This window comes from Trachypithecus francoisi, unplaced genomic scaffold (genome assembly GCF_009764315.1).
Source record: "Trachypithecus francoisi isolate TF-2019V2 unplaced genomic scaffold, Tfra_2.0 Lachesis_group11, whole genome shotgun sequence".
Classification (NCBI taxonomy): domain Eukaryota; kingdom Metazoa; phylum Chordata; class Mammalia; order Primates; family Cercopithecidae; genus Trachypithecus; species Trachypithecus francoisi.
The window spans coordinates 92566922-92711100 of record NW_022681456.1 but is presented as its reverse complement, the minus strand read 5'-3'; the positions used below and the strand labels follow the sequence as shown (position 1 = coordinate 92711100).

General features: G+C 39.1%; 2 protein-coding genes across 11 annotated transcripts in view; both read right to left on the bottom strand.

Annotated features, from left to right (window-relative positions):
* Positions 1-45966, bottom strand: part of GXYLT1 (glucoside xylosyltransferase 1) — a 61445-nt gene extending 15479 nt beyond the window's left edge. The window contains exons 1-7 of one of the 2 annotated variants that reach the window (XM_033222415.1): positions 45500-45966; positions 26769-26861; positions 15072-15243; positions 11806-11931; positions 7634-7885; positions 592-715; positions 131-303 (exon numbers count right to left, since the gene is read on the bottom strand). In XM_033222415.1, the coding sequence (XP_033078306.1) occupies positions 131-303; positions 592-715; positions 7634-7885; positions 11806-11931; positions 15072-15243; positions 26769-26861; positions 45500-45720 (1161 nt within the window). In that variant the 5' untranslated portion in view covers positions 45721-45966. The remainder of the gene's footprint in view (positions 1-130; positions 304-591; positions 716-7633; positions 7886-11805; positions 11932-15071; positions 15244-26768; positions 26862-45499) is intronic. The other variant, XM_033222416.1, reaches the window with a different exon arrangement.
* Positions 45967-60999: 15033 nt separating this feature from the next.
* On the bottom strand, positions 61000-139885 carry YAF2 (YY1 associated factor 2). Of its 9 annotated transcripts, none has more exons than XR_004439954.1 (9): positions 124582-125008; positions 120189-120322; positions 117625-117658; positions 117127-117232; positions 114431-114563; positions 114238-114337; positions 103026-103125; positions 63332-63484; positions 62313-62547 (listed from the first exon to the last, which is right to left on the bottom strand). XR_004439954.1 is itself a non-coding variant. In XM_033222414.1 (5 exons), the coding sequence occupies exons 1-5, from the start codon at positions 139618-139620 to the stop codon at positions 62310-62312; spliced, it is 615 nt and encodes a 204-aa protein (XP_033078305.1). In that variant the 5' UTR covers positions 139621-139818; the 3' UTR covers positions 61000-62309. The 9 variants fall into 9 exon arrangements, 2 of the variants coding, with proteins under 2 accessions (XP_033078305.1, XP_033078304.1); XR_004439950.1 differs by lacking the exons at positions 62313-62547; positions 103026-103125; positions 124582-125008 and adding exons at positions 136890-137274; positions 139037-139162; positions 139595-139885 and having other exon boundaries at positions 63360-63484; XR_004439956.1 differs by lacking the exons at positions 120189-120322; positions 124582-125008 and adding an exon at positions 139037-139163.
* Between the last annotated feature and the right edge of the window lie 4294 nt (positions 139886-144179).

Here is a 144179-nt window from a genome sequence, read left to right as displayed (position 1 = left end):
AAATAAGGCAAAATGTTAGTAACAGATGAGGCTGAGGGTGTATAAAAATTCTTTGTACTATTTTTGTAAACTAACCATTAGCTTGAAAGTATTTTCAAACACAAAGTTAAACAGAAAAGGCAAATCTTACATTTCTTAGTGCTTCATAAACAGCTCTAAATGCTGGTTGCTTATCGTCATGGTAAACACCTCTGTTCCCATGAAGAATAAAGATTCCTTCTTCTTCTGCTTCTTGGCAATTGCTTCCATATATACAATGATCTGGTCGATAATTCCAATGACACGGAAAAACAAAAAGGCTTTCTACATAAAGAAAAGACCAGACAATGAAGCAAATACCCCTAATTCCACAAATGTAACATTATGCAAAACTTTTAGTTAAAAAATACAGCTCTTACAAGTAAGAATGAATGAAAAATGTTTGGCATTTAGATCTCTTCCAATTAAAGCAAAATTCAAGAAAAGTTTTACTCTGTCTTAAACATAAATAGCAATAATCATTAATATAAGACAGAATCAGATAAGTGCATGTTTTCCGTTTTCACTCAGTATTATCTGTGATTTTTTAATGCAAATAAAAGGAATAATTACCTGGATTATGAAAAAACATGATATTCAATAGATCTTGATCACCCCATGTGATGTTCAGTTTGTATTTTTTAAGCAATGGCATAAGTATATCTCCCCATTGTAGTCGTACAGTTGTCATATCGTTCTGTTGATAAAAACATTCAAAAGATATTACAGTAACCCACAGTAACCATGACAAAGCCACAAAGAGAAATGCAAACTCCTCACAATATCAAGTGACATTTCCAACCCTAAATGTGAGAAGGGCTGTCCAGTAAAAGAGAAGATAACAAAAGGAAGTTGTATGTGGCAGTGATAAAACTAGTAAGTCAGGAAAGAAAGCGAAAGTAACTGTATCCTTATCTTAAAATGAAGATAGTTTTGGTACCTATGTCTGTGCCTACGTCAGAGTTGTTGATGATTAAAACTGTTAATATATAAATGTAAAGTGCTTGGAATAGCACCTGACACGTGGTAAATATTCAGTGTTAGCTATTATTATTTTTTTTACCATGATGGCTATTATTCTCAGATTGATTTGCTTAACTTTTATAATTGGCAGTTCAAATAGATCATTCTGAAATTGATAAATCAAGTTAAAAAATGCATACACAACTAAAGTTTAACACTAAAAAACAGTATGATTGACAAAAATTAAGGCTGCAGAGGGAGTGGGGAAAATGAACAAAGCAGCAGAAATTTATGAGCTTTGTGTCTACTTGTAGTAAAAAATTCTCACAGACAACTGGCCTTTTTATGATGGATTTTCCTATCCAAAAACATAGTATGTCTTCCTACTTATTTAAGTGTTCATTTATCTTATTACATTTAAAATATATATATAATGTGTGTATATACATATATACTGCCAATTTCTTTCAAGTTTGTTCCTATGTATACTATCTCTTTTGAGAGGATTCCATTTTATCTTCTAAAAGGTTGCTACTTGTACATTAGAAAATGCAAGCAAAGAATTCTGTAAAGAGGCACCATGAATGACATACAAAGTCAAAGAAGATTTGCTAAGGAAAATAACTGGGTCTAGTCTAGCAGATGTATGCAGTCCCATAAACTCTCACCATCCCAGAGGTAGGCAAGCTAGGACTGGCATCTTTGGCAATATTACGACTGCACTCCAAGAAAGAGACCCTAGTCTCCTGATGCCTCTCATACTATGGAAGAGCTGACACATCCACCCAACCCATTTTAATGACTGTAAGTTTTGCTATCAGAATTACAACCCTGCTAGCAAAAGTATTTTCCTATTCTTGGATATCAACTAATTGGCATATCAACACTGTTTTCAGGAGGAGACCATACTAGGTTACTTAAGAAAGAACTCCTGGAGGCCGGGCGCGGTGGCTCAAGCCTGTAATCCCAGCACTTTGGGAGGCCGAGATGGGCGGATCACGAGGTCAGGAGATCGAGACCATCCTGCCTAACACGGTGAAACCCCATCTCTACTAAAAATACAAAAACGAGCCGGGCGAGGTGGCGGGCGCCTGTAGTCCCAGCTACTCAGGAGGCTGAGGCAGGAGAATGGCATAAACCCGGGAGGCGGAGCTTGCAGTGAGCTGAGATCCGGCCACTGCACTCCAGTCCGGGCGACAGAGCGAGACTCCGCCTCAAAAAAAAAAAAAAAAAAAGAACTCCTGGAGTCAGCCAGCACAGTAAACAGTTTGACTCTCCTTTTAAAAGCAGCAATTTCTGTATTTTAATTTTCAACCCAGCCAAATTAACTACATATCCTTAATGTTTATAGTAGTTTTAATAGGTTGAAGTTTTTCAGGGATATAAATATGTCACGCAAATAATAATTTTACATCCTATATAATTTTTTATACCTATTTCTTTCACTTGTCTAATATGGGAGCTTGTTATTCCTCCATGCTGAGAACCGCTGTTTAAATATTACTTAATAGTTACAGTGCCAGGCACAGTGGCTCACGCCTGTAATCCCGGCACTTTGGGAGGCCTAGGCAGACACATCACTTGAGTTCAGGAGTTCGAGACCAGCCTGGGCAATATGGTGAAACCCTGTACCAAAAGTATAAAATATTAGCCACGCGTGATGGTACACGCCTGTGGTCCCAGCCACTTGGAAGGTTGAGGTGGGAGGATCACTCGAGTCTGGGAGGTGAATGTTTGCAGTGAGCCAAGATCACATCACTCCACTCCAGCGTGGGTGACAGAATGAGACCCTGTCTCCAAAAAAAAAAAAAAAAAAAAAAAATTATGGTAATATTAACAGATATCCTTATCTTCATTTTAACTGGAAAGCTCCTGTTTAGCCATTAAGCACAATGCTGCCTTTTGAAATAAGATAAAAATATTATACCAATAATCCATCAATTTGTATTTTGTTTTTTTTAAAATAAAGCAGGTACTGAATTTAATGCTTTTTCAGATACTGAATGTAATGCTTGCTTTTTTTAATGCTCAAAACTTGTTATTTGAAAACCCAAAGTTAAATACTTAAGGAAGCAAGTAACTGAGTCCAGTGAGAACCTGGTGTTGGAAGGGGTAGAATTGAATACTGGGCCTTTTAGATCTATGTGACTCTTTTAAACTATCCAGAGTAAAAACCAGTATTCTTCATAGTGCAGTTCACAGAGTGTGCTAATATGTAAATTTTTTCTATGTCCTCAATAAGATTCAGTAATTAAGTACAGAAATTAAGAGTAAGATTTAGAAACTTTTACAGCAAGTTAATAGAATAGTTTTATGTCTACTTATTTTTCTAGCAATCTATCTTTTACAAAAGTATTGGTTCATAACATACTGAAAATTTTTTAAAAATTGATCCTTTGACACAGTTTGAGAAACATTGTTATAAGCTACTGTATAATTTATAGTAAATTCAGTGATGATATCAACAATCTATCCTTCAAAAAAGAGAAGGCCAGATTTCGTGGGAAAAAAAAAAAATCCACATACTTAAATTGATCTGCTACAATTGTATTATCCTTGTGTGAAATTTCTTAGAACACAGTAAACAGTAATTATAATCAGAATTTTTTTTAATCTGGAAAACGACTAAAACAAGTTTTACTTAAGGAAACAATTTGAAAAGATAACTCTTAGAAATAAGTCATTGAGTATGTTAAGGAAACATTCTTAGGATCTGAAAAGAAAAATATCAATTACACAAGGACAAAAACCAGCAACACTTTCAACAGGCAGAACTGGTGGAGCCCTTGTACAATACCACGTTAAAGTCTTCAAGTGATTCTATCTATTCAAATATACAGAGAAATATAGATATATATATAAATTTTAAAAATCAATATAAATCAAATATATATATTTGAATATATATCCTACAAGAAATGTATCTATTCAAAGAAAATCAATGAAAGACAAAATTAAGAGGCCAGTGCAGTCTTAGGAAAAAAATTAAAAGGGAAAAAAAACCTTAAAGAAAAAAGTCCTATTAGAAAACTATTTGGAAAAGAAGAGATAACGCTAGTATATTGTCTGCTAATGATATAACCTAGACTATCCAAGACAACCAACGAAAAGCTATGAGAAATGAGTTTAATAAAGAGGCATTACATATAAAAGGAGTTCAAGTGAATAAGAAAGAGAAAACCAAGAAGTGGGCAAAGGATATGGGCAAGCAGCCATTCACAAAAGAAGAAACAGAAATGGCTACAAATTATAAGAAAAGATTTTTAATCACACCAGTAGTATAGTCAAGAAAATACAAAATTTAAAATATATTATCAGCCATACAACTACATATCCATACTAAGTACACACAAAAAAAGAAAATAAAATCATCCATTCTCCACATCATACATACATTAAAAATGTGATTATGTGTAATGACATAGAAGTCAGTCAACTATATATTTACTAAATGAAAAAAGCAAGCTGAAAATGTATAAAAGAATCCTATATCTAAATGCTAATACACACATATGCTTGTTTCAAAATACTTTTTTTTTTTTGGAGATGGAGTCTCACTCTGTCGCCCAGGCTGGAGTGCAGTGGCACAATCTCAGCTTACTGCAACCTCCACTTTCTGGGTTCAAGTGATTCTCATGTCTCAGGCTCCCGAGTAGCCAGAATTACAGGCACCTGCCACCATGTCTGGCTAATTTTTGTGTTTTTAGTAGAGATGGGGTTTCACCATATTAGCCAGGCTGGTCTCGAACTCCTGACCTCAAGTGATTCACCTGCCTCGGCCTCCCAAAGTGCTGGGATTACATGCATGAGCCACTGCATCCAGCCTCAAAATATACTTTTTAAAAGGTCCAAAGAACACACAGCCAAGTTTATAGTGTCACTCTGGGTGGAGGCATGAAAGTGTGGAGAGATATGTCAAGAGGAGATCTTTTTATTCTACAATGAATTTTTGAATATTTATAAGCATAATTTAGTTTCATAACATTTAAAACAGAAAATGTTCTAATTTTACAAAATTTAGCGAACCTATGACCAAATACATGTATGTTACATTAAGATCAATTAGTTTCATTTTTTAAATTAAGCATGCTTTGAAAATGAATGGACTATCATTATCAGCCTGTCCTATACATACATATAAAATTAAAGAGCATCCAACAAAAAAGTGGGAACTCATCAATTCCCAAAGATTAGTTACTTCACTTTAAAAAATCCTTTGGCAAGATATACATTGTTATTATTCTGCTCTCATAAGCTATGTACTAACACAAGAAAAGTCTTCTATCACATACATCTTACAAATATGTAAAAACACTGTAACTACTTCACACACAGTGTTCTCTTTTCCAGTATTTTTCAATAATTCATTAATGGCCTAGTTTCTAAAACCTTCATCTGACTCTCCTTTGCTAGCAATTATCTATCAAGTTGCTACTTTATGTCAGACACCATGCTAAATATTCTTAATAAAAAGCTGTACAAAAGCCACATCCTGCCCTCAGTAGGTGGAGCAAACAGACAAAAAAATACAAAGTAACATATAGAAATTTGAAAAGGGCAAAGTAAACAAACAAAAGATTCCCACCATGTCTAATTTATACTCTTTGGTTTTTCTCTAATAAACAGGAAAAGGTTAAGAAATACAGTAATACATCTTTTAGAAGGAGAGAAAATAAATACCCTAATAGGGATTCAACACTGCAAATATGATTATGCAAAATAGAACATAATAATTTAATCAATGTTATTCATTGTCTAACAAATATACAATTATGAGATTAAAAATTATATGCTTTTTAAAAAGAATTAAATTAATTTTAAATTAAATTAAATATTTATTTAACTAAATAATTATTATTAAAGTATTTGAATGTACATTTTTTTATTTTTATTTTTTTCTTTTGAGACCAAGAGTCTCACTCACACTGTAGCTCTGTCACTCAGGCTGGAGTGCAGTGGCGTGATATCAGCTCACTGCTCCCTGGTTCAAGCGATTCTGTCCCAGCCTCCCAAGTAGCTGGGAATACAGGCATGCACCACTGTGCACAGCTAATTTTTTCTATTTTTAGTAGAGATGGGGTTTCACCGTGTTGGTCAGACTGGTCTCACACTCCTGGCCTCAAGTGATCTGCCCACCTCGGCCTTCCAAAGTCTTGGAATTACAGGCGTTGAGCCACCATACCTGGTCCTATTTTAACTTTTTAATATACGTAACTATAATACATCAAGTTGGAAATGAACAGCCATGAGTGGTAAGAACCAGGTGACAGCAAAACAAATAAATAACTTAAACTATGACCTTTGTCCTAAATTTGTATTGTGGCTGTACATGGGTTAAGAACCATGAAGCAACAGTCGTGAATCTGTATAAAACAGTTTGGAAAGCGCTTATAAGTAACTCAGTTATATTGCTAAATTTCTAAAATTTAAGACCTGTGCTAGAAACTGTAGAACTGGCAGGAAAAAAACCAGGACAATGTTTGCTATAGATATAGAGATCAAGAAAAATAAAAATATATGAGAAAAGGAATTAAATTTAATAAATTTTGTAGGACCATCTCGACAATCCTAAGTATAATAATAATATTTGAAAACGAAGCAAATCTGAGTATGTTCCAAGGAGCAAGAATAGGGTTGTTTGTAACACAGGTGTGAAGTAAATTATACCTGCTGAATTAATGTACAACCAATCATCTTGTATTTTTTTCATAGTCATTAATGTGCAGAAGAAAAAAAGGTTTGAAAGTTTAGAAATTATTCCAACCCCCATAACTACATCTCTAGGTAGTTTAGAACATGTCACAGAAAAAAAAAAAAGAAAAAGGGAAAGGGAGAAACTATTAAAGTATTTATGAATCATATTTAAATAAGTAATAGGTAAGTAAAAAAACAGTAAATCTGGCCAAGCGCAGTGGTTCATGCCTATAATCCAGCACTTTGGGGGTTTGAGGTGGGAGGATCACTTGAGGCCAGGAGTCAAAGACCAGCCTGGGCAACTCTTTTTTTTGTAGAGACTGTTCTCTACAAAAAAGTAAAATAAGAATAAAATAATTGTAAAAACAATGGATTTGAACTATACAGCTATTTTTAAGTTGTAATCAAAGGCTGTTATATTATCTCTATAGTTCTTTGCAACACTAAACTTCTATTAATTTCATAAATTTCAAATGCAGTTAATGAGAAGTCACATTATTTTTTTGCAGATAATCTTACAGCACCATCTTCTGGTATAAGATCACTGTGCATAGTCTAACAATCAGAAAATAACAATCATGTTACTATCCTAGTTTTATTATATTTAGTACAACTTTACAGTACATGAAATTTAAAAATTCAAGATATAATAATAAACTTGGTAACCAAGGAGAGATGTTCTCTGTTAAACAAGAGCAGAGGTTACCTAACACTGGGCTTATTAATGCAATCAGTTGTGGGAGACAAAACTAAATTTAAAACAGAATTTTAAAAAGGTTCGGAAAAGGGAAAGCTAAAAAAAAAACTAAGTTTACCAGATCAACAGAATAGAACAGTGACCGGTAATAGCTGTCAGACTTCTAAGACTGACTTCTAAGTTTTTAATAAAACTAAATTGAAAAGCCAACAATTTAGAAGGTTTTTAGAGAAATGTTAACTACCCATATTAGTGACTTACCTTGAAATACTTCCTTCTCATTCGAGTCATATTCATCAACATAACTCCAGAGTTTACTCCAGTTTTTCCATAGTATGGATGCCTAGCAAAGCGATTATACCATCCTATTCGAGGTTCCTCATGTTCTGGTGCCATTGCAGCAATTTGTGTGGAATTAAATTTCTTTAGTAAAGACCAAATATCATCAACTGGTCGTAAAAAAAGGACATCAGTGTCGACATACAATAGTGAATCAACTTCTTTCAGGATTAACTACAAAGAGAGATATTTGAATGATTAACTATAATTCTATTTTAAAAAGAAACATAAAAGCACCTCTAATTGTATAAGATACATCTAAGAGATTAGCTAATTTATATTATTTTAAGGTAATCTTTCCTAAATCTGTCATTTTTAACAACAGCATATATATAAAGATACTATGCTAACCTTCACATTAACTTTCAGAGAAGATATTAAAAACAAACCAAAACATATACTCAATTACAAAAATTGAGAGAATATAAAATTGAGAGAATAAAAAATTGAGAGAATATAAAACAAATACTCAATTATAAAAATTGAGAGAATTATAAAAATTGAGAAGATATAAAAACAAACCAAAACAAATACTCAATTACAAAAAGTGAGAGAATACCAAATCTTCAAAGATCAGGGAGGAAATGTTTTTCATAATGGACAATAACATTAGCTTAGGTAAATTTGTATCTTGAATCCTAATTTCCTGAGATAAATACAGAAATAAACCAATACAAATAAAGATCTTCTGAACTTATTCCTCTTGATCTGTAACACTGGCATCTTTACATCATTTCAGTTTCAACTAGTAAGTGGTAGAGCCAAACTGGAACCCAGACAACCCAGATTCAGAGTCCATGCTCTTATTTCCAGGCTGTCTCCCAATGAATCAAAGCAAAATGTGCACCTAGCAAGGGTAAAGACTTCACTTAGAAGAAAGACTGGCTATGTTGCCCTTTCTAAGAGATAAATCTCCAACATGTGCCTTCCCTGGGGAATTTTAAGGATAATTATTATTTATTTTATTTTATTTATTTATTTTTTATTTTTTGAGACAGAGTCTCACTCTGTCACCCAGGCTGGAGTGCGGTAGCGCAATCTCAACTCACTGCAACCTCCATCTCCTGGGTTCTAGCCATTCTCCTGCCTCAGCCTCCTGAGTAACTGGGATTACAGGCATGCACCACCACACCCGGCTAATTTTTTGTATTTTTAGTAGAGACAGGGTTTCACCATGTTGGTCAAGCTGGTCGTAAATTCCTGACCTCAAGTGATTCACCCACCTCGGCCTCCCGCAAGTGCTGGGATTACAGGCGCAAGCCACTGTGCCCAACCAAGGATAATTTTTCATTTCTGCCTTACCCATGAACTTTAGATTCTGACTCCTACAAATTTAAATTTACTGCCTATCCTGGTCTATTAGTAAGATTCAATAAATAGGTGAATCTAAACCTTTTTAGTTAAGAATATAATAGGAGCTTGATCCTAGTTCTGCTATTTTTCAAAGCTGCTACTTCCTCCTGCAACTAAAGCCATCACCTTCATGAGCAGCTACTAGGCTGAAATCACCTCATTCCTCCCTTATCTATCAGCTGATTTAATATCAGGCTGGGGAAAAAAATCTGATGGTTGACTGCAGGGCCTGAGTAGGGAAAGTACACTTGGTCAAAGACCTCAACTAAAAGGGAATCTGTGGCCAGGCATGGTGGCTCACACCTGTAATCCCAGCACTCCGGGAGGCTGAGGCAGGCAGATTGCCTGAGGTCAGGAGTTCAAGACCAGCCTGGCCAACATCGCAAAACCCTGTCTCTACTGAAAATACAAAAATTAGCCAGGTGCGGTGGCACATGCCTGTAATCCCAGCTACTTAGGAAGCTGAGGCAGGAGAACCGCTTTAGTCCGAGAGGCAGAGGTTGCAGTGAGCCGAGACTGCGCCAGTGCACTCCAGGCTAGGCAACAGAGCAAGACTCTGTCTCAAAAAAAAAAAAAAAAAAAAAAAAAAAGATGTGTGTGAGGGGATGGAATCTGTATATCTGTCTCACTTTTCTGAGGGGTGGTGAAGTGAGAATTGTTTTTAATAGCAACATTCTACATCTGTGTCACATCTGTTTACAGATTACTATACTGTTAGCAGAGTAGGAAGAACCTGCATAAAGCTTCAAGTTCAATGCTGGGAGCCACTACCAGCTGGAAATCAGACATATGGTTAAATAATAATCACCTATGTATAGTTCTGATTGCTTTCAGGTGAAGAAGGCATTGGTACAGTTTACATTAGTTCTTTTCATGCATCTATTTTAAAGGAAGAAAAACTCAGCAAAAAAGTTTATCACTATAAAAAAATAAAGCACCAATTTACCTAAATCTGGTTAAAAAGATTAGAAGTAACAGTAAAGTATGAGGTCAATTTGACAGGTTTCAAGTAGTTCTTGTACTTAAAATTTCATTTAGGGATTTAACTAGATTACATCATTAAATGATCTGGCAAATTTCATATAACAACATCAATAATAAACTTGCTAATAAAGTGCTAACAAGTGCCATGGTGCCAAGTATTAATAAAGTGCCATAACAAAATGGTAGAGAAATGGCCATAACCTCACGTCTTTCCTTCATCTCTTATTGTTTTTTCAATATATTTGTGTGATTATTTAATGTCTGTCTCTCACATCAGGTAACAAGCTCTATGAAAACAGGAAACCTGTGTATTCTATTCATTCCTACATACCCAGCATTTCAATATAGATGACTAACAAATACTAGGCACTCACACCTTAATTAAATGACACTGCAATCATTCAATATAAAACTTACTTAAAATAAAACCTACATGAAGTATCTAAAACACATTTTTTTAACCAATCTTAATCCCTTATTTGTGTGCTTTTTACAATGGAAGAGAAGATCCTAGGATACAACTTTTTTTTTTTTTTTTTTTTTTTTGAGACGGAGTCTCGCTCTGTCACCCAGGCTGGAGTGCAGTGGCCGGATCTCAGCTCACTGCAAGCTCCGCCTCCCGGGTTTACGCCATTCTCCTGCCTCAGCCTCCGGAGTAGCTGGGACTACAGGCGCCCGCCACCTCGCCCGGCTAGATTTTTGTATTTTTTTAGTAGAGACGGGGTTTCACCGTGTTAGCCAGGATGGTCTCGATCTCCTGACCTCATGATCCGCCCGTCTCGGCCTCCCAAAGTGCTGGGATTACAGGTCTGAGCCACCGCGCCCAGCCTGGATACAACTTTTTAAGGCAGAGCAACAAAGATACTGCTTAGGCAGACATGTTTATCAATATTATAACTTAACCTTACAGATATCCTGGATGCAATAAACCATTTTCTTAATAAGCTAGGGATTGCCCTAATCCACTTAGCAATAAGAAGTAACTGAAGGTTCTTCCCCATAATTTATATACTTTCCAGAAACTTGTGTGCTTCTTAAATTCAATATTTCTACCATAAGTATTCTCTATGTGTTTAAGCTGCAAAACTGTATTTAAGTATCATAATGGTCTAAACAACTGTGAATTTTAAAACTGCGTAAAATCAAATCAAAATTAAAGACGTAACCTTGCTTCAGAACATTTGTATATAAAAAAAGAAACAAAATCAAGGTTTGTCACCATAGAACACTACCAAAGAACAGCCCCACTGAATAAATAGTTCCCATTTTCCCTTTGAGTTCATATGCCTTAAATTTGTTTCTGTTTAAGTATCAGCTACAATAGATAAACTGGCTTGGTATAAGACACAAATTGCTATTTAATGATGCACTCTATCTCATTTCTCAAACTCTAAATGCTGCCTACAAGCTGAAAGTGATAACGCCACTGCATTTCTGCTGGCAAAAGACTTGGCTCCATTAAGACCTGGCAACCTCTATTCTTTCTTATAGATAAAAGAGTTCCACACAACTGAATATATTTAACTGGTATCTCAACAGAAATTACTAAAAATTTTTCATTCTTAACAGGGTTTTTATTTTACTTGTTCCATAGGAATATTTTTTCATGTTTAAAAGGAAAATAGTACCCATATTGATTTCTATTTATTAATTTAATTATTTAACTGGAATTATATGTAACTCTTCAGAGACTCATATGTGTAAAAGTCAGGTTCAAATTTAAAAAAAAAAAAAGGACACTGGGGGAAAAAACTTACCGGCAAGAACAATCTCTGTGAAGCACATGGTTTAAAGAGTTTTTTCCACTCTGCTGCATTCTCACTTGGAAAGGTTATGGGGTATAACGTATAATTAAATGTTTGTAGAAATGACCACCTGTCAAGCTAAAACAATTAAAAAAAAACAGTATAGTTTCACCCTCAATTTTCTCTGTAAAATCATAAAACAACAGATTATAAAACAAAACAGCTAAAAATTAAGATAATACACATTTTATGCTGTAAAATTAAGGGAAAGATTCTTCTGTTCCACCATGGTATTTGTTTTCATTTAAAATATAAAAATCAAAATAAGATCCTGGAAAGACTTTACCATTAAGATCTGAAGCATAATGAAAGTTATCAGGGTCCAACTCCCCAAATCGGAAAGGTGAAAGACCCTTGCAAATTTGTCTTCCTCAGCTTTACCTAATGTGTAAATTCTCTTAACCCATTAACAAGCTAAAATCAGAAAAATTAAGCACTAATTTTATTACTACCGTATATATGACAGATGCTTCCATTGTGAAACTAGTTAAAAAATATTTGTCCATCAATTCATAGCTTTAATATGCCTGAATATTTCTGATAATAAAATATTCTGATAAATACATAGCCAATGCCAATTTTTTAAAAATTACTACAAAAAGCAAAATATATCTGAAAATCTAAGATGAACATGTTTACACTTAGTACCCTAAGTAGATTTCAAGATACTAAATTGTTTCAAATCTAGTTTAAGTAGTATCTCTCATTCTTATTTCAACAGAATTACTCATTCAAATTTCCTAAAGAGCAGAAAGAAACAATCTATGGGGGGAAAAACTAAGTAGTTTACATACAGGCTGAATATGATCTCTTTTGAATTATGATTGTGTTTAAGTCATTTTTAAAACAGTATCTTCCAACATAGTTTAAGGGAATGCCTTTACTTCCAACACTCTGCTTTGGTGTCTCTAATTATTTTATTTTATTTATTTTATTTTATTATTTTTTTGAGACAGAGTCTCACTCTGTCACCCAGGCTGGGCAGTAACATGATTATGGTTCACTGCAGCCTTGACTTCCCAGGCTCAGGTGATCCTCCCACCTCAGGCCTCTCAAGTAGCTGGGACTACAGGTGCACGCCACCACATCCAGCTATCTACGAATTATTTTAAAATACTAGCACTGTAATTTCCCGGTTCCACTTATTAATCACTTAAAGATCTTTTCAATACCAACTTCAAAATAAAATCTTAGTCACTTTAACATATAACAGTGTTCTTTCATGTACTAAAAGCATGTTCCATAAAATATTTGATATACTTTCATCAAAAGCAAAACCAAACATTCTCAGTGATGATTACAGTCAAAGGAAAACTAAGTTTAAAAATATAGTATATGTTACACAAACAATTAAGCCAGGTGTAAACACAACACAGAGGCTGCATCTAAGATAATGCAATACATGTTTTACTTTTCTATTATATTTTCAAATATTTCCATAATTGGCAGCAGTCTATGACTATTCTCTTAACCCCAGGACAAGATTAATTCCTCAGTATTTTAAAAAACAATTCAGATAGAGACCAAGTTCACAAAATTATCTAACAAAAATACAGATACTAAAAATATTTAAGTAAAAAGGTATACTTTCATATACCACTTAAACAGTAAGAAAACTTTTATACCTTTTAGTTTTCTGCCAAAAACTAAAAGGTATAGACGTTTTTGGCAGAAAACTAAAAGAGCTAAGCTCATAACTAGTATTTTTGCACTAAATATGCAAAATGAACTGATTTAACCTGAAAAAACATCAAATATATTTTTTACAGTTAGACCAAGCATAAAAATCCAAATGAATTTAAAAGCTTAAGTGGATAGATGTAAACAGACGATAGAGAGGGAGGAGAGCAAAAATATGAATGATCATTAGCATCACCTTTACCACCATCTCAGAACAAAAGGTAGTGAGATTTCAGGTGAATTTTCTTTTTCTTATATGCTTTCTTCTGCCTGTATCTGTTCTCTTATTATACTGTACAGTAATATTTTGTTGTTGTTGTTAAGGAAGTTACAAGGCTGACCTGATTAAAGAGTATATATTCCATTGTAACAGCTAGGTACGGTCATATGACTAAATTCAGACCAATGGGATACTGGCAGAAATGTCACAATAACTTCTAGACAGTACCCTTAAGAGAAGGATACTGCCCTTTTTCACTCCCTGTCCTCATGTTGAATTGAATATGGGTGCATTGGTTGGAGTCTGAGTAGTCATCATGGACCATCAAGCAGAAGCCTCATGTTGAAAATGGCTTAGCCACAGTCAGACAAGGCCAGAGTATCTGAAGATAAGAACTGCCATATAATCCAGACAACCTACTTTCATGGGAGAGAGAAATAAACTTAAATCCTGTTTAAGCCACTGTTATTTTGGGTTTTCTGCCACTGTTGCCAAATTGATTTTAACTAATACAAAACCAAAATAAATAACTTACTTATCAGAACCAGAAGCCACTTCCCACCATATTATTAATCAAGAATTCTCTCCCCTCAAAACAGGATTAAAACCTTTATATAAGCTCTGATTAAGGCACTCCCAAGGAAAGGATATAGACAAAATAAATCATAGGACTTCTTAGTCAAAGCATCCTGGAACTAGAGTCACTAAAATAAAACCTCCATGTTTCACCAGGACTTACTTTTAAGTAGCCCACTGCCGTTCAAAAATGAACCTTCCTCTTTCACCTTAGATCTGGACTCAGATGGAAGTGGTTCAAGGAGCACTCCTCACTTTAAAAGGGCGGTGTTACAGAACAAATATTTTTGTGCAGTGAAGAAATAAAACAACTGATATGGTATAGCTCTGCGTTGCCACTCAAATCTCATCTCAAACTGTGATTCCCACGTGTCGAGGGAAGGACCTAGTGGGAGACAATTCGATCATGAGGGCTGTTTCCCCCTTACTGTTCTCGTGATAACCATCAGTTCTCACGAGATCTGATGGTTTAAAAGTGTGGTGTTCTTTCTTTCTCTCTCCTGCTGCTGCCATGTAAGACATGCCTTACTTCCCCCTTTGCCTTCCGCCATGATTCTAAGTTTCCTGAGGCCTCTCCAGTGATGCTGAACTGTGAGTCAATTAAACTTCTTTTCTTTATAAATTACCAAGTCTCAGGTAGTTCTTTCTAGCAATGTGAAAACAGACTATTACAACAACATTCTATTATAGTATATTATTAAATATTCAACTCTACAACCTTGACTATGTCTCAAATACTTACTCTGTCTTTAAAGCTTTGATGTAGCTGATCTTCAGCAAAAATATGGAACTGAAGAGGTTTCATGCTGAAAATGATAGCTGACTTCAACATGGTCATAGTTTCTTCCAGTCTTTCACCACAGGCAACTACAGCTAGATGCATTTTCTCAACAGGCTGTATTTTCAGACTGTATCTAATTGGAAAGAAAACCACATTTTCCAACAGTTTTAGTATATGTTTACAACATGGTACTTCCATCATGTTCAAAAAGTGAAGTTCAAGGCCAGATGTGGTGACTCACGCCTGTAGTCCCAGCTACTTGGGAAGCTAAGGCAGGAGGATCACTTGAAACCAAGAGTTCAATGCTGCAATAAGCTATGACTGCATCACTACACTCCAGCGTGGGCAACAGAGCCAGACCCTGTGAAAGAGAAGAAAGAAAGGACGAGGATGGAAAGAGAAGAGAGGGAAAGGGAAAGGGAGAGAAGGAAAAAAAAAGAAAGAAAGAAAGAAAAACTGAAGTTCAAAATTTTTATTTATAACTTTGGGAGGCCAAGACGGGCGGATCACGAGGTCAGGAGATCGAGACCATCCTGGCTAATATGGTGAAACCCCGTCCCTACTAAAAACTACAAAAAACTAGCCGGGTCAGGTGGCGGGCACCTGTAGTCCCAGCTACTCAGGAGGCTGAGGCAGGAGAATGGCGTAAACCCGGGAGGCGGAGCTTGCAGTGAGCTGAGATCCGGCCACAGCACTCCAGCCTGGGCGACAGAGCCAGACTCCGTCTCCAAAAAAAAAAAAAAAAATTTTATTTATAAAACAAACGAGGCCAAGTCTGCAATCCCAGAGCTTTGAGAGGCCAAGGCAGAAGGGTCACTTCAGCCCAGGAGTTCAAGACCAGCCTAGGCAACATACTGAGATCTCATCCCTACAAAAAATACAAAAATTAGCCAGGAGTGGTGGCATGTGCCTGTAGCCCCAGCTACTCAGGAGGCTGACGTGGGAGGATATTTTGAGCCCAGAAAATAGAAGCTGCAGTGAGCTGTAATTGTGCCACTTTACTCCAGACAGAGCAAGATCCTGTCTCGAAAAAAATAATGTATTTATTTTAAAAATAAGTAAAGGGCAAAGGTCAAATTACAAAACATTTTTAAAATGTTGAATCAATCATGTATTTCCACACTCTCAACCAGCTCTTCTCACCATTTTCCTCCTTTCAAACTACAGAACACACAAAAAATGACTCCTTTCTCAAATCTCCCAAGAATACATAACGAGTACCATTGTGGCTGCCAGTAAATAAATTCATTCATTACTATGCCTTAGGAAATTAGAGCTTAATTCTCTCAAAGAATCCACTGAGAAAGGTTGATTTGAGGTCTTTCATTCAATTTTTTAAAAATATTGTTTTTTTTAAAAAAAACCTTAAAAACATTCTTACTTCATCTGAAACCTCTCCCCATACCACCTCTCACCAACCAACAGTTCACTGTAAAGCAAACTCAGTCATAATTTCATCCATAAATATTTCAGTATTACATCCAATCTTAAACCATGCTGACTACAAGAAAAAATTTCCTTCACATTAATAATACACATTCAGTCCCATTTACCAAATATCCAGCAAGATGTAAACACTTCTAAGATGGTCTAAAACATGCTGGTCGAACACTAGTACGTCTTTAGAATCTACTTCTAACACAGAGCAGCAGTGTATACCAACAGGCTAAAGTAACCTTTAATACCTCTTGCTTCTGCTATGCCACTTCTTTCACATGTCTGGTGTTAGCATAAGCTTCGGTCTTTTTACTTTTTCTTCTTCTTTTTAGAGACAGGGTCTCCTCACTCTATCACCTACGATGGAGTGCAGTGGCGCATTCATAGCTAACTGCAGCCTCAACCTCCCAGGCTCAAGCCATCTTCCCATCTCAGCCTCCCAAGTAGCTGGGACCACAGACGTGCACCATGTCCAACTAATTTTTTTTTTTTTTTTTTTTGTAGAGATGGGGTCTCACTATGTTGCCCAGACTAGCCTCGAACTCCTGGCCCCAAGGGATCCTCCCACCTCAGCCTCACAAAGTGCTGGGATTACAGGCATGAGCCAGCGCGCCTGGCCAGCTTGGGTCTTTTTAAAACTCTCTATTATTTTCCATTGACGGTAATTTGAAACAAGCAATGTCTCTTCCCTTGTTTGTACCCTCTATCCTTTGCCCTCTTTTGTGCTGAGCCCATCAGTTCATAACACTGAAACTAATGATGAAGGGGAGACTTAAACTATCAGTGGGGGGGAGACTATCTACGCTTTCTACGTCTATAAAGCGGGGACATGAATCCAGTTCATCTCAAAAACAGTGGAAGCCACAATGACAAGTTAAAAACTAGGCAATAAAGACACAACAATTTTTAGAGAATTCTAAATTACCTCATCTTTCTAGTGACTGCCTCCAGATCCTACTTCTCTCTACAGCATCATGATTTAAGAATCATTAATGGGCTCAGATTGCTTTACTGGCCCATAGCTAGATCTTGCCCCAAAGTCAAAGGCCAAGAGAAGATTTTAAAAGTAAGGCATGATAGTCATATGCTGTTTTGTACAGCATCAGCTACATACACAGATAAGAAGTATATTAAACCTTAAGAAAAAACAGCCTCAAAGCCGGGTATGGTGGCTAACACCTGTAATTCCAGTACTTTGGGAGGCCAAGTCGAGAGGAGAGCTTGAGGTCTGGAGCTCGAGACCAGCCTGGGTAACATAGCGAGACCCAGTATCCACACACACAAAAAAACTAGCTGGGTGTGGTGGTGCACACGTGTACACCTAGCTACTCAAAGGCTGAGGCAGGAGGGTTGGTTGAGTCCAGCAGTTTGAGATTGCAGAGAGCTGTGATCATGTCACAGCACTCCAGCCTGGGAGCTGGGAGATGTCTTAAATAATAATATACCCAAATGTTTCTCAAGAAAAAAAAAATCCCTCTAAAAATCAGTCTCAGGAACTCCTCCCATGTATTTTAGCAAGGATCGTTTTAGTCACACTGCCAGCACTCCTTTCACCAATTTCTACAGGAGTACTGTCAACTACGTCACATTTCCTTTTCTGTTTGGGATCCTTCTGAGTGAAAGTATTATATACAGTACAGGCTCAACTCCTAAACTAACCACAAAAAACACAGTTAAAATATGTCTCTGACAACCACCCTACCCCTAGACCCGAAAGACAGGAAAATCAATTGCAACTGGAAAAAAATCTAAAGTAAGCTTCTACATGGTAAGAAGTGATAACTAAAACCTTCTAAGCAGTTATAGGGAAGCAGTCATTCAAATTATGTTGGCCTCAATTGAATCGCGGAATCATGCCAGGGTCTACAAAAATCTTTCTTTTGATCACAATATGAACAGGAAAAAAGTCAATGTGGATTTAAAGAAATGTAATAGAAAAGGAGATTTTAAAGTCAAACTTATTTTTCTACAGATATACGATTAGAAGAAATTCTTCAGATGATTCAAAGATAATATCTGAGGGCTCCCATGGTGAAAGCTGGCATAACCTGCATATGAAAAGTGTGACAGTAACGAATGATAGCGTATTAAATTTATAAAGTGAACCCTGGCCGGGCATGGCGGCTCACATCTGTAATCCCAGCACTTTGACAGGCCGAGGTGGGTGAATCATTTGAGGTCAAGAGTTTGAGATTAAGCTGGCCAACATGGTGAAACCCCGTCTCTACTAAAAATACAATAATTAGCTGGGCGTGGTGGCACACACCTGTAGTCCCAGCTACTCGGGAGACTGAGGCAGGAGAATTGCATGAACCCAGGAGGCAGAGGTTGCAGTGCTCTGCGATCATGCCCCTGCACTACAATCTGTGCAACAGAGCAAGACTGTTTCAAAAAAATAAATACAAAGTGAACGCATCAGTCAAAAAATGATATTAAATAAAGGGGTAAGGAGAGAGAACTCTTCTTTTTTTAAAGATGAATACCAACCAATAAATGCAGAAGAAATGAGAGAATTATAAAATTCACTATTTTGCAATCACCACTGTAACAGATAATCTAGACAAATATAATCAGTGGATGCTAAAACTACATACTAACAAAGTATTTCCCCCATATATTATACAGGAGATAAAAGTACTGGTACAATGTAGAAATGCAAGAACATCACCTTAACCTTGTGATCAAACTTAATATTAAACTTATGGCTTCAGAAGTCTCCTGATAGCATGCCCAAAGAAGAACAAAGTATCCCATGCAGTAATCGTGCCAAAAATCCTCTAATAATAAGTTGACAGCCGGCAAATCAAAATTAAGGGACATTCTGCAAAACAAAAACAAAAATATCACAAAAGATACCAAAAACAGCACCCCTTCTCACCCCAAAAAAGGCTGGGGAACAGTTCTAGAATAAAGGAGACTAACTCAGCCTGAGCTGAATGCAATGTATGGTCCTTGACTGGGTCCTGAATGGGGAGGAAAAGATACAAAGGACATTAACAGGAAAATAAGAAAATAGGAATAGGAATATATATTCTATGAACAGTGTTAAATAACTTAAAGTGACAATTATGGCTGTATTAAAGTATGTCCCTGTTCTTAGGAGACACATGCTGAATCTATGTATTTAGGGGTGTGTCATAATGCCTGCTGTCTCTCAAATGGTTTGGCAGAAAAAGAAAACTGGTAAAATGTTAGTAATAAATATCTAGGTGAAAAATGTATGGTATGCTTACTGTACTATTCTTGTAATCTTTGTATATTTGAAATTTATCAAAGTAAAAAGTTGGGAAGTAGGGGTTTATCATTAAAAAAACTTAAAGAGGCCGGGCGCGGTGGCTCAAGCCTGTAATCCCAGCACTTTGGGAGGCCGAGACGGGCGGATCACGAGGTCAGGAGATCGAGACCATCCTGGCTAACACCGTGAAACCCCGTCTCTACTAAAAAACACAAAAAAAAAACTAGCCGGGCGAGGTGGCGGGCACCTGTAGTCCCAGCTACTCGGGAGGCTGAGGCAGGAGAATGGCGTAAACCCGGGAGGCGGAGCTTGCAGTGAGCTGAGATCCGGCCACTGCACTCCAGCCTGGGCGATAGAGCAAGACTTCGTCTCAAAAAAAAAAAAAAAACTTAAAGAATGCTTTACATAACAAATTTAGATGCAAATACTGTTAACAACAAATTTCTAAATCTTAGGAATTAACTTCTGATTTTAAGCAAATTTCTGCTATAAAGGAATAATAATTTTTTCGATTTTGTTTTATTTCACAGTATAATCTCCAGTGTGCTCTTATAGCCTATTATTAAATTAGTATTCTCTGTTTAAAAAGACACATAAGGCCGGGTGCGGTGGCTCAAGCCTGTAATCCCACCACTTTGGGAGGCCAAGGCGGGTGGATCACGAGGTCAGGAGATCGAGACCATCCTGGCTAACACGGTGAAACCCCGTCTCTACTAAAAATACAAAAAATTAGCCGGGCGAGGTGGCGGGCGCCTGTAGTCCCAGCTATATCAGAGGCTGAGGCAGGAGAATGGCGTAAACCCGGGAGGCGGAGCTTGCAGTGAACCGAGATCACGCCCCTGCGCTCCAGCCTGGGCAACAGAGCGAGACTCAGTCTAAAAAAAAAATACATAATTAGACTACAAACTACCACTGACGTATACAAAGTCAAACTAAACAAATTTCAAATAACCATCTACTGAAACTAAAAGAGAAATGCCATGAAGCTATCTTTAAAAACCTGCAGTTGAACAAAATGGAAAGCTTTTTTGCTTAGCCTGTTGTGCTTAAAAAGAAAAACAACACCTTCTTCTCTTACTATTAAAAGAGTTGTTCCCAGCAACACATAATGGACTAAAAGAAAGAAAGGAAAAAAAAAAAGAGTTGTGTTAAATTATCACACCAGGCAAAATTACTTTCATGAGTTGCATGTAAAACACTTTTAAAACAAAATACTTAAAAAAAACTCTAGGATTTTTAAAGTATTAAAAAATAAAATATAAAAATCCAACATGAAATATAAGTATTAATTTCTAAAATACAATTTTAAATAACCAGTAAAAATATATCTCTTAAAACTAGTATGAACTACTCAAAATAATACAGCTAAGACTAAATTCACCTATGACCACATAATTCACAAATCTAAAATCAATTCCCACCATAAAGAAGATTATTTTAAATAACTGATTTTTTAAAAAGCTCAAGTCATACAAAAATTAGTACATTAAAACAAAATATTTTTTATATTTTGATAATTCTAAAATTTAGTTTGTATAATGAAAGTAAAATAAAAAACAAATTAGAAACTTATTTGCAATCAATGGCAAAACTGAATATATTATTCTAAGAGTTCATAAAATAAACATTAAAAATTCAATAGAGAAATATCAATATCAAATAGATGATATACAGAACAAAAGAAAAAAGCTAAATAAATGTGGAAATACATTCAACAAATAATCAACAAAAAGCTATCATTTTAATAAGTGATAAAATTATAATTCCCAATAATGCTAAGGTTATGATGACCCCAAATACACTCACACAATGCTGGTGCAGGCTTATAGCCAGATAATTTTTAAAACACAATTTAGTGATATAATTCATTCTTTTTAACAAATATTTGAACTCCTTTCATATAGGCACTGGATAGGCAAGAAAGCCACAATCTTCACCACACAATTTGCAGCCTGTTGTGAAAAGACTGATTTTTAAAACAATAAGAAAGCATGGTAATTGTTTTAATAGAAAAAAACTGAGATTGCTAAAGAGGCTCACAACACAAACATCTAACCTAGCGTGACCTAGTCTAACCTGGTATTGGGGAAAGCTTCCCAAACGATCCTGTTAATCATTTGTTTCTCACTGGTTCCCAAACACCTTGCTAGGCATGGGACTTAAATGATAACACCACATGGTATCAGCCTGCAAAGTTAAAGGTCTAGAAGTGAAGATTCACAATCACAACAGATGTGGTAAATACAATAACCAAGAGGAGACAGAGAAGGGAGATGAGGTGAGCAGTGAGAGGAAACTACAATCATTCGAGAAGTGATGGGAAGTGATGAGTACAACCGTTAAGGGAGAAGGAAAGAAGCAGCAGCCAGGAGCAACAGTGTGAAAGGAGACAAGACGAGTTAATGTAGACTGACATGTGGAGAAAGTCCATTGTAAACATGATACAAAACACAGATGAAGGAAAGTCCGAGGAGCTAGACTTGTTCAGGTTTGAACATGAATCTCTGAGGCATCTGAATCAGCAAGGTCAAAATGACCAATATGCAACTGGAAATACAGGTCTGGCTCTCAGAAAAGAACTCTGAATTGGAGCTATCAGTTAAACAAATTATCCTATAACTATTCAGGGAATGGGGAGAGAAAAGAGCAGAGTCCTAAGAAATGCAGATTATTTAGAAAGCAGAGTTGGAGAAGTCCAGGAGAGAGATCAAAGAGCTGAGTAACTGGTCTGGTCTCAAAAGCCAGAGGCTAACAGAGCTGACAGGAAAAGGAAGCAGTAAACAGTGCCAAATGGGTAAGAAAAGTAAGATTAAGCCCCCAAACAATAATTCAGAGGTGGGGTGATGGGAATAACAGTCAGGTGGTAGATAGTTGAGGTGTGAAGTTCTTTTTATTTAAAGAAGTAAAACCAAGGCTGAGCACGGTAGCTCACGTCTGTAATCCCAGCACTTTGGGAAGCCGAGGCAGCAGGATCACTTAAGCTCAGTTGTTCATGACCAGCCTGGGAAACACAGCGAGACCTCATCTTGACTAATATTTAAAAAAAAAAAGATTCGGGTATGGTGGCATGCACCTGCAGTCCCAGCTACTTAGGGGACTCAGGCAGGAGGATCACTTGAGCCCAGGAGGTCTAGGCAGCAATGAGCCCTGGTGGTGCTACTGCACTCCAGCCTGGGCAACAAAGTGAGACCATCTCAAAAAAATGAACAAACTAAACAAAACCCAGAAATAAAACCAGTAGGTACTCTTTCGCCCAGGCTGGAGTGCAGCGATGTGATATTGGTTCACTGCAACCTCTCCCACTCAGGTTCAAGTGATTCTCGTGCCTCAGTCTCCCAAGCAGCTTGGACTACAGGTGTGCGCCCCCATGCCTGGTTGATTTTTGTATTTTTAGTAGAGATGGGGTTTCACCATTTTGACCGGGCTGGTTCTCGAACTCCTGACCTCAAGTGATCTGCATGCCTTGTCCTCCTAAAGTGCTGGAATTACAGGCATGAGCCACACCCCTCCGGCCAGTAGGTAGGTACTCTTAAAAGAAGCTTGCTGATGAAGGGAAAGAGAGGATTGAAAGCAAACTGTTCTGGGAATTTTTGATTTTGTTTTAAGGCCATAAAGCCAGGCACAGTGGCTCATGTCTATAATCCCAGCACTTTGAGAGGCAATGGAATAGTGTGATGCCACTGACACGAGAAATATGAAGACCATACTACACTGAAAAGTATTAAAATTTTAAGCTCACAATTCAAGATTAGGCTGGGGGTGGTGGCTCACGCCTGTAATTTCAGCATTTTGGGAGGCCGAGGCGGCCAGATCACCTGAGATCGGGAGTTTGAGACCAGCCTGAGCAACATGGTGAAACCCTGTCTCTACAAAAAACAGCCAGGCGCAGTGGCAGATGCCTGTAGTCCTAGCTCAGGAGACTGAGGCAGGAGAATCGCTTGAGCCCAGGAAGCAGCGGTTGCAGTGAGCCAAGATCATGCCATTGCACTCCAGCCTGGGAGACAGTGAAATCCTGTCTCAAGGAAAAAGAAAAAATTCAAGATTAATCTACACCAGAATCACAAGTATGTAAAAGCATATGATGTATATGAATGATGAAAACACAAGATGTATATGAATGATGAAAACACTTATAATAGAAGTTGAGGCAATTTTATTTTTTATATTATTTTATGTTCACTGTATAATAAATTAATCGGGAGAACACGATCCCCCAGGTAAGATTTGATCTAAGTTATACAAATAATTCAAGTTGGGAAAATAAGGTACCCAACTAAGGGCCCCCTGGTGCCAGGCAGAATGTGACATCAAAAGTGGTAGTAAAGGGGGATTCCAAAGAAGCTTTACCAGTATTAAAGTAGATACTGAGATGGAGGGCAAGAATGATTTGGCAGGTGTATGGCATTTGGCCTTGTATGCATATTTGAAACAGGGTGATTAAATGTGAGGGAATCCTTAGTTCTAAATAAGAAACTAAGTTTGAGAGATTTTTACATAATTATATGACACAAAATATTTACTTTTTTGTGTGTAATAGCATGATATAATGGATGCAACGTTACGGGTAGAAAGTATAACAGAGGAAAGGCATATAATTTCTGAAGTCTCAAATTTAGGTTACAGGCACAAGGTTTACAACATTATGTATCCATCCACATATAATTTATTCCATGGAATACTTGGGAGCATTAGGAAAATGAGTTAGAGGAGCCAAAACAAAAGGAATGGTAAGCAGAGAGTCCAGGATTCCAACTAGGTAAATTTCCCTGGGACATTCCTGCAGTCAATAAGGAGGAAAGACTATTATTACTCATGCTGTAATTTACAAAAAGGTCTGGGTTGTATAAATCAGAGTATGCTGAAGTTTTCAAGTTTACCCAGCTTTGAGCTAGTGGAATTACGTGGCAAGGCAAAGTGGCTCTTGTCAATACTATATTCATTTGCAAATATTCATAAGAATGAAAACATAAAAAGCTTCAATTATCCAAAATTACAACCAAACTGAAAGGTTAGATTATCTTTAAAAGTTAATTTTTAAAAATTGGAATATTATCACTTGGTTCATATTAAAATTTCAATCACCCAATCTCTTCCACAGCAACAGGATATAATTAAACTATCTGATTTGAACCTATTCCCTGCCAGTTCTTCATGGGATGCACACTGTATTGAGAATGCAAGAATTTACAAATATGTACAATTAATATATATTTAAAATGCAGTTCTTACAGAGAGTAGAATGGTGGTCACCAGGCACTGGAGGTGAAGGGGTGGGAGAGAGTAGGTGATGGGAAGATGTTGACCAAAGAATACAACACAAACTTCCAGTCAGAAAGAATAAGTTCCCAAGATCTACTGCACTGCAAGGTGACTACAGATAATTATGTTTATTTCAAAACTGCTAATAGGTTTCAAATGTGCCCATTACAAAAAAAGATAAATATGTAAGATGATAAATATGTTAATGAGCTTGATATAATCAGTCCACAATGTATACAGACACCAAAACATTGCTTTATGCCCCATAAATTCCTACAATTATTGTCAATTAAAAATAAATGTTTTAATTAAGAGTTTTTAAAAATGAAGTTCTTCCTATCTGAAACACTTCACCTCCTGTCCTTGAAACTAGCTAATTTCCAGATCATTATCCAGTCACTACCTCCAGGAAGTCTTCCCTGATGCCTTAAGATGACCCATCACAGCAACAACTTGTCACACTCTATTGTAATTTCAGGTTTACTAGTGTGAAACTCCCACCAGAATGTAAGCTCCAGAAGGATGGAGCCACATTAACCTGACCCAAGAGTCTGGTGCTTACCACCTAGCACAGCATGTTGCAAATATAATGAGAACTAATATTTATTTTGTTTTTTTGAGACAGGGTCTTGCCCTGGGCTGAAGTACAGTGGCATGATCACAGCTCACTGCAACCTCAACCTCCAGGACTAAAGCAATCCTCCCACCTGAGCCTGCATGCCAACATGCCTGGCTAATTTTTAAAATTAAAAAAAATTTTTTTTTTAAATTTTAGAGACAGAGTCTTGCTTTTGTTGCCTGGGCTGGTCTTGAACTCCTGGGTTCAAGCAATACTCCCGCCTCAGTCTCCCAAAATGCTGAGATTACAGGCGTGAGCCACCATACCCAGCCTAGACTATTTAAATGAATCATAAAGATGCAGTAAAAGTAGATACTCTTCAAATAAATTTTACTCTTGGGAAGAGCATTTCAACCCTTTGTCCCATTCCCCTCTGCCACTCTATCAAGGAGATAGTCTGAGAGTCACCGCCTTATCCTATTCTTATCAATACTTGTTTCTTTCACTGAAGATTAGAGCAGGAAGGGACCTAAGACGTCAGGCAACCCAATACCTTCATTATCCAGAGAAGCAAATAAAGCTAAACTAGTCAGTAACTTAAAAGGTCAATAAACATTAAAGGAAGTAGTAGCCAGAAGCTGCTCCTCCATTTGCTCCTCCATTAAATACTTATCTTTATCCTCCTATTCCCCAATATTCAACCTCTCTACTAATAACTAATATAATCCTTCTCCAGTTGTCCCTATCCACTACAGTATACCAGCTTTAATTTAGATATGTGCCTTATATATATTTATATCATATATAATTATATTATATATTATAGATGGTATATATATTATATAGATCTGTAAACATCAGTAGAAGCCTATTTTTATCCCAGTTTATCATTTTAACAACTGTTACCAAAAGTTAGATCATAAATTTTCTTAAGAACAGTGGCTTATCTTAATAACATCTAAGAAAATTTAAAGCATTTATACACAGTATGTACTAAAAAACAGTGATAACAACTACAAAATGGGAAAAATGGAAAACCCAATCAGAAAATAAATTATTTGTATAATATCATAAGAAACATTTTTACATCCTGTTACAGTCAAAGGTTTTATTATCAACTATCTAACCTTACCTACACTGATCTACCAATTAAATATTAAGTGCCTACCTAAAAGCCGCTTCCCAAAAGCAGTTCATTCCACAAACATCAGAGGGCAGCATCCAATAGGGATTCCAGTAACACAGAGAGAAATCTTTACACCTAACAGAGTAAGACAGAAATAAGAGTCCTACGTGAGTATTCTGGTTTGGAACTAACAAGGAATTTACTCAGTAACACGGTAACTTACTGTTCTATTTTAAAGCAAATAAAATTGAAAATCCAAATTGCTATGATAAAGATTTTGGAAAACTGATTTCTCCCTTACTTAGGGCACCATTATTTTAAACAGAACTTTATAACCTTGAAGGTAAACCATACTACAGATTGGGAAAGAGTTTTTCCATCGGAAATTCTCCTGATATATTAAAATCCCCTCCTCAGATAACACAGATAAATATGTCTTCTAAAATTTTCTTCATAAGCTACACATATACCCCTAGAACAAAATCCCTTTGGGACAAACAAAATATTTCCTTATCCTCAAACATAATAAAAATGCCACAAATGCTAGCAGAAAGGGAAAAGATCTTCAAATACTTTTAAATTAATCCTCAACCCAAACTACTTGTATGGTGTTTCAAACCGAAAAAGAAATCATAATGGCCAAGATGTATATGAAAATGGTCAACATCACTAATGATCAGGGAAATGCACATTAAAACCACAATGAGATAACATCTCACCCAGTTAAAACGGTTATTATCAAAAAGGCAAAAAACAATAAATCCTGGCAAAGATAGAAAAGGAAACACTTATACACTGACAGTAGGAACATAAATTACTACAACCACTATAAAAAAAAGTATAGAGATTCCTCAAAAACCTGAAAATAGAACTACCATATGATCCAGCAACCCCACTGCTCTGTGTATGTATATATACATACATATTCACACATGCATACACACATACATAGATGGGCACAGTGGCTCCCATCTATAATCCCAGCACTTTGGGAGGCTGAGGTAGGTGGATTGCTTGAGGCTGGAGTTCAAGACTAGCCTGGTCAACATAACAAGACCCCGTCTCTAAAAATAAAAAATAAGCTGGACATGGTGGCATTTACCTGTAAGTTCTAGCTACTCGGGAGGCTGAGGTGGGAGGATGGCATGAGCCCAGGAGTTTGACGTTGCAATAAGCTGTGATTGTGCTACTTCACTCCAGCCTGGCTGAACAGAGCAAGACTCTGTCTCGAACAAAAAGAAAACAAAAAAAATTGAACTGCCCTCCCCTCAAAAAAACCCGGAAATCATGCTGATATTCACAGCCTAGTATCACTATCTACATTATCTCGGTTCCACATTATACAAGCTAAAATGGAGGATCAAGTCTGGTCTTTCTTGTTAGGTTGCATGTTGGAGCCAAAAAGGAAAAAAGAAAACACCTTATATTACAAAAAAATTGTTTTTCATTGTTATTTCTTTTCAAAATAATAGTCTAAAAGTCACTGGGTACTAAAGTACGTATGAAGTCAGGGTGAGTCACTAAACCGGGCCACTTCATTATCTCATCACTATGCAGCTTTGTTTTCTCTCACTATGAATTCAATTATGAGTTACTATGCTTATATCAAATGGCCTACGAAATTTCTGATTTGCAAAAATCTGACCACATCTCTCACAAATGGCAACAGTCCAAGGCAGAGGTTCTCAGCTCTGGTAGAGGGTGCCACACAAGACCTATTAAGTCAGAATCTAGAAACAGGGTCTGGCACTGGTGGTTTTTAAAATGCTGCCTAAGTAATTCTGTATACTACTGCATAAAGAACAAGAAGGTTGGAATTTTCTTAATCAACAGAAAAAAGTTACATTGTAACCGTTTTCCTGTAAAGAAACACCATTTTCTAGCATAGCACAAAAGGCTACATATCTTCATTTAAAAGGCTGAACCGGAAAGAGAAGAAAATGTGTAGGTATCAGTAAAACTTATGACTTGATTAGAAAATCTGTGTTTGTACCCTCTCAAGCATGGCTATGTATTTTCTTAAGTCTTTGATTTCATACCATATAGTCAGACTCAGTGATGGTAATAACGAACACAGAGTTCTTTTCAGATTCAGGCACTTTCACACCCATTTAGACTCACAAGAAACGTTTTAAGGTAGATACAATCTCCGTCTTTCAGACACTGACGATATCACAGCTTTATTTCAACAAATCCACAATTTATTTACAATCAACACCTAATGTGTACCTTTGTTCTAAGAAGATAACTAATCAGGTTATTCCATATCCCCTGTCAAACTCTACAACAGTGAAAAATGGAAATGGAAATCTCAAAGACAAATTCAATTTTACTATAAAATTAATTAAAATTATATATATTTAACAATACCATTTGCAGCCTCAACTTGTACTTTAAGTTACAAATCAGTTATGCGTTGTTTTCCAAACCTGCCTGGTCCTCAGGTCACTTGTCAAAAATACAGATATAGGATCCTATCCCAGATCCAGTTAATCAAGCCTCCCCAGAGAAGTGGCCTAAGAAGCTCAATTTTTCATCAATATCCCCACATAAGTCTCAAAATCAGACCTGAATGAGAAACGCTATTATCAAGGGATATCTAGAGTCAACTGAAATTTTTTAACAAAATACTGATAACAACTTCTCTCATGATAATCCTGTTTATTTACAACTTAAGGATTAAATTTTGAAAATTTGTGTTTCTATGAATACTTCAATCAATACATGTTATTAAGTACCATTTAGAAAATTTTTTAAAGCCTAAGAAACTAATTACCCACCACTATTAACATTTTCATATCTTTACTACCTCATATTTCAAAAATATCTTCCTACAAATATTTGACTAGAAAAGTTAACATGCATGTTGCCAACATGCAGAAGTTGCTGAAATTACTTGATCTTCGTTAGTCTCAAGAAACCATGTGAGCTAGACAGCACACCTCAAACTCCCTGTTCTCAGGAAATATCCACCAGGGAGCTTCTAACTCAAAGGACCCTCTTGCAGTATTACAATTAAACTGTACTTGGGGGCAATGTTTTGCTTTTCTTTAAGTTGATGCAAGATGACGAAGCCACAGACATGAGAATTAAATTCAACAAGACCAACACATTGAACAACTTAGTAATGAGTTTAAATTTTGTGAAGCTTTGAGCCACACCAAGAGCCCTATACTTTTGCTATTATCAAACTGAGAGGTGACAATGTGCTAGCAGACCCCGTTCTCAGCGCCTCCTCGGCCCCAGCATTCACCCTGGCAGTGCTTGAGGAGCCCTTCAGCCCGCCACTGCATTGTGGGAGCCCCTCTCTGCGCTGGCCGAGGCCGGAGCCAGCTCCCTCTACTTGCCTGGAGGTGTGGAGGGAGAGGCGCAGGCAGAAACCGGGGGCTGTGCACAGTGCTCACAGGCCAGTGTGAGTTCTGGCGGCACAGGCTCCGCGGGCCCCACACTCAGAGCCGCTGGCCCGCGCCACCGGCCCAAGGCAGTGAGGGGCTGAGCACCTGGCCCAGCAGGTGCAGAGGGTACGCGGGTCCCCCAGCAGTGCCAGCCTGCTGGCGCTGCACTCGAATTCTCACTGGGCCTCAGCTGCCTCCCCATGGGACAGGGCTCAGGACCTACAGCCCGCCATGTCAGAGCCCTGCCTCCGCGGTGAGCTCCCAGGCAGCCCCAGCACCCATGAAGGGCACCGCCCCCTGCTCCATGGCGCCTGGTCCCATCAACTGCCCAAGCGCTGAGGAGGGTAGGCGTGGCTCAGGACTGGTGGGCAACTCCCCTTGCAGCCCCAGTGCGGGATCCACTAAGTGAAGCCAGCTGGGCTCCTGAGTCTAGTGGGGACTTGGAGAACTTTTATGTCTAGCTAGAGGATTGTAAATGCACCAATCAGCACTCTGTGTCTAGCTCAGGGATTATAAACGCACCAATCAGCACACTGTCAAAATGGTCCCATCAGGTCTCTGTAAAATGGACCAATTAGCAGGATGTGAGGGGGGTCAGATAAGGGAATAAAAGCAGGGTGCAGGAGCCAGCCAGCAGCAACTCCTCTTCCACACTGTGGAAGCTTTGTTCTTTCACTCTTTAAAATAAATCTTGCTGCTGCTCACTGTTTGGGTCCATACCGCCTCTATGAGCTGTAACACAGTGAAGGTCTGCAGTTTCACTCCTGAAGCCAGCGAGACCACAAACTCACCATAGTTAGTGATGTAACGGTACCTGAACATCACTAAGCCTCTTCCTCCAGGGACCAGTGCCCAGTTAGCAGAACTAGTGGCACCTACCTGAGCCTTAGAACTGGGAAAGGGAAAAAGAATAAATGTGTATACAGACAGCAAGTATGGTTATCTAATCCTACATGCCCATGCTACAATATGGAAAGAAAGGGAATTCCTAACCTCCAGGAACCCCCATTAAATACCACAAGGAAATCATGGAGTTACTGCGTGCAATGCAAAAACCAAAGAAGGTGACAGTCTTATACTGCCAAAGCCATCAAAAAGGGGAAGGAGAAAGGAGAACAGCAGCATACGCAGCTGGCAGAGGCAGGGAAAGACCGGCAGAGGCAGGGAAAGACCATCAGAAAGGAAAGAGAGAAAGAGGAAGTCAGAGAAAGAGAGAGGAAGAACAGGAGAGACAAAGAGAAGGAGACAGAGGAAGAGACAGAGAGACAGTCAAAGAAAGACAGAGTCAGAAAAAGAGAGACAAAGAAGTCAAAGAGGAAGAAAGAGAGATGGAAGTAGTAAAGAAACAAGAGTGTACCCTATTCCTTCAGAAACCCCAACTGATCATAGTAACTTCCAAGTCACCCAAACAGCTCCATTCAGACGGCTTGTCTGCTTCTCAGGGCCCCCCAAAATCATCACCTCCTCCCTGCTTAACAAGCAGTCCAGGTTTTGTAACGGCAAACATACTCCCTGCATGACCATTCACCCCTGGACCCCCTGCAGCAGTGCCCCCACCACTAGTGAATGCCTTCTTATCCCCTCTTTCAATCACTCTCTCGAAAGTTCCTAGTAGATACAAAATGTTTTTTTCTCCAATAGGAAAACAGAATAGAGGGAGCCACTCAGTTTGCTCCCAACACCCCTTTCCAGCCGCTCACCAGAGCTACCTTGGCAAGTACTCTAGGAGGATGGCAAAATGAGAACAACAAACTCACACACCTTTTTAACATACATAACCAGTTCTATCTACCCAGCCAAGGTATATTCTTATGTGGAACATCGACCTATATCTGCCTCCCCACTACCTGGACAGGCATCTGCACCTTAGTCTTTCTAAGTCCCAACATTAATATTGCCCCGGGAACTCACACCTTATCAGTACCCCTCAAAGCTTAAGTCCGTCAGCACAGAGCCATACAACTAGTACCCCTACTTATAGGGTTAGCAACGGCTACTGCTACAGGAACAGGGATAGCTGGTTTATCTACTTCATTATTGTACTACCACACACTCTCAAAGGATTTCTCAAACAGTTTGCAAGAAATAACGAAATCTATCCTTACTTTACAATCTCAAATAGACTCTTTAGCAGCAGTGGCTCCCCAAAACAGCCGAGACCTAGACTTCCTCACTGCTGAGAAAGAAGGACTCTGCACCTTCTTAGGGGAAGAGTGTTGTTTTTACACTAACCAGTCAGGAAGAGCTTAAGATGCTGCCTGGCGTTAACAGGAAAAGGCTTCTGAAATCAGACAACGCCTTTCAAATTCTTATACCAATCTCTGGAGTTAGGCAACATGGCTTCTCCCCTTTCTAAGTCCCGTGGCAGCCATCTTGCAGTTACTCGCCTTTGGGCCCTGTATCTTTAACCTTCTTGTCAAATTTGTTTCTTCTAAAATCGAGGTCATCAAGCTACACAGATGGTCTTACAAATGGAACCCCAAATGAGCTCAACAACTTCTACCGAGGACTCCTGGACCGACCCACTGGCACCTTCACTGGCCTAGAGAGCTCCCCTCTGGGGGACACTACAACTGCAGGGTCCCTTCATTGCACCTATCCAGCAGGAAGTAGCTAGAGTGGTCATCGGCCAAATTCCCAACAGTAGTTGGGGTATCCTCTTTAGAGGAGGGATTGAGAGGTGACTATGTGCTAGCAGCCTTCACTCTTTGCACCTCCTCAGCCTCGGCATCCACTCTGGCAGCACTTGAGGAGCCCTTCAGCCTGCCACTGCACTGTGGGAGCCCCTCTCTGAGCTGGCGGAGGCCAGAGCCGGCTCCCGCTGCTTGCAGGGAGGTGTGGAGTAAGAAGCGCAGGGGCAAAGTGGGGCTGTACGCAGTGCTCACAGGCCAGCCCAAGTTACAGCAGGCACGGGCTTCGCAGGCCCCACACTGGGAGCGGCCGGCTGGCCAGCACCACCGGCCCAGGGCAGTGAGGTGCTTAGCACCTGGGCCGGCAGCTGCAGAGGGTGCACTGGGTCCCCCAGCACTGCCAGACTGCGGGGGCTGTGCTCGAATTCTCACCGGGCCTCAGCTGCCTCCTCGAGGGGCGGGGCTCAAGATCTACAGCCTGCCATGTCCAAGCTCTGCCTCCACAGTGGGCTCCCACGCAGCCCGAGCCTCCCCGACGGGCACTGCCACCTGCTCCATGGCGCCCGGTCCCATCAACCGCCCAAGGGCTGATGAGTGTAGGCGTGGCTCGGGACTGGTGGGCAGCTCCGCCTGCAGCCCCAGTGCAGGATCCACTAGGTGAAGCCAGCTGGGCTCCTGAGTCTAGTGGGGACTTGAAGAACTTTTATGTCTAGCTAGAGGATTGTAAATGCACCAATCAGCACTCCGTGTCTAGCTCAGGGATTGTAAATGCACCAATCAGCACCCTGTCAAAACGGTCCAATCAGCTCCCTGCAAAATGGACCAATCAGCAGGATGTGGGTGGGGTCAGATAAGGAAATAAAAGCAGGCTGCCCCAGCCAGCCAGCGGCAACCAGCTCAGGTCTTCTTCCACACTGTGGAAGCTTTGTTCTTTCACTCTTTACAATAAATCTTACTGCTGCTCACTCTTTGGGTCCACGCTCCCTCTATGAGCTGTAACACTCACCGCAAAGGTCTGCAGCTTCACTCCTGAAGTCAGCAAGACCACGAACCCACCAGAAGGAAGAAACTGTGGACACATCTGAACATCTGAAGGAAGAAACTCCAGACTACCATCTTCAAGAGCTATATAACACCGCGAGGGTCCACGGCTTCATTCTTGAAGTCAGCGAGACCAAGAACCCACTAATTCCGGACACAGAACTAGGTGCCAAGATGATCACACATCTGACACTTCTATTAAGAAGTAGGATCTGCTGGGCACAGTGGTTCATGCCTCTAATCCCAGCACTTTGGGAGGCCAAGGTGGGCGGATCACTTGAGGTCAGGAGTTAGAGAATGCCCTGGCCAACATGGTGAAGCCCCACCTCTACTAAAAAAATCAGTCAGGCGTGGTGGTGGTTGCCTGTAATCCCAGCTACTCAGGAGGCTGAGGCAGGAGAATCGCTTGAACCCAGGAGGCGGAGGTTGCAGTAAACCAAGATCGTGCCATTGCACTCCAGCCTGGGCGACAGAGCAAGACTCTGTCTCAAAAAAAAAAAAAAAAAAATGGGATCTAACTCCCCTTATCCAGAATCTAAGTGGGCTCTGTGATTGCTTTGACAAATAGAATACTGAATATAATATTGTGCCAATGTTCAGGCCCTTGCCTTAAGACTTCTACATCCAATTTCTTGGAACACTCTTTGAACCTGACCTTTACGTTGTAAGAAGCCCAAGGCACATGGAAAAGCCACTTGAGAAAATGCAGATCAACAGCCTCCACTGAGCTCCTAGTCAAAAGCCAGCATCAACTGCTAGCCATGTAATAGGGCCACAATGCCACACCATTCTGATCTACCAACCTACTGGTTCCTCCCCAACTCACAGAAGACTAGCATCTGGTTCACAGATCTGCCAGACTGCCGGCGCTGTGCTCGAATTCTCGCCGGGCCTCAGCTGCCTCCTCGCGGGGCAGGGCTCAGGACCTACAGCCTGCCATGTCCAAGCTCTGCCTCCACAGTGGGCTCCCACGCAGCCCGAGCCTCCCCGACGGGCACTGCCACCTGCTCCATGGCTTCCATAGAAGACTAGTAGAAGTAGCGTCTCAGTACCAAATCCTACTTTCCTCTAACCATTCATTTGGTAAATCAATAAATTTTCTACTGAATGATTACCTCTACAGGCCAAACACTGGCAACACAACAGTGAGTAAAATGGACATGGATCATACTGTCTAGTAGGGGACAACAGAATGTCACCTCACATACTGCAATGTGGGAGACATAACCAACACTCAGGTTACACAATTGTTTAACTCCAGTAACTCTTACCTCCTTTTCTCTTCAGTTAAAAATGGCAAATGCTGGCCAAGCACAGTGGCTCACACCTGTAATCTCAGCATTTTAGGAGGCCGAGGTGGGTGGATCGCTTGAGCCCAGGAGTTCAAGACCAGCCTGGGCAACATGGCGAAACCCCGTCTCTACAAAGAATAAAAAAAAAATTAGCCAGGCATGGTGGTGTGTGTCTGTAGTCCCAGTTACTTGGGAGGCTGAGTTGGGAGGATAGTTTGAGCCCAGGAGTTTGAGGCTGCAGTGATTGTGATCACGCCAATGCACACCAGGTCTGGGTAACAGCCCTCCAGCCTGGGCGACAGAGCGAGACTCCGCCTCAAAAAGAAATTTTTTGTAGAGACAAAGTCTTGCTTTGCTGCCTAGGCTTATTATTTATATCCCGTGACATGTGTGGAAATCACTCAGCCCTCCAATCACATGCTTCCTAGGTATAAGCTCCCTCCTTTACCCATTTCCCTCCCTACTCAGACTACGTCATATGGTTCATCCATTCATGTTCCTATACCTACAACTTGCACCACCTCCTTTCACCATACCTTTTCAGTACAATCTTCAGCTGAAACTGAGCCATTCACTCACATTCTCAGATGAATACTGAAGAACAGTTAATGACATGACTATGCTGATTAGTAGAAATATAAATTAACTGTCTTCCTCTTAGCTAGTCTCATGCCTACTACCAACTCTATTCGCATCCCCTTGTTGCCCATCTTCTTCTCAGGGGTCCTTAAAGACCTTCTTGCATCAATTACTCTTTCTCCTTAACTGGCAATCTCTATTTGTGTTGTAGACTGTATTACTGTTCAGTTATTCACTCCCCACATTTAACTGTAAAAGGATTATACAACCCTATTCATTACCATGGGCCTTGCCTGCCTGATAGGGGAGGCATATATCCCTGCATCATTTATTGACTTTGACCTTATTCGAGTGACTTGCTTTGGCCAAAGTAATACAAAAAGACATGATTACTGTGGCATTAAAGTAGAAGCTTCAAATGGGACTGTGCTGTTCAATCTGGCTTCTTCCTCAGCCAATACCATGAGACCAGGCATATCCAATGTATGGACTGCTCCTTCAGCTTGGATCCCAGAATGAGAAGATATATCAAGCAAAGTCATAGCCATAGACATGTAATGTGTGCAAGAAATAAATGCTTGCTATTGTCAACTGCTAAGATGTGTGGGGTTGTTACAAAGCAAATCAGAATAATACAAACATAATTCCCTTTTACAGTGTATAATTCAATGGTTTTTAGTATATTCAGAGTTGTGCAACCATGACTCACCAATTAAATTCCTCAGTATATACTCAAGAGAACTGAAAACATGTTCACAGAAAAACTGAGCATGAATGCTCATAGCAGCATCACTTATAATAGCCAAAAAGTATGAAAAAACTCAAATGTCCATCAAATAATGAGCAAAATGTGGTATATCCATACAATGGACTATTATTTGTCCATAAAAAGGAATGAAATACAGTGATACATGTTACAGCAGATAAACCTTGAAACATTATACCAAGAATAAAGTCAGACTCAAAAGGCCACATACTGTGTGATTCCTTTATGTAAAATGCCCCGAACAGGCAAACCTCTACAGACAGAAAATAGATTCGTGGTTGCTTAGGACTGGGGGACTGAGGAGTGCAAGGTGGGAGTTACTGCTAACAGATACAGGGTTTCTTTGGGGGTAATGATTAACTTCACAAAGGTTTAATGCAGTCAAAATTGGATGGGAAAAATCAAGTTATAGGTAAATTTCTTGATCATAATTCAATGTCAAAAACCACACAGTATATAGGAAAGATGTTTTTCTTTCTTTACTGGAAATACAAGAACACATGCACCAGTGAATACATATGCTGCATGCCATTAAAAAAAATCGTAAAACACTTAGGTACTGCTGTAAGGAGTGAAGTAATTTGTTTACAGTTTCTTAACTCCCAAATATCCATTCTCCCACTTTGAAAAACTGGTTTTGGAGATCAAGATAAAGAGTAGAAACTCACACTGAGAACTTAAAGAGTAGAAACTCACACTGAGAACTTATGACATATCAGTGGCTTATTAGAAGCAATAAGATAAATTAGCATAAGCAACTCATCTGAAGACAGCACGTGTACTTTCAGGCCAAAAAGAAAAATTAAAGTTTGAAAATATTGGAAAAGTAAAGGTAGTTATCTAGGTTCTGGCTATTAGTTGCTTAAAACTGTTGAAAGCAGAATACTAAAATCCAACATTCAAAGAGGTAACTCTTAAATAATTTTAATGGGGCAAAGTGTTAATATGAGTTGGTGGATATGTCTTCACTATACCCATACTGACATTCAAAAGCACTTAAGTTCTAAAAGGGAATTGTTTTCACTGTGGATCAAACTGAAATAAAACGTTACTTTACTATGGCTCATCCTCAAATTTAGCAAGGCATAAAGCATATAGCTCTACGTAGCTTGTCTACAACTGACTAAGGGGTAGCACAAGGTATCTTCGTGGTGATGAAACAATTCTGTATCCTGATTGTGGGGGTGGTTACATATATTTACATGTGATAAAACAACGCTCGGCACAATAACAGTTGTCGAACTTGAAGTTTACTTAAATCCAATTACAAAATGTTTTTTATACGCACACACACACACACACAAATAAACAAGTCGCCCAGGCTGAAGTGCAGTGGTGCAAACACGGTTCATTGCAGCCTCAACCTCCTGGGTCCAAGCAATCCTCCCATCTCAACCTCTGGAGTAGCTGGGACCACAGGTGCACACCACTATGCCCAATTAATTTTTTGTATTTTTGTTGTTGTTGAGAGAGTGTTTTGCCATGTTGCCAAGGTTGGTCTAGAACTTCTGGATTCAAGCAATCCACCCACCTTGGCCTCCTTGCTAGGATTACATGTATGAGCCACCGTGCCTGGTTACACTTTTAAGTCAAACTAGAAAAAGTAATTTTCATTTCAAAATGTCCATGATAGGAGGCTTCAGTGAAAACTATGCAAAACTTAAAGAGTCAGTGATACGAGACCAGCCTGACCAACATGGTAAAACCCCGTCTCTACTAAAAATAGAAAAATTAGGCCGGATGCAGTGGCTTACACCTGTAATCCCAGCATTTTGGGAGGTGGAGGCGGGAGGATCACAAAATCAGGAGATCGAGACCATCCTGGCTAACACAGTAAAACCCCATCTCTACTAAAAACACAAAAATTTAGCCAGGCCTGGTGGCATGCACCTGTACTCCCAGCTACTTGGGAGGCTGAGGCAGGAGAATCGCTTGAACTCGGGAGGTGGAGGTTACAGTGAGCCAAGATCACGCCATTGCACTCCCGCCTGGGCGACAGAGTGTCCATCTCAAAAAAAAAAAAAAGCAGATCACGAGGTCAAGAGGTCAAGACCATCCTGGCTAATACGGTGAAAACCCATCTCTACTAAAAATACAAAAAATTAGCTGGGCATGGTAGCGGGCACCAGTACCAGCTACTCGGGAGGCTGAGGCAGGAGAATGGTGTGAACCCGGGAGGCAGAGCTTGCAGTGAGCCAAGATCGTGCCACTGCAGTCCAGCCTGGGTGACAGAGCAAGACTCCATCTCAAATTAAAAAAAAAAAAAAAAAGTCAGTGACAAATTTAGGCATATTCAGCATAAATACAACACGGTATGAATGAAGTGCTGCTGCAAAGCAGCAATGCAACTTCAAGACATGTATCCCCACCCTGTGACTGTCCAAGAGAAGCAAAGATGCTTACAGACACATTAAAGGAGGCCATTCCCATGATATGCCAAATCAGTGTTATTTAATTTTCAACCAAATTGTTTCCAGATCAGGCACGGTGGCTCACACCTGTAATCCCAGCACTTTGGGAGTCCGAGGCAGGCAGGATCACCTGAGGTCAGGAGTTCAAGGCCAGCCTGGCCAACATGGGGAAACCCCGTCTCTACTAAAAATAAAAAATTAGCCAGGTATGGTGGCACACGCCTGTAGTCCCAGCTACTCAGGAGGCTGAGGCAGGAGAATCGCTTGAACCCGGAAGGCGGAGGCTGCAGTGAGCCGAGATCACACCACTGCACTCCAGCCTGGGCGACAGAGACTCCATCTCAAAAAGAAAAAAAGAAATAAAATAAATAAATAGTTTCCAGACAACTTAATTTCTAGCTCGAAGACCTTTTTCTTAAATTTCTAATTTCATTAATCCTCGGCAAGTAGGAAAAGGACTGTTTATGCATAAATGACACTGAAACAATTAACCATTTCAAAGAAACAGTTAGCATCACACAATATACCTCCTCTACCCGCCTAGCTTCCCCACAAAGCCAGATTGATTTAAATGTAAAAAAGGGAGGGAAAAAAAAAAAAACTGGTAGAAAGCTTTCCCATGCATAATAAAGGTAAAAACGATAAAGCAAAAAGTAGCCAATCTAAAAACAAAACGTAAACCTCATACAGTACACACATTATTAATAAAATTTAAGTTTATACCTGGGGGAAGTACTTCCAATAGGTATGGCATAAAGATAATGATCTTACTGCTTTAAAATAAGATTTTCTAGGCAGGGTATAGTGGCTCATGCCTGCACTTTGGGAGGCCGAGGCAGGCGGATCACCTGAGATCAGGAGTTCAAGACCAGGCTGGCCAACATGGTGAAACCCCATCTCTACCAAAAAATACAAAAAAAAAAAAAAAAAAAAAAGCTAGGCAGATTGGCACACACCTGTAATCCCAGCTACTTGTGAGGCTGAGGCAGGAGAACTGGTTGAACCCAGGAGGCGGAGGTAACACTGAGCCGAGATTATGCCACTGCACGCCAGCCTGGGCAACGGAGCGAGACTCTGTCGCAAAACAAAACAAAAAAAAAGCCAGGTGTGGTGTGCACGCCTGTAGTCACAGCTACTTGGGAAGCTAAGGTGGGAGGATCACTTGGGCCCAGAAGGTCAAGGCTGCAGTGAGCCATGATCTCAGGCCACTGTACTCTACCTTGGGTGACAGAGTGAGACCTTGTCTCAGAAATAAAAAATAAGATTTCTAAATCAGAAGTACCTATTATTTTTTCATAAGCCAAGTAACTTTCCCCTCCAAAAGCACAGAATATTTTAATTAATTACTAGTATTTATTAAATACTATGTGTCAAGTTTGCACTAAGCATTTGCTATGGTCTGAATGTTTGTGTCCCCTCAAAATTCATATGTTGAAATCTAACTACCAACATGATGTTACGAGGTAGGGCCTTTTGGTAGGTGATTAGGTCATGAGAGCAGAGCCCCCATGAATGGGATTACTGGGGGGCCCTTATAAAAGGGGCCTGCCTCTTGTCTTCTACCATGTGAGAACACAGGGAGAAGGCGCCATCTATGAACCAGGAAATGGGTCCTCATCAGACACTGAACCTGCTGGTGCCTTGACTTGGATTTCTAGTCTCCAGAACCGAAAGAAATAAATTTCTGTAGTTTCTAAGCTCTCTAGTCTATGGTATTTTTTTATAGCAGCCCAAACAAACTAAGATAACACTTCACAAATACGTAACGTAGATACCACTATGATCCTTCAATGACCCAAAATACAAGGTACAGGGCACTGGTTTTATGTAAGATGTTTTTGCAATAACAAAGCAGAGATTAAAGTGGCTTTAGTAAGTAATTCAACTCTCTTTACTGTTCACTGACTCAACTCTCTTCTTCAAACATAACTGCAGAAAAAAGGGGGGAAATGGGCTGGGCAGGTGGCTCACGCCTGTAATTCCAGCACTTTGGGAAGCTGAGGCGGGCGGATCACCAGGTCAGGATTTCGAGACCATCCTGACTAACACGGTGAAACCCCGCCTCTACTAAAAATACAAAAAATTAGCTGGGCGTGGTGGCAGGCGCCTGTAGTCCCAGCTACTCGGAGGCAGAGGCAGGAGAATGGCGTGAACCTGGGAGACGAGCTTGCAGTGAGCCAAGATCACTCCACTGCACTCCAGTCTGGGCGACAAAGAGAGAATCCGCCTCAAAAAAAAAGGAAAAAGGAGAAAAAAGAAAAAGAAAAAAAGAAAAGGCGGGGGGAACTTCAAACAGTAGTGTGAAAATAGTGCCCAAACTATTCTCAATTTTTGGTTTTATCACAACAAGCTGGGGCACATCTGTAAAATATAAATTCCTGGACCCCACTGCCAGGGCATTTTGATTTAACAGGTCTTAACTGGAGCCCAATGACCAGAATTTTTCCCAGAGGTAAGAAATTGGAAGGAAAAAAAAAATCCCAACTTAAAATTTAAATTACCAAAATGATATTAGCTAAAATGTTGTTGTGTCAGGCACCACACTAGGTACTCTACGCCAGCTATTTAATATTTAATTTCAATTCTCACAAACAACTCAATATCATATTCTCTCTGATGAAGAAAACAAGTACAAGGTCAACAGAGTCAGTAAGTGGCAAAGCTGAAGTCTGTAACTCCAAAACCCTTACTTTCTATTCTTTAAGTTCTCAGTATACAACACTAGGGTTCCCAGGATCCAGCAGAAATGATAAGTCTATGGCCTAACCAGATCTAAAAAAGAAAGTGAGGTAATTACCTCCCTGTGTGACAAGGAGATACACGAGGAGACTCCAAGGGCATGATGGGTTCAGAAATGGTATCACTGAAACATTTAGTAATTTCTTGATTCCCCACTACCATAACTGCTGTATAGCCACACGTAAAATTTTGATAATCAATGTCAGGACTCATCAGTGAAATATGATAATTTAATCACCCTGAGTATCTAAAATGCAAAAAGTAACTAAAATGCAACAAAGTGGTATGAAGTACTGATGTCCCCGTAATAACTACTGCTTTCTGTCAAACACCTTAATACAGTCTGTCCACACTGAAGAGCCTGAGTCTCTCCTTGTAGAAGAGGCACTGCCTACCCAGCATTTCTTCTCCTTTGAGGCACCCCTCCTCTCCAACACCAATCATGTTATTCTGTCTGCCCCAGGCATGTGCAAGTGACACAGAGTCAACAAATCAGAGCTCCCCATCCCAAGTTAACACTGACTGGTCCACAAACAGGCATGCAATCCAAGCAAGTCCAATGACAGCCTTGTCCTAGGATTTTGTATTTGAGATTCGAGAACAAAACCTGCAAGAACAGAAAAACCCCATGAAAGTTCTGTCGTCAGTGGAAAAGAGTCCCCATTCCTTAAGGTCCTTTGAGTTGCCCTGCTATCTGCAGTTTTTCCTTCAATTCAAAAACTGTGTAAGCCTATAAATATGTTTTGCTTGACATTGTTTTATTGAATTTTACCAAAGACAACTAAGAATTCCATTACAAATTAAGTAAGGTAATCTAATGTACAGCCTGGTGACTATAGTTAACAACCTGTATTGTATATCTAAAATGTGCTATGACAGTAGATCTTAAGTGCTTTCACCACAAAAAAAAAAAAAAAAAACCCTATGTGAGGTGATGTTTAACTAGCTTGACTGTGATCATTTCTCAATGTACATGTATGTCAAACTATCAAGTTGTATGCCTTAACCATATACAATTTCTATTTATCAATTATACTCTAATAAAGCTTTAAAAAAATAAGTATTATCTACATTTTACAGGTGAGGAAATTAAAACACAGGCAAGTGACACAATTTAGGCAAAGTCTCACAGCAACCAGAGCCAGAATACTGAGAACACGGGTTTATCTGACTCCAAGACCTATGTATTTTCTGATTATTAAAATCATGGCTTCAAATAGAATACACTAATGGATAAGAGATTCCACTGAAAAACTGTTCCTTTCATTTTAAAGTTCTTACTCCAAGTATTTTGTTGCCATGAAATTCTATACTATGAATAGTTTTTATAAGATCTGAACAACGGAACTTGACTGGGTACAAACCTAGATTCCATGTTTAAAATAAGAGAAATAATAGTTATAATATTTCAAAGATGTTATCAAAAAAGACAAAAATGCAGTAATACCTAAGTACTACTGAAAAGAGGAAGTTGCTGGCTTGCCCCATAGCCCCACTATGCACTGAGTCCACTACCTAAATTAGACCCTTATCTTTCTTTACAGAAAGAGCTCTTGCATAACAATCAAAGGATACACGGTTTCTAATCCTCCTCCAATAATGATTTGCTTTGGATCTTGGCCAAATGATTTATACATGAAGAGCTTAGGGATTTCTGTATCATATCTCATGGCGGCCAAAAAAGTTTTTTTTTTTTTTTGTTTTGTTTTTTTGAGGCGGAGTCTCGCTCTGTCGCGGGGACTGGAGTGCAGTGGCCGGATCTCAGCCCCAGGTTTACGCCATTCTCCTGCCTCAGCCTCCCGAGTAGCTGGGACTACAGGCGCCCGCCACCTCCCCTGGCTAGTTTTTGTATTTTTAGTAGAGACGGGGTTTCACCGTGTTAGCCAGGATGGTCTCGGCCTCCCAAAGTGCTGGGATTACAGGCTTGAGCCACCGCGCCCGGCCTTTGTTTTTTTTTTTTTTTTTGAGACAGGATCTTGCTCTGTCACCCAGGTTGGATTACACTAGTACAATCATAGCTCACTGTAGCCTTGAACTCCTCAGCTCAAGTGGTCCTCCCACCTCAGCCTCCCAAAGTGCTGTGATTACCGGTGTGAGTTAATTTTTAAAATTTTTTTTATTTTTTGTAGAGATGGGTTGTTGACCAGGCTGGTGTCAAACTCCTGGTCTCGAGCAATCAATCATCGCCACTCAGCCTCCCCAAATTCTGGGATTACAGGTGTGAGCTACCGAGCGTTGCCAAAAGTTGATTTAACTCTACGAGATTGCTATAAAGATGTCATAAATGACGATATGTAAAATAGAGTCCTCAGGTCTTAGTAATTTGCATGACCTTAATCAAACCATAGGGTAAAACTTGACAATCCAACTTTTCCACCTTGTTCCTCTGCCCAAATGGTTTCTTACACGCACAAATGTGGTAACATGTTGTTCTTCATCACATTTTTACAAAGACAGATAGATACACCTTTAGTTCTAACTTAGATGTACACTTTCTTTAAAATAAAGAGTCATGCTACTCAAAGGACGTAAAAAAGTACAGCATTTCGGCTGACTCAATCCTGACACATAAAACTTAACATTTAAGTAATGATTCTATTGGATGTTTATTGAAACTGAGGCTCATATTTTCAAAAATTCCAAATAATTTTATTAAAGTTAACTGGTCAAGCAAACAAAATTTGTAAATTTTTGTCACAAAATAAAATATCTAAGACCAAGGAATGCTAGCATCAGTCTAACTTCATTAAATATTTAATTAAAATGTTGCCTCCTTACAATTTTGCCCAATATAATCCATTTTCCATAATTGCAAATGCTTCACAACAACGTACTAGGCTATAAACAGTTTAGGCCATAAACATAAACATAAACCCTGTCATTTTTCACGAGCTCATTCAAGTTTTCAGTGAATGCTTTCTCCCAAGACAGACAACTGAGGGTCCTGATGTAGGAATTACCCTGACTATAATCAAATCGCAGGGTAAAAACATGACAAGCCCGCTTTCCACGCTGCTACTCTGCCCAAACTTCCCCTTTTCATTCTGGGAATGACCATCGACTCTCAAAATGATGTTAAACAACAGCCCACAGCTGGCCTACACTCCCTCTCCCGACAAACCCTATACTTTTCTGTATCAAAGCAGCATTTGCCAAGTCTTGGTAGGGAGCACTTCAGGTCGTTCCCAGAGAGGTGCCCATACATAAGGTGAAGTGTCCATGTTGCAAGGCAGTGTAAACGCTCAGATTTCAAGCATTCATTACGCGTTGACAGAAACACTTTTTTTCTATTTAAATCTCATGTCGATTCCTACTCTGGCAGTGATTTGTGCAAATCCACCTAGGTCATTACGTCGCTTTTTAAATACCGATTTGTCAAGAAAGATAGTGTTTCTAAAAGAAAATTTCACAACCCACACAAATGCCATTTCCAAATTTAACTGTGGCTAACACTTAAAAGTGTAAGCGTTAACACAGCAAAATCAGCATGAGAGACAAAACACACACACATACACACACGCACAATCCTTAAACACTGAACTAGGGCGCCAGCCTCATGTTTAAATATCTCAACTTGAACTCCACTGAAACAAGAAGGAATTCTCACAAGCCAGGCAGCAGCAAGGCTTTTGTGAACACCTCTTATTTTCAAAGAATCCTCTTTTTAAAAAGTTGAAAATTCATTTCTAACTGCTTTAAAGGGCGAATGACTGGGTCAAAAGACAAACACAAAAAGTGTGGGACACTCTCAGGCGGGAGCAGCGCTGGTTTAGCCCCGGCCGGAGGGGAAGGAGGGAAATGAGGGGTCAGAAACCGCAGGAAAGACGCGGGAGACGCGGCGCCGACCCACGAGCAGCCCGGGCCAGGCCGAACCCGCGCCCTGCGCCCGCCGCGTCCCCCGCACCGAGAACTGCCCGTACCTGCCCGACCCGCCGGGATGCGCTGCGGGGCCCGCGCCGCCCGTGCCTCTCACGGCGCCGCGTCCGCCGCCCGCGAGCCAGGAAGCCACCGCGGCCTGCGGCTTCCCGCCACCGCCACCCGCTCCTTCTTCCAGGGATACGGCGAGCTGGCTGAAAGCGTAAAGGAGCGAGCAGAAGCCGCAAGCCAAACACAGCACGACCACGCGCAGGTAGCGCCGCATCGCCACGGCCGCGCTTCTCAGTCTCCGCCGCCGCCGCGCCCGCCCTGGCGAACTGGAGCTGAGGGAGCGCCACCGCGCAGCCGCGGGCGCAACAAGTTCCTCCCCCGCCGCCGCGGCCGCCGCGGCCGCCGCCGCCTTGCACCCGCTCCCTTCCTTCCCTCCCCGCCCACCACCTAGGCGAGCGCAGCGCGGCGCCGGAGCCGGCTGACAACCAGCCCGGAAGCCCGGACACCGCCTCTGCCGCCGCGCGCCCAAGGGTCAGCCGCAGCGACGCAGCCCCGCCTCTCCCCCGGGCGGGAGGGCTGGACGCGCCGGCGCAGTTCGCGAAGGAGGGACGCAGGGCTGGCGCGCCGGGGGCGGAGTGGGCGCGGGGAACGCGGCGCGTTTGCGGGGTAGAGTGAGCGCGGGCCGACACGCAGGTGGCTGGGAGAGCAGTGGGTCTCGACCGCCGAGAGAGGTAGAGCGAAAGCTTCAGGGCTCTGGAGGCAGTTGACCTAAATTCTAATTATGGTCCTTCCACATGGTGGTTTGTGACATTGGGCAACCTAAATTCTCTGAGCATGTTTCTTCGTCCCTAAAATGGAGCTACTATCCTCATCGTGGGGTGGTTGTAAAGATTAAACTGTTTAACGCAGGAAAACCGCCTAGCACTTAGAAGGCACTTGACTAGGCCACTTTCCTCTCCATCCTCCCCCAGCCTGTAAGTTTCTGTGATCCTAGAATGTGCACAAGCCATTTTCACTCAGATAAGCTCATTGCTTCGCATGTTTCTTATGCGGACCTTGCCTCCCAGCAGACAGTGAGTTCCTGTACCACAGGGCTCTTCCCTTTGACCTTTTTGACCTCCCTCACAACTCATTATTTGCATGTGCAAAACAATTAGTATTCTCCCCACAGAGCTTCTCCTTTCTTCCCCAGTTCTTCTCCCTCTTCTTCAGCTGTTTCCACTACGTTCATTCATTGACCATTTATAAAGCATCACTTGGGCCAAGCGCTGTGTGAGTACCTAGGGGTATAAAGAAGCCTAACTGGAGCGTGGGTGGGACAGCGGATACTTGTAAATAAGCGCAACACAATGATACAGACTTACGATCCAGGCCTGTAAGGGTGTGGGCACACACACAAAGGAACAATCAGTTCTGTCTGCGAGTGTGGTCAAGAGAGACTTCATAGCAAAGGTGCCGCTAGAGTCTTGAGTCAGTTAAGGGAAGTAATTCCAGGCTGAAGGATCAATAAACAGGCTCGTGTGTAGGGAACCGTGAGAAGTTTGATACCACCAGCTAAGTGAATGCAAAAGAGGATATGATGAGCGATAAGAGCATAGAAGGGGCCAGATATTTGAGTGCTTTGTTTAGCACACCTAGGAGTTTGAATTTAATCTGCAAGACACTAGTGAACCATTGAAGCGTTTTTTAAATAGGGAAGTAACATGATCATATTTGCATTTTAGAGAGCAGACTCTGGCTGTAGTGTGGAGGCTGAAACAGCGAGAGGAGAGATTGGAGGCAGAAAGCAGCACCAGTGCCAAAAAGTGAGGGAAGGGAGGCTTCAAAATACACACACACAAACACACATTCATAGGGAAAAATCATGCGTTTAACTGCTGAAATTGCGTCTGGGGAGTTGACAAGTTTGACCATGAAATACAAGGTGGGGAAATGCTCAACATAGTAGCAGTCTCCATTTGGATCCTTGGCTCCCTATACCAAAAAAGTAGTGGTTCTGTGACCATGAGAAAGTCACTGAACAAATTTAAGGTTCAACTTCCTCCCCTTCTTACTTTACCTGATAAAAAATGAAAATTAGCATGCTATCAAGATGTGTAAAGAGAATAAGAACATACATTTATGCATTCAATAAACATTTATTGAACATATTCTACATGCCAGACAAGGGGCTCGGATGCAGAGTATTCAGAAGTAAAGGAGTGTACTGCTCTCAAAGGGAGGACAGGCAAATAAAAACCACGAGAATACTAAATCCTTCCACTACACCTTACACTTCTTAGAGAAATGAAGATAAACTTAACGAAGTACCCAGAATGATAGGAAAAGCATTGATAATAATGAAAACAACTTTTGAGAGAAAGCTGAAGGATATGGTACCAAGAAACTAGAGTAAGGACTAGTACTTGAAAAATGTTTAATTTAAAAGATACTAACTGTAACTTATCTATTTCAACAAAGAAACTAAACGTAGTAATAATTAAGAATAACTCCTTGACCCACAGATGGTTAAAATAATGGAATGGCAAAAAGAGAAGGCAAGCAATTTTCATTTCTGCAACAGTTTTATGAAAAGAGCATATCAGGAAGAACAGCCACTCATTTATTGACGTCAGGGTACTGGACCATATCATCCCTTTAGGTTCCTTCTAATCTTGTAATTTTCTATTGAAAAATTATATAAACCATTCCAAAAATAGAAATGATTTTCCTATTACACACCATCTTAACTGGCTATCTTTGAGGAGCTGTGTGCATGCTGGCATCCCCTCTAATTATTAACCAGATTTACACATTGCATTTTGATATTGCTAAAATTAAGTTAATGAAGACGCTTTAACATATTTGATGTCACAACAGTTAGGTGTTTCTTTCATGTACTGCATGAAGGTATGTATTCCTAAATCTATTTTTTTCTCTATGCCAGTCTCTTAATTCTCTGATAGACTGATATCCAAATTTTTAACCCATGTTGACCTTCATTCATCCTATCAAATAGGTAAATTTAGGTGGAGAAAAAGTAATTTAAGAGTATCAAAATTTGTTGTTTAGGAGATAGAGGTCTCCATGATCTGGAAAATTCTCTGATTTAGAATTAAGCCACATCTCAATAATTTTATATTTAAAAGATTAATCTTGATTTTTCGTATAGCTCCTAGTACGTCTTGGATATACAATAGGCATTCAATCAATGGGCGTTTTCTTTTCTTCATTTTCTTTTTTTTTTTTTTTTTTTTTTGAGATGGACTTTCGCTCTGTCTCCAGGCTGGAGTGCAGTGGCGCAATCTCGGCTCACTGCAACCTCCGCCTCCCGGGTTCAAGTGAGTGATTCTCCTGCCTCAGCCTCCCGAGTACCTGGGACTACAGGCGTGTGCGTGCCATCACGCCCAGCTAATTTTTTGTATTTTTAGTAGAGACCGGGTTTCACCATGTTGACCAGGATAGCCTCTATCTCTTGACCTCGTGATCCACCCGCCTTGGCATCTCAAAGTGCTGGGATTACAGGCACTTTGCAGTGAGGTTGCAGTGAGCTAAGATCGCACGGCGAGCCACTGCGCCCGGCCGCCGTTTTCATTTTGTTTAAATATCTTCTCTAAATCACTCTGGAGCAGATTTGGGGGCCTGCTCAGCATTTTCTTTACACTTCTACCTTAAGTACTTGATTCCTTAAAAAAAAAAAAAAGACATCTTATGGAGAAAGAGTTAAATTCTACACCTTTTCAGAGTAAAATTCAAAAACTTTTTGCAGGGAAAAAAAAGAACCTTTTTGCATGACTTCCATTTTATAAAGGTCTATGCACAATGGAATTTAATCCTTGGCTGGGCACAGTGGCTCACACCTGTAATCCCAGCGCTTTGGGAGGAAGAGCTGGGAGGATTGCTTGAGGCCAGGAGATCGAAAACAGCTTGGGTAATATAATGAGACCCCTCTTTATACAAATAAATAAATGAATGTTTAATTTAATCTTTATAACATTGCAATGAAGTAGGAGATGTTATTCTATTCTTTTAAAACAACGAGCCTGATAGAGATGTGACCACAGATGGTAAGAAAAATTTTAAAATAAAAAACAACTTCCCCTCAAAAAGCAAACAGCCTGAAATTCGGAGATGTTCATTTACCACATGGTTAATAATAAGATCCAAAATTCAAATAGAAATCCTCTAAGATTTCTATTTCTTGTTCTTTTCCATTACACCATGCTATCTCACTAGGAATAAATAAGCACTAAATGGAGTGGTACAAATTCAAATTGAAAGCAAAAAGGGAACCAATGTTATATGAAAATCTTTCAGACTGGTCTTGGAGTCTAAAATAAAATTTACAATCAGTGAAATACAAGTCACATTAGTAGCAGAGCACAAAGATTCAGAAACTCAGGCTAAAATTCATTCTCTCCCCTAGTGGTCTTCTAGTGTATTTCCCAATTTTCCACAGTCCGATTCCTAGAGATTTTGTTGGACTGGAGGAAAAGTTGGAAAATAATGTTTAGTTTGAACAAAAATCTCATGTGTTCATTCAGAGCAGTAACTCTAGGGAAAGAGTCAGGGGAAGAATGAAAGAGTAAAGTGATGCTCTTCATTCTCAAAAACACGTTGCTACAGGCCACAAGAGTAGAAAAAGAAGTAGTGAAAGATTAAAAATAAATAAATAATTTAAATTGAAAAAAAAAAGAAGCGGTGGAAAGCCAATTCATGAGGATGTCTTAACCTCGTATATGATACCAGAATTTCACTGACATTTCCATCTACAAGGTAGGGAAAGTGTAGAGTGGGCTAGGTGGGAAAGAGAGCAAGGAATATCCTCTGGACATCCCTCTGTTTCTCCCTGGTTCAACCTTCAAGAACCCTGCATACCAATTAGTAAAACAAAATATATTATTTTTTAAAAAATATTAACGGCCAGGCGCAATGGCTTATGCCTGTAATCCCAGCACTTTGGGAGGCCAAGGCAGGAAGGTCACTTGAGCTCAGGAGTTCAAGATGAGCCTGGGCAACATGGTGAAAACCCATCTCTACAAAAAATACAAAAATTAGCTGGGCATGGTGCTGTGCATCTGTGGTCCCAATTACGCAGGAGGCTGAAATGGGAAGATTACTTGGGCCCAGGAGGTGGAGGTTGCAGTGATCTAAGATCGCACCACTGAATGCCAGCCTGGATGACAGAGTGAGACTCCGTCTCAAAAAAAAAAAGTCAGTAAAATATAAAGCTAGATTAGTAGGGAAATGTAGTCACGAGGAAATTTTGAATTAAAACACCCATAGGCCAGATGTGTGGCTCATGCCTGTAATCCCAGCACTTTGGGAAGCCGAGGTGGGTGGATCACCTGAGATCTAGAGTTTGAGACCAGCCTGACCAACATAGTAAAACCCCGTCTCTACTAAAAATACAAAATTAGCCAGGCATGGTGGTGCATGCCTGTAATCCCAGCTACTTGGGAGGCTGGGGCAGGAGAATCACTTGAACCCTGGAGGCAGAGGTTACAGTGAGCTGAGATTGCACCACTGCACTCCATCCTGGGCAACAAGAGCAAAAAGCCATCTCAAAAAAGAAAAAAAAAGAAAAAAAGAAAACACCCATATGCAAATTATTGTGATAAGTCAAGGCTCGTAATTATAATATTAAAGAACAGACCTACTATTTGATAGCACAACAGGGTGACTATAATCAATAGCATAATGGTACATTTTAAAAATAACTACAAGTGTATGTAATTGAATTGTTTGTAACACAGAGGATAAATGCTTGAAGGAATGGATACCCTGTTCTCCATGATGTGATTATTTTGCATTGCCTGCCTTTATCAAAACATCTTATGTACCCTGTAAATATATACACATACTATGTACTCCAAAAATATTTTTTTAAACTTTAAAAAGGAAATAAGCATAGGAAGGAAGGAAGGAAGGAAGGAAGGGAAAGGAAAGGAGGAAAAAAGAAGGAGGGAGGGAAGGAAGGAAGGAAGGAAGGAAGGAAGGAAGGAAGGAAGGAAAGGAGGAAAAAAGAAAGAAGGAAGGAAGGAAGGGTTTCAAGACTCTTTTGACCCACGTTCCCAAAAATTGAAGACTGAAAATAATTAAGAATTCTGCTACTATCACACTTTTGTCTGAAACTTGGCTGAACTCAGAATTCTTATTGTTCCCTCATATTCCTTTCTGTACAGAAATTACATCACTAGGTAATCCTGTTATGTTTGGTTTCTTTTGTTTTTACATTTATATATTTTATTTGTAATAAAGTAAATATTCACTTCCAATTCCAAATGCTCTCATTTCCAATGAAAGTGTTCCTTAAATTATTTATCTTATTCTATGCTAGAAAACATAGGCTTTTTAAATTTTCCCTTATTAAATACCAAAAAATCCAGCACTTTGGGACACCGAGGCGGGCAGATCACAGGGTCAGGAGATTGAAACCATCCTGGCGAACATGGTGAAACCCTGTCCCTACTAAAAATACAAAAATTAGCTGGGTGTGATGGCACGTGCCTGTAGTCCCAGCTACTCTGGAGGGTGAGGCAGGAGGATCGTGTGAACCCGGGAGGTGGAGGTTGCAGTGAGCAGAGATCGCGCCACTGCACTCCAGCCTGGCAACAAAACAAGACTCTGTCTAAAAAAAATAAATAAATAAAACCCCAAAACTACCTCTCAGGCTAAGGCCAGATCACTGCTCTTTTCTTCTGGGAACTCAACCTACTTTCTTTTTAAAAATGCATTCAACACCACCCACTTTCACCACTGTTATTCAACATACTACTGGAAGTCCTAGCTAGAGCAATCAGACAAGAGAAATAAATAAAGGGCATCCAAATTGGAACAGAAGTTGAATTATCCTTGTTTGCAGGTAATTATAATCTTACATTTGGAAAAACCTAAAGACTCCACCAGAAAACTATTAGAACTGATAAACAAATTCACTAAAGTTTCAGGATAAAAAATCAACATACAAAAATCAGTAGCATTTCAATATACCAAAAGTGAACAATCTGAAAAATAACAAAAGTAATCCCAATTAAAAGAACCACAAATAAAATTAAATACCTAGGAATTAAACAAAGAAGTGAAGGATCTCTGCAATGAAAACTATAAAACATTGACGAAAAGAATTTAGAGGACACACAAAAAAATGGAGAGATTCCAAGTTAATGGATTAGAACAATCATATTGTTAGAATGTTCATACTACCTACCCAAAGAAATATGCAGATTCAATGCAATCTTTATCAGAATACCAATGACATTCTTCACAGAAATATAAATAACAATCCTAAAATTTATATGGAATCACAAAAGACACAGAATAACCAAAGCTGTCCTAATAAGCAAAAAGAACAAAACTAGAGGAATCACATTATCTGACTTCAAATTGTACTACAGAGCTATAGTAAACAAAACAGCATGGTACTGGCATAAAAATAGACACATAGATCAATGAATAGAACCCAGAAGCCAGGCTCAGTGGCTCACACCTGTAATCCCAGCACTTTGGGAGGCCAAGGCAGGTGGATCACTTGAGGCCAGGAGTTAGAGACCAACCTGGCCAACATGATGAAACCCGTCTCTACTAAATATGCAAAAATTAGCTGGGTGTGATGGTGCACACTTGTAATCCCAGCTACTCAGGAGGTTGAGGCATGAGAATTCTTGAACCCAGGAGGTGGAGGTTGCAGTGAGCCAAGATTGCACCACTGCACTCTAGTCTGGGTGACACAGTGAGAGTCTGTCTCCAAAAAAAAAAGAATAGAAAATAATAGAGAACCCAGAAAAAAGTCCACACACCTACAATGAATTCATATTTGACAAAGGTGCCAAGAATATACACTGGAAAAGACAATCTCTTCAATAAATCGTGCTGGGAAAACTGGATGTCCATATGCAGAAGAATGAAACTAGACCCCTATCTCTCACTATATACAGAAATCAAATCAAACTGGATTAAAGACTTAACTCTAAGACTCACATTATGAAATTAGTAAAAGAAAACATGGGGGAAAATCTCCAGAACCTTAGTCTGGGGAAAAATTTCTTGAGTAACACCCCATAAGCACAGGCAACCAAAGCAAAAATGGACAAATGGAATCCTATCAAGTTGAAAAGCTTCTGCAAAGCAAAGGAAACACTCAACAACATGAGGAAACCCACAGAATTGGAGAAAATATTTGCAAACCACCCCTCTGACCAGGGATTAATAACTAGAATACATAAGGAGCTCGAGCAACAATCTGTAAGAACAAAAAGTCTAATAATTCAATCAAAATATGGGCCAAATGTTTGAATACACATTTCTCAAAAGAAGATGTACAAATGGCAAATGGGCGTATGAAAAGGTGCTCAACATCATTGATCATCAGAGAAATGCAAATCAAAACTACAATGAGATATCATCTCACCCCAGTTAAAATGGCTTATATCCAAAAAACAGGCAGTAACAAATGCTGGCAAGGATGTGGAGAAAAGGGAACCCTTGTACATTGTTGATGGGAATGTAAATTAGTACAACCACTATGGAGAACAGTTTGGAGGTTCCTCAAAAAACTAAAAATCAAGCTATCATAGGATCCAGCAATCCCACTGCTGGGTATATACCCAAAAGAAAGGAAATCAGTATATTGAAGAGATATCTGTACTCCCGTGTTTATTACAGCACTGTTTACAATAGCTAAGATTTGGAAGCAATGTAAATGTCCATCAACGGATGATTGGATAAAGGAAATGTGGTACATACAAACAATGGAGTACTATTTAGCCATAAAAAAAAAATGAGATCCAGTCATTTGCAACAACATGGATGGAACTGGAGCTCATTATGTTAAGTGAAATAAGCCAGGGTCAGAAAGACAAAAATCCCATGCTCTCACTTATTTGTGGGCTCTAACAATTAAAACAGTTAAACTCATGGAGACAGACAGTAGAAGGATGGTTACTAGAGGCTGGGAAGGGTAGGTGGCGGGGGTGGGGAGGATGTTAATGAGTACAAAAAAAATAGAATAAGACCTTCTATTTGATAACATAATTGTACATTTAAAAATAACTAAGAGTATAATTGGATTGTCAGTAACACAAAGGATAAATGCTTGAGGAAATGGATACTCCAATCTCCATGATGTGATTATTATGCATTACATATCAAAATATCTCATGTACCCTGTAAATATATACACCTTCTATGTACCCACAAAAATTAAAAATTAAAAAACAATGTGTTCACTGTCATTTTGTTTGTCCTTTAGAAATCTTCTCCGAAACTCGTTTTCTTTTTTTTTTTTTTTTCTTTTTTCTTTTCTTTTTTTTGAGACGGAGTCTTGCTCTGTCGCCCAGGCTGGAGTGCAGTGGCCGGATCTCCTCTCACTGCAAGCTCCGCCTCCCGGGTTTACGCCATTCTCCTGCCTCAGCCTCCCGTGTAGCTGGGACTACAGGCGCCCGCCACCTCGCCTGGCTAGTTTTTTGTATTTTTTTTAGTAGAGACGGGGTTTCACCGTGTTAGCCAGGATGGTCTTGATCTCCTGACCTCGTGATCCGCCCGTCTCGGCCTCTCAAAGTGCTGGGATTACAGGCTTGAGCCACCGCGCCCGGCCCCAAACTAGTTTTGTAATCTTCCAGCTCTTCCCATTCTGGCTGACTCCAAAAGTAAACACAGGACCATTTTATTGTCGGTATTATTATGAATTAAAAGAGGATAATGAAAATAATATCCATAAAATCTAAGTTAATAAATCTTGGTTTCCAGTTTCGTTTCTGATTTTTCTTGCTAAAAGATTTATTAGAAAAATGATGATGAGGTGGTAGCTTTCATCCAAACTCCCTTCTTCCAGGTAGGTCAGCCAATTTAAATGTAGATGTAATCTCAAGACCTACTAAAACTGTATGTAGTATTTCCACTCCTCAGGAATTCCAGCTGAGGAGGTATGTATCTCACTGGGTCCTTGCCCCAAAAAGTTCCCCTCTGAGTTTATTCTTACAACTTGAAATAAAGAATTTTTTAAAAAATACTATTTGGCCTGATTTACACTAGGATTTGTGGCCATTTATAAGAACAAAAGAAAAACAAATAGATAAAAATCAAACTCTGGAAAAATACAAAAAAGACCAAGAATAAGAAATTAGATTAAAATAGAAAAAGAGTAACCACCAGGCTCCATGGCTCACACCTATAATCCCAAAAACTTTAGGAGGCCAACGCAAGAGGATGGCTTGAGCCCAGGATTTCAAGACCAGCCAGGGAAATGTTGGGAAACCCAATATTTATAAAAAATACAAAAAGAAGAAGAAAAAATTATATTTCACAATTTATTATTTGTCATGATGTGAAGCTTGAATCTTTATATTAAATCTTTTTCCTTTGATAGAAAAAGACTAAAACATTAGAATACAGATAAGCAGACAACCAAGCCCACGTAATTATTAAAACTGAACTCAATTTTTTTTTTTTTTTTTGAGACAGAGTCTTGCTCTGTCACCCAGGCTGGAGTGCAGGGGTGGGATCTCTGCTCACTGCCACCTCCAGCTCCTGGTTTCAAGCAATTCTCCTGCCTCAGTCTCCCAAGTATCTGGGATTACAGGCGCCCGCCACTATGACCGGCTAATTTTTTGTATTTTTAGTAGAGATGGAGTTTCACCATATTGGCCAGACTGGTCTTGAACCAGCCTGACCTCAGGTGATCCGTCCACCTAGGCCTCCCAAAGTGCTGGGATTATAGGTGTGAGCCACCGCACCCAGCCTGAACCCAATTTTAATAGGAGATTTCTCACAACTACAGCAAAAATTTCGGGCAATTCATAATCTGCTTTGTCCATAAGGAAAAGGCAATTTCTCAGGTGAAGCAAAGCTCTTTCTGAAATAAATCTGAATAAAATTTCTTTTGGACAGAGTGATGTAATATGCTTCTTCATCTACAAAAAGGACATAGCAGACCTCATTCAGTTGTTGTGTGATTTTTAAAAAATTAGTGCAGGAAAATGATAAATTATCTCACTTTACATGGCTTAAAGTCTTAAACTTTTGAAAATTCAAGCTGGAGTAAATAAAACGAGAGTTGACTAAAACTACTGGTGACACCCAGCGTTATCAGCTTCAAACATCAAGATGAGGCCCTAACATTTTCAATGTGGACTTGCAGTAGATACTTAAGCCTAGGTGAATTTTCTAGAAACAAATGGGTAACAAGCACTCGTATCTCATACATGTTTTTATTATTATAGTTACAGCACTGTAATTTACAGTCTTTAAGATGTGCATTCCACATCTTATTGAGTATGTATTCAATAAGTGTTCACCAAATACTCAATAAGTGTTCACTGAATTAAATAATACTGATGTAAATAAAACCAAAGTCAACAAAATGCTGTATTACAACAGTGAGAGAGCTATTACAGTCCATAACTCCCACCAACAGGGGAGACTAAGAATGTGAAACATGTCCCAGAGCACTGAAGCCTTCCAGATAGCTACTTGATTTTTTCCATTGAAGTATTTAGTCTTATGGCCTTTCATGTGCTCCAGAATTAGACCATTCCATACAGGCAGGAATATCTGCACTGGCTAAGCACAAAGCCTAATTCAGTTGACCTTTAAACAATGTGGCGGTTAGAGACACCAACCCTCAAGCAGTCAGAAACTCGCATACAACTTTTGACTCCCCCAAAACGTAACTACTAAAAGCCTACTGTTGACCAAAAGCCTTACTGATAACATAGTTGATTAACACATACTTTGTATATGTATTATATACTGTATTCTTCAATAAAGTAAGCTAGATAAATTGTTAAATCATTAGGAAGGAAAAATATATTTACTATTCATTAAGTGGAAGTTGATCATCATAAAGGTCTTCATCTTCATAGTCTTCATATTGAGTAGGCTGAGGAAAAAGAGGAATGGTTGATTTTGCTGTCTTCAACATGGCAGAGTTGGAAGAAAATCCATGTGTAAGTGCACCCACGCAGTTAAAACCTATGTTGTTCAAGGGTCAATTGCACATTACATACTTAACATTTAAATTATCTGGGCTGGTAGGGATGTGCATTCAGGAAAGTAATTTTCTTTTGTTCTTATAAATGGCCACATATATCTAGTGTAAATCACACCAAATAATATTTTTTAAAAAACCAGAAAACAAAAAACTTCAAGTTGTAAGAATAAACCCCTGGGGGAACTTTTTGGGGCAAGGACTCAGTGAAATAGATACTTCCCCAACTGGAATTCCTGAGGAGTGGAAATAATACACACAGGTTTAGTGGGTCTTGAATTATCTTGTAATTCAAGGTACAACTTCTCTGTGACAGTTTCCTAAAGCGAACTGGTTTTGATGAACATCATTCTGTATTACACATACTGCTGTTTTAGTAGTCTTAATAAACACAAGCTAAACTTTAGCTAATGCCAGAGACATCAGGAAGATGCTTTATCATGTTTTTAAAACGTCACCAGAGACTGATGTGCTGTTAAGTTCTATTTGTTCTTTCCCTTCCTAGTGATTCTACCACTATCCAGACTGAATCCCAGTGTCCCCTTTTCTAAATTTTTTCGTAACTTTTGCTTTTTCCCCTTCTTCTTCACTTTTTTTTTCCATCCCTGTCCTTCATTGCCTGTGATAGGAGTGGGGCTTACTTTTCATCACCCTCAGTAGCCAGGGAGGGCATTCTTTTCCTTCTACTTTTGAAAGATGATCAGTAACAACATATATTCTATAACCTTGTCTTTTTTATTCTAATCAGTGATTTTTGTCACTGGTAACTGTTCTGAACTTCTTCAGTTTTTCCTACATTCTTTGTTCCAGACAACTGAAGGTGCCTGGGGATATACAGGAGAGGGTGAGTACCAAGAAGTCAAAGCGCTTTTTTACTATTACTTCCCTTATATACGCACTCACTTTTCTGTTTTCACTTAATTTTCAAAATACTGTGTGGAAACTTCTACTAATGATTTACTAAATAGCTTAGTTCCTACATCGAGTCCTTAAAAGATTCTGGAAAAGAGGTAAGTTGCAGAGCAAAAAAGTATCTCAATCCACTTTTTTTTTTTTTTTTTTTGCTGTAACAGAATACCTGAGACTGGGCAATTTGTAAAGAAAAGAGATTTATTTTGGCTCATGATTGCAAAGGCTAAGGAGTCGAAGATCAGGCAGGCCATCTGATGAGGGCCTCATGCTGCTTCAACTCATGGTGGAAAGCAGATGGTGAACTGAGGAGGGCAAAGAGAACAGAACACAAGAAGCATCCTCACTTTATAACAACCCACTCTTGTGAGAATTCATCCATTCCTGCAAGAGTGAATCCATTCCGGAACTAACTGAGCCTCATGAGAAAGCCCTTAATCCATCGCAATCGCAATGACCTAATCATTTTTTTTTTTTTTTTTTTTTTTTTTTTTGAGACGGAGTCTCGCTCTGTCCCCCAGGCTGGAGTGCAGTGGCCAGATCTCAGCTCACTGCAAGCTCCGCCTCCCGGGTTCACGCCATTCTCCTGCCTCAGCCTCCGGAGTAGCTGGGACTACAGGCGCCCGCCACCTCGCCCGGCTAGTTTTTTGTATTTTTTTAGTAGAGACGGGGTTTCTCAAGCCTGTAATCCCAGCACTTTGGGAGGCCGAGATGGGCGGATCACGAGGTCAGGAGATCGAGACCATCCTGGCTAATACGGTGACTGACCTAATCTTCTCTTAAAGGCACCACCTACCAACACAAACAAACTGGGGACTCAGGCCTCAGCATGAATCTTGGTGAGGACAAACCATATCCAAACCATAGTAGGAAGTTTAAAAAGTAGGTGGGGGAAGCCTCAGTGGAAACAAAAACTTCTAGACCATTTACCATTAATGCATATAATATGCAGAGGCTACATTCTTTTAGGCTATAAGGATCTTTAAAAGTTAATAAACATGCTATCAACTTAGAAAGGCTGAAGTTTCTCTTCCTTTTAAAATGTTTCGCTTTGTCTATTATCCACTATCATTTTAAGAAAGCATTTAATAAAAATAAAACCTTTAACTATTTCTATTCTATAATACAAAAGGTTTTAAGATTATTCTTCTGCCTCAAAGTATATTCACTTTTTTAAATACACACACACACACACATATATATATATATATATTTTTTTATAGAGATGAGCTTTCACCATGTTGCCCAGGCTGGCCCTGGGCTCAAAATATCTGCCCGCTTCAGCCCAAAGTGCTGGGATTATTGGCATGAGCCATCGCACCCGGGCTATCTTCACTCTTACTTACAGCAAAGTAAGGTAATAAATGCTGGAAAACATCCAAGTTCTTTTTGTATGGAATTTGGCTAAAGGAACCCAGTGCTCAAACCACCTTGTAAGTTCATGAAACAGAGCAAAATATGTATCCTAAACCTAGGTTCTGAATCTTTCTGCATATTTTAACATCAGTTCTATTTATGGAATTTGCGTTTGTTTTCCTGGTGTGGAAGAGTATTTGAGGTAGGGTGAAACAAAGGCAAGTTGAGATACCTGTGATTAATAAAAGTAAAACACTTTCAAACTAGTTGACTTAATTCATTTCTCCAATCTCATAGTGCACACCCACCAGGTTCTTTAATTATGGAAAGATGGTCTTTCTGCGTCCAGAGAAAACATCTGATATTACACTGAAAATTTAGTGAAATCTATAAAACACTATTACTTTATGTCATCCAAGAGGGCATGAAAATAATTGTTACAAAAAAATATTTTTGTATTTTTGTAATGGGATTTTACCTATAACAATAGTAAAAGCTCACATTTACTGAGTGACCACTATGTGTCAGATAATTAAGAATTTTACATGGATTGACTTAATCCTCCCAACAACCCTATAAATTAGATGTGATTACCATTAGCCCTGTTTTATAGATGGAAAGTAAGCTTGGGTAACTTAAGCTCATTTCCATTCTACAACAGGATTCAAACATGAAGTGTCAGTTAGCATGCTTAATCTCCATGCTACACTGTGTTCCTGCCTATGTAGAAAGATGAGTATCTACCCACCTATGTAGAAATATGAGTATGCTCCATTCAGATAAAATCCCCTCTCCTGTCAGATTTTTCTCTCTTGCAGCTCATTTAAAATACATTCTGAAAGTATTTGATCATAAGATGTAATGCCTTTAAAGTATAGTTTTTGACTTAAAAATTAAATATTTTCCCTATTACATTTTTAAATTTTTACTCTGTCCAAAAATGAATATATAAAACATTTGAAACATGTTAAAAACAGAATAAGACAAAAATATCGTGTTTTAATGGAATATATCTGGTTAGTTGGTATTCCACTGAACGTATCTTGTAACAAACACAATTTTAATTTTTCATTTAACAACACTAAAGAATGAGGTATATAAATGTTTTAATCACAGACTTTTACTGTATGCAATTGTATTTCACAACTAGCATCTTACAAAAAAGACAGTACCACTGTGCCTGTAAAAAGTACTGTAAACAGAAAATTACATTACCACACGAAACCACCAAATATCACAACTGTTAGGGTCTACAGTTTTATTTTTTCTTCAAATGTTATCATGATGTCTTATGTGATATTTTGTATCCACATTCTATTTTTAAGTCCATTTACAATTCAGAAGTCTCCTATAGGTAGATATATATTAAGCAAATGGTTAAGAGAAAGCAGGAGACCCCAGGAGAATTTAAGTACTGTGTGGTTTCCAGGTTGAAATTCTAAATATGAAATAAAACACTTTAATAGTCATAAACAAAAATGCAAAATCTGTAGTCATAAAAATATTTTATTGGTAATTTTACATAGTATAAGTGGGGCTATACTTTTTTCCTTTCAGGATACTCAGAAATGTGTAAACTGGCAGTTGTGTCTGAAAATAGGGTACCATGATTTTCATAAGAATTGTTGTATTTAGTAAGAGGCCAATTAGACTGATTTAAAATTAGCTATTTCCCATTTCTGTGCAACAATTCCTATTTCTGTTTTAATTAGATTCATGCATCTATGGCCCTGGATAAGTTTGGGACAAGAAAACAGTGATAAAACTATCATTAAGTTAAAGCTTTTCTAAAATTGCAGCTTGTAAAATATGGCAAGTTTCTTTTCTCGTTTTTGCCAAATGCTTATAATTATTTGAATTTTAATGTTTTATATGATACAGAAAATACCAGTGTTCAATGACAATAGCACTAAACCTGAATTATAAAGCTAAATAATCAATGCTTTATTGTTTACTAGTCTGCTAGTAAACATTACAATAAATGAATGTTTTGAAAAATAAGCAAACAAAAAAACCTCAAAAAATGGATAAAACCAGAAACATAATTCAGGAACAATAATTAGTAAAACGTGTCAAAAACATTGGCAAAGGTTCATACAAATTCTTTATTTAATAACAATTTTCCTATTTAACCACACCAAGTACCAGCAGGTGTATTTAAGAGGATAACCATTAAGAAAAACCTGTTGCAGCAATAGTTAAGTTGATCTTTGACTTGTATACATATAACTATCTGTTTCACAATTTTCAAATAATACATATTTAGGCAGCTTGCACTATGTTATAAAAAATTTAAATTCGTTACATGCCAATAGTAGAGAATTCAAGAATTATGGGTTAGAATTCACTAAACTAAAAGTGAAAATACACTTACCAATAACACTGCATAATGAATAATTCAACCACATTTTCATGGCACTTAACTGCAGAGACCAAAATGTTAAGTCTGGAAATGTTTGGTAGGCATAGTTGCAATAAAATCTAACAAATTCTAACAAATTTCTATTTTATGTAAAACTCAAATGATGGATTGTGCATGAATGTATTTGTCATGAAAATGTGGTACCTCTTGGCATCATCTGTGTATTTGCATGGTAGGACAGAAGTGACTAAGAAATTGGAGAAAATAAACTTTAATGAGATTCTCCATTCAATGATGAGGCTTCTCCTCTGGGTGAAGATGACCTGGACATTCCTCTCTCTGTGTTATCAGAGCTAGAGCCGCTTTGACTGTGTTGATCTGCAGAAGCAGCACTAGATGCAGGTGGTGACTTTGTTTTCTCCTTAAAGTCTGTAATAATGACTGTCAGATCTCCAACGGTAACTTCCAAATGCTGAGCACTACTCCGATCCACATTTTTCAATCTTGGTCTAAACATTAAAAAAATGAAATTTTAAACTAGCTTTTCCCTCTACCAAATTTCTGAGCATATAATAAATATTAAAAGTAGGTGAAAGTAACAAAATGAATACACATATTTAAAGCAATTTATGTGTAACCAGCCACAAAAATATCATAAAATGTTTCAACTCATTAACATTAATCAAACCAATCATTCATGAATATTCTTCAATGCAACTAAAAACTGTGACAGCCTAGAAGTAGAACTTGTGCTTCTATAGCTGTATCATAATTTTGCAGACAGCTTATTAATTTTATTAAAATAGATGTTTTAGACAACAGTGAAATAGTTGTACCATGGAGGAAGGTGATAAAAACTAAGGTTGAGCTACATGCAAGGAAGATTGTTACTGCACTGACACAAACCAATAAGGGTATCATGATTGTTCTGACTGAACGCATGACCATTTTGATAGGTTAAAACCCATGCAATTATCTGTTCAGTATTTTGAAAACCACTTCTGGTTCAAACAGCTCTTCTTAAGGGAAAAACAAAACAAAACAAAACACCCAGACACAATGTCTTCCAATCTACTAAAAAGAAAAAAGCATCACCACATTTAAGCTTGTATTTGTGGCTTCTGTGTTTAATTTCCAGTGTATCTTTCAAACTCAGTAAAACCTTTTCTGATACCTTAAAATAAAGGAAACCAAATATTTTACTTCCACTTTGTGTATATTAGTGTATCAATGTTTAAAAAATTAAATGGTTTTATTATTTCAAAAATGTCATAAAACACTCTTCAAATTTACCTGGTTTTCTTATGGCTATTCTTTTTGCTAGTTGTTTCCTTTTCATTTTTTTCTTTTTCTACTTTATCTTTTTTCTCTTTCTTTGACTGTGTAGGAGGCACAAACTGCTGAGTAACCTGCTGTGCAACCAACTGGGAGACAGGTCGAGGTTTCCTGTGTGCATGTTAAAAAGAAAGGTATTTTAAATTATAACTTAAAACATAAGTGCTTTGTGAGAGAATATCTCACATTATGAAAACAAATTAATAACACAATAACTTTCAAGTATATATCATTGTTTTTCCTGTTCAACAAAAACAGAACAAACTATAACAGTTAAAATTTATAGTCTAAGATATATGGTCAAACATTAGAATACTGTTACATAAATCAACATAAGAAATTATTTTAAATGTATATCAAACTAAATGGGATGTACCCATATAAACATGAATTCTAAAAATCAAACTTCAAAGTTTACACTGAAATAATAATTTATCCCTCCTCCTTCAGAGAAGGAAATACTTAACCATTTGTGACAATGGCTATCTGTTTTTTAAAGCTTTTCATTTATTCATTTAATAAACATTTATTATCAAAATTTCTCACTCCTTATTGCTTAAATCCTTTAAGTTTCTTACATCTCCAGCTACAATCTCACTATGCTCTTTTGACCCTGGAGATCTACCCAGTCCTTTGAGACTCATCTAACTTGCTAACTTACTCATTTACAAAATATTTATTGAGAACCTACTGTAAGAACTCTTCAGGGATATCTGAAATGTTGCCTGGCTTCAACATCTGATGCTGGTACAAGCTTTCACCTGTCCAGCTTTACCATAGAACTTGCACAACTGAGGTTAAGATTCAAAATACAGTCTCTAAGTTCTTGAGAGAGAAAGAAGGATACAGCAAAGAAAGAGGCAGAGGGAAGGAGGGAAGAAGTAAGATAAAAATACATTTTAACAGATGGCTCTACAAACAATAGCAACTTTATTGCATGAAAAATCCTGACCTTTTTTTGGTTAGTACAGTTTTTTAAAAATCTTTTTTTCCCCCTGTTCCTCTGCAGCAAGACAACATAAAAAATAATGAGAAAATATTGTACAATCTAAGAATCAAAGCTGCCAGTCTGAAAGAAAATAGGCAACAGTATGTAAAGTAGGTTTCAGGAGATGGATAATGAATTTTGCTCAGGGCCTAGATAGTCTGAAGTACTGAAAGGATATCCAGGACAGATGTCCAATATACAACTTAAAAAATAGGACTGACATCGAGTTTGAGATGTAGATTAAGAGTTGCACAAATACAAGTGATATTGACAGTATGGTAGTTAATGGCTTAGGTTAAAAAAAGAAAAGGGTTAAGGTGGCGGTTTTCAAATTTAAGGTACATCAGAATCACCTAGAAGGCTTATTCAGCTTGCTTAGCCTACCCCCAGGGTTTTTGATTTAGTAGGCCTTGAAGTAGAGCCCAAGAAACTGTATTTCTAACTAGTTTCCAAGTTGTGCTGAGGTCTCTAGGGACCACACTTTAAAAAGAAGCATGAAGAAGTGCAATATATCTGGTGAATACTGGTACTACTATAGGATAAAGTTTGAGATGGAGAGCAGAGTGGTAGAGAGAGTGAAAAAAAACCAAGCTGGATAGATAAGAAGGGATCCCACGATTGAAAGCTAAGCAGTCTAGATTTTATTCTTAAGTGATGAGAAGTCACTGAAGAAATTCAGACTTGAATTTTACAACAAATACTGGCGTTAGTCTGAAATAGAAAGGTACTACACCACAGTAGAAGTAAAAATGTGAGACTAGTGGTCTAATAAGTGATCGTGTAATCTCTGTAACTAGTGTTGTTTGTTGTTATTTTCTAACCATCAACAAATTTTCTGTAGTGGTTCTTTTTTTCTGTTCTCGAGTACATCGTTCTCTTTTTATCCTAGGCTTTCCTAAATGTATACTACACAACTATTCCATTTTTATTCTTATTTTAATGTGAAGGTTGATTTTCACTTAAAGATTACGATTTTGTACCTCAATTCTAGGATTATTTCATCTGGTTGAATTTTGAGAGAAAAGAGGCATAAAACATAAATGTAGTTTAATTATTCAAATAAAGTTTAATTATTCAAATATAGTTTAATTATTCAAATAAAGTTCTCTGCTGCTCTGTAGGGGCTAAAGAGCTTTCAGTGAAGGTAGGCGGAACACAGTTTATGATGATCTTTTTACAATGTCGTAAGTCACTCAACTCCATGTCCTATTAAAAATAAAGCCCTTCTATCTCCAGGTATCTTAAAGTTTATGATCCCTTTTCTATTTGATGAGAAAAATCAGGATAGGAGAAAATTTTAGAGGTAGGAAATAGTTAACTCAGTAAATAAAGGACCGAGTATCATTTATAAAATATACCTTTTTATGTTCACAGATTTATCATTCATGGTTTTGACAGTACACTTTTAGTAATGCCAAAGGATCCATGATAAGGAGTTGATGTGCACAAAATGGTTGCCCAGTTAATAAATGACTACTGACTAGCCACTGGCCAACTATAGTCCATCATCTACTTATTAACATATGCCACGATTAGACTGTATTTGTCAGCTATGATATTCACCAATTTGGGGATCCCTATGTATCTTTCATAGACAGCCCAAATAGACTGTATAAAATCTGGCAGTCTATTCATTTACTATAATGTAAGAAAAGGGGGAGCATTTCATTACTTATTAGGACAAAATATTTTTGGGGCTAGCTGACCTTCTGTGTGAGCAGGAGGTCAACGCATGTTGGCTTCATATATGTAGTTTTCAACTATGGTCTGCCTTCTACCCCCACTGACAAAAATCCCATGTGCTAATATTATAGGAATAATATTTTAGGCTTGATCAACTTCATCATAATTGAGCTTTGTCATGTTGGACAGGTAAGATGAAAGAAAGGAAAGAAAGACAAAGAATATTAAAAACAAAGACTGATTCTTTACTAAAAAGAGATAGCATAACTCAAATTTCAGAAAGAAGTAATCTGCTTAGTAAAACCAAAATATATGGCAAATTGAAGCAATATGGTAAATCTCATTGAATAAAAAAGGCTGGACTAAATCCAAACCTACTGTGAATCTGCTGATACTCTGGCTAACAAAAGCCCAAAAATCTAACCAAGGAAAGATTTTATTAAAAAACCACCTGTTTACGGCCAGGCGCGGTGGCTCACACCTGTAATCCCAGCACTTTGGGAGCCCAAGGCAGGCAGATCATTTGAGTCCAAGAGTTCGAGGCCAGCCTGGGCAACACAGTGAAACTCCACCTCTATAAAAAAATACAGAAATTGCCCAAGCATAGTGGTACGTGCCTGTGGGAGGCTGAAGTGGAAAAATCGCTTGAACCCAGGAGGTGGAGGTTGCAGTGAGCCACGATTACACACACCACCGCATTCCAGCCTGGGTGACAGAGTGAGACCCTGTCTTCTGGAACAAAAAAAAGGAAACAAACTATTTGTCCGACAAATTTTATTGCACATTTACATGTGTCAGGCACTAGGTAATGTGCTGGAGATTAACCATGAACAAGACAAACACAGGCCGTGCCCTCATGCACTAAAAATTAAAAACAAAAAAACTGTGTGTTGTGTTAGAGAAAACAGAAGGAGGAGTTATTATAGACAGAAAGGAAATAACTTCTGTCCATGTTTAAATGGTCAGTATACCAGGAGAAACAAACATCACAATGGACCCTTTTAATAAGAGAACAATGAAACAACTTCATTAAGCATTTTATTAAGACTCTAGAAGAGAGTAAACCCAATTTCTTATTCCATAATAACTTGAAGTTATCTAGTTATCTAGACCTCGAAAGGCCAAAAGGTGGTTTTTTGTTTGTTTTTGTTTTTTTGAGACGGCATCTCACTCTGTCAGGCTGGAGTGCAGTGGCACGATCTTGGCTCACTGCAAGCTCCGCCTCCTGGGTTCACGCCATTCTCCTGCCTCAGCCTCCCGAGTAGCTGGGACTACAGGTGCCCACCACCACACCCGGCTAATTTTTTTTTTTTTTTTTTGTATTTTTAGTAGAGACAGGGTTTCACTGTGTTAGCCAGGATGGTCTCAATCTCCTGATCTTGTGATCTGCCCACCTCAGCCTCCCAAAGTGCTGAGATTAGAGGTGTGAGCCACCGTGCCCGGCCAGGTTTTATTTTTATTTTTCTAATGTAACTAACTCCTCATCGACTGTCAGGCCTAATCCTAGAAACATTCATCTTGTAAGTACTATTCTTGGTTTTAAATTCTATCTATCCATCTATCTATCTATCTATCTATCTATCTATCTATGAATGAGATAGTCACCCAGGCTGGAGTGTGGTCTATCTATCTATCTATCTATCTATCTATCTATCTATCTATGAATGAGATAGTCACCCAGGCTGGAGTGTGGTGGCATGATCTTGGCTCAATGCAACCTCCAGCCTCCTAGCTTCAAGCGATTCTCCTACCTCAGCCTCCTGAGTAGCTGGGATTACAAGCGTGTGCCACCATGCCTGGCTAATTTTTTGTATTTTTAGGGTGTTTCACCATGTTGGCCAGGCTGGTCTTGAACTCCCAGCCTCAGGTGATCTGCCTGCCTCGGCCTCCCAAAGTGCTGGGATTATAGGCATGAGCCATTGCGCCTGGCCTCAAATACATTTCTAATAGGTTTTAGCTTTTCTTTACTTCTACCACTTCTTGCACTTGGATCATAGGACGCTTTACTTTTGAAACCCTTGACAACTCGCAATTTCTTGAAGAGACAGACATTCTCTCTGCTTCAAAATTACCATTTTCATTTGTAGATGAGGTACACATACCTACCTTCAGCATCGGTCCACTAATGAACTATCTCAAGTAATTTTTTGTGTCAAATATAGAAGAAAAAGAATTTTGTCACACGTCTCTAAAGCAAAACAAGATGCTCCAAGTTCTTTCTGCAAAATATTGCATGATAAAATCCTTTCTGTTGAATGACTACTTATATGAGAAACCACATTTACTTTTTGTGCTCAGAAATATTTGTTCACTTATCAATTATTGAGTTTGAGAAAAATGATCAAGGATATTGTCATCTGACGACTCATAGTCTGAGATTTCCCTTATATGGTCAATTTCAACATCACTACAGTTTTGGATGCCACTATCACTGGCTTTACACCATCCCCTGATTCATCTAATAACTGAAACATCTTGTAAACTTCCTGTCATTAGGAGCAGAAAATGAAAAATTCTCAATTCTCAAATGTGTTCAATGAAAGTTTAAAAAAAAGAAAAAGGAGGGCAAAGACTACAAAAATACTGTCTCTACACTTTTATACTTTCTGGAAAGATGATAAAATAGTGTTTTGTTTTGTTTTTTTTTTTCCAAAATTGCACTATCCTTCTAGATGACTCCACCATTTTTCTGTTTTCTTATTATTCTGGTATCTTTTAAATACAGTTGGAAATAACTAAGTAGTAAAGATAAAATAGTTCCTAGGAACTGAAAACCAAACACTGCATGTTCTTCACAAGTGGGAGCTGAACAATGAGAACACATGGACACAGGGAGGAGATCATCACACACCGGGGCCTGCTGGGGGGTGGGGGGCAAGGGGAGGGAAAGTATTAGGACAAATACCTAATGCATGAGGGATTTAAAACCCAGATGACGGGTTGATAGGTACAGCAAACCACCATGACACATGTCTGTCTATGTAACAAGCCTGCACATTCTGCATCTGTATCCCAGAACTTAAAGTAAAATTAAAATAAATAAAATAATTCCTAGGATGATATAGCAAACTATCTCAAGATATAGGAAAAATCAAATAAGTAAGATCCCGTTATATACGACAGAAATATAAAAGGGACCAAAAGTTCCATATGGTAATTTCAAAAAATAAATGTTCTCTTTCTTTGAAGACCTCAAGAAAAGAATAAAACATAAAGTATCAATTCTGTACGTAGAACCACTTGAAAAAGGACTCAAAAACTAAAATTGGGTTGTACTTAAGAAAAATTGTTTGTGTATCTACCTATTAAAACAATACACATATCCTGGAACTAATTATTTAAATACTACCGTATTAGAATTACCATTTCTGGTTCTTAGCTCAATGTTGAAAAATATTTATAAGTAGCACACAACAGAAATTCAATAAACAAAAAGCTGTTGAAAATTTCTGTCCAGGCTCAGTAGCTCACGTCTATAATCCCAGCACTTTGGGAGGCTAAGGCGGGCAGATAGCTTGAGCCCAGGAGTCTGAGACCAGCCTGGGCAACATGGCAAAACCCTGTCTCTACAAAAAGTTAGCCAGGAGTGGTGGCGCATGCCTATAGTCCCCAGCTACAGTCCAGGACAGTCAAGTCATCATCTGGCTTTGTTTCCATACCTTGAGCTCTGACTGCATCCCAAGATTACTGGGTAAGTCAAATAAAATCATGAATGTTAAAAATATATATACTGTAAGTTATAAAATATTTTAAATAATATTTATGAATATACAAATATATCTTGATGGCATATTTTTAAGTCTAGGATTCTGTTACACTTTTATCTCACATAAACCCCACAACATTCCTGACAAACCTTCCCATCACATCTATCTCAAGAAAAGAAAGACAGCATTATCTTTTTTTTTCAGATGGAGTTTTGCTTTTGTTGCCCAGCCTGGAGTGCAATGGCGTGATCTCAGCTCACTGCAACCTCCGCCTCTTGGGTTCAAGAGATTCTCCTGTCTCAGCCTCCCTAGTTGCTGGGATTACAAGTGTGCACCACCATGCCCAGCTAATTTTTTTTTTTGTATTTTTAGTAGAGAAGAGGTTTCACCCTGTTGCTCAGGCTGGTCTCGAACTCCTGACCTCAAGTGATCCACCTGCCTCAGCCTCCCAAAGTGCTGGGATTATAGGCATGCACCACCACACCCGGCCGAAAGAAATTTTATGTCATACAATTTAAGCAGGGTGATTTAGTTTGAAGAGGCTTGGCTTCTTCCTTAAATTCTTTTCAAAAAAATGATTATCTTATGTTGCAGAAAATAAAGATTATAACCTGGTATTTAGCTATCGTCCCCAAAACTATCAAAATAATTTTAAACACAATTTCTCCTTTAAAAACACAAGAACACTCCATTCACAGAAACAAGCCACCATTCTCAAAGTAGTTACAGTAAGCAGAATCTACTGTACCAACTCTAGATCTAAGGGCATATCTGCACATTTACATGTCATTTGGTTGAGATGGCCTGCCTAAATATTTTTTAAAAACTTAACATTTTCTAATTAAATTTATAATTAGTATTAATATTTTAATTTAGTAAGTTTAAAAACTCACCATTACCTTTTAAAATGTTGTAAATATTGTGGGGCTCATACCACCCCTCCCATCATAAGAACACTATACTTCTTTCACAGACATAGAAATACACTGAAGTCTCTCCCATCTAGATGGAAAAAAACTCCTCCCTTAACCCCTTGTTTACTTGCTCTTCCTTTCTCCTCTTCCAATATTTTGGAAATGTCTGCTATTCTCTCAGTTATGTCCTTGCCTTCACTTCTACCTTTCCAAACCTCTTTCCACTCCACTAACGAAATCACACTAAGGTCACCAAGTTTGCCAAAACCAAAGGACACCTTTCAGTCCTCATCTTATTTGACCTCTGTGTATCATGACACTTGTATTTAACATTCTCCTGCACCGCAGCTACAAAGATTCTTCTTACTCCTCTTCCTACCTTCTCCAGTAAGTAGGTCCTTCTCAGTCGTCTTATATCTAAACTGGCTCCTCTTAGTACTTCCTCTTCCAGGCCCTTTAATGTTGAGGTTACTTCATGCTGTTCTTTAATCTCTTCTCTTTACTTTTTTTTTTTTTTTCCGGAGACATAGTCTCACTGCTCCCCACACTGGAGTGCAGTGGCACAATCTCAGCTCACTGCAGCCTCTGCCTCCTCGGCTCAAGCAATCCTCCCTCCTCAGCCTCCCAAGCAGCTAGGACTACAGGCATGCATCACCACACCAGGCTAATTTTTGTATTTTTTGTAGAGACAGGTTTCACCATGTTGCCCAGGCTCGTCTCAAACTCCTGGACCCAAGAGATCCACCCGCCTCAGTCTCCCAAAGTGCTGGGATTACAAGTGTCAACCACCGTGCCCAGACAACTTCTTCTCTTTTCATGTTGAATACAAACGTTATTCTTGAAGGATATCAGTAATAATGACACTATTGGAGTAGTGGAGCTACAACACTAAATTTTAGGAAGTAACAGGGTTAGAGATATACAGTAGAAGCATTTCCTCCCTTCCTTTTCTCTCTCCTTTCTTGGTTTTAAGACAGAGTCTTGCTCCGTCCCCCAGGCTGGAGTGCAGTGGCACCATCACAACTCACTACAGCCTCCATCTTCTGAGGTCAAGCAATCCTCCCACCTCAGCCTCCCAAGTAACTGATACCACAGGCACGCAGAGCCACACCTGGGTAATTTTTTTCTGGTTTTTATAGAGATAAGGGTCTCACAACGTGGCCCAAGCCAGTCTCAAACTCCTGAGCTCAAGCAATCCTCCTGGCTCAGCCTCCCAAAGTGCTGGGGTTATACGCATGAGCCGCCAGACCGGCTATGTTACGTGTTTTTGATAAGTCAGTCAGTCACATTATCCTATAATTGTAGGTATGCTTGCAAGCTCCTGAAGGATTGTGTCTTTCCATTTTTGAAACACGGGTAACAAGCTCAGAGCCTGACAGGCATTCAACAAATGTTTGCTGAATGAATTAAATAGCACTTTTCTCTTCTGAATCTTCCATCTTTCCCTTTTTAAAATAATAACTTATCTCAAAACATGCTCATTTACCTTGTATATCTTAATGATAACAAAGAATACTTGATATCTGTGTTGGTTCCTGGCTTATATTCTGCTTGAGGGAGCTCATCCACTCTAAGAGTTCCATTTGTTTCCTCTATATAGAAAACCTGTGGCCAGATGCGGTGGCTCATGACTGTAATCTCAGTACTTTGAGAGGCTCAGGCGGGCAGATCACTTGATCCCAGGAGTTCGAGACCTGCCTGGGCAATATGGTGAAACCCTGTCTCTACTAAAAAAAACAAAAACAACAACAACAAAAAACAACTAAACACACACACACACACACACACACACACACACACAGAGAGAGATTAATTAGCTGGGCATGGTGGAAAGCACCTGTAGTCCTAGCTACTGGGGGTAAGTGACAGAAGGATAACCTGAGCCTTGGGAGGTTGAGACTGCAGTGAGCCATGATTGTGCCACTGCACTCTAGCCTGTATATCCACCTCTCCGACAGCATCATTACCCGTATTCTTCAAGAATTCTTCAAGGATAAACATATCCCTTGTCCTTCCCCTAATATCAGCTCTAAATGTTGAACAGTGGGAAGTGGGAGAGAGCACTACAGCAACATAAGTGGTCAGGAATTGTTTAGTTTCTTGTTTTTGCTTTTGCTTTGAGACAGAGTTTCACTCTGTCTCCCAGGTTGGAGTGCAGTGGCACGATCTCGGCTAACTGCAACCTCTGTCTCCTGGGTTCAAGCAATTCTCCTGCCTCAGCCTCCTGAGTAGCAGGGATCACAGACATGCGCCACCACACCTGGCAAATTTTGTATTTCTAGTAGAGATGGGATTTCACCATGTTGCCCAGGCTGGTCTCACTCAACTCCTGACCTCAAGTGATCTGCCCACCTCGGCCTCCCAGAATGCTGGGATGACAGGTGTGAGCCACCACACCCAGCCGGAACTGTTTAGTTTTATCTGTAATATTCTAATATTTTAAAGTAGATAATGTACTATCTGGGCATAGTGGTGCATGCCTATAGTCCCAGTCACTCAGGAGGCTGAGGCAGGAGGATTACTTGAGGCCAGGAGTTAGAGGGTCTGCAGGGCACTGTGATCATACCTGCCAGCCACTGGCATTTCAGCCTGGGCAACGTGGTATGACCCCATCTCTTTAAAAAAAAAAAAAAAAGGGAAATATGTTATCTGTAGAATTACTTTTGAAAATAAAATCACCGGGAGCGGTGGCTCAAGCCTGTAATCCCAGCACTTTGGGAGGCCGAGACGGGCGGATCACGAGGTCAGGAGATCGAGACCATCCTGGCTAATACGGTGAAACCCCGTCTCTATTAAAAATACAAAAACTAGCTGGGCGAGGTGGCGGGTGCCTGTAGTCCCAGCTACTCGGGAGGCTGAGGCAGGAGAATGGCGTAAACCCGGGAGGCGGAGCTTGCAGTGAGCTGAGATCCGGCCACTGCACTCCAGCCTGGGCAACAGAACGAGACTCCGCCTCAAAAAAAAAAAAAAAGAAAGAAAAGAAAATCAGCTAAGCACTTGCCTGTGATTCTTACAGACTACAAACAAAAGGGCCAGAACTGGGTATATAACTCCTGATCATTTTCTCATTACAAAAATCTCACACCTGGCTGGGCATGGCAGCTCACACCTGTAATGCTAACACTTTGGAAAACTGAGGTGGGTGGATTATTTGAGCTCAGGAGTTCAAGACCAGGCTAGGCAACAGGGTAGAAACCCCATCCCTACAGAAAAAAAAAAAAAAAAAAAAAAAAAAATTAGCCAGGTGTAGTGGTGCATGCCTGTAGTCCCAGCTACCCAGGAGGCTGAGATGAGAGGATCACCTGAACCTTGGAGGTCAAGGCTGCAGTAAGCCACGACCCTCCACAGAGGGAGACCCTGTCTCAAACAAAAAAAGAATTTAAAGACAAGTATTTAGGCTCCTTAACAAACCAGCCTCTAACTACATTTCCAATGTTAATGCTATCTGTTTTTTATTCTTCCAGTGCTCTATGCTCTTTCTATATGTGATTTAGTTGTACAATGCTGAGAAAATCCTTATTCACGCAGTTAAGTACTTACAAATGACAATCTTTTAACTTTAAATTCACCTTGAATCTTGGGAAGCTCTTCAATTAAAATAATTTAGAAGCTTGAAAGAAAGATACAAGGAACTTTGAGTTAAAGTTGCATTATTAACAGTAGTTAGTAAGCACTTACATTTTTATCATAATAAAGGACAGAAGGCAAAATGATAAATTATTATAATTTGAAATCTCTTATATCCATCCATCTACCTGGCTACTAAGCCACGATGGCAGCAGATGGGCTAGAGCCTTCTTAAATATGCTTCAACTGAGGCATGTGTGATACAGTGGTGGATTAATTTAGATGTCATACAATTTTATGTAAGCCAACATGAGACCTGAATATTTTTTTAAGCGACTAGGACAGCGGCTACAACATTCCTAATTGGTAACATATTTAAAAGCTTTGAAAAATATAGAAGCCCAGAGATAGCAGAAGTGCTATTCTGAAGTCTGCACAGGAGTGAATTAATCAAGCACATACCCAAGAGAAATGAAAACATATGTTCACACAAAAATGTGTACATGAATGTTCACAGAAGCATTATCCTTAATAGCCCCAAAGTGGAAGCAACCCAAATGTTTACTAACTGATGAATGGATAAATCAAATATGGTGTACATTCGTAAAATGAAATAGTATTCCTCCATAAGAAGGAATGAAATATTGACAGATACTACAATATGGATGAGCCTATGGCATTATCCTAAGTGAAAGACACCAGTCATGAAAGACCACATATTCTCGCATGGTTCTGTTTATATAAAATGTCTAAAATAGGCAAATTCATAGAAACAGGAAGTAGACCTGTGGTTGCTCAGGGTTAGAAAATTAAGGAATGAAATGGGGAGTAACTGCAAATGGATATAAGAGGTAAAGAGAGAGAGAGAGACTCTGGAATAAAAATTCTTCTAAATACTAGAGATGGGGTCTCGCTCTATTACCCAGACTGCAGTGCAATGGCACAGTCATAGTCACTGCAGCCTCAAACTCCTGGGCTCAAGAGATCTTTCTATCTCAGCCTGTTAAGCAGCTAAGACTATAGTCACGAACCAGGCTCCAAGGTCTATATGTATTTAATTTTCAACAGCAAACACTTATGCAGCGGACCAGAACACAATTTTCCCCGAACTCCTGGAAGGTGGTGGCAGGAAGACTTGATTCCTTGGCAAATACTAAGATAGTCCTTGGTAAGCACAGACAAAACAGATTACTTACATCATTTCTATAAAACCTAGGTTAAAGTTTTCAGCAAAGCCTCTCAAATCATTAAATGACATCACAGTTTAGCATTTGCTTTTCACTTAATTTGAAAGACTAAGGACGATCTTCAAGACTACAAGACTACAAATAGGTCACTCTCAACTTTCCCTTCCTCTTAACCAACTAAACATTTAAGTCCTTTCCATTTTTCTTTCATATTATTCCAACTGTTCCTCTTTATCATACCCACTAATACTACTCTAGCTTAACCCAACAGGAGACTTCTACAGCACCTTCTCCTTTCCAACCCAAGATTACTCTTGCTTCCATTAATTTATTTAACAAATATTTATTAAGCATTTACTATGTTCCATTAAATATTCCAATTACTGTTCTAAGTACTGGGAACAGAGCACTGAACAAAACTTGCTTTTATCATATGCTGTTTTATCAAGGGGTGACCTTAGTTCTTATCTCACAGAGAAAAGAGAAGCTATTTGATTAGAATATCCACAACCTTCCATCTGTACCGACACAGTCTGACTTCCCTACTACCCTTACTCTTATTTCAACTATCCATCTCTCTGCTGACTGGATCCCTTTCTCCAGGACACACTCCTGCCACTGACCTCCTTTGTTTCCTGCTTCAACAATATTTCCTTCTCTACTGGGTTGTTCCTGTCAGCATACAAACATATTATGATAATTCATACCTCAAAAAGGAAAAAAGCAAACAAAAAAACTCTTTCCTGAGTCCACATCCTTGTCTAGCCACTGCCCCATTTCTGTTTTCTTTTCCATGACACCTCAAAAAATGTGTCTATATTCACTCTATACTTTTCCCACTCTCTCTCAGGCTCACCTTAGTCAGGCTCTTGTCCTTCCACTCTAGCAAAATTATTTATTTCAAGGTCACTGACAATCACTTTACCAACAGTCAACTGTAGTCATCCCAGCCTTTTCCAGCAACATTTCACTGAGTTTATCACTCCTTCCCTTCCTGAAAAACTTTCACTCAGCCTCTAGGACACCACACTCTTCACATTTCTCTCCTGCGTCACTGGCTACTCTTTCACAGTTTCACTTACTAATTCCCTTCCAGTCTCCCAAATTTCTGAACTTCAGAGTGCCTCAGGACTGAGTCTTTAGATACCTCTTATCTAAGCTAACCCTCCAGACCAGTGCTACTCAAAGTGTAGTCAACGAATGAAGAGTAGCAGTACCAGGTACCCCTTAAAAATGCAAATTCTCAGGCCTTGCCCTAGAACTAGGGTGATTTTTTTATGCATGCTAAAAGTACTCCTCTTGGTGACCTCATTCAGTCCTCAGTTTTAAGTATTATCTGTACAATGGTTTTCAACTGTGGCTCCACATTGGGTTTCATTTGCAATGGTGTTTTTTTTTTTTTTATTATACTTTAAGTTCTAGGGTACATGTGCATAACGTGCAGGTTTGTTACGTATGTATACTTATGCCATGTTGGTGTGCTGCACCCATCAACTCGTCAATGGTGTTTTAAAAATACCTATGCCTAGAAAACAAAAGTTAACTTTTGCTAAATTTTATAAATAGAATAATATTTGTAAAAATAACATTTAAGGAAAAACTAGATTATGACATTGAAAGTAATGAACATTAATTTTAATAATGAAAGTAGTCCCTGAATAATATATTCTATGCATCAAGATTTTCCTCAAAGGCATACATAAACCCCTCATATTGAAACATATGAAAACAATGTGATCCATAACATCCAGGCATTTCCATTTCAAGATTATGTACTCAGAGAAGGAAATATATGTCCATACAAAAACTTGTACACAGATGTTCACAGCAACTTCATTCGTAATGGCCCGAAACTGAAAATAACCCAAATGTTCATCAACAGGTGAATGGATACCATGGTACATCCATACAATGGAATACTACTGAACAACACAAAGAAATGAACTACTGACACTCCAGAGGAATTATGCTGAGTGAACGAGATTGGACAAAAAAAAAAAAATACACACTGCATGATTTCATTTACGTAAATTTCTAGAAAATGCAAACTAATTTATAGTGACAGAAAGCAGATCAGTGATTGCCTAGTGACCAGAGATGGGACGGGCGTAGGTACAGGAGGGAGGAATTAAAAACGGGCACAAAGAAACTCGGCAAAATAATGGATGTATGTCTGCTTTCTTGATTGTGGTGACAGTTTCACAGGTATATTCATACGTCAAAACTTAACAAACTGCATGTTTTATGTGTGGTTCATTGTATATCAATTATACCTCAAAAAAAAAGCTGTCTAAATTTTTTTAACCTAACCACTAATCAAATTAAAACGGGAGGCTAGTGGCTCATGCCTGTTAACCCCAGCACTATGGGAAGCTGAGGTGGGCGGATCATGAGGTAAAAGACTAAGACCATCCTGGCCAACATGGTGAAATACCGTCTCTACTAAAAATACAAAATTAGCCAGGTGTGGTGGCGCATTTTGTAATTCCAGCTACTCAGGAGGCTGAGACAGGAGAATTGCTTGAACCCAGGAAGCAGAGGTTGCAGTGAGCCAAGATCGCACCACTACACTCCAGCCTGGCGAGAGAGCAAGACTCTGTCTCAAAAAACAAAACAAAACAAAAAATTAAAACAGGAATACCTAGGTCCCACTTAAATGAGGATCCACAGGCTCAAATTTTTTGAAAGTTCCCAAGCGGATGTGTATTCAAGGTTGAAAATAATTGATCTATACACTGATACTAAAATTTTATCAGCCCCAATGTCTCCCATAAACTCCAGACTTAAATAACCAACTGCCTACTTAACATATCTACCTTGGGGCTAGGCTTGGTGGCTCACACCTGTAATCCCAGCACTCTGGGAGGCCAAGGTGGGTGGATCACTTGAGGTCAGCAGTTCAAGACCAGCCTGGCCAACATGGCAAAATTCCGTCTCTACTAAAAATACAAAATTAGCCAAACGTGGTGGTGCACGCCTGTAATCCCAGTTACTTGGGAGGCTGAGGCAGGAGAATCACTTGAACCCAGAAGGCAGAGGTTGCAAGTGACAGAGTGTGACTCTGTGTCCAAAAAAAAAAAAAAAAAAATCCACCTGGATGTCTACGAGTAGCTGGGACTACAGAAGTATACCATCACGCCGGCTAATTTTTGTATTTTAAGTAGAGATGGGGTTTCACCATGTTGGCCAGACTGGTCTCAAACTTCTGGCCTCAAGTGATCCTCCTGCCTCGGCCTCCCAAAGTGCTGAGATTACAGGCATAAGCCACCATGCCCAGCCAACAATATACTCTTGATTTCTCCCTTCTCCCACTCTTCCATTCTTCAACAATCTTTTTATCTCAGTAAATAGCACTTCATTCTTCCAGTTGCTTAGACCAAACACTTAGAAGCAGTATTTATTCCGTTTTTCCTCTCATACCCACATCTAATTCACCATCAAATCCTTTCCATCCCCACCTTCAAAATAAGTTTAAAATTGAATACTTTCTTATCACCTCCACTGATATCACCCTTGTAACATCTTCATAAATTCCTGGCCAGGTGTGGTGGCTCATGCCTGTAATCCCAGCACTTTGGGAGGCTGAGGTGGGAGGATCACCTGAGGTTAGGAGTTCGAGACCAGCCTGGCCAATATGGCGAAACCCCCGTCTCTACTTTTGTATTTTTATACAAAAAAAATTTAGCTGGGCGTGGTGGCGGGTGCCTGTAATCCCAGCTACTCAGGAGACTGAGGCAGGGGAATCGAACCCAGGAGGTAGAGGTTGCAGTGAACCGAGATCACGCCATTGCACTCCAGCCTGGGCAACAAGAGCAAAACTCTGTCTCAAAAAATAAATAACATCCCTCAATTGCTCTGCTACAGGCCACTCTCCCACAAAGCAGCCACTGTGATCCTTCCAAATGTAAATCAAATTACATTATTCCTCTGCTTAAAACCACCCAATGGGCTCCTCCTCTCCACCCAAGGAATCCCCTTCTTTGTTACACACTGGCAACCAGAGTATATGGCAATCAACAAAATCCAAAATTCTTGCTCTAGCCCACAAGTCTCTATGTGATTTAGACTCTTCCTATCTGATCTTCTATACTCTTCTATATGGAACCCATTATTCCAGTGTCTTAGTCCGCTTGGGTTATCATAACAAAATACGATAGACTGGGTAGCTTAAACAACAGGTATTTATTTTCCCACAGTTCTGGAGGCTGGAAAGTGCAAGATCAAGGTCCAGTAGGGTTCAGCTTCTACTCAGGGCTCTCTTCTACTTACATTTCCTTCTGGCTTACAGATGGCCTTTCCTCAGTGCACACACAGGGAGAGACAGACAAACCTCTCCCTCTTCTTACAAGGCCACCAATCCTACTGGATTAGGACTCCACTTTTATGACTTCATTTAATCATAATTGCCTCCTACAAGCCTTATCTCCAAATACAGTCACATTGGGGGTGAGGGCTTCATTCAGTATGTGAATTTTGGAAAGAAACAATGGAGTCCATAGCATGCTGCATCAACACCTTTCTACTTCTGCCCAAGGGTTTCCCCTGCTGTTCCTCTGCCCACTAACCTCACTTCTTCCGGGTCTCTGTTCAAATGTCAAATGTCAGAGAAGCCTTCCTTTTTACTTTTTTCCTTTTTTTTTACTGCATATGAATGCCAGATCATAATTGCAGGAGAAGTCTTTCTTAACCTTACACAAAATAGCACTCTACTCTCCAACTTCACTCCCTACTCTATCCTCCTTACTTTGCTTTATTTTCTTCAAAGCACTTATCTCTACCTACTACATTACATATTATTATTAACAGTTTATTATCTGTTTTCTTTTACCAGAATAGAATATAAGCTCCCTACCACCCCCCAATTGTAAACAGGGAATTTTTTCTCTTCTATTTTGTTCACTGCTGTTTCTCCTGTGCCTACGGCATAAAAATACTTAATGTCCAAAAATATGTACATCTATTACGTATCAATAAATAAAAATAAATATTTAATTTTTTTAATGAATGAATGTTAAGCCATCCTACTAAAAAATTTCCAGGGATCTGTGATCCTATCGCACTCGTTTTCAACCCTGGCTGCACATTAGCATCACAAGGAGTCCTTTTAAAATTACTATAATTGGGCCCCCACCCAGACCAATTGGACAAAAAATCTCCAGGAATGAAGCCTGGTACAGGTTATTTTTCAAATCTCCTCGGCTGCTCCTATTGTGCAATTAATGGCCTATAAAACAGGATTAAATCAGGATCTGCCAGGTGAAGCAAATTATTACATTTCACCTTTGCTTTCCTAATCCACTGCAGATTCCATCTTTTCCAAATAACCTTATCTACTCTAGTATTATAGTCATCTCTCCCATCTCTAAAACACTACAGCCTATGTAGACAATGACAAATAATCATTGTAAATACATATGTAACTGTATCAATTACAGTTTGCTCCCATTTCCGTTTTTTTTAAAATTAAAAAAAAAATCTTCTGTCCAATGTGTCAGCACCACTTTCAAACTACTTACATTTCTTTTTCACCCTCAAAGTGTTATGTGCATACTGGATACTAAATATATGCTAAATGAAGAAAACTTGCTTATAAAATTATTTGCCCTTTCAATTTGTACTAAACCAGAGACAGGGTACATAATTCTAATCTTTTATTAAGAACCACTTAAATCAGAAGTGTCTAACACCCTGGCGACATACTGGAATCATCTGAGGAGCTTTAAAAAAAAAATACCCCTTGGCCGGGCGCGGTGGCTCAAGCCTGTAATCCCAGCACTTTGGAAGGCCGAGGCGGGCGGATCACGAGGTCAGGAGATCGAGACCATCCTGGCTAACACGGTGAAACCTCGTCTCTACTAAAAAATACAAAAAAACTAGCCGGGCGAGGTGGCGGGCGCCTGTAGTCCCAGCTACTCCGAGGCTGAGGCAGGAGAATAGCGTGAACCGGGAGGCAGAGCTTGCAGTGAGCTGAGATCCGGCCACTGCACTCCAGCCTGGGCGACAGAGCGAGACTCCGTCTCAAAAAAAAAAAAAAAAAAAAAAAAAAATACCCCTTTAGCCAGGTGTGGTGGTGCGCACCTGTAGTCTTACGTACTCAGAAGGCTGAGGCGGGAGGATGGCTTGAGGCCAGGAGTTTGAGGTTATACTGAGCTATGATTGTGCCTCTGCACTCTAGCCTGTGAAACAAAGTGAGACCCTCTCTCTTTCAAAAGAAAGAAAAAATACACTTGTCTGGGCTCCACCTTTAGGAACTTGATTTATGTAGACTGGGATAGAGCCCAGTACCCTCTTTTTGGTCTGGTTGTGAATCCAAGGTGATTCTAATGTGCAGTGAGGCCGGGCGCGTTGGCTGACACCTGTAAGCCCCGCACTCTGGGAGGCCACAGCGGCTAAATCACCTGAGGTCAGGAGTTCGAGATCAGCCTGGCCAACGTGGTAAAACCCTGTCTCTACTAAAAATACAAAAATTAGCAGAGCGTGGTGGCGTGAGCTGGTAATCTCAGCTAGTAAGGAGGCTGAGGCAGGAGAATCGCTTGAACCCAGGAGACAGAGGTTTTAGTGAGCCGAGATGGCACCACTGCACTGCAGCCTCAGCAACAGAGTGAGATTCCATCTCAAAATAATAATATTAATGTGCAATGAGAGTTGGGAACCAGTGACTGAAACATCAAATCTGAAGGTCTACGTTTTCTAAATACAGAAATTGAGGTGGGCAGATCATTTGAGCTCAGGAGTTTGAGACCAGCCTAGGTAACATGGTGAAACCCCATCTCTACAAAAAATATAAAAATGAGCCAGATGTGGTGGCATGTGCCTGCAGTCCCAGCTACTTGGGAGGCTGAGGTGGGAGAATCGCTTGAGCCCAGGAGGTTGAGGCTACAGTGAGCATGATTGCACCACTGCACTCCAGCCTTGGCAATGAAGTGAGACCCTGTCTAAAAAACAAAAAATAAAAAACAAAAAACAAACAACAAAAAAAAGAAATCAGTAGTATTAAAAGATGTTATTTGATTTAGAGTTCACAGAAAACAATTTTCCAAATAGTTCTTTACAACATGGATGGACAGATAGTATACTCACTAATAAGCCATGCCTAGTTTTAGCTAAAGTAAGTCTTTTCTAGGTATTAACTTTTTCTTTTACGATTCATCTTCCATTTCTGCAACCTATAATTCTCGAGGACTTACTAGTACAAAGTATTTTTCCTAAGTTTCCTTCCTTTGCTTCATTCATTTACTCACTCATGAAAATGTTTATCATGGCAGGCAGCCTTCTTTTTTTCGGAAACGGAGTCTCACTCTGTCGCCCAGGCTGGAGTGCAGTGGCGCAATCTCGGTTCACGCCATTCTCCTGCCTCAGCCTCCTGAGTAGCTGGGACTATAGGCGCCCGCCACCGCGCCCAGCAAATTTTGTTGTGTTTTTAGTAGAGACAGGATTTCACTGTGTTAGCCAGGATAGTCTCCATCTCCTGATTTCATGATCTGCCCGCCTCGGCCTCCCAAAGTGCTGGGATTACAGGCATGAGCCACCAGGCCTGGCTGTGGCAGGCAGCCTTCTAAAATGGCCACCAGTAATCCTTGCCTCCTGGTATTCATGCCCTTATCCAACCCCCTTCCCTACGTGTGGGCTGGACCTAGTGAGATGCTTCTAATAAATAGAATACAGCAAAAACTGACTGGATGTCATTTCCAAAATTAGCTTACTAAAACACTCCAGCTTCCATCCTCACTCTCTTCCCTTGTTGTGATCTCCCCTAACAGAGTGGCCCATGTGGCAAAGAACTGAGGGAAGCCTCTGCTCAACAGGTCATCAGGAACTAATGTCCTAGGTCCAACTGCCAGCAAGGAACTGAGGTCAACGGCCACCTGAATAAGCCTGGAAGTGAGTAATTCCTCCTGTCTGGATGCTTGAGAGAGCTACAGCCCTGGCCACAATGCTGACTGCAGCCTTGTATTGGGAGATCCTGAATCAGAGGACCTAGCTGAGCAGTACCCAGATTCCTTATCCATAGAAATCTGTGAGACATAAATGTCTGTAAGTAGCTACATTCAGGGTAATTTGTTATGCAGCAGTAGATAACTAATATATGTATTTGTACTATAATATTTCAAGTATTGAGGCCAGGCACAGGTGGCTCACGCCTGTCATCTCGGCACTTTGGGAGGCTGAGGCAGGTGGATCACTTGAGGCCAAGAGTTTGAGACCAGCCTGGTCAACATGGCTAAACCCCATCTCTACTAAAATAAAAAAATTAGCTGGATGTGGTGGTGCGTGCCCATAATCCCAGCTACTCAGGAGGCTGAGGCATGAGAATCGCTTGAATCCAAGAGACGGAGGTTGCAGTGAGCTGAGATTGCACCAATGCACTCCAGCCTGGGTGACACGGCGAGACTCTGTCTCAAAAAAATAAAAATAAAAAAGTATTGAGATGCCATTCTTCACTACAGAAAATCTGGTGCCCATAATGGGAGGATGGCTTCTTTGATACACCCAGCTCTGGCCAACTGAATCTTTATATATTACACAGAAGTTATGGCACTCGGTTAACTCACACTGGACTGCAACAAATCATCCGTTCGGTTACAGCACATTCAGAGTGGGACAAGCTGTCCTTTGTTTGAGGTTACTTAAAAATAATACTTGATTTGCCCTTTACTTATCTTTATAATACAACTGTGCTAGTTGGTTTTTCACTTCTTTGTGATGTTCATTTTAATGTGTACTTATTTCTGTTACACAGTTTACTCTGTGCTCTTTCCTTACTACTTCCCCTACTGCTTTCCCTCTACTTCCTGCCCTGGTGCTGGTAAGACACTGGTTTTAAGAGTCATAGGCAGTATTATTGCCCCTTTCATCTTATGTCTCCACTGCCTTCTACCAGCTAGAGCTGTTACTTCTTACATAATGATCAGATCTGTAGCTCTTTGAATAACTGCTCCTGGAACAGCTTACTGCAGTATTCTCAAATCACAGTCTCTATACCAACAGTGGGTGGGTTCTGTCAGTCTACTGTATGCTCTACAGGGAGCCTGGTATAATCATAAATTTAAAAGGTAATTATGATTTTTCACAGAAACCCTGCTGTTCTTCTGTAACAAATAATCCAAACTCATAAAAATTGTTTTAACTCATAAAAGCAGAGATGAAAATAATTAATAGATGCCAGAATTCAAAATAATGATGTGAAAGCAAACAATAAACAAGGCTTCAATGGAATGCAGAATGTCAATCAGTATGAACTGGGTAAATGAATTTATAACTGATGTTTATGCCAAGTACCTAGAAAAGTGTGAATGAGAAGTGTACAAACAAGTATCTGAAAACTGTTTTTTAACAGTTTTTTACATTTTGCATTTTGCTTGTTTTACAAACAAAAGGATGTTCTTTAACATCCTTTTGCTTCTAGTGGCCAGTATTATCTAGTGTAATCTTACTTCAAATACTGGCATGAAACATCAAAGGTTTTGAATAATTTTCTTTTTTTTTTTTTTTTTTGAGACGGAGTCTCGCTCTGTCGCCCAGGCTGGAGTGCAGTGGCCGGATCTAAGCTCACTGCAAGCTCCACTTCCCGGGTTTACGCCATTCTCCTGCCTCAGCCTCCCGAGTAGCTGGGACTACAGGCACCAGCCACCTCGCCCGGCTAGCTTTTTGTATTTTTTAGTAGAGACGGGATTTCACCGTGTTAGCCAGGATGGTCTCGAACTCCTGACCTCGTGATCCGCCCGTCTCAGCCTCTCAAAGTGCTGGGATTACAGGCTTGAGCCACCGCGCCCGGCCGGTTTTGAATAATTTTCAACACAAAGTACCTCTCTGCCAAACAAAGTAATGCCAAACCTCAGTATGTTTTATAAAACAAGGACAAAATATGCTCTTCTATGTAAACTGATGAATTATTTCACAAATAAAGGTTAAAACTACAAAAGCATCATTTATAGTTGTACTTACAATATAAAACACATAATAAAGAAGTTTTTTTAAAAATTCACAAAGTTCGGCCGGGCGTGGTGGCTCAAGCTTGTAATCCCAGCACTTTGGGAGGCCGAGACGGGCAGATCACGAGGTCAGAAGATCGAGACCATCCTGGCTAACACGGTGAAACCCCGTCTCTACTAAAAAATACAAAAAACTAGCCGGGCGAGGTGGCGGGCGCCTGTAGTCCCAGCTACTCGGGAGGCTGAGGCAGGAGAATGGCGTAAACCCGGGAGGTGGAGCTTGCAGTGAGCTTAGATCCGGCCACTGCACTCCAGCCTAGGCGACAGAGCGAGACTCCGTCTCAAAAAAAAAAAAAAAAAATTCACAAAGTTCATGATACGTTTGACGAGGAAGCAGAAGGCACAAAATTCTGTTGACATACGATGTGGCTGGCTATTTTATAATGCTGATAGCATGCAATGTAGAAGAGTTAACACTGTAACATGGTAACAGGTATTTTTGCTTTACAGTTGGAACAAAACACAAATGTAAAAAAAAAAATCAATCAGCTGTCTATAGACAATCTATTTGAGAAAGATATGAACAATGACTTCTGGTTTATCACATCAAAACTGAAAGAAAAGTTACTTCTAGTAGAGTGAAACTATAACATAAACTGAACCACAATATCAGTGGAAAAGATGAGCTGGAATCAGAACTTTACCTGTGTAAATACAAAGTTATAGAAGAGGTTGCAAATGATTGCCTAATCTTCACGTTGCTTTAAACCTCAGTATGTAATTGGCAATCAAAAATACACTTCCCACACTCAATGTGGTCAGAATGGTCGTGATGTTTTTTCCACAGAAAGAAAACATTATTGAATATATTGAGTTTTCCATCTTAATATAAACTGGCTATTGCAGGAAAAATAATTTACATTTCAAAAAACTGAAAATATCTTAAATGATCATATATAATTTCTAGACCACTGCTTAAGTGATATCCATATCAGGACAAACAACGAAAATCTTAAATAGCAAGAACACAAGAGCACACCTCATTTTATTGTGATTTACATTATTACTTTTTACAAATTGAAGGTTTGTGGCAATCCTGTGCCCAGTAAGGCTATTAGCGCCATTTTTCCAATAGCAGGTAAAAGTTGTCTGTGTGTCACATGTTTGTAATTCTTTTTTTTTTTTTTTTTTTTTTGAGACGGAGTCTTGCTCTATGGCCCAGGCTGGACTGCAGTGGCCGGATCTCAGCTCACTGCAAGCTCCACCTCCCGGGTTTACGCCATTCTCCTGCCTCAGCCTCCCGAGTAGCTGGGACTACAGGCGCCTGCCACCTCGCCCGGCTAGTTTTTTGTATTTTTTAGTAGAGACGGGGTTTCACTGTGTTAGCCAGAGTGGTCTTGATCTCCTGACCTCGTGATCCGCCCATCTTGGCCTCCCAAAGTGCTGGGATTACAGGCTTGAGCCACCGCGCCCGGCCACATGTTTGTAATTCTTAAATGTTTTCATTATTATTATATCTGGTATGGTGATCTATGATTGGTGATCTCTGATGTTACTGCTGTAATTGTTTTGAGGAGCCAAGGCCCACACCTGTATATGACAGTCAACTAAACTGGTTAAGTGTTTGTGTTCTGGCTGCTCCACTGACCAGCTGTTACCCCGTCTCTCCCTCTCCTTGAGCCTCCCTCTTCCCTGAGACACAACGATATTAAAATTTGGCCAATTAATAACTCAACAATGGTGTCTAATAATTGTTCAGGTGCGAGGAAGAGGCATACATCTCTCGCTTAAAATCAAAAGCTAGAAATGATTGAGCTTAGTGAGGAAGGTATGTCAAAAGCCAAGACAGACCAAAAGCTAGGCCTTTAGTGCCAGTTAGCCAAGATGTGACTATAAAGGAAAAGTTGTTGAAGGAAATTTAGAATGTTACTCCAGGGAACACAAAAATGTTAAGGAAGCAAAACAGCCTTATTACTGGGATATGGAGAAAAGTTTTCACCTGGATAAAAGATCAAACCAGTCACAACATTTCATTAAACCAAAGCCTAATCCACAGCAAGACCCTAACTCCGTTCCATTCTATGAAGGCTGAAAGAGGTGAGGAAGCTGCAGAAAAGTCAAGCCACCATCATATGAAAAAATTACAAAGTGAATCAGCAAGTGCTTATATAAAAATTGCATCAAGTTATACAGAAGATCTAGCTAAGAAAGCTGATGGAAGTGGCTACACTAAATGACAGATTTTCAATGTAGACCAAAAAGCGTTCTATTGAAAGAAGATGCCATCTAGGACTTTCAGAGCTAGAGAGGAAAAGTCAATGCCTCGATTCAAAGCTTCAAAGAACAGTTTGACTCTCTTGTTAGGGGCTAATGCAGTTGGAAACTTTTAAGTTGAAGCCAGTGCTCACTGACCATTCCAAAATTCCTAGACCCTTTAAAATTATGCTAAATCTACTCTGCCTGTGTTCTATAAATGAAACAACAAAGCCTGGATGATAGCACATCTGTTTACAGCATAGTATACTGAATTTAAAATATTCAGCTCACTGTTAAGACCTGAATTTAAAATATTTAGCTCACTGTTTAAGCTCACTATTGAGACCTATGCTCAGATAAAAAGATTCTTTTCAAAATATTACTGCTCTTTAATAATGCATCTGGTCACCCAAGAGCTCTAATGGACACGTACAAGGAGATTAATGCTGTTTTCATGCCTGCTAACACAGCATTCATTCTGCAGCCCCATGGATCCAGGAGTAATTTCAACTTTAAAGTCTTATTATTACTATTTTTGAGACGGAGTCTTACTCTATCACCCAGGCTGACGTGCAGTGGCACCATCTTGGCTCACTGCAACCTCCACCTTCCGGGTTCAAGCGATTCTCCTACCTCAGCCTCCCAAGTAGCTGGGACTACAGGCATGCACCACCACACCTGGCTAATTTTTATATTTTTAGTAGAGATGGGGTTTCACCATGTTGACTGCGCTGGTCTCGAACTTCCAACTTCAGGTGATCCACTCACCGTGGCCTCCCAAAGTGCTGGGATTACAACAGGCATGAGCCACCACGCCCGGCCCTTAAGTCTCATTGTATTAGAAATACATTTCATAAGGCTATAGCTGCCAGATAGTGTGATTCCTTGGATGGATCTGGGCAAAGTAGATTCAAATCTTCGGAAAGGCTTCACCATTCTAAATGTCATTAAGAACATTTGTGAATCATGGAAGGAGGTCTAAATATCAACATGAACAGGAGTTTAGTAGAAGTTGATGCTAATTATCATGGATGACTTTGAATGGTTCAAGATTTCAGTGGAGAAAGTAATAGCAGATGTGGTAGAAATAGCAAGAGAACTAGAATTAGGGTGGTATGGTGGCTCACGCCTATAACCCAACACTTTGGGAGGCCAAGGAGGGTAGATCACTTGAGCTCACAAGTTCAAGACCAGATCTGGCCAATATGGCAAAACCCTGTCTCTACCAAAAATGCAAAAAATTAGCTGGGCTTGGTGGCGCACAGCTGTAGTTCCAGCTATTTGGGAAGCTGAGGCAGGAGGATGGCTTGAGCCCGGGAGGTGAAGGCTGCAGTGAGCCAAGATTGCGCCACTGCACTCCAGCCTGGGCAACAGAGCCAGACTTTGCAGCAAAAACAAAAACAAAAAACCAGAACTAGAATTAGTAGAATAAGAAGATGTGACTGAATTGCTGCAATCTCAAGATCAAGCTTTCACAGATGAGGAGTTGCTTATTACAGATAAACACACAAAGTGATTTCTTGATATGGAATCGACTCCTGGTCTGGTGAAGATGCTGTGAACACAGTTTAAATGACAACAAAGGATTTAGAATATTACATAAACTTAATTGATAAAGAAGCAACAGGGCCTAAGAGGACTGGCTCAAATTTTGAAAGAAGTTTTGCTGTGGGTAAAATGCTATGCAACAGCACTGCATGCTACAGAGAAATCTTTCATGAAAGGAAGAGTTAATCAATACAGAAACTTTATTGTCTTAATTTTTAAATTGCTACAGCCACCCCAACCTTCAGCAATCACCAACATGATCACTCAGCAGCCATCAACATCAAGACAAGACCCTCTACCAGCAAAAAGATTACAGCTAGCTGAAAGCTCAGATGGTCATTCGAATTTTTTAGCTATAAAGTATTTTTAAATTAAGGTATATACATTGTTGTTTTTGGACATAATACTATTATTACACATTTAACAAACTACAGTATGGTGTAAACATAACTTTTATATGAACTAGGAAACCAAAAACTTCGTATGACTTGCTTTATTGTGATACTTGTTTTACTGCAGTGTTCTAGATATAGGGCACAATACAATAAATTTATTTTTTAATTTTAAAAAGTTAGGCTGGGCCGGGAGTGGTGGCTCACGCCTGCAATCCCAACACTTTGGGGAGTCTGAAACAGGTGGGTCATCTGAGGTCAGCAGTTTGAGACCAGCCTGGCTAGCGTGGTGAAACCCCTAAAATACAAAATTAGCTAGGCATGGTGGTGCATGCCTATAATCCCATCTACTCAGGAGGCTGAGGCAAGAGAATTGCTTGAACCCAGGAGGCGGAGGTTGTAGTGAGCTGAGATTGCACCATTGTACACCAGCCTGGGCGACAAGGCCAAACTCTGTCTCCAAAAACAAACAAACAAAAATGCTGGGTGTGGTGGCTCATGCCTGTAATCCTAGAACTTTGGGAGGCCAAGGCAGGGATATCACTTGAGGCCAGGAGTTTGAAACCAGGCTGACTAACATGATGAAACCCTGTATCTACTAAAAATACAAAAAAAAATTAGCCAGGCGTGGTGCTACACACATGTAATCCCAGCCATTCGGGAGGCTGAGGCAGGAGCTTGAACCTGGGAGGTAGAGGTTGCCAGCGAGCCGAGATGGCGCTACGGCACTCCAGCCTGGGTGACAGAAAAAAACTCCCATCTCAAAATAAATACATAAATAAATAAAATATCAAATATGGTGTATAAGGGTTGATCAAGAAAATAACTTTCCTGAGGGCGGTCGGGGGGTGGATCACCTGAGGTCAGGAGTTTGAGATCAGCGTGACCAACATGGTGAAACCCTGTCTCTACTAAAAATACAAAAATTAGCTGGGCATGGTGGCGGGTGCCTGTAATCTCAAGCTACTAGGAAAGCTGTGGTAGAAGAATCACTTGAACCCAGGAGGCGGAGGTTGCAGTGATCACTCCATTGCACTCTAGCATGGGTGACAAGAGCAAGACTTCTGAATATGAAAAAGAAAAAGAAAGAAAAAAAGAAAAGAAATTAACTTTCCCACTAGAAGTAACCAGGAAGCAGATTAGTATTAAATTTGCCAATGCCTCAATTTGGAATATTCAGACTGCTAGCATTTTAAAGGGACAAAGCTCATAAAGAGTCTGAGGGTAAAAGAAACACCCATCGGTAGGAAATTATCCTTAATTTCTGGGTAAAGTTCAATCTGAATATTCAGTATTATCTGAGCAAGCCATTGCTTGCCACCAATTCAGCAAACTATAATTTTAAATTAGCACAGGAGGTAGTAGAAATTGAGAGGAAATGAAACATACTAAATGGGGAACCTGATATATACAGTTCAAGCTCATGAGCCCTACATAGAACCTAGTATACAATACCGGTTTCACAGATTTGGTTTATTATGAATAATGATTATTTTAAGTACTAATTATTCATTATTACTATTTTATATTTTTATTTATTTTTTATTCTATTTATTTACTGATTGACCGATGGGGTTTTGCTGTGTCACCCAGGCTGAGGTGCAGTGGCACAACCATAGCTCACTGTTACTTCAAACTCCTGGGCTCAAGCAATCCTCCCACTTCAGCCTTCCGAGTAACTGGTATTACAGGTGTTCACAACCATGCCCAGCTGATTTTTAATAAAATTTTTGTAGAGATGGGGTTCTGTCATGTTGCCCAGGCTGGTTTCAAATTCCTGGCCTCAAGCCATCCTCCTGCTTTGGCCTCCCAAAGTGCTGGGATTACAGGCATGAGCCACTAAGCCCAGCTTGTTTTTATTACTTAAGATGTAATCTTTTTTTTTTTTAACTTACCAAAAATTAGTGGTATGCTTCTATATTCTTTGTGTTCCAGGAATACTAAAGATTGAGATACAATGGCATAACATTTAAGAGCCTGGTTCTGAAGTCAGATTGCTTGTATTCAAATCCTACTCTGATACTTAGGTAAAAATCCTCATTTCTTTTATAAAACAGTAATTCTGAGGAGTAAAATATATGCAGCATGAAAATACCTTAACACATTGTCTTACAAATAAGTATTAATAAATAATAACTATTTGTTCTTATCTTTGAAGCTCACATCTGTTACATTCATGCCCTTGGCCTTCCCACACTGAATATGGCTGACTTGTATAATCAGGACATTGCAGAAATTACAAAGTGAGATTTCTGGGGCTAAGTCATAAAAGACACTGTGACTTTCACTGTGTTTACTCCTGGATCATTCACTCTGGGGGAAGCCAGCTTTTATGTCATGGGGACACTCAAGCAGCCCTATGAGCCATCTTGGAAGAAAATGTTCCAGCTGAGTCAAGCCGTCAGGTAACTGCAGCCTCAGCTGTCATCTTAGTTGCACCCTCAGGAGAAAGTCAGAGCCAGAATCACCCAGCTAAGCTGCTCCCAAATTCCTGACTCACAGGAAATGTGAGAAAATAAATGTTTTGGGGTAGTTTGTCACACAAAAATAGATAATAAATCTGTTTATCAAAAACGTGAAAAGACAGTGGTTTCTGATGTGAGAAAAAGGAATACAGGAGAAAAAGGGAGAGGAATGGGAATAGAGTTAATCAAATGAACAGAATAAATCAATATATCCAAAAATATTTAGTCTGTCATTATTTCTTGGTTTCTAAGATCATTTAATTATCTTCTTTGTCCTTAGTTATATGCTCTAAACTTTGAAATATATATATATACTTTGCTTTTTTTTTTTTTTTTTTTTTTTTGAGACAGAGTCTCACTCTGTCATCCAGGCTGGAGTGCAGTGGTACAGTCTTGGCTCACTGAAACCTCTGCCTCTCATACTCAAGCAATTCTCATGCCTCAGCCTCCCGAGTAGCTGGGATTACAGGCATGCACCACCATGTCCACTAATTTTTGTATTTTTAGTAGAGACAGGGTTTCGCCATGTTGGTCAGGCTAGTCTTGAACTCCTAGCCACATGTGATCCACCTACCTCTGCCTCCCAAAGCGCTGGGATCACAGGCGTGAGCCACAGCGTCCAGCCAGAAATGTTTTTTTTTTTAATTTAAAAAATGTTCTAAGTATTCACATGTACAATTTTATTATGCAATAACCTATTTACAAAAAAAACCACAAAAGTTCACTGTTGAGACACTACTCACTTCAAAGCTTCTATAATGTGCAAGATACTGTGCTAAACGCAAGAGGAGACTAAAAGATGAAGATAGATAGTTCTTAACATCATGGAGTCTCAATTCAGTAGGGGAAACACACATGATGAATCCAGTAATGACTCAGAACGTACTATACTTTCAAACATTTGTTGAATAAATATGAGAGGGTAGGTAATGCTGAGACTATACCTACAAGTGGGAGAGTCAGAGTAGAAATGTGTCAGGAAATCCTTCCTGTAGAGATGATTTTTAAACTGAGCCTAGAGTGTGTGTAGAATTTCAACAGACGGAGCTGAAAAGCAGGGCAGTTAAGGTAGAGAGAGCACTATGAGCAAAGTCACAATGTCAAGAAGATGTATACAATTTCCAAATCTTTTTCAGAAAACCTACTAGTAAATAATCAACTACAACTGCATACTGAGATTATAACAAAGATAAGCTGGAAAGGCAAGTTAGAGGCAGGATATGGAGAATTCTAATGATATATTAACTGGTCTGGAGCCTGGAATTTGAATCAGAAAGAACAGGCAGTTATCTATCACACGTTCAATCTTTATTAGGATTTTTTAATGCTGTTCTGTTTTTGCAGATATTTGAAATATCCTATAATTAAAGGTTTAAAACACTGAATTCATTTTCAAATCCACCCCGATGACAATGCAAGGGCATCAGGGACAGACTGGAAGCAAGGAGAACCAGTAGGGGCCTGAGAGCATGATGATGCACAGTAGCAGGAATGTTAAAGTTTGCTAGTTAGACTTGTGTATATGTGACTGCGCACAGGTACACAAATATATATTGTCTATATGTATCTGATATTTAAGTATGATACATATATTACAGATTAAACATATAGTATATGCCTTTTTTGCAGCAAATATAAAATCTTAGGAAATTTTACATTTCTGATTGTTTCTTAGGTTAATACTAATATTAGATGTGGTTTCATAAGTACCAATTGATGGTGTATGCTACAGATAACATGCATCAGAAGAAAATTACTCTAGGATAAGCACATTTTGTTAATAATTCACATAAAAATGATCAGCACAAGAAAACAGGTCAATAGTGTATGTATTCACTACAGCATATACTTTCTAAATAATAAAAGCAGCTACATTTAATTCTGAAAGGGTTGAACACAAATTGTAATCAAAATATGCTGTTTTAATACATTATACAATGCCATAACAATTTACTTTTATCATTTTATTAAGAGTGTTTTTGCTGCATGTGGTAGATTACGTGAGGCCAAAGGATCACTTGAAGCCAGGGGTTTGATTCCAGCCTGGGCAACACAGCAAGACCACATCTCTACAAAAAATTTTAGAAATGAGCTGGGCATGGTGGCGTGAGCCTGTAGTCCTAGCTACTTTGGAAGTTGAGGAAGGAGGATCTCTTGAGCCTGGGAGGCAGAAGCTGCAGTGAGCTGTGACAGTACCACGGCACTCCACCCTGGGCAACAGAATGAGTGCAATCCTGTCTCAAAAAAGCAAATAATAAAATAAAAAATAATTGTTTATACTGTTTATAGCTATAGTTACTTCTTTTTCATAATCCTGGTTTTGCTTTTTGTACTTTCTCCCTTTGTTAAAAAAAAAAGATTGCTAGCTAGTCTTACTTTTCTCTTAAAGGACAAGTTCTGTTTTATTTATCTTAACTATTTTTTCTGTTTTCTAATTCATTATTTACTATCCTTTATCTTCACCAATTACTTTTCCAGCCTTCCTTAGGTTTATTTTGTTATTGTTGTATTAAATTCTTTCATTAAGGGTTTAATTTGTTTTCATTTTCTAGTAATGAAATTCTTAGAAATAATTTTACTTGTATCCTGTATGTCATTCACGTCTTTCATTTTAATTGTAATTATTTTCTACTGCAGTTGCCAGTCTGCTGTATCTTTAGACCTTTGAATTAAGTTTTTTCATTTCTCAAGGACAATAATTTTACATTTTTAAATTCAAGTAATTGAGGTTTTTGTTTTGGGATTTGGAAAGGTTTGGTAGTTTGGTTTCTGGCTCTCACTTTTATTGTCAACCTAAAATTTCATTGTAGAGTATGTGGTTAATAATATTTCTACTTTTTAATATTTTTTCAGCTTTCTTTATAATACAATGTAACCTACTTAAAAGTTTTAAAAATATAACCTATCTTTTAAAATGTTCTGAGGGGAATTTATTTCTCTTTATAATAACAGAATGATACATTTATTACATCAGCCTTATAAATCAGACAGACAAATTATATGACTCAGATTCTTTATATCATATTTATTTCTTTGATGAAGCAAGGACTGAAAATGTCTTTAAAGTCTACCATTGCTGTTATGTTTAAAGTACTCCCATTACTGTCTCTCTCTTCTTCCCTGAATTTATATAGTTTTCACTCTAAATACTTTTGTGCTTCATCTTTAAAAAGTAAAGATCTGTGGCTCTCTTTATATTAGCAACTATACCTTGGATTATCACAGTGTCTCTTTTTCTCACCTGATGTTTACTGCTTTTAATTCAACTTTTTCTAATAATACGAATCTACTGATTTTTTTTTTTTTTTTTTTTTGCTTATATTTGCCTAGTATCTTGTTTTAACCATCCATTAATTTACCACTAATGGATGGTAAATTAGTGGTAAACACACTAATTCTGCTCTAGTGTGTTTCTAAACACCAAGTGTATAGGTGGGCTTTGTATTTAATCTAATGTAAATGTTCCTTAATAGCTAAGCTATATCATGGGCCTTTACACTTTTAACAAGCATGTTCAGTCTTGTTTTCATGTTTTCTCTGAATTTTTCCTTGTTTTCCTTCTTTTGCTATACACTTATTTTACACTAAGCACATACTATGTGCCAAGCATCTTGCTTAGTATTAGGAATACAATGGTAATGAAAACCAATAGCTATATATATATAATTACAAACTGTAGTGTTCATTTTTCCCCACCCTACCCAATACCATGAGAGGTTCTAACAGGAGTAGGGGTGAATAAGAAGCAAGAAAGATTTGGCCACGCACAGTGGCTCATGCCTATAATCCCAGCAGCTAGGTAGGCCAAGGTGAGAGAATCACTTGAGATGAGAAGTGTTCAAGACCAGCCTGGCCAACATGGTGAAACCCCGTCTCTGTTAAAAATACAAAAATTAGCCGGTCGTGCTCACTTGAACCCAGGAGGAGGAGGCTGCAGTGAGCCAACATTGTGCCTCTGCACTCCAGCCTGGGCAACAGAGCAAGACTCCATCTCAAAAAAAAAAAAAGATACAATTAAATTTAAATAATACAAAGAGTGTTACAGAAACTGAAAGAAAGTAAGGCTGAAGAATACTGAATAAGGGGAAAAATTACATGAGATAAAACTTGAGAGACAGGCAGACAAGGCCAAGAAGGGCTTTATGAGCCATGTTAAAGAACCTAGATTTTGGCTGAGTGTCGTGGCACATGCCTGTAATCCCAACACTTTGGGAAGCTGAGGCAGAAGGATCTCCTGAGCCCAGGAAATCAAGACCAGTCTGGGCAACACAGTGTGACCTCATCTCCACAAATTAAAAAAAAAAAATAGTTGAGCATGGTAGCACACACCTGTGGGCCTAGCTACCCAGGAGGCTGAGGTGGTAGGATCACTTGAGCCTGGGAGGTCAAGGCTGCTGTGATTATGCCACTGCATTGTAGCCTGGGCAACATAGTAAGACCTTGTCTCAAACAAAACAAAACCACACAACTCAGATTTTATTCTAGGTACAATAAGTACCTTGAAATACTTTTAAGGATGTAAGTGACTTCCATTATATTTTAATTTTTAAAACACATATGGAATTGGAGAGACTAAGTAGTACACTATTAGAGTAGTGGTAGAGATAGAAGTGAATGGATTTAAAGATTTTGGTCAAGGCAGTACTATCAGTCCTCCTCTTCTCCTACCCAATTTTGGAGTTACATAGTTTACTTCTGGTTCTTTGCAAAGTTACTTTTAAACATACAGTCCATGTCCCCTAACAACATTTTAGTCAACAACAAACCACATATGTGACAGTGGTTCCCTAAGAAATGAAGCTGACAAATACTTATCACCTAGTGAAGAAGCTGTCATAACATCACATAGTACTCGTGTGTTTGCAGTGATGCTCATATAAACAAACCTACTGTGCTGCCTGTCATATAGAAGTACAGCACATACCGGCCGGGCACAGTGGCTCACACCTGTAATCCCAGCACTTTGGGACGCCGAGTGGGGCAGATCACTTGAGGCCAGGAGTTTGAGACCAGCCTGGTTAACATGGTGAAACCCTATCTCTCCTAAAAATACAAAAATTAGCCACGTGTGGTGGTGCATGCCTGTAATCCCACCTACTTGGGAGGCTGAGGCAGAAGAATTACTTGAACTGGGGAGGCGGAAGCTGCAGTGCACCGAGATTACGCTGCTGCACCCCAGCCTAGGCGACAGAGTGAATGAGACTCTCTCTCTCAAAAAAAAAAAAAAAATAGTACATGCAATTACGTATCGTCCATAAAACTTGACAATGATAATAAATGACTATTACTAGTTTATGTATTTACTATACTTTTTATTGCTATTTCAGAGTATATTCCTTGTATTTATAACTGTATACAACCTGGGGCAGGCCCCTCAGGAGGTATTCCTGAAATCATTGTTGTTTTTGTTTTTTGCTGAGACAGCATCTCACTCGGTCACTCAAGCTAGAATCCAATGGTGCGATCATTGTTCACTGCAGCTGGCCTTGACCTCCTGTGCTCAAGTGATCCTCCCACCTCAGCCTCCTGAGTAGCTGGGACTACAGATGCATGAAGACCCAGCTAATTTTTTTTTATTTTTGTAGAGACAGGGTTTTGCCCTGTTGCCCAGGCTGGTTTCCAACTCCTGGGCTCAAGTGATCTGCCTGTGTCAGCCTCCCAAAATGCTGGGATTACAGGCATGAGCCACCATGTCTGACCAGCCATTGTTATCACAGGAGATGACGGGTCCATGCATGTTATTTACTCCTGAAGACCTTCCAGTGAGACAAGGCAGAGTTCTCAAGAAGACAGTGATATTGATGATCCTGACTCTGTATGCCTAGGCTAATGTATGTGTCTGTGTCTTCATTTTTAACAAACAGTTTAAAAAGTAATAAAGTAAAAAAAAATTTGAATGGAGAAGGCACACAGAATAAGGATATAAAGAAAGAAAATACCTGTATTTTTGTACTGTTGTATAGTGAGTTTGCATTTTAAGCTAAGTGTCACTACAAAAGAGTGAAAATGGTAAAAAAATTAATAAGCTTATAAAGTAAAAACATTACATTAAGCTATGGTTAATTTATTGCTGAAGAAATAAAATTTTTAAAATAAATTTAGTATAGCCTAAGTGTACAGTGTTTATAAAATCTACAGTAGCATACAGTAATTTCCTAGGCCTTCCTTCACATTCATTCACTACTCAATGACTCACCCAGAGCAACTTCCAGCCCTGCAAGCTCTACGCTACAAGTTGTGCAGTAAAATAAATCTAAGCTGGCCAGTGTGGCTCACACCTGTAATCCTAACACTTTGTGAGGCTGAGACAGGCAGATCACCTGAGGTCAGGAGTTCGAGACCAGTCTGGCCAACATGGTGAAAACCCGTCTCTACTAAAAATACAAAAATCAGCCAGGTGTGGTGGCAAGCGCCTGTAATCCCAGCTACTCAGGAGGTTGAGGCAGGAAAATTACCTGAAACCAGGAAGCAGAGGTTTCAGTGAGCTGAGATTGTGCCACTGCACAATAAATAAATAAATAAATCTAAGCCATTCTTATATACCTATGTCCTATAATATTCTAAATCAGTAACATAAAAATTTTTTGGTGTTGTACAGTCATTCTCTCACTTAATAAACATTTACTAAAAACTACCTATGGTCCAAGCCCTATGTTACAGGTATACTCACGAAACACACATTCCAGTAAAAACATGCCAACATACGTAAGTTCATTTTGCTTAAGTTTGAGATGTCTAGAAGACACGCAAATGAAGCTGTGTAACTAACAGTCCACATGTAAATAAATGAGATGATCATGCCTAGCTTACTGAAAATACTTTATAGACATATATCAAACACGTCTTTTGAACATCAAGATCTTCTAAACTCCAATATTAGTTAAAACATTATAACAGGTAGTTTTAATATGATAGATACCATTTCAGCCCTTACAGTTCAGTGTGAGAAACACAAAAATACACAAGCAATTGAAGTACATCCACTAAGTGCTATTATAGGAGAAGTTCAAAATGGATAAAGAAACCTAGGTAGAGAGAAAAACTTCTGGCTAGATGTCTTAAGTTCTCTGTAAATGAGGAACAATATCCAAGAAAGTAATACAGGTTTGACTCAAGAATCGATCTAATCAATGGATACATTATTTTAGCTGGCAATATACTATCACGTAAAGCACAGGTTACTGACAAATTTTAATCCTTTAAGAATGAAATTGTGGCATTAAATGTAACTTCAATTTAAAGTAACATATAGGAAACAAATGCCAAATGCTAAAACAAGATTTCTAAAAAGTATTACCAGAATTTAAAGAAGGAAAAGGTAAGTAGATACTAAAACAGGCCAGGGAAAGAAGTATCTTGTTAGGGATAGTCCCCTAGTAGAAGCTTAGAGGATGAAGAAGAGTTGAAAGGATGAAAACAATATTCCATACAATAGAAACCACATAGGCTCAGAATTAATGATTATTAAAAGAGCCTAGTGAGTCATCCATTCAATACATATTTACAATGTACCTATTTTATGATGAGAATTAGAAATCAAAGGCAAAGACACAGTTCTGCCCTCAAAAAGGCTACAGAACACTGTAGAGAATAGACCATCAAACCAGTCATGGTGTATTGAGACAGGGTTAAATTCAGGCAGCTATGGAAATACAGAGGATGGGTACCTAAGCAGATCCTACAGGAGCACAGAAGGCTTTCTGAAGGATATAACACCTAAATTAAGAATTGAAGTGAACAGAAATTAACTAAACTGGTGGTGGGGAGGAGTGGGAGGCAGGGGTTACCGGGGCAGCTACAGAGAATGGGAGAACAGGGCCAGGCACGGTGGCTCACAGCTGTAATCCCAGCACTTTGGGAGGCCGAGGTGGGTGGATCACCGGAGGTCAGGAGTTGGAGAACAGCTTGGGCAACATGGTGAAACCCCGTTTCTACTAAAGACACAAAAATTAGCCGAGTGTGGTGGTACATGCCTGTAATCCCAGCTACTCGGGAGGCTGAAGCAGAAGAACTGCTTGAGCCCAGGAGGTGGAGGTTGCAGTAAGGTGAACTGAGATCGCACTACTGCACTCCAGCCTGGGTGACAGATCAAGGCGCCATCTCAAAAAAAAAAAGAATGGGAGGGCAGGCAAAACAGCATCCAGAGATTAAGAGATTAGCATGTGTGTAAAGGCCAGAAAGAGCAGAGCACACCACCTACAAGTGGGTGACAAATATGGCTGGGACATAACTTTATACAGGTGAATGGAAAGAGGTAAGGCTGAAGAAATAAACAGGAACCAGAACATGAAACGATTTGCAAGCCATGTTAAGGAGTGTGGACCATGTTAAAGAGGATGTCCCTTTGGTTATACCAGAGTTTCATAATAAAGAAAAGAAAGTTAGTTTACAGTAGTGAGGGACCAGATTATCTAGAACAAGCGTTGCAAGTCGAATTATCTACAGAGAGTAGGTAAGCAATAAAAAGGAATAAAGAGGACCAGGTACACGAAAAACCCAGGAGGCAACAGGGACTGTGGAAAGCAAAAGCCCCAACTAAATGGTGCAGATTGTTGCAATGAACAAAGGTGGCTCAGCGTTGCTACATCTTCCTTTTAAAAAAAAAGAAGATGGAAATATAAAATTCCAAGTGAAAGCTCTTGATTTTTTAATGATAGCCATTAAATTTCTTTGAAACATGGTACAGGACAACACTGAAGGGACAAAACAAGACTATGAGCAAACCAATACCACCAGTCATTTGTCCCTGCTGAAGCTCAAAGACAAAGCTGATGAGTCTGACTTGGACCTGAGGGCAGTGGAGATTTAAACAGGAATGGAGAGTTACTAAAGATTTCAAGAGGGTATCAAGTAATCACCACTTGAGAAGGCAGTGCCTGTTTTGTTCAATTCTAAGAAAGTACCTCACATTTCGTTGTCCTCAGTAAATAGTGATGAGCTTAAAAGGGGAATTTTTTCAAAAATTAGTGTCATGACAATAGACAGAACTAGAGCACAGAAAATACAAGTAAGAAAATTATTACAGTGCTCCTTTGCTCTAAACCCCAGCCTGCTATTTAGCAGGTTGTTCGCAGTCACTGCTGCCACGTGCTGCCCAGTGTTCTTTCTAGGCTGACTGCTGTTCTTCCTTTGGCTATGAACCCTCCTCTAACTCAAAAATTTGTCCAACACCCCAGTGACCAAAATTAGCAGCTATAAGCTTTCATCTAGCTAGGGGCAATGAAGTTAAATAGAATGTGTGATCATAGTGGATGGGAGAAGAATAATATTCTTTGCTTCACTTCAACTCCAAGCCAGGAACTTCGCTGCTAATTCCACATCCAGTCACTGCTAATTCCACACTACTATCTTCTCAGGGGTAAGTAACAGCTAAATGCTGCACTAACTATGCAGGGAAATGCCCAATAAATAATATGTATGCCTGGATAACAGGGTTGGGAAGAACTAAAATTGCGTTTGAGATTCTGCTGGAATAGAAGTGGTATAACAAAGAGGTAGGCTGAGAAAAACTAGACACTAACAATGGGTATAGAAATTAAACAATAATCAACATAAGAAAACACGTAACCCCCAAAACCTCACAATCTTAACATTTATATAATCAGAGTCCAATTAATCTTACCTTCCAAGAGTAAAGTTTGAGAGTATTTGAAATAAATTATAGAAAATTCAGCTGCTATTGGGATACATGGATAACTAGTATTAGAAGTTATAAATTCATTTACTGAAAATAATCTTCTAAACTGTCCCTCATCTAGGACAGATGAAAGCAACAGACTATCAAAATATTAAGTCACTTATGTTATACCTTGGTATACCAAACTAGATATAGTTCTACTTTGCAATACGTTCACTCTCAAATAGCATCTACTAGGAAAAAAAGTAAAAAACAAAATGAGTTGATTTGAAAACCTCTAAGCAATTAATATCTAGGGAAAGCATATCCAACTCCCATAGAGTGAAATGTTGGGCCTCACCTTATAAAAATATAAGTCATCATGTAAGGAATCCTTCTGGTTCAGAGCAATGACTTTAAAGCAAAAAGAAGTTAGTGACCTTTCCTTAGGGAGATGATGATAAACATAATCCTACCTACTCTAGCTCACGTAGAGGGTCTGATATTCTGACAAAAAGCAGAACCAATATTCTGATTAAAAGCTTATCAGAATGAAGCCTATAATCCCAGTACTTTGGAAGGCTGAGACAAGGTGGATCACTTTGAGCTCAGGAGTTTGACACGAGCCTAGGAAACATGGCGAAACTCTGTCTCTACAAAAAAATACAAAAATTAGCCAAGTGTTGATGGCTCACGCCTGTAATCCCAGCTACTTGGGAGGCTGAGGTGCAAGAATTGCTTGAGTCCAAGAAGCAGAGGTTGCAGTGAACTGAGATCGCACCACTGCACTCCAGCCTGGGCAACAGAGCGAGACCCTGTCTCAAAACAAAAGCTTATCAGAATGAAACATTACATTTTATCTAAAGAAATTAAGTAGATCTAGGTATCAGGGAACACTTATGGAAAGCCCTAAATGCTCTGTAAAATTCAGAAATGGATAGCGGATTTCAAACTACAAATGATTAATAGTTAAGATGAGTGCCCATGAACAGGTGAAGCAACAAAAAAAGAAAAGATAGCTGAGGCACCTTTATTGAGGAGTAACAGCAGAACTACGTAACACCAAAGCTTTTTTCAAACAGCAGAACTACGTAACACGAAAGCTTGTTTCAAATGCTCTAAGTCTGTGCTGTTCAATACAGGAACTACATGTGGGTACCGACCACTTAAAATGTGGCTAGTTCAAGTTAAGATGTGCTATAAATGTAAAATATACCCTGATTTTGAATACTTCATATAAAAAAACACTTTACAATTCTAGATTAGCCATGTTTAATTTCATCTGACTATTTTAACGTTTTCATTGAATTTAATATTGTTTGTTCCTTTAGTATTAATTTCCTCTTGGGTATATCTTCGACAAGATGATTTTAAGGTGAAAAACAGTGACAGCTTACCAGACTGTCCAAAAAAGAGAATGACCCAAATTTCTAGGCAGAGGCTTGAGCCGGCAGGATTGTTCCACCCAATGGTAACCAGGCTCTCTTCCTGTTATCTCTGGCAAAAGGGTTACAGAGTAAGAAAGAAACACCATGTACACATGGAATAGGATTTGACCAATAGTTTAAATCTATCAAACATAATAATATGCTTTGTTTCAGGATTTACTCAATTACAAGTGTTAAAACTTTAAAAAGTGACATAAACATTGTTCACTATGATTTATTCAAGTTTATCCTTTCTCAGTAATCTTTAGATATTTAAATTCACTCTGTCGGGAGGATCACACATACATGGACTCCAATTTACCACCAAAAAATCCACACACCTTTCTCACTCAGATGAAATGAAATAGTACCATTACTTTTTATGCAACACCATAGCAGATTTCAAAAGGCACTGGAATTCTCATATTATAAACACTAATACCATCCAGAAACAGTCTATGGTCCTATCAGGAAACTTGAAGAAAATGTGGTTTTAGGGAATTAAGAATTTCAAAATACAGAACATAACAGTTTTACAAGCTAGCACTAACTCAAAGACACAGAATACAGTAATACTGACTGAGAAAACCAACTGTACTATTCCAATATTAAAAGACTATTAGCTTAAAAAAAAGGATTAGACTCAGCACAGTTAAAAATAAAATAGATTTTTGGGACCCAACATTTCCTACAGATTAGAACATTACTCAAGTCAGAATTCTTTGGCACATAGCAATTCAAGGTTATATAGTATTCTCAGTTAAATTACCTTAGTGCCTGACAACCAATGGAAGAAATGGAATCAATGGAAGGTATCTCAAACAGTTTAAGGAGAACTTTTGGGTTAAGATGCTTTAATTTGAGAGTGACATCTGAAAGTGCATCAGTTATCCATTCAAACATCTCTAGGAGTTTACTAAGCAAAAGGCCCATGGTACTAAATGTTGGAGATAAAATGGTGAACAAGCTATGATATCTGACCATTACAGAGTTTACACTCTGATAGTTTTGTAAAAGAATAGAAGTGGGATCTTCATCAGTATTTCACTGCCTGTTTCCTGTGCCCCAAATCAAGACATTTCCTCCCTCCTATTTGTATTTGGAGGGAAAGTGACAAGGATAGAGAAACAAGGCAGAAAAGAAATTTGCATGTATCAACTGAATCAAAATTATTTTCCTTATCTCTTTCCCTGTAAAGCTGAACTCCTTAAAGAGAGAGGCTGAAAACTATTCACCTTCCTATCCCTAGCACCCAGTGCTTATCTGCTGCTCTACTGCATCAGAACCAAGCTAATCTTTTTCTACCATAAACCAGTAACAAGAAAAATGAAGATTAAAACAACAAAGGTCAATCTTTCCAGTGCTTCTTTTTGCAAAAATAAGCATATACCTATACTCCATATAAGTATTTTAAAAGCTATAAAGTAATGTACATCTTCCTTAAGGAAAAGCATGCAGTTCCATAAAGCTAGTTTCCTTTCACCACCATCAGTGTATCTCCCTCACCTTGCAATCACATCCAGAGGCAACCACTGTCATAAGTTTGGGTAAATGAGATCACATTATACACATCATTCTGAAACGAACTTTTCCTTACATTTAGGTGGTATCTCCCTATTCATACACATCAAAAGGTAGCATGGTATAGTGGACTCTGAAGCCAGACAACTTAGGTTCAAATCCTACCTTCAAATCTTGGCTCTGCTATTTACTAGCTATGAGAGTGAGGAGGTTATTTACCCCTCTACGCTTCAGTATTCCCATATGCAAAATGAATATAATGATATACTTCTTTCTGACTTTTCATGAGGATTACAACAGTTAAGATTCATAAAGGGCTTAAAACAATCCAGAACCTGGACACAGAAAGTACAAAGTGTTTCTTAAATTGAAATAAATACTAATTAATGATAATAGCCTAAATATAGATCTAGGTAATTCTCCATTGTATAATTATATCTTATTTATCCATGCCTTCCTACTGACAGGCATTTAGATTATTTTTTCCACATGAATATCCATGTACATTCCTCCTTGGGCAAGTGTTCAAGTTTCTCTAGACTAACACCTTGAATAGTAATTAACTGCTAGATAATAGAGTATGCACATTTTCAACTGTGTAACATCCCATCCTAAGCTTTGCAATCTAATGGGTGAAAATTGATAGCTGATATGTTTTCAACTGCACTTCCCTACAAATGAGACTAAGCATCTTTCCAGTTCATTAGCCATTCCAATTCCGTTTCCTCTGCTGCTAATTGCCTTTATATCCATTGTTCATTTTATGTGTATCATCTTATTCTTTTGATCTTTATATAGTCTGGACACAAATCCACCGAATATTATATTGTGTGTGTCTCCTCCTAGGTATGTCATGTATCTTTTAGTTTGGTTTATGATGTCTTTTTTTTTTTTTTTTCGAGCCCAGGCTGGAGGGCAGTGGCACAATCTCGGCTCACTGCAACCTCCGCCTCCTGGATTGAAGCGATTCTAGCGTCTCAGGTTTCTGAGTAGCTGGGACTACAGGCACGTGCCACCATGCCTGGCTAATTTTTGTATTTTTTGTACAGACAGGGTTTCACCATGTTGATCAGGCTAGTCTTGCACTCCTGACCTCAAGTGAACCTGCCTTGGTCTCCCCAGATTGCTGGGATTACAAGTGTGAACTACCAAGCCCAGCCTGATGTCTTCTATTAAACTCAAGTTTTTCTTTTTGAGGCAGCAAAATCATTTACCCTTAATGTCTTTATCCTTGATGGTTCATTCTTCTTTTCCTGACTTTTGTTAAAGATCTTCCATATCCTCAAGTTGTATACTCATCTATATTATCCTCTTTCTAAAAAATAGTTTTTCACGTGTATTATTTAATTCAACTGGAATATATTTTCACATATTGCTTGAAGCAGAGATCTAGTTTTTCCCCCCATCTAGAAAACCAATTTGACAGTCTATTTTTTCTATCCTTACTGCCAGGGAATGTTTCCAGCCTTCACCAATATTCCAAATATGTATGAATCCATTTCTGAACTCTCTCTTTTATTAGTCTTTTCCTGTACTAATACTATACTTCAAGTGCCATAATTTTTTTTAACAGAGGTACTTACATAAAGCACACAAATACTGAATGACAGCTTGACCTTTAAATACATATACTCCTGTGTGATTCAGCTCAGGCCAAACTATTAACATTCCTCATGCTCCAGGAGGCTCCCTCATGATCCCTCCCAATCAGTACCATGCTTCCAAGATGACCACAATTCTCATCTCTATCACTATCGATTATTTCTACTTGTTTTTGAGCTTCCTATAAATGAAATCGTACAATATGTAATCCTTGTGTCTCACTAATTTCATTCAACCTTAAGTCTGGGAGAGATTCATCCCATGTTATGCACAGCAGTTTGTTCTTTGTCATTGTATGTAGTATTTCAATCTAAATAGCATAATTTTTATTTCTATTTTTTGAGACGGAGTATCGTTCTTGTCACCCAGGCTGGAGTGCAATGGCACGATCTCAGCTCACTGCAACCTCCGCCTCCCAGGTTCAAGCGATTCTCCCACCTCAGTCTCCCAAGTAGCTGGGATTACAGGCACATGCCACCATGCCCAGTTAATTTTTGTAGTAGAGATGGGGTTTCACCATGGTGGCCAAGCTGGTCCTGACCTCAGGTGATCTACCCGCCTCCTCCTCCCAAAGTGCTGAGATTACAGGCGTGAGCCACCACGTCCAGGGCTAAATACCATAATTTTTAAATTCATCGTGACATCCAACAGAGTAAGTTCCTCCTCATTCTTTTTCTTCTTCCAAAACTATCTTGGTTATTCCTGAACCTTTAATTTTGCACATGAAGGTCATTTTCCACACACACAAAAAAATCATACTGGGATTTTTGTCTGAAACTACATAAAATTCACAAAGTAACTTTTCAGTAATATTTACTACTAAATAAATTTTAACTTCCCACCCAAAAATATAGTATATCCTGCCTTTTATTCATGTCTAATTTTATGTCCTTCAATAAAATGTTGGGTACTTTATAGAATTTCATATAAAGGAGATATTTTTTATTTTTTAATTGGCTACTGCTAGTTTGAATGCTGACCTTGTATCCAGCAATGATGAATTCTTCTATTAATACAAACAGTACATTCATTTCTTTTAACATTTCTAGGAAGAATCTCATCTCATTTCCCTTCCTTTCCAATCCTTTTGGATTTTCTTTCTTTTTTGTTTATTCATAGAGATATATCTGTCTTATACTTGGCTTTAATGAGAATGTTTCCGAAGTTTCACTATTAAGCATGATGCTTGCTATTTGAAAGGTAGCCTTTACTGTATGAAAAAAAGTTCATTTCTGTTCATAGTGTAAGAGTGGTTTTTTAAAACTTTAATGGGTATTGAGTTTTAACATATAGTTTTACCAAATTTATCTAGATTTTTTTCCTAAATTTTCTTATCAATTAAATTGATACAATTTTCAAATACTGAACTATCCTAAACTCCTATCCCAATTAAAATTGTTATGTCTGTGTTCATAAGTAAAACTGAATGTAGTATACTTTCCCTTGTATAGTCTTTCCATTCTAGATTTAAATGCTAAACTTGCCTGATAAACAGGTAAAGTAACTTTCCCTCTTTTTCTGTTCTCTGAGTCAATTTGTATAAGATTGGGATTAGCTGTTCCCCAAAAGCATATCTCAAATTATAATTACAAATATCATCATTAAAACGATCCCTTCATACTTGAGATGCTGAGGTGGGAGAATTGCTTGAGGCTAGGAGTTTGAAGCTGCAGTACACTATGATCATGCCTGTGAATAGCCACTGCACTACAGCCTCAACAGCACAGCAAGATCCCATCTCTAAAAAAACCAACCAAAAAAAAAACCTATTCCTTCTGACACCACTTCACACAAACTAGAAAGGCAATAATTAAAAAGATAGATAATGAAAAGCATTGGTGACATTACAGAAAAATGTGAACCTTTGTACACTGCTGGTGGGAAAATAAAATGATGCAGCCACTTTGGAAAACAGTCTTGCGGTTCCCCAAAAGTTTAAACACGGAGTATCACATGACCCAGCGATTTCACTCCTAGGTATATATAGTCAGTGCTCCATACCCATGGATTCAACCAACTGCAGATTGAAAATATTCGGGGGGAAAAGTTGTGTCTATACTATGTATAGACTTTTTTCCCTTGTCATTATTGTCTAAGCAATATGTACTATAACAACTATTTACAGAGCATTTGGGTTATATTAGATATTACAAGTAATCTAGAGATCATGTAATGCATATAGAAGAATGTACACAGGTTATATGCAAATACTGTGGCATTTTTATGTCAGAGACTTAAAGCATCTGAGGGAGGTCCTGGAAACAACACAGGACTATAACAGTTCACAGAAGGACTATTCATAATAACCAGGAAGTGGAAAACAATACAAACATCCATCAACTGATAAATGAATAAACAAAATGTGGTATATCCACATACAATGATGTATTATTTGGCTATAAAAAAGAATGAAGTGTACTGACATATGCTACAATGTGGATAAACCTTAAAAACATGCTAAGTGAGAGAAATCAACCCCTCCCAAAACACATATTGTATAATTCCATTTTATGAACTGTCCGGAACAGGCCAATCTATAGAAATAAGAGGTAGACTAGCAGATGCCTAAGGATCGAGGGTTAGGAGAGATGAAAATGTTCTAAAAATGACTATAGTAATTCTTGGCAAAACTCTGTAAAAATACTAAAATCTACTGAATTGTACATTTTAACCAGGTAAGTAATATGGTATGTGAATCTCTCAATAAAGTTATTATTAAAAACAAAAACACCTATTCCTCTTGGGGAAATTTATTACAGCTTCAATTTCTTTAATGGTTTTTGGTTTCTTTTTCTTGTACAGACAAATTTGAAAAAAAAATTACTAGAAAATGAAACTCTCATTTTTAAAATTTATATACGTATAAATTATTAGCAATTTCTTATAATTTTAAAAATCACCATTATAGTTGTACTGATACCTCTTTTTTAAACTTGACTATTAGTCTCATCTGTTTTTCTTGGGTATTTCCAGAATCAACTGAAAATAATCAGCTTTGACTGATCGCGACGTTGTTTTTATTGCTGCTGCTTATTTTCTTTCTCTTCTGAGACAGAGTCTCGCTCTGTCACCCAGGCTGGAGTGCAGTGGTGCGATCTCAGCTCACTGCAACTTCCACCTCCCAGATTCAAGCAATTCTCTGCCTCAGCCTCCCGAGTAGCTGAAATTACAGGCGCCTGTCACCACACCTGGCTAATTTTTGTATTTTTAGTAGAGACAGGGTTTCACCATCTTGGCCAGGCTGGTCTTGAACTCCTGACCTCATAATCCACCTGCCTCAGCTTCCCAAAGTGCTGGGATTACAGACGTGAGCCACTGCGCCCGGGCACTGCTGATTATTTTCTAGTTCCATTTTCGTTTTTATTATTTCCTCTTCTTCCTTTGGCTCTACTCTTTTTTTGGTTTTTTAAAGTGAACAGCTGGCTCATTTATTTTCAATCTTTCAATCTAATACATTCATTAAAGATTATAACTTTATCCCCAAGTACCATTTTTTTGTGCATCCCTCAAATTTTGATACAATACTTCTGTTGTGATTTAGTTCTAATCATTTTGTAATTTCCATTTTGTATTTTAATTCTTGAAAATTCTTAAATCATTTTTCCTTTAAAATTGCTTCTCCACCATTTTGTGTATGCGCTCTTCTAAAACTCCAATTAGATCTATATGGGAACTGCTCAATCTATCCTCTAAGTGTCATCTTTTCTTCCATATTTTTCACCTCTTCATTTCTCTGTGCTTGTCTGGAGAAGTACTCATTTCTTTCTTCAAATTAGTAACTTCTCTCTTTAGCTGTGTCAAATCTTCTATTGTTTTACCCATTTATTGAGTTATTTTATTACAAGCTATATTTTTCAAAATTTTAATTGGTTATTTTACATAAATATTTATTGTTTCTGAAGTAACTGTTTTTGTTAAATTATAATGCAATATGCTCTTAGTTTAAAAAAAAAAAAAAAAAAGTAACTGATGTCTGGCCGGGTGCAGTGACTCACACCTGTAATCCCAGCACTTTGGGAGGCTGAGGAGGGCAGATCACCTGAAGTCAGGAGTTCGAGACCAGCCTGACCAACATGGCGAAACCCCATTTCTACTAAAAATACAAAAATTAACTGGACATGGTGGTGCGCACCTGTAGACCTAGCACTCACAAGGCTGAGACTAGTGAATCGCTTGAACCCAGGAGGCGGAGGTTGCAGTGAGCCAAGATCACGCCACTCCACTCCAGGCTGGGCGACAGAGTAAGACTCTGTATTAAAAAAAAAAAAAAAAAAAAAAAAAAAAAAAACAGTAACTGACAAATTTTAAGCTAAAACACCTTAGGCAAAATGTTCTTTGAAAAGTTCTCCATTATAAAGCTCTTCTTTAATGACAAAAAAAAAAAAACAATCACTTTTTAGGAATTCTCTTGGCTGCTCTTCTGCCAAATGTTATCCCACTGTGCCTACCTGCTTCAAGGCATGAAAAGTTCTATTATTCCCATTTTAGAATTAGAGAAACTGAAGCACAAAGTTCTTTTTAAAACACTTTCTCCCCAACTTTTTTTAAAATTTCAAAGCCATAGAAAAGTTGAAAGTACAATGACCCATATACCTTCTACCTAGATTCAAGATTGTGAACATTTACAACTTTCGCTTTACCTTTTTTTCCTCTCTCTCCATATACATGCACACACCATACCCAAATTTCCACACATTTTTTTTTTCTGAACCCACTCCTGAGCCCAACATGATACTTCACTTGGAATATTTCAATATATTTCTCCATATTTCAATAACACTCTCAATATAATGACCATATCATTCACACTAAAGAAACTATGAGATTGAACAGAATTGTACAAAGACATGCAGCAGTAGATTCAAAACTAGTATTTAAGTCATCTGACTAAATGTTCTTTATCTTGGCTTGTCTAATGATTGGACAAACTGCTTTCTGATGATTATTTAGAAGAGGCAATCTGTCAAAGAGCATTTCCTTCCTTCATTTCTGGAAAAAAAGCAATAATCTAAGATATTCAAACTGCAAAAATCAAGGATACTGTATTTCCACTTTGTTTTCTAACACTAAATCTTTAAGGGAAGCCACTCTATGCTCTCAAAACTATACACTTCTTTTATATGCCACAAGATAAATTATTATCATATTAAATAATTAGAATTTCACTATACCAGCTTTTAAAGGGAAAAATTGTTTTTAAGAAAAAAATACAGTACAAATAAGATTGATGAGGCAAATGAATCTGCTTCATAGATTAAAAAAACTGGTAAGTGTAGGCTGGGCGCAGTGGCTCACACCTGTAATCCCAGCACTTTGGGAGGCTGAGGCGGGCAGATCACAAGGTCAGGAGATCAAGACCAACCTGGCTAACACGGTGAAACCCTGTCTCTACTAAAATTACAAAAATTAGCTGGGCGTGGTGGCAGGCGCCTGTAGTCCCAGCTACTCGGGAGGCTGAGGCAGGAGAATGGTGTGAACCCAGGAGGTGGAGCTTGCAGTGAGCCGAGATCACGCCACTGCACTCCAGCCTGGGCGACAGAGCAAGACTCCATCTCGAACAAAACAAAACAAAACAAATAGACAAAAAACTGGTGGGTGTATTCATGAATCTATAAGAAAAGCTAATGTTTCAGTGGGGATGATTTAATCTCAGTCACTGATGTTAGGAACTAGTAAGATAAACCATAAATATCTTTTAAAAAAATCTTTAAAAAAAAAGGCAAACTATGTTTGCTCTCAAAGAACCTAAAAACTCAGTTTAAGAGTTGCATATTTTTATTACACAACATACCTGTGTAAAAAATAAAATAATAAAATTTTTTTAAAAAGAGCTGTATATTTTTTAAAAATAGCAGTATGGCCAGGCGTTGTGGCTCATGCCTGTAATCCTAGCACTTTGGGAGGCCAAGGCGGGCAGATCACTTGAGGTCAGAAGTTCAAAACCTGGCCAACATGGTGAAATCCTGTCTCTACTAAAAATACAAAAAAGTTAGGCAGGCATGGGGGCAGATGCTTGTAATCCCAGCTACTTGGGAGGCTGAGGCAAGGGAAATGCTTGAACCTGGGAGCAACTGTGAGCGGAGATCACGCCACTGCAATCTAGCCTGGGCAACAGAGTGAGACTCTGTCTCAAAAAATAAAAAATAAAAATTACATTAAATAAATTAAAATTAAAATTAAAAAATGGCAATACAACCTAAAGCTAATATTTAAGGGCTAAACTGTATCATTCAGCTAACCATAACCACAAAAACGTTTAAGATCAATCTACAGCCAAATACTAGCCAATAAGGGTATTAACTGGGTGCTGCTAAGGCGCTGTATTAAGTAAATTCCATGAATTAATACAATCTTACAGACATCCCACTTTTCTACTGAAGAATTGGAGATAACAAAGATACTAGCATAAAAGGACTGATAAAAGGGGTAAGACTTGCCTCAACTTTAAAGTACAGAAATAAGAACGGAGAGAAGTTTACCTGAAGAAAGTCAGAAACCACAAACCAAGTTTAAATATAACTATCCAGGTAAGAATAAACAAAAGTTTCAAACTGAAGAAATTAAGGCTGGATAAACAGGATGGAATTGGTATAGTAGCAGGCCTCAAGTATCCAGAAAACGGATGAAAGTTTTGTAAAACAGCTATAAGCAGGACACTACTACAAGCTCTTTATATTTAAAATGCCTTTTTAGAAATAGTAACCCTAGTAATAATGCAAAATGAGTGGGAGAAAAATGAGAACCAAGAAACTAATTATATAGTAACATTTACAAATATCAATTCAGTAAGTTATTTGGTACCTGAGGAAATCAGAGAGCTCAAAATGAACCAATTCTGCTACACTTCACATCAAGTCTTTTCATTACAAATAAGGAAGTAGTAAATATAATTGCAACATATCCTATATTATTTTTCAAATATATTTTTCAATGAAGTTCAAGATACATTGAAAACTGTCATTAAGAAGTGCTAGTCAAAAAAAAAAAAAAAAAAAAAAATAGTGCTAGTCAGGCCAGGAGTGGTAGCTCACACCTGTAATCCCAACACTTTGGGAGGCCAAGGTGGGCAGATCATTTGAGCTCGTAAGTTCCAGACCAGCCTGGGCAACATGGCAACACGCCATCTCTATAAAAAACAAAAAAATTAGTTGAGCATGGTGGTGTGCAACTGTAGTCCCAGCTACTCAGGAGGCTGAAGTGGGAGGCTGGCTTATGCGTAGGAGGTAGAAGTTGCAGTAGGCCAAGATCACACCACTGCACTCTAGCCTGGGCAATAAGAGCCAGATTTGTCTCAAAAGAAAAAAAAAGTGCTAGTCAATTAAACTATCCTTGCTGGTTAGTACTACTGTGCCAAAAGAAATTCACCAAATATGATATCTCCATAAATTTTACTGTGTAAATATTTACTTCAAAAAAGCAATATCATAAAGAAATGTATAAAAGAATTCAACGTTTAGCTTCCCTATATTGCTTTAGAACAACTACACCATTTACCAAAAGGCAGTAAATGTGTAATTTTTTTTGAGACGGAGTTTTACTCTTGTTGTCCAGGCCGGAGTGCAATGGCACAAGCTCGGCCCACCGCAACCTCCGCCTCCCAGGTTCAAGCAATTCTCCTGCCTCAGCATCCCGACCAGCTGGGATTACAGGCATGCACCACCATGCCCGGCTAATTTTCTATTTTTTGTAGAGACGGAGTTTCTCCATGTTAGTCAGGCTGTTCTTGAACTCCCAACCTCAGGTGATCCACCCACCTTGGCCTCCGAAAGTACTGGGATTACAAGCGTGAGTCACCAACCCTGGCCAAGTAAATGTATAATCTTTTAGAAGCAGCTATTATGTAAATAAGATACTTTAAAATTAACGTCATACTTTTCACTCATACACCCATTAATAGCTCAGTATTTACTGTCCATACAATACTTTCCACAATCCACATCAAACATACAAAAAGAAGCTATCCCAAATAACTTCCTTTCTTTTCAATTAAATTCCTTCTCAAGGGACAAAATTTGTGGGAAAAAAAAAATCTCAAGTTTGTGAAAACTAGATTACTTACCAGTAACTTGAGTTATCCTATTGGGTCTTTTCCCTCACAGATCCACCTCTCTTGCCCTTCTGTCCAGCATGAGAATCTTCCTGATGGGCATCCACTGGAACTGAGGGGGCATGCAGTACAGACGTATATGTAAGAAAGTTTGGGGGAGGGGATTTAGGAGATGCTAGAGACATGCTTCAGTGCACTTGCTTACCTTCCTGAAATTGGAAATTTCAACGGTTCCTTGGTCTTCGAGGCACTCACAATAACTTCAAACAATGTGGATCTGTGGAGATTACCCAATAGGAGAACTCCAGTTACTGGTAAGTGATCCAGCTTTTTCTTCTCTATCAGAATAAGAAGATTATTTCATTTTATTTGATATTATAATTAAACATAGAACTACAGGGGAAAGTGTAAATTCACTAGATAACTATATATGCATATATCAAAGTAAATATGGAAACAATTTGCTAAATATAATGTCAGGGGAAACTTCTGACATTATCAGAAACATAAGGAAAAGAAAATCATTAGAATGGTTTCATTTTAAAATGTCTACTATAATGGCTGCTATATTTTAATATACAAAAATATCAGCCACCAGGCTATTTCATTTTGCTAAAACAGTATCATTATATTTTATATTAGTACAAGAATAATTAGTTGGTCAAAATCTATCGTTTCTTAACTAGCCATTGTCATTAACATTCACTAGATTTTTGGTATGGAAGCCACCATGGTGGACTAACAATATGTCAGAATTCCGATAAAATGCATTGATACAATTCCCATTTTATCACTCAAATCTTTAACCAGGCCAGGCGTGGTGGCTCATGCCTGTAATCCCAGCACTTTGAGGCTGAGGCAAGAAGATCACCTGAGATCAGGAGTTCGAGACCAACCTGGCCAATACGGCAAAACCTCATCTGTACTGAAAATACTAAAATTAGATGGACAGGGTGGTGCACGACTGTAATCCCAGCTTGGGTGGCTGAGGCACGAGAACTGCTTGAACCTGGGAAGCAGAGGTTGCAGTGAGCGGAGATCGTGCCACTGCATTTCAGCCTGGATGACAGAGCGAGACTCTGTCTCAAAAAAAAAAGTAAAGAAAAAAGAACGTCGTCCGGGCGCAGTGGCTCATGCCTGTAATGCCAGCACTTTTGGAAGACAAGGCAGATGGCTCACCTGAGGTTGGGAGTTCGAGACCAGCCTGACCAACATGGTAAAACCCCATCTCTACTAGAAATACAAAAAGTAGCCAGGCGTGGTGGCATGCGCCTGTAATCCCAGCTACTCGGGAGGCTGAGGCAGAAGAATTGCTTGAACTCAGGACGTGGAGGTTGCAACGAGCCAAGTCATGTCATTGCACTTCAGCCTGGGCAACAGAGGGAGACTCTGTCTCCAAAAAAAAAAAAAAAAAAAAAAAGTCAGCTGGGCACGGTGGCTTGTGCCTGTGATCCCAGCACTTTGGGAGGCCAAGGTGGGCGGATCATCTGAGGGTAGGAGTTCGAGACCAGCCTGACTAACATGGTGAAACCCCATCTCTACTAAAAATACAAAAATTAGCCAGGCATAGTGGCAGGTGCCTAAAATCCCAGCTACTCAGGAGGCTCAGGCAGGAGAATAGCTTGAACCCAGGAGGCGGAGGTTGCAGTGAGCCAAGACTGTGCTTGGGAAACACAGCAAGATTTCATCTCAAAAATAAAAGTCTTTAACCATGTGTCACCTATTAACACACCAACCACAAACACATAAACGTATGCCAATCATTGATATTAATAATGCTAATTTTAAATACTTGTACAAAAGAAATACAGCAAATTTTTAAAGAAACTTTTAAAATAATTGCCTAAAAATGGCCATCATTGAAATAAAAACTATTTCTATTCAAAAGAAAAAAATCCCTCCAAAAGAAATTTCTTCAAGCTCATATGAAGATATTATATTATCTTTAACTGAATACATATTAATCAATATAAATTCATCATATTCATTTTAATGTGCCACAGCAGTGATGACTTCTAACACTAGTAACTACACTAGCAGGTACTAGCTACAGATACATTTTAATACCCTTTACCATCATGCTTCTAAATAATCACCTCCTTCCTTCAAGAAACTTATGATTTCATGATTCTTCATTCTATGGAAACAAAGAAAGTGTATAGCTTTTCCTTTAAGAATAGTCTGGTAACTAACTGACCACTGAATAAATGAAAGAAAACAAAAACAAAAAAAGGGATAAAATGGTCTGTAAAATCATTCTACAAAATCAAATTCAAAATGTAATTCTAACGAAAATCTTATATTTCAATCCTGTTATGAGGTCATATTTGTATTTGTTAGGGCTGACAACACACCTGTCAAGATTGTCAAGATCTGTGCTAGATTCTTACTTAAATTTGAGATACTAATTGCCTTGGGTAAATGCAAGCATTTTTCTATAAATTTGAATTAAGTATAACAGTAATAAATTCATTCACTTTTAAATGACCCATTCAAACAGGGGTACTACACAGACCTCCATTTCTAATTGGAATAAATATCAGAAAAGGGTCATCTAAGTAACTTTTCTAGTTTTAGACTCCTAGTCACTGGAGTAAGTACATAGCACAATGGTCTTTCATGTTTATAGTGATAAAACAGATCAAGGAGCAATAATGCAAATATTTTATTCTAATGGTATCAGCTAATATAAAAGATGTCATTAAGAGGCTTGGCACTGTGGCTCACGCCTGTAATCCCAGCACTCTGGGAGTCCAAGGCGGGCCTTTCTCTCACTGTCCACATATCTTGCTTTGGGGCGAACAAGCTGTCACGTTCTGAGCCTATAGAAAAGATAAGCCCACATAGCAATAAACTGATGTCTTTGGCCAACAGCCAGATGCCTGAGGCCTGACAACAGACCTGTGAGTTAATGTGGAAGCAGGTGTTCTAAGGTCTGCTGACAACCACATGAGTGAGCTTGCAAATGGATCCTTCCTCAGTTGAGCCCTAAGATGACTGCAGGCTTCTGAGAGAAAAGGTGGGAAAAAGAACAAAATTCTATTATATTATTTAAATTAATCTGACCAGATTTTGAAGCCTTATATTACTTTTCAAGTCAATTCTTAATTGCCATCTCTAAAGTGAATAATTTCCGTATAAAACTGATTTTATAAAACAATGACAAATTTTTCTAACATCACAAATTTCAATTGTCTCAAGCCAACTTGAGTGGCTCCAAATGTCTCATTTTCCTTTCTTAGGAAAAGTCATCCTTTTTTATTTCCATTGAATAAATAACTTTTTAAAATAGAAATTCCTCTTTTACATTTCAACATATTCATGCAAATCATTCTGCTTTAATAATTCCATTATCATTTTAAAAGTACATATAAAACCATAAGTACTGAAATGCCATACCTTAAAAAGTCTTCATTGTGTGTATATTAATGACCTTTTTATGGAAACATAAAAGTATTAGTAACAGTAAGGAACAAACTCATTCTCTTTTATCTAATCTCAAAATATTAATGCCCCATTATCTTTCACCTAATTAGAAGAAGAGCCCAACTAGTCTTTCTATTTACACATTACTGCAGGCTGCCAGTCCATTCTCCTTACAGAAGCCACAGAGCACTTCTACACTTAAATTCATTAAATGGCTTCTCGTTACACTTCCAATAAAATCTCAATGTCACATTATTTACGACTAAATTGTGATCTGGCATTTTACTCACTTGTTCACCTTCATCTGATGCCACTCACCCTCTGCCTATCACGAGTCTCTGCTCAATGTAAAACAAACTAACCAAAGGGCTTCCAACTTGCTGTTAACCATAACTCTTTCACAAATACCTCCTCTTATCCCTTTTGATGAGATAGGGTTTGGCTTTTGCCCAGGCTGGAGTGCAGTGGCACAATCTCAGCTCACTGCAACCTCCCCTTCTTGGGCTCAAGCCATTCTCCTAACTCAGCCTTCCAAGTAGCTGGGAAACCAGGCGCATGCTACCATGCCCTGCTAATTTTTGTACTTTTTGTAGAGACAGGGTTTTGCCATATTGCCCAGGCTGGTCTTGAACTCCTGAGCTCAAGTGATCCAATAGCCTCAGCCTCTCAAAGTGCTGGGATTACAGGTGTGAGCCGCCATGCCTAGCCTCCTCTTATCCATCTGCTTTCTGATTAAATGCCACCCACTCACAGAAGCCTCTCCTCTTCACCTATTTCAAGTAATTCCTGTCATTGCCACAGTTTGCAATGATTTTTTCTTTTTGTATTTTTTGTTTGCAACTTAAATTCCATGAGGGCTGGCCGGGCACAGTGGCTCACGCCTGTAATTCCAGCACTTTGGGAGGCTGAGGCAGGTGGATCACTTGAGGTCAAGAGTTCGAGACCAGCCTGGCCAACATGGTAAAACCCCTTCTCTACTAAAAATACAAAAATGAACCAGGTGTGGTGGCTGGCGCCTGCAGTCCCAGCTACTCAGGAAGCTGAGGCAGGAGAATCATTTGAACCTGGGAGGCAGATGTTGCAGTGAGCTGAGATGGCACCAATGCACTGCAGCCTGGGCAACAGAGCATGACTCCTCCATCTTAAATAAATAAATTAATAAATAAACAAATTTCATGTGGGTAAGGATGTGTCTTGTTCTCCTTTGTAACTCCATTACCTAGCCCAACACCTGCCTCAAAATAGTATTTTAATGTTTAATGGTTAATTAAAATATTTGTGAAATTCAAAAGTCACTCACTGATTTTTAGTTCTAGAGTCTTTGTAGATTCTATAGACTCTAGAATAAGAAAGAGTATTCCTTTCTTATTCCGCCTATGTTCTAAATAACTTTGCTATTCAGCACTCCTAAAACCTGAATCTTTAGGCATTGTAAATCATATGAAATCCACTGTAGGCTGGGTGCAATGGCTAACACCTGTAATTCCAGCATTTTGGGAGGCTGAGGTGGGAGGATCCCAAGAGCCCAGGAGTTCGAGACCAGCCTAGGCAACATAGTGAGACCTCATATATATAAAAAATTGAAATAAAAAAAAAAAAAAATCCAGTGTACTTCACAGATAGCTGTTACTTTATAGAACAAATGAAGTTTTAAAAGAAGTTCTATGATTTGCTTGGTTAACCAATCATTAAAGAGTGCTATGATTCATTCCTCCTAAAAACAGAAAATGAAGGTTTCTTGAAACCACACATATTCCCTCACAATTAAGTATGCAATCTCCCAGGAGTTTTCAAAGCTACCATAGAGTGGCCGGGTGCAGTGGCTCACACCGGTAATCCTAGCACTTTGGGAGGCTGAGGCGGGCGGATCACCTGAGGTCAGGAGTTCAAGACAGCCTGGCCAACATGGCGAAACCCTGTCTCTACTAAAAACACCAAAAAAAAAGTTAGCCAGGCATGGTGGCGCCTGTAGTCCTAGCTACTTGGGAGGCTGAAGCAGGAGAATCACTTGAAACCAGGAGGCAGAGGTTGCAGTGAGCCGAGATCGTGCCACTGCACTCCAGCAGCCTAGGCAACAGAGCGAGATTCCCTCTCAAAAAATAAATAAAGTTACTGTACATTTACTTACCACTTAAATTCCTGACACCAAGAAGGACCCAAAGTTTTGGGATTTTTGTTGTTGTTAATTCTATCACATATTGTAGCTATAATCTAAAGTCATCGTTAGAAGCATAGACTTAAAGATAGATATTACTAGATAATTATATCCTTGGGAAACAAAGTTATTACTAACATAATTTTACTCATCTTCCTATCTACCAATATTAACCTGCTTTATTTAGCCTATAAATATAAATCAGAATTATTGTAACATGAAAAGCTGAGGACAAGCACTATGCAGAATTATTATCTTGTTACAACTTAAAAATACAAATCTAAATGGCAGACTTACTAAAACAAATATTACATGGAACTTGAGAGAAAAATTAAGATTCTGTCTGATGAAAGTAAAAGCCATTGGACATGGCTGAACACACCCCCCTCTTTTTGAAAATATCCTCTTCCTTCTGTTTCTGTATTGTTACACTCTCCCGGGTTTCTTACTCCCTATTGATTTTCTTTTCCTTCTCCATTTCTTTCTTCTTCTTTGTGGGATGCTCTTCTCCTATCACTGTAAAAAAATAAAGATGTTCCTCAAAAGTCTCTCCTAGGTCTCTTTTCTCATGGTATGCAATCTATTCCCTCCCTCATCTGTCTTATTCGCTCCTACAGCTTCAACTCAAATCATGTGTACTAATGACTATCAAATATGTATTTACAGCCCTTTCCTCCTTCCTAAGCCTTACCCAACATATCCAAACTGCTTCACAGATCTTCCCTCTCAGATTTTCCCCAGGCACCCCAAATTCAACAAATCTATAGGTAAACTATTACCTTCCCCTAAACCTGTCTTCCTATTTGCTATCTCAGTGAGAACACACACCACTCACTCAACTGCTTAAGCCAGAATCCTGAGATTCATCCTTGATACCTCCCCTTCACTACAATCCAACTTCTTCCCTCCCACAACCATATCCAATCAACCATCAAGTCCTACAGATCTCTCCTAAACACATCTATACATTCATTTCTCTCTCCTATCTGGCATTCCCCTTGTTCAGGACATTAGTGCCTCTTGCCTAGACTATCAAAATGGCTGCCACTAAATGGTTTCTCTGCCTCTAGTTAAGATTCAGCAAGTAAGCAAGCATGACACAAGAGAGAATAAAATCTATCGGCTGTGGTTTCCATCATGCATTATATTGATGGTAAAAGAAAACATTTTTAAAACTGCTGATAATTGAACATGCAGGTAGCTTAGACTGACGTAAGTTCTTCTATCCAGTAAAATGGGTATAATTAAACATTCCAACTAACTCACAAAATTATGAAATTACATAAATATTCCTTAAAAAAACAAGAAGTGGAAAGCAGTTTAAAGCAGCAACAGAATCAGATATATAATAAAGGGCCTTTTGCAGTTCATTTAAGTATTATCAGTACCTACACAAGGCATTGTGATAGGCATTGAGAATTTTTTAAATATTATTACAATTATCCTTATTATAACTAAGAAACGTGCTAAATTCATTTCATCACTTATATTTAATTATGACCAAAAAACCACATGAATATGAATGTCAAGGAGGGAATTTAAACTGAAATGTGATAATGGACCAATGGTATGGCCCTCAGGAAGGAAAGAAACAAATACAAAATATTTTCAATACACTGTGTAAATACATCATCACTTTTAGCACAGAATGCTTTAAGAGTAATTGAGAGGACATTCATTCTGACCTAGAGACAAGGGAATGCTTAGCCTTCAGAGATGAAGCCTGAATGATCATAAAGACCATGAAATTGTGGAGGATGGGGAAGTGGAGGGCCGAAGAAACAGCATAATACATAAAAGGGCACAGTGGCCTAAAACAAACCACGACCATGCTCAGACAATCCCAACCTTGAAAACAGATGTATTATTTAACTATGGAAAACAGTAAAAAAAATTCTGCTTTCACCTGCTTAATTCTTAAGTCTATATATACTGCTTACTCCTATTACACTACCAAAGTACGTTCTAGACGTTAAAACTTACTGGTAAGGTCCAAATTTTTATGTGACAGTCTACATCAGGCCACTAGGAAACAACACACACACACACACACACACACACACACACACACACACAGATGATTATCAATCTCATCAAGGCTTAGGTATTTCACGGTATTTCAGATTACTGCAGTTATAAAGCTGGGTGCACACAATTACCAACCACAGTGATATGCATTTATACATTTCCCTTTTTGACTTATGAATATGGTTTGCCTGCTTTTAACTGTTGTATCTGCATGACTGTTAGTATACCTGAGTATCTATGCTTGCAAAAATGTTATTGCCTATTTTACTGCGTAAAATGACCTATGAATTGTTCTGTTTTTATCTGTTTCTCAAATAAATCCCCTTTTTAAAATCTATGTGTCTTTTAAAAAATGTATTATTTTTTCCAGAATACATTTTTGGGATTTTGACCTTTTAGGATTGTGATTTGGGGGATTTTAGACTTTAAGGATGTTGATTTTTCAGGATTTCAACATTTGAGATTATGGCATTCAGGACCGTATCTTTTGGGATTATGGTTGTCTCCCAAAATAATATTATTAAATGTTATCAAAATGTATTATTTGACAGCATTATGAATTTAACAAATGTTTCATCTGTAAGTTATAGTGCTCATTACTAATTTAATCAGTCGATTATGCAGCTCTGAGCCTTACTAATTTTGGTCTTTAAACAGAACAAATGTGTCTAAGAAGATGAGTAGGGGGAGAAAAGGAAAGATATAGGGAAGGAGGGAAAGAGAAAGGGCTCTCAAGAAAGAAAGCTTCAAATCTCTCCTGCCACCCTACAAAACTCACTAATAGCTCTTCTTTTTGAAATGTGAGGGTAGGTAGTCCAGTCACAATTAACCTAGCCTGAGATGAACAGAATTTGAGTGGTAAAACAGGGCAGTGATTTTCCACAAAAAAATGTTTTGCAAAACACATAAAATAAAAATTAAGAGAAATCCTAATAAAATATATAATAGTATAAATGATCTGGATGAAGTGAAGTGGGCAACCACAGAGCCCCACTTGCTTGCTCCCACTGAGCCAATTCCATGAAACCACAGGGATCCAGTCAACACAATCTGAAACCACTGGGCCCTCCTGAGGGAAAGTCAGGTCTCTCCTACCCCAAAAAGCTTGTTACTTGATTCTAACAGGCAAACCTCTCTCCTCTTTACCCTCTTATTTCCTGAAGCCTGCTCTTTCACAGGAGGCTTCCCAAAGATGTCCTTTGATGAGCTGGTTGAAGGAATGTACAGCTGTGTACGGATATTGGGAGCAGCGGTAAGAGATAGGAGGTATAACAGAGAAAGCATTTTTGGATATGAGAGTTCATTAAGCTCATTCAGAGAAGTATCTGCTAAACAGAAAGGGGGACCAGAGATATAGACACAGAGAGATGCCCACATACCCACATTCCTGTACACATATGCACGCCCAGGCACATACCTATACATCCAACCCTGCCTGCACACACAAAAACGTGAGGGAAAAGCTCTTTGGAAAAAGCAGCTCTAAGTGGGATGAAAACCTCAGACCCCTGTCCACCTCATTATCTTATCTGGAAAAAAGAGAGCAGTGTTTCTCAAACTTTAATGTGCATATAAATAACCTAAAGATCCTATTAAAGTGCAGGTTCTGATTCAGTAAGTCCTCAGTGAGGCCTGAGATTGTACGTTTCTAACAAGCTCCCAGGTGATGCTAACGCCACTGGTCTGTGGACCACACTTTGATAGCAAACTCCTACATAACAGCACATCTCCACATAATCTACATTAAAATTGAAAAACAAAGTTCCCTGGTAAAAATAAGACTCAGAACTGCTCAATTAAATAAGACAAAAACAAACTGGAGCCTTCTCAGAGACTGGAGGACTTCTCAGAGACTTAGAGGACCAAGATGAGGTGAGAATGGTCATGAGAAGGCCCTAAAATGGTAAAAAGTCTACTTTTTTCCCATTCTTCCAATGAGACATACCTCAAGTTTCACTTTTAAATGCTAATATCTATGCAAAACTACAGAGTGGAAACACAACATTTTAGAAGTAGCTAACTTCTGACTGGAATGATAATATGAAGATAATCATTACTATCTTCTTCCTTATACTTCCTTAAATCTTCAATGTATACATAATACTTCAATAATCACGAGAAAAAGAATTATTATCTTAAGGAAAAAATAAAATTCCATCCCCCCCACAACCCAGATTCTTTACATTAGCATTTAGAAAAATTACTTTATTCAGACTTACATAAAACATAAAAGATATTCTAGTAAAGGAAGAACTGTTGGTGAAGTCAATAAAAAATGAAGCAATCATAACATTTTAGAAGGTAGGCTAGAAATAAATATTAGTGCAGAGACTTTGGGCTCTAGGGGGACAAAAGATAAACAGCAAAAATGGATGGAACAAAGAAGAAAGAAGCCCAAAATCACTTTGCCTATTCCACGAATGCACTGAGAGCTTTACCTGTCGAGCAACTACCTCCCTGGCATAAAAATCATCTACTTGCTGCCATTCTGGGTTGACTGTCCCTAGTATATTCTATAAAACTAAAGTATAATGTTGTGCAAAGGAACCCTGATCAGACTATAAAACATGTAAAGATGAAATGGTTTAATTCATATGTCTAAAAATTGTCAGGGAGCTATACAAACTTTATATCATACATACACACACACCCAGTCATTCACACATTCACATATAATCAAAGTGATTATATTACTATCAGTGATTCTTAATATTTGTATCACAAATAAAAGAGAGAAATATACTTACTGGCATTTCTCCTGAGAAACACTATGGTATCAAAGAAGTGAGGATATACAGCAAAATAAAAGTTGTTATAAAAGACATAAAAATTAAGTTTGTTAACATCTGTACTTCAAAAATATTAGTAAATATAGGAAAAAAGTCATTTTATTCTTTATTCACCATACAATTAGCCTGGATTTTTAACATTTAGTGGTTGTTTTTAAGTTCTTATATTATTTATAAGTAGTAGGTCTAATGTTAGAAACTGTCAAGAGGTATACCACCAGATTTAGGTATAGGGAAAATAAGAAGAAATCCTTAAGAAATTACTTGCTAGCAAATTTAATTAAACGCTACCACAGCAAGGTTATAAAAAGGGACTGGAGGCCAGGCATGGTGGCTCACACCTGTAATCTCAATACTTTGGGAGGCTGAGGCAGGAGGGGTGCTTGAGGCAAAGTTTGAGACCAGGTTGGGCAACATAGCAATACCTCATCTCTACAAAAAATTTTAAAATTACCTGGGTGTGATGGAGCATGCCTGTAGTCCTAGCTACTTGGGAGGCTGAGGCTTGAGCCCAGGAGTTTGAAGTTACAGTAAGCTATGATCGTACCACTACACTCTGGCCTGGGTGACAGAGCAAGACTCAAAAAAAAAATTTTTTTAAGGGACTGGAAATTCAGATTTCTAAATCTCACACTGATCAACTATTGACCCAAGTCACAATACTTCTGGCCTGTTTTCTTATCTATCAAGAGGATACGAGGCTAGAGCCATGAATTCCAACAAATAGAAAAGACCTCAGCCAGCAGATTGCTAAATATTATGTTAGTTCCCCAAGTTCCACAATTAAGAATCCTCCAAACTTAGCTGAAAATCCCAAGAAGGTTTTGAAAACAATAGCAGTCTCAGTCCATTTCAAAAGTTTAATACAAGCCTCTCTACTCCAAATCTCTCAAGATCTTCCCTCTGAAGATGCCGTTATCCGTCTATCATTAAGGTTTCAAGTAATAAAAACTTGTCTGGCTCAGGATGTGACTAAACACTCCAGAAACACTTCAAAGGTTCCTTGTAGCTCTAAACTTCTCAGTAATTCTGTAATTTCCCACAATAAACAATATTACAGAATGAAGTACACACACAATCTTTTAAAACATGATTATAAATCACAGCTCATGTAACAAAAGGTACAGTTTTAACAACCATGAAAGCCAATAAACAAAAAACTGTAGGTGTTCAACAAATATTTGTTAAATAAGTAATTATTCCAAGCTATAAAGATTTAAGGAAAACATACCTTAAAGGAAAAAAGACTAAGGTTTCACCAAATCCTTGAATGAAAACTTGATATTCCACAGAATGATAATCTTTCTACCAAGTATGTTGGCCCTATATCTAATCTTGAAGGAAAGAGAAATAAGCAAAAAAACCTTTCATTCAACTAGTATAGTTTTATAAACCTTTTTATTAAAGACAAAGGAGTGAAAAGATCAACCAGTAATCATATAACCCAGGTTTCAATCTAGGCTCTAACATTAATTCGCTGACTTAGTGGACCATCTTCCTCACCAGCCATACAGGGGACAGTTTGATGAGCAAATAGAAGGATATAGAGGAAAGCGCTCTCAATACAGTAAAGCACTTCACAAGTGTGCTTACATAAAAGGGCAGGATCGTTAAATTTATATGTATTCAATACTTGAAAAATCATCCCAGGAATCATCTATATTGTAAATAAAATAATTTTATACTAGGGTTACATTATTAAGTTTAATATATGTTTCATAAGTTATCTATTTTATTGGTTATATTGGCAATGATCGCCAGCATGATATTCAGGTTTTTTTTTTTTCTTTCAAAAGCATTGTTGAGAAGATTAAATGGTTTTAATTCTCATTGTTGAGAAGATTAAATGGTAAAGCCATTATCACAGTGGCTGACACACAGTAAGTGCTCATTAAATAGTGGCCATTACTGTTAAAGAATAAATGGTGGCTTGTAATTTATTGCTGCCAAATTCTTTTTTTTTTTTTGTTACCGTTGGTAGTTTCTGGTGTTGGAAACTCAGTAAAAGCTATGTCTTTCATTATCTGTCACTTGTGCAGTGCTTTACTGTGCTCAGAATGTTTTCCTATATACACTTTAATTTGCTCATCAAACAACCCTATGCAACTGGTGAGGAAGGTAAAATCTAGTCACAGAATTAATATTAAAGCCTAGATTGAAACCCGAGTTGTCTGACAGAGGTTCATAAAACTATCATAGCTGGGTGACAGGTTTCTTTGCTTATTCCTCTTTCCTTCAAAGTTACATATAGAGCCAGCATACTATGTAGGAAGTTTCAGTCTACTGAAATTTTACGTCAATTAACTATCATCTTAAAAACAGCAATTTCTTTTAAAAATACACACACACACACACACACACACACACAAACACACACATACAAATGAATAAAGGAAAGGCTTTACCCAGCAATGAAATGCCAGCTGTTTCAAAGAACATAATTTGGCTGAAATTTCTTAGAGGACACAGTAATCAAACTGTAAATTGGCCATGATGTTAAAGCACATTTTACCAAAAGTGCTTTATTTATATTTATTTGTACAGATGGGGTCTCGCTATGTTGCCCAGGCTAGTCTTGAACTCCTAGGCTCAAGTAATCCTCCTCCCTCACCCTGAGAAAGTGCTGGAATTACAGGTGTGAGCCACCTCACCCCATCAAAAGTGCTTTATTAATAATGGCAGCCATAAAAAAGGATAAGTTCATGTCCTTTACAGGGACATGGATGAAACTGGAAACCATCATTCTCAGCAAATTAACACAGAAACAGAAAACCAAACACCAAATGTTCTTACTCATAAGTGGGAGTTGAACAATGAGAACACATGGACACAGGGAGGGGAACATCACACACTGGGGTCTGTCGGGGAGTTGGGGGGTAAAGGGAGGCAGAGCATCAGGACAAATACCTAATGCATGCAAGGCTTAAAACCTAAATGATGGGTTGATAGGTGCAGCAAACTACCACAGCACATGTAAATCTATGTAACAAACCTGCACTTTCCGCACATGTATCCCAGATGTTGAAGTAAAATAAATAATAGCCACAACAATAACTGATTTCATATAGGCACAGACTTCTCCAAAAACTAGAACTATGTTGGAAAATCCATTCTCAACTCCTTGCATTTACTCACTAGCAAATATTACCTATTTTCTGTGCTAGAATTCAAACCCTTAAAGGCTAGAATTGGGTTTCATCCACAATTCTGTAGTCCTAGCATAATTCATTGCATATCTTCCCAGTAAGCATGCATTTATATTTTAGTTTCTGATAGGCCCTTGATGTCTACCTTAACTACCTTAACTTTAAAAATCATTCAACAGAAAACTAACAATTTAGGTGAAGAATACAATATATTTATTTTATTATACTTTAGTTCTGGGATACATGTGCAGAACCTGTAGGTCTGTTACATAGGTATACACGTGCCACGGTGGTTTGCTGCACTCATCAACCTGTCATCTACATTGGGTAATTCTCCTAATGCTATCCCTCCTCTAGTCCCCCACCCCAGTACAGGCCCCAGTGTGTGATGTTCCCCTCCCTGTGTCCATGTGTTCTCATTGTTCAACTCCCACTTATGAGTGAGAATATGTGGTGTTTGGTTTTCTGATCCTGTGTTAGTTTGCTGAGAATGATGGTTTCCAGTTTCATCTATGTCCCTGCAAAGGACATGAACTCATCGTTTTTATGGCTGCATAGTATTCCATGGTGTATATACGCCACATTTTCTTTATCCAGTCTATCATTGATGGGCATTTGGGTTGGTTCCAAGTCTTTGCTTTTGTGAACAGTGCTGCAATAAACATACGTGTGCATGTGTCTTTACAGTAGAATGATTTATAATTCTTTAGGTATATACTCAGTAATGAGACTGCTGGGTCAAATGGTATTTCTGGTTCTAGATCCCTGAGGAATCACCACACTGTCTTCCACAATGGTTGAACTAATTTACACTCCCACCAACAGTGTAAAAGCATTCCTTTTTCTCCATATCCTCTCCAGCATCTGTTGTTTCCAGACTTTTTAATGATTGCCATTCTAACTGGCATAAGATAGTATCTCATCGTAGTTTGATGTGCATTTCTCTAATGACTAGTGATGAGTTTTTCATGTTTGCTGGCCACATAAATGTCTTCTTTTGAGAAGTGTCTGTTCATATCCTTTGCCCACTTTTTGATGGGGTTTTTTTCTCATAAATTTAAGTTCTTTGTATATTCTGGATATCAGATGGACAGATGGCAAAAAATTTTCTCCAATTCTATAGGTTGCCTGTTCACTCTGATGATAGTTTATTTTGCTGTGCAGAAGCTGTTTAGTTCAATAAGATCTCATCTGTCAATTTTGGCTTTTTTTGCCATTACCATTGGTGTTTTAGTCATACAGTCTTTGCCCATGTCTATGTCCTGAATGATATTGCCTAGTTTTCTTCTAGGGTTTTTATGGTTTTAGGTCTTATGTTTAAGTCTTTAACCCATCTTGAGTTAATTTTGTCTAAGGTGTAAGGAAGGGATCCAGTTTCAGTTTTCTGCATATGGCTAGCCAGTTACTCAACACCATTTATTAAATAGGGAATCCTTTCCCCAGTGTTTGTTTTTGTCAGGTTTGTCAAAGATCAGACGGTTGTAGATGCGTGGCGTTATTTCTGAGGCCTCTGTTCTGTTCCATTGGTCTGTATCTCTATTTTGGTATCAGTACCATGCTGTTTTGGTTACTGTAGCCATTGTAGTATAGTTTGAAGTCAGGTAGCATGATGGCTCCAGCTTTGTTTTTTGTTTTGTTTTGTTTTTCCATAGGATTGTCTTGGGTATACAGGCTCTTTTTTGGTTCCATATGAAATTTAAATTAGTTTTTTTAATTCTGTGAAGAAAGTCAATGGTAGCTTGATGGGGATAGCATTGAATCTATAAATTACTTTGGGAAGTATGACCATTTTTACAATATTGATTCTTCCTATCTATGAGCATGGAATGTTTTTCCACTTGTTTGTGTCCTCTCTTATTTCCTTGAGCAGTGGTTTGTAGTTCTCCTTGAAGAGATCCTTCACATCCCTTGTAAGTTGTATTCCTAGATATTTTATTCTCCTTGTAGCAATGGAATATACAATATATTTCTTAATATGCTGTACACTTTCACGACTTCATTGGTTTTAGTCAAGAAATATTTCATTTTTAGCTATATTATATAAATTTCAACAATCTGAAAAATAAGACCTACTAAGTGGCCACAAATGAGATCATAATAATAATACACAACTTGCCAAAGCTGTTCCTTAAAAATGCTAAGGTGTTCATGTACAATATCAGCCTTGAAATAATGCTAAAAAAACAGTTGGGTGCAGTGGCTCATGCCTGTAATCCCAACATTTTGGAGACCAAGGTGAGAGTACTGCTTTGGCCCAGGAGTTCGAAACCAGACTGGGCAATATAGGGAGATACCCCCTTTACCAAAAATTTAAAAATTAACCAGACGTAGTGGCACACTCCTATAGTCACAGCTACTTGGGAGGCTAAGTGGGGGGACCACTGGAATCAGGGAGGTTGAGACTGCAGTAAGCTATATCCACACCACTGCACTCCACCCTGGGCAAAAGAGTGAAACCCTGTCTCAGAAAATAAATAAATAAATAAACGATTTATACCTACAACTTAGAGACAAAGAAGTTTGATAACATTTTTACAAACATAATGTTCAAAATTATTGGAAAAGCAATATCAGGTGTCATATAGCAATAGTCAAATTTGCATAAACATTAATTGAAAACATTCAAATATCTACAATACTTCAGGTATTTTATTAGCTTCTAGGAATACCAAAGTGAATAAGACGGTCTCTGCCCTGTAAGGCAGGTAAGTGTCTAGACAATTGTACTACAATATAGTGATTCGCCAGGAATAATTACATATACATACAGCCATGCATCATTTAATGACAGGGATATGTTCTGAAAAATGCATCGTTAGGTGATTTCATCGTGGGAACATCACAGAATGTACTTATACAAACCCAGATGGTACAGCCTACTACATACCTAGGCTATATGGTAGAGCCTATTGCTCTGAGGCTACAAACCTGTACAGGATGTTACTATACTGAATGCTGCAGGTAATTGTAACACCACGGTAAATATTTGTACTTAAACATAGAAAAAGTAGAGTAAAAATATAGTATTATAATTTTATGGGACTGTATACGTGGTCCCCCACTGACCAAAATGTCATTATGGAGTGCATGACTGACTCTACTACATAGAATCAGTATGATACTAAGGGGTGGAGGGATAGTAATCCTAGAGGGCCTCTTTGAAAAGTACCATATGGTGGCTCATGCCTGTAATCACAGCACTTTGGGAGGCTGAGGCAGGCAGATCACGAGGTCAGGAGATGGTGACCATCCTGGCCAACATGGTGAAACCCTGTCTCTACTAAAAATACAAAAATTAGCTGGGTATGGTTGCGGACGCCTGTAATCCCAGCTACTCAGGAGGCTGAGGCAGGAGAATCGCTTGAATCTGGGAGGCAGAGATTGCAGTGAGCCAAGATCGTGCCACTGCACTCCAGCCTGGCGACAGAGCGAGACTCTGTCTCCAAAAAAAAAAGAAAAAGAAAAAGAAAAAGAAAAGTACCATATGATAAAAATAATTCAGTGCTGACACAACACAGGATTGGGATAAGCAGCAGGAAATGAAGCTAGGAAGGTAGTTTAGGGATAGATTATTATTATAGCCTTGAACACTATACTCAGGATTTCAGCTTTTATTCAGCAGCCACTAATAGGACTCAATTGTTTTTTAATATACAGGGACCAACATAATCAGACAGGTTTCAAAGAAGACAATGAAAATAATGTTAGTAGCATTCCAAAGGAGAGACCAATTTGTCCAATAGTTCATGAGAGAAGTGATATGGGCTTCTGAACTGTAACTACATAAAATGGAAAAAGGATAGATTTAAGAGAAAAATCCAGAGAAAGGACAAGAAGGATGACCACAAATTAGAATCAAAGTTGAGACAATGATGGTTTCTAGCTGAGGTTCCAGAAAGGAGTTTATGCCACATACAAAGTAAAGAATATACAGATGCCAGGTTTGGGGAGGAAGAAATGGGTTTCAGAAATATACATAGAAATCTATGAAAAAGGAGTGTTAGAGACATCAAGGAAGGAGAGTTTCAATTTAAAAAGGGCCAACAACATTTTGGAGGAGACATCAAAAGATGAGTGAGATTGGCCACTGAGTTAAACAACTAGGATACTAGTTGTCAGGCCTCACACTGTAAAGGAAATAAAAAGAACACTTACTGAAGTAAATCCATTGCATGTAGAAACCCAAGCCAATCAACTTTAGACCAGCAGTGCACAAACTTTTTGGTCTTAGGATCATTTACACTTTTAAAATTTAAGAGTTTTTTTTGTTTTTTGTTTTTCTTAATATGGGTCATATATCAATGTTTACTATATTAGAAATAAAAACTGATAAAAATCTAAATATATAAGTTCATTTAAAAAATAAACACATCACATATTAAATGACATATTATTATTTTAAAAACTTATTATTTTCCAAAAAAAAGATATTTTGTATGAAGAGTGGCACTGTATATTTTTGCAAACCTCTAACATCTGGCTTAGTAGAAGACATCTGGATTGTCACATCTGTCTCAGCATTCAATTTGTTGTAATACACTGTTTTAGTCCAAAAATATTAAGAAAATCTGCACTCTCACAGATATATAGTTGAAAAGAGATAAGTAGCTTAATAGCATTTTTGGATAATTACAGATGTTATTCTTTGATACTACATAAAAACACAGTTGTTTCTCAAAGGTTAGTGCAATGTGAAATCTGAAACCACATCAATGAAGTTTATAGTGTTCCCTTAAAATCTGTTGGTGTTTTGTACTACGAATGGATTACTCATTACAGCTTTATAAAATCAAACATTGGTAACTAGGAACGATTTGTTTGCTGAGTTATGCGTATTTTCCAAATGCTGACACATTTCATGGTAAAATGTCAAAAATTACATTCATTGATATCACCACTAATATTCTCATAAAAGTCTTTATACACAGAAACTCTAAAGCTCATTGTTGCTACAAATTTTCAAAAATTCTAATTTTCACTTGAGTGATTATCACTGGCAACATATACTCTCAAATGTTTTCCTTGAAGTGATATATTTCTTGAATATATTCACTTTCAAGAAAATATATGCTAAATATCCAAGTCTGAATAACTATGGTATTTCAGGTAGTCTTTCAAGTAAAAATGATGTTGTATGACAAAAAGACTAGTTCTGCTTGCAAAACAAACTACACACGTGCTTTCCCTTAACTGCTATACTTTCATATACAGTGTAAGTGCTTTATGTGTAGTTCCCATTTTGTCAGACAAAATATTTTTTAAAATATGAGATGTAATAAAATTAGTAAATTTTACTGCTTCAAGGATATTCTTAATTCAAACTGGCATTATTCTTACTGCATTCATGTACATGGTGGTGAATATTACAATGAAGATAGCAATTTGGTGTCACCGCTTTGATTCATGCTAAAGTGCTGGCAGTTTTACCCACCATTGCCTCTGCACCATCACACTGAAAAAAGCAAATAACATCTTCATATTATTATAAAAACAGTGTGAACCTCATAGAAAGGTTCAACTAAAAAGATATCAGGGACTCTCAGTGTCCCTCAGACTATACTTTGAAAACCACTCTGATATCCAGACTATACAAACACTGATCACTTGTAAAATTTACTCACATACAATTAACCAGTGTGAGTCCTCTAAGACAGTGGACAAAAAACAAACAAGTAAGAAATCTCCTAGAATAAGGAGTCTCTGAATAACTAAATGGTTGCTAGAAAGGCTCTTCAGATAGACAGGAGGGGGCTCAGGAACCCTGCATTTGTTTAAAAAGGACTTATGTAGATGGTCCTCAATTTTTTTCTCCCATTCCTACACAAAAGGTCTAGGAGAATCAGTGCCAAACCTCAAATTTGAAGATAGAAAGCAAGTATGACAAGAAAACAACGATGCTGAAAAGATTTCTACCAGATGATAGTTGGTTTAAGCTTCTTTCAGAATGTGAATGTTATAGTTTGCTTTTAACAGAAGCTGAAATAACTCATTCTTTTTACCTAACCATAATACTGATAATACTGTGTTCAGTTATAAACAATATATATTTTTAATGAAAAAGTTCCACCTCTTCAGCCTACACTTAAAGGAAAGATCTACTAACACTAAACCTCACATATAGAGCTTGGTACAGTTAAAGTGGTTCTGATTTGCAAAACCGTAAAATTTTAAAGAAACAAAAAAATCCATTCTGCTCACTACAGTATGTCTAGTATCCAACTCAGCCCTTAAATAAGATGCTCAATAAACATTTGCAGAATGCTGAATATTGAAATGGTTGATATGAAATGAGATATGAACCCAGGTTACCAAACTCATACTAGAATAACACCTAGTTATTATGTAAAATCTTTTCTTTCACAAAAAGAAAAGATTTTTTTTCTACTCTTTCTACTATGTGAAATCTTTTTCATAGCTCTCTAAAATAACACCTATGAGAAACCTAAAGGACTGTTACAATATCCTCTAAGAAAATGTAACATTACCTGTTACATTTGAAAGCCTGGTATGAACCATTTAGACCACAGTTTAAAACCCAAACCAATAATTCTATCATTTTCATTTCTAAATATTTGCTACCTGAATTAAGCAAAGTAACCATCCACTCCTAGGTGAAGTAGCAATAAGACACCAGTCTTAATTTCATCATCACACAGTGATTATCACCCTCATACAGACTATCCTTAATATTTAATATTTCATTTTCTCTGATGATTCAGAATGTTTTTTGTTCTTGAGACAGGGTCTCACTCTGTTGCCCAGGCTGGAATGCAGTGGTATGACCACAGCTCACTGCAACCTCAAACTCTGGGGCTCAAGGGATCCTCCCACTTCAGCCTCCTGAGTAGCTGGGACCACAGGCATGCACCACCACACCCAGATAATTTTTTTTATTTGTAGTAGAGACAAGATCTCACTGTGTTGCCCAGGTTGGTCTCAAACTCCTGGCCTCAAGAAATCCTCCTATCTCAGCCTCCCAAAGTGCTGGGCTTACACATGTGGGCCACTAGGCCCAGTCAAGAATGATCCTTACTTTCCTAAGTTTCTTGCATTTATATTTGGGACATTTCTTGCCTTATAAGAAACTTCAGATAGGCTGGGCATGGTGTCTCACTCCTATAATCCCAGCACTTCGGGAGGACTAGGCAGACAGATCACCTGAGGTCAGGAGTTTGAGACTAGCCTGGCCAGCATAGTGAAACCCCATCTCTACTACAAACACAAAAATTAGCCTGGCGTGGTGGCGGGCACCTGTAATCCCAGCTACCACAGAGGCTGAGGCATGCGAATTGCTTGAACCTGGGAGGCAGAGGTTGCAGTGAGCCGAGGTCACACCACTGTACTCCAGCCTGGACGACAGAGCAAGATTCTGTCTCAAATTCTGCGCCCCACCCCCAAAAAAAAGAAAGAAAGAAAGAAAAGAAACTTCAGATATAAACACTGTGCAGCATCTTGAAAATAATTTGTCACCACGGAATTTTTTTCCTTCTAAAAATTTTCCTGTCAGTTTGACATTTACTACTGTTTCTCTCACAAAAGCACAATGTAAAAAATTTTGGAGTGAGGGACTGAATAATTACCTGTTGGATATAATGTTCACTATTTGGATAAAGGGTACACTAGAAGCCCAATTCCCTGACTCTGCAATATACCCAGTAACAAACATGCACATGTACCCCAAAATATAAAATAAAATTAAAAGTTGAGGAACTGAAGCTACAACAAATTTATTTTGAAATACATGCCATGAATGTAACTTCATTCTATAGAAACACATGACCTACCATGGATATAGCAAAAGGAAATGGGCTTCTGTTGCAATATAAACAATTTGAACTTAATATTCCTTAAAGAAAAAAAATATTGCCGGGCGCGGTGGCTCAAGCCTGTAATCCCAGCACTTTGGGAGGCCGAGGCGGGCGGATCACGAGGTCAGGAGATCGAGACCATCCTGGCTAACACGGTGAAACCCCGTCTCTACTAAAAAATACAAAAAACTAGCCGGGCGAGGTGGCGGGCACCTGTAGTCCCAGCCACTCGGGAGGCTGAGGCAGGAGAATGGCGTAAACCCGGGAGGCGGAGCTTGCAGTGAGCTGAGATCCGGCCACTGCACTCCAGCCCGGGCGACAGAGCGAGACTCCGTCTCAAAAAAAAAAAAAAAAAAAAAGAAAAAAAATATTGTCAATAAAAACTTTAAAGGGACCAGAATGGTGGCTCACTCCTATAATACCAGTTCTTTGGGAGGCCAATGTGGGAGGATCACTCGAGCTCAGGAGTTTGAGACTAGCCTAGGCAACACAGAGAGATTCCCCCATCTCTACAAAAAATAAGAAAATTAGCCACACGTGATGGCGTGCATCTGTAGTTCCAGCTACTTGGGAGGCTGAGGTGAGAGGATCCCTTGAACCTGGGAGTTCGAGGCTGCACTGAGCCTGGATGATGCCACTGCAACCCAGCCTGGGCGACAGAATGAGATCTTATCTCAAAAAAGAAAAAAGAAAGAAAAAAAAAAAAGACTTTAAAGGTAGAACAAGGACTCAATCTTCTCCGCAGGTTTAAAAAGAAAAAAGTTTTTCAAATGTCTAAAATGGCTTAGACTTGGCCTAACATTTGGCAATGAGGCAGAATCAGTTCAAAGGTCAGTCTGACCCAAAGGATTCAAATCCCATTCATGGGTCACACAAACAAAACATCAGCAAACTGCATCCTTCTGCTGTGCAGCTATCCAGTCCCAGCTTTAGTACTTGCCAACCTTACTCTGGAAATTACCCTAACTGTTAATTAATATGTCAATTATGGAGAATTATTCCTTCCAACTACTGAAACTTTTGCTTCTCAACAGCATTCTGCAGTCCTTTAATTTTGTTTTTCTAACACTACCAGAGAGGAAAAATATTAATATTCTGTGGTGCAATCAGTATCTTCTCTATTAACAATACCCTGTTCCACACTGTTCTATACAAACATGGATTCTACCCTGAATTTCAGAAACCACTAGGAAAATAACAGATAACAGAGAAATTAGAGCTCTTAGGTTTAACTTAGAGCCAAAATCAAAAGAGAAGAGACAATTCAGAGAGGAAGGCAGAAGCTGAGAGGGTCGTAGTGTAGAACACTTACTTTCAGGAACACAGTGTCCCTTAGATTTCTGGTGAGTTGCCCAGAGCCTCTTCAGTTTCAATCCAAATGACAATGCTTCTCTGAGTCCTCCTCAAGTAATGTTTCCACCACTAAAAATTGGATCTACAAGAGCTCGGATGTACCGGTTAAAAAAAAAAAATGTCAGGGGCCCCCAGGTGGGCCTCAAGCCTCTTTTAAACTAGGCCCACTTCTCTGTCCTGGGCCAACTCCCCTGTGTACTATATTCCTTCTTCTTCCAGGTGCCAGGTATTCAGCCTGTTTCTTCTCTTCTGAGCTGCCACCACCTACTCTATTTCTCAGGGTTCCTCTAACCCCAAGACTGGCTGTGGAGTAGGACACCAGCTTCCCCCCTTCCTTGCTGTCCCTGCAAATAAACATATAGGCTCTTCTAGTTTCAGTATTTTTCTAATGGCTACAAGAAAATAGAGAGGGAACAACAAAAAGCAATAATATATAGTACCAGAGATCAAGATTATAATAATTGTCTCCACTTTAATGTTCCTGCCCCAAAAAAACAAATTTTCTAAATATTGCTTACTGAGCATTTTAAAAAGCACAAAGTACTAACACGGATATACAAATACACTCTAAACCAACTCCAACCTTACACAGCCATTAAGATACTCTGCTTTTCAAAATACTTAAATCACAATTCACGGGTCCAAAAATAGTAACCACAATCATTTTAGCAAATACTTTTTTTCTTTTTGGAATGTTCTGTTGTAATCCCTTAAATTTAGCGTTATGTCTAAAAGTTAGCTTTCTGAGCATAAAAAATGTTCAAAATATTTTATCCACTGTAAATGAGAATAAATGGGTCCAAAATCAGTAACCACAATCATTTTAGTATATACGTTTTTCTTTTTGGAATGTTTTGTTGTAATCCCTTAAATTTAGAGTATGTTTGAAAGTTTGCTTTTTGAATATGAAAAATGAACAAAATATTTTATCCATTGTGGGAATATACAAAAAGCATATAATATTTACAAAAAACAAGCATGTCAAAACCAGCGAGCTTCACTGAGAAAATTTTCAAATAAGTTATTGTCAACCATTCCTGTCTCTACATTTCAAAGTTAATAAAATTCTGTAAAGTGTTTTAAAAAAAATCAAGATCTCATTTTTTAGAAATCTAATGTCTACTGAATATTTGCATATGTCAATATTATATATGCCCTCTTTTTTAAAGCAACAGTAAGATAGATTAGTATGCTTATTGTTATAGTTTAGTTTCTAATGAACTTTGTAGCATCAAAATATATATCTCCTCTACATATTAAGTAATAAATCACAGGATTATATTTAATTCAAAGGGTACCTTCCTATAAAAATCAAGGAGCTCGATAACTAAGTGCTGACAGATTAAGAATGCCAGACTGAATTTCCTGGATGATTTTCTTTATCCACTTAATTCAAAGTCGTTTTTTAAAAGACAGAGTTATTATACTGCAAGCTTACAATAAATAAAGTCTGAAAATAGGCAGAGATCTTTTCATCTCATTTGTCTAAGAGACTGCCATTTAATCAAACTAAAGATATGCAGGTACTTTCGGTAAAAATCTGTTCCTGTGACTGGGCTCATCTCCAACTACTTATTTATAAAATATTACAGAACTGGAATAAAAACACTAAATAAAACCTTGGTCTGACCCTTCCAGAAGTCCATATAGAAAAGAAGTTTAATATATTGTGTATTCTGCAATCAGATACTTTTCTTTTTTTAGGAACGAAATTAAATTACATCCTTTGCTCCTAAAGAGGATTTTATGGGTTTTCCTTGATCCCTACACACTAACACAACAACGCAGCCAACATTTTTATACCCAGAGTGGGGAGAGGGACATTACACCCGGCGATACGAATTAAATCGCAGTAGCTAATGCCTCCCATAAATAATTTATTCTCTCTTGGAAGCAAAAAACCGTACAGCCTCTTCAATTACCCCTCACCGCAAACCATCGCCTGGGTTGCGATCAATGTGACCCAGTTCCTATCGCCACAGCCACCTCCGTCTCGCCTCCTCCCGCTGGGTCCGCGAATGTCATGGGAGGGGGCGGCAGCCGCAGGGGCGTCCCCTGGTCGTCACCCCGCCGGCTGGCGGCGCGCTGGGCAGGCCTGGGACTCACCGGGTGGAGGTGCCCTTCCGCACATCGCACATCATGCACTTGAAGGCCTCGGCGCTGTTCCGGAAGGTGCAGACGCTACAGTCCCAGTAACCCTCATCCGAGGACGGCTTCGGCTGCCGCTTCGGCCTGCAGGACACAACCCGGACACGACGCGGCGCGGGGTCACCAGCAGGCCGCGCCCGGCGCCCCGGCCCCGCGGCCGCCCCCGCCCCGCCCCCCGCCCCAATTCCGCGACCCCCGCCCGGCGGGCCCTCGGCGCGCCGCGCTCCGGCTCCAAGGGGGAAGGAGGTCAGGAAGAGGTAGGGCGCGAGCCCGGCGGCACTCGCCGCCGCCACAGCCGCTCTGACACCCGGGCTGCCGCTCCAGTAGCCGCCGCCATCGCGGCTCCATTGTGGGGCGGCCGGCGCCGGCCCCCTCACGCGGCAGCACTCGCACACCAGCGGAGTCGCCCCCGTGCTCGCCCCGGTGCCCGGGCGGCGAGCGAGGCAGCCACCCGAAGCCCTGCACGAGGGCCCTGCCGCCCGCACAGTCCGGGCCCCGGGGCCCGGGCGCTGTTACCTGGTGGGGCTCTTCTTGTCTCCCATGGCTTGGCTATCAACACACGCCGAGAGTCGCCGCCGCGGCCGCTCTGTTTGTCAATAAGGAGGATAATAAGCCGGGCGGAAGCGGGCGGGGGAGGAGGGAGGGAGGGGGCGGGGAAGGCCGCACCGCCGCGCTCGGAAGCCGCCGCCTGATCCCACGCAGCCTCCAGCTGTCGGGGAAACTCCTGCCTGGGCGCACGTGACCCGCGCCCGCCAACCAGCGGCCGCGCCGGAGACTTCAAACGCGGCCAGCGCGGCCCCGGCACCCGCTGCGAGTTCGCCAGCGGGCGGTGCGGAGGTGGCCGCAGCGGCCTCGGGAGCCGGCGCCGCCTCTGCGCACTGTTGCTCGGTCGCCCTCTGGGTACCCACGGCTGCCAGGGACTGCTGCGCGCTCCAGAGCCCCTCTGAGGAGGAAAACGTCTGTCCCACCGACTGGCTTGGGATGCTCAGTCTTCCCGTGCGAAGCCTGGTCCAAGGTGGGACCGGCCGGCGTTCGGAGACCTGTCCAGGTCTGGACAGAAGTGCCAGCACGGTGTCTCCAGGTAGAACGACTTTCCTGGCCTCCGCCGTCCTTAACTACTTAGTCCCCGCCTGCAGGACACCAGGGAAGGCGGGAACTAACACGCAGCGCCGTTGCTAGATGCCTTAAAGCACTACACAGATGCTCTAAAAAGTAGGGCTTGTGACCCCTAACTTACAGGAATCGAAATCAAGACTCAAGAGAGATTAGGTGACTTCCTCTGGGCTACATAATTAGAAAATGACAAAGCCAGTAGTCTAACTCTGCTTTAATTCCAAAGGCGCCCTTTTGGCCTCTCAGGCCTCTGCAGTAGCTGCTTTTGAAAGAAACCCAATACATACTCATAAGGCCTTTTTAAATATAAGGAGTTTGCATGTGCCCTCAACGCTGTCTGCTAACAAAAGAACACCTTCCCAGGTCTCTTTACGTCAATATACTAAATAAAGGTCCTCATACTCCAGACTCCAGCAACAGCCATCAAACTGGTCTCTGAAGCTGCACTTCCACCTCCCCAATCTATTCAGTAATCCACAACCAGATGAATAATAAAATGCCGTTAATATTATGCCACCACTCTGATCAAGAACCACTAATGACTCCCACACTCCTTAGCCTGGCATTTAAAGGCTTCACATATTTTCCCTACCTCTGCATCCCTCTCCCATGAGAAAAGCTGCCTCCTGACAATGCACATGGGCTACTTCTGCATAAACTAGATCCCTCTTTAACTGTGCTGTTTCTGTCCATCTTTCTAGGTTTACATCAATTCTGAATTCATGTAAAATGATAATTTCATAGCTAAACTACAAAGGAAATGGTACAGTCAGAAGTCCAGGGTTCTCAGCCTGCTTCCCCTGTTTCTTAGCTGATAGATCTTGAAAGTATTGCTTAATTTCTGTAATTCTCAACGTTTTCATCTTCTGAATGGCATCTATATGAGATTGTTGTGCGATTAATAATAAAATAACATTTTTTGGCCAGGCGCGGTGGCTCACGTGTGTAATCTCAGCACTTTGGGAGGCCGAGGCGGGCGGATCACCTGAGGTCAGGAGTTCAAGACCAGCCTGGCCAACTTGGCGAAATCCCGTCTCTACTAAAAAGTATACAAAAATTAGCCTGGCGTGGTGGCGGGTGCCTGTAATCTCAACTACTCGGGAGGCTGAGGCAGAGAGAATTGCTTGAACCCGGGAGTCGGAGGGTGCAGTGAGCCGAGATGGTGCCACTGCACTCTAGCCTGGGCGACAGAGCGAGACTCAGCCTCTAAATAAATAAATAATATTTTTTTTTAGCACTATGTGCCCGGCACTTTGTAAATCCCTGTACGTAGATACGTATTTTAAAGGACTCAAAGTACTATGCACATGGCCTCATCGACTGCAGATGCTCTTCGATTTAGAATAGTGATACTTCCCTATAAATCCATCTTAAATAAAAAATATTGTAAATCAAAAATGCATTTGGTACTCCGATAAACCCATCGTAAAGTAGAAAAATCTTAAGTCGAGCCATTGTAAATCCATAGTCTAGCCCTTCATTTTAAAGACAAGGAAGTTAGGGCCCAGGTTAAATGGTTTTTCTTTAATGAATAGGCCAGGGTTAGAGCTCAGGTATCCTGAGACGAATGTCTTTCACCGAGCCTTCTTTCTGATTAACCAAATCACTCCATTTACATAGCAGTCTCTAAACTCATTGTACTATCTGTACTTTTTGAAAATGTAGCTTCTCATGATTCAGACCCGAATTCGAAAACCAGGAACCATGAGGAGTATGATTGAGGAACGTATACAAGAGAACGAGATTTGAGGCCTAGTCTTGAACCTCTCAGTAATGCAGTGGGTAAACTCAGCTAAATCACTTCCTTTTTTTCATATGTAAAATAAAGGAGTTAAAACTACTGTCACAACTAAGGTCTCTTACAAGTCTAAGGCATTGTGATGTTTTTAAATGCCTCAACTGGATGGATCCTCAAAGAGACTGATAAGAACTACTCCACTTGCAAAAGTGATGGCAACAATGTATTTTTAAATAAAAAGAAAACTAAATCAAGCACTCTAAAAATCCCCCATGCTGCAAATCACCATTTCACTAGATTGTAACCTCTGTCACTAAAAAGTAAGCCGCACCTCTAAATCATGAACAAAAGGGACAAGAACTTTTATTGTCTTTGTTGCTGCATCTCCAGCCTCTAGAACAGTGTGACACATAGTGGGCACTCAATAAATATTCTGAGAATAAATACATCTACTTATAGCCAGGTTAGCAGGCCCCTGTATTCCCAGCTACTTGGGAGGCTGAGGCAGGAAAATAACTTGGGCCCCGGAGTTTGAGACCAGCCTGAGCAACATAGCAAGACCCTGTTTCTAAAATAAATAATCAATACGTTCACTTGTGTTACAATTCTTGAATGAGATTTTTTCTTTCATATTGGGATTTACAAACTGTTAGGCATATTGCTTGCAGTGGATGGTCAATAAATGCCAGAATTAACATTTATCCTTCAAAATGAACTTTACAACTCCACACATCCTTGTGGATGAACCAGGAACCTAGTTTATGTGGAGCACAGAATCACATGCCCTTGCACTATACCAACTGCCTCCCATTTATTGGTGTTTCTCTTAAAAAAAAAAAAAAAATCTGCCACTACTAGGCTTACATGGAGACAGTAGTACAGGAGCTATTTCTGCCATTTCACCACAAAAAACCACACCTTTCCTAAAGTGTTTCTCTACTAGCTGTAAGAGTGGCTGTTGTGGAGAATAAAGATTTTATTACTAGAGTGGCCTAGGTTCTTATGCAATCAGGTGTCTTTTCAATACATTAACGGAATTCAGTACTTTAGAAATGTAATTTATTAGGGTCACTTGTAAAGTGACAAACACTAACAATCGTTTTAACAATTTAACAATAAAGTGTTGACGTTTTCTGATTATTTACTTTTTTGTTGTTGTTTGTTTGTTTTTGTGTGTGAGCCAGTCTCACTCTACTGCCTGCGCTGTAGTACAGTGGTGCCATCATAGGTCACTACAGCCTTGAACTTCTGGGCTCCAGCGATTCTCCTGCCTCAGCCTCCCAAAGTGCTGGGATTCCAGGCATGAGCCACTGTGCCTGTCCTTACCTTAATTTTTAAAAGGTAAATGAGGGCAGACGCAGTGGCTTATGCCTGTAATCCCCATACTTTGGGAGGCTGAGGTGGGTGAATATATTGAGCTCAGGAGTTGAACACCAGCCTGGGCCATATAGGGAAACCCTGTCTCTACAAAAAATACAAAAATTAGCCGGGTGTGGTGGCATGCACCTGTAGTCCCAACTATTCGGGAGGCTGAGGTGGGAGGATCGCTTGAATCCAGGAAGCAGAGGTTGCAGTGAGCCAAGATCACACCACTGCACTCTACCCTCGGTGACAGAATGAAGCTCTGTCAAAAAAAAAAAAAAGATAAAGCAATCTTTATTTTCCCCAGTTACTGAGGAAGCTAAGAGCTGAGGCAGGGAGGCTCACTTAAACCCAGGAGCTGTGGGCTGTAGTGTACTAATCTATTCGGGTGTCCGCACTAAGTTCACCATCAATATGATGACTCCCCAAGAGTGAGGGGCCACCAGGTTGCCTAAGGAGGGGTGAACTGGCCCAAGTCAGAAAATGAGCAGGTCAAAACTCCTGTGCAGCGCCAGGTGCAGTGGCTCACACCTGTAATCCCAGCACTTTGGGAGGCTGAGGTGGGTGGATCACCTAAGGTCAGGAGTTCGAGACCAGCCTGGTCAACATGGTGAAACCCCATCTCTACTAAAAAAATACAAAAATTAGCCAGGCATGGTGGTACACACCTGTAATCCCAGCTACTTGGGAGTCTGGGGCAGGGAGAATTGCTTGAACCTGGGAGGCAGAGGTTGCAGTGAGCTGAGATTGCGCCACTGCACTCTAGCCTGGAGGACAGAGTGAGACTCCATCGCAAAAACAAAAACAAAAAACTCCCATGCTGATCAGCTGTGGGATCATGCCTGTGAATAGACACTGCACTCCAGCGTAGGCAACATGGCAGGGACT

Bases quoted from the DNA above. Each gene is read 5' to 3' on its own strand.
- YAF2 (XM_033222414.1), bottom strand. From the start codon at position 139,620: ATGGGAGACAAGAAGAGCCCCACCAG. The intron at 139,163-139,594 runs GTAACAGCGCCC...TGTGTCCTGCAG, and splicing joins GACAAGAAGAGCCCCACCAG to GCCGAAGCGGCAGCCGAAGC. The intron at 63,485-114,430 runs GTAAGCAAGTGC...ACATGCACACAG, and splicing joins AAATTTCCAATTTCAGGAAG to GAAACCTCGACCTGTCTCCC.